The sequence below is a fragment of the Oncorhynchus gorbuscha genome, linkage group LG22 (genome assembly GCF_021184085.1).
Source record: "Oncorhynchus gorbuscha isolate QuinsamMale2020 ecotype Even-year linkage group LG22, OgorEven_v1.0, whole genome shotgun sequence".
In the NCBI taxonomy this organism is placed as follows: Eukaryota; Metazoa; Chordata; class Actinopteri; order Salmoniformes; family Salmonidae; genus Oncorhynchus; species Oncorhynchus gorbuscha.
In genome coordinates, this window is record NC_060194.1 from 30,078,907 (window position 1) to 30,223,085 (window position 144,179).

General features: G+C 41.1%; 2 protein-coding genes and 1 long non-coding RNA gene across 5 annotated transcripts; 1 reads left to right on the forward strand and 2 right to left on the reverse strand.

Annotated features, from left to right (window-relative positions):
• Positions 1-2,481: 2,481 nt before the first annotated feature.
• On the forward strand, positions 2,482-6,590 carry LOC124009930 (myosin light chain 1, cardiac muscle-like). The gene is made up of 6 exons (XM_046322183.1): positions 2,482-2,672; positions 4,426-4,453; positions 5,249-5,398; positions 5,675-5,848; positions 6,107-6,184; positions 6,295-6,590. Exons 1-6 carry the CDS (start codon positions 2,571-2,573, stop codon positions 6,321-6,323), a joined length of 561 nt encoding a protein of 186 aa, XP_046178139.1. The 5' UTR covers positions 2,482-2,570; the 3' UTR covers positions 6,324-6,590.
• Positions 6,591-17,277: 10,687 nt separating this feature from the next.
• Positions 17,278-93,326, reverse strand: LOC124009703 (corticotropin-releasing factor receptor 2). Of its 3 annotated transcripts, XM_046321781.1 has the most exons (13): positions 92,849-93,326; positions 89,501-89,594; positions 84,592-84,711; positions 36,707-36,792; positions 34,547-34,653; positions 34,101-34,218; positions 33,845-33,998; positions 26,932-26,992; positions 25,051-25,123; positions 24,654-24,739; positions 19,875-20,010; positions 18,991-19,032; positions 17,278-18,358 (listed from the first exon to the last, which is right to left on the reverse strand). In XM_046321781.1, the coding sequence occupies exons 1-13, from the start codon at positions 92,888-92,890 to the stop codon at positions 18,218-18,220; spliced, it is 1,260 nt and encodes a 419-aa protein (XP_046177737.1). In that variant the 5' UTR covers positions 92,891-93,326; the 3' UTR covers positions 17,278-18,217. The 3 variants fall into 3 exon arrangements, with proteins under 3 accessions (XP_046177737.1, XP_046177738.1, XP_046177739.1); XM_046321782.1 differs by lacking the exons at positions 89,501-89,594; positions 92,849-93,326 and adding an exon at positions 84,820-85,017; XM_046321783.1 differs by lacking the exons at positions 84,592-84,711; positions 89,501-89,594; positions 92,849-93,326 and adding an exon at positions 42,701-42,792.
• Positions 93,327-104,319: 10,993 nt separating this feature from the next.
• Positions 104,320-105,185, reverse strand: LOC124009315. Its single transcript, XR_006834275.1, has 3 exons — positions 105,100-105,185; positions 104,961-105,018; positions 104,320-104,838 (listed from the first exon to the last, which is right to left on the reverse strand). It is a non-coding gene; the product is annotated as an uncharacterized LOC124009315 (long non-coding RNA).
• Positions 105,186-144,179: the final 38,994 nt, after the last annotated feature.

The window sequence follows — 144,179 nt, forward strand, 5'->3', positions numbered from 1 at the left end:
ATGCAAATGACATTGAGCAGGATGATTTCTGAAAACAGGAGCTGATCAATTCAGTAACACTAACAGAGTTCATCAGTAGCCAGTGTATGATGTTTGACGCAATAATTACATTATATTCACAGTATTGTGGGTTATCACAGCCTGTGATAATCAAATCTGCACTGCTGGCCTTAAGCCTACCTTGCCTCTTTCACACAGGGCTCTGTAGAGTTATTACCTGATAAGCTTGTATTTTGCCATTGATTGGTAGGCTCTCCAGGTAGAGTGAGATGTAGCCTTGAATAACCCCTGTATGGATTAACTTAACTCAGACCAGATTGACACATTGAGAGTTTGGGACTATAAAGTTTTATCTGCAAAAAGATGATTCTGAGATGCTTGGCTTTAAAGGTCTGAATCCTCATTGGTTTGAATGGTGTCAGCAATTTTGAAATGGTATTCTTTTGAACTTAACAACATGAATTGGGGTATTTAGAGCACTTTATCGGTAGAGAACATTCAACAGAACAAGGCTATATCAATAACTCAATTTTGACTAAAATGCCGACAGAACATTATCATCCAAAGCTCTCAATGATCATATAACCCTGTTGTCAGAGTAAAGATGTTAGCCACCCGTGTGACCATTTAGTTGAGGAAAAGGAAATCTCTTCTCTCATTTAGTATTTATATTCCCTTTAGCAGTATACTCACTCATCATTACAAACAGGAAATCTCTAGGCTCATTCAGTATTTACTTGCCAAATGTTGAAACAATTCAAAGACAATCTGGAAATAGGAAGCAATCGGAAGTTAAAAGTGGCACACTGGGACGCTCAGGAGATGGCGTTGAACCAATCCAAACTTGGTCACATGCCTGTGTGATATTCTAGGAAACAAAAGTACATAAGGAAGAACATTTCATTTAGATTATATCGGTCACACCATAAACTTTATTTAACGAATCAAACAAATTGTCAAATTTTCACATGACAATGTCGCAGGGTCTTGAAATACAACCACAAAGCAGCTGCCAGAGTCCTTGAACAGTAGCATACAGACAAGAGGACACAAGCATTGTCAGAAACAAACAATGCAATGTGGACTATTATAGACATTGGATGGGAGACCACTTTCTTCGGATTAAATAAAGATACCATTACTTGGCAGGTTCTTGATAGTTCATTGATTATATTAGATGCAGTCATTATTTGGAGGAGTGTGTGCTGTGTTTATGCTTCGTTCCTCTGACACTGATCTTATTTCCATATCCTTCTCTCCATTTTTCTATCCATAGTCAGCAGTATGCATCACTAAACACAGCATTTCAATATCCTCTTATAATGAAAGTTTCCTTCCTTGTCTTTTTGTGCAAGGAAAGCTGAGCAGTCAGTGTGAAACGAACCAATAATTCCATCTGTTAACTGAAGGGGAAAATACACGGTGCGGTGGATTTCTCTGGGGCAAGCTGTTCAGAAAGAGACAATGGCGTCTTGTCATGGATCAAGCAAGCCATTTTTTATTAGCAGGTCCATAAGCTAACATCTGAAAAGTCCAGTCCAAGAGCAATTAATATGCCTTTGGGTCTACTGCCAGCAGAGAGACTATTCAAATCTCTCTCCACACTGTCACTAATGCTCTGCAAATCCCTGCAAATAGGAACATCTGTCCCATAAATAAATAATAATCTCACAGACCCACCATGCTTGCCCACACACATGTCCTCCGGTCCTATCTGTGGCAGATAATACTAATTTATTAGCCATTATGCAATATTCAATCTGAGTGGAGAGTAATTGCAGGGTATTATCAATATTATTATGGCAGGATGATGTGAGTCGCATTCACCGTCTGCTTCTCAGATGATCACATACCCCCCCCTCAATACCTTAGCTCAGTAGGCGGCAGGGTAGCCTAGTGGTTAGAGAGTTCAAATCCCCGAACTGACAAGGTACAAATCTGTCGTTCTGCCCCTGAACAGGCAGATTAACCCACTGTTCCTAGGCCGTCATTGAAAATAAGAATTTGTTCTTAACTGACTTGCCTAGTTAAATAAAGGTAAAATAACTAAAAAATAACTGGTAGAACAAAGAGTTTCGGTTACAACACTATCATTTTCCCTTAAAGGGAAAGTTCAGGGTTTTGGCAATTACATCCCTTTATCTACTTCCCCAGAGTCAGATGAACCTGTGGATACCATTCTTATTTATTTATGTTAGGTATGAAGGAAGTTAAAGGTAGTTTTGCGAACCATCTACAGGAACAGTTAGCATGCACACCTGAACACATATATGGACTAGATAGAAATAGCTGGATTCAAGGATGAGGACCCAGGCGGGGGATTTCGATCCAAATTAGTAGGCATCTTGATTATGTGCATCCGCAGCCTGTAGTCTGTCTTAAATAGAAGCACAGAGCATGGCCTTTTATAGTACACTCACTATTGTTGGCAGCTCTGCGGGCCAGGGGGGGGTGAGGATGACACCTGGACTGACAGAATAAAGGGCCCCAGCCCCAACCCAAAGTGTTACCCTCTGCTGTGTTGTTCCTCCTGTGGCTCCTGTGCTTTGTTGTGCATCTCTGTTCTCACAATGGCACCCAAGAAGAAGGAAGAGCCCAAAGAAGCACCCAAACCCAAGGCCCCAGAGCCTGAGCCCGTCAAGATCCCGGAGTTTAACCCTGCAGAAGTTGTGGTACAGAAAAACTCCTATTTTCACTTTGGTTTGCATGACGATAGGAATAAGGAATATGTGATGAGCTTGTGAGTGTTGGATGGTGGTCTAGAGGGGTAGGGGAAACATTAACATAAACATGTTTTTCAATTATTCGTTATCTTCAAATGTGTTTAAAATGATTAGGGATTTATTCAAGATTGAAAAAGGCTGTTTATTGTATGTTTATTAGATGCAACAATTGATACTGGGCTATCAGACAGGACATCATTTTACTACCATATGTGTGAGGTGCCATTCTTTTCACATTCATAAAATTGATAAGAAAAAATATAATACCCTTAATCTCAACATCAAGCCATCTATACACTTGAGGGCAAAACTGACCTTTCAAGGAGATGGCAGTAAGAGTTCGGTCTTCCATCGATAGTCATCTGTGTTTTTCAAGAACATCAGAGACACCATGTGACGTGAACAGTGCAGTGCATTCAAATAGGAATCCTACTGTTCAGCCGTTTCCACATTGATAAGACAAAACACCAGTAGCATGACAGATTGAAGAGCAACAATGATCATTTTACATGATATGCAAACACAGGCCTTGAGCTTCCTTTGTACTATTATTTACCATTGTAAGTCACATTGTTTTGTACATAAGCCAAAGTAGCTTGAACTTGATGGAGGTTTGAGCTGGTATATATTAGCTTACACAAGACAACGTTTGTTTCTTGCTATTTCTGCCTCTTCTATGTGGGTAAACATGTTCCATGGTTGAGGGAGCAGCTGTATGACAATGTAGTGAGGTTAAAGCCACACAATGTGATTTTAATTTATGTCCATGCATAGCAGACCACCCAAATCGAAAGGCTGACTGGCTTTGTGCAAAAAAGAAAGGGGAAAAAAGTGCAAAGATAAATACATATATATCTTACCAAGGCCATTTATTTAAACATGCAAAACTATGTAGCTCCACCGTTGGCTGGGATCTCTAAATATCCACAGATCTGACAGTAATTTATGACTATCTGAAACAAATCCAACACACACAATAGGAAAATCGCCAAGAAGGGTGCGATCCTCTTTACATGAAGGATTTCAAATGAATATAAATTGGATTTTAATACAGCTTTAGGTTAGACCTTTGAAGTTATTCAGACAACCAGAAATGTGGGATAAGCACCATTTCGTTCTAGTGTCCTTCTCCTCCTTTTCTCCTCCATTTCACATTCACTTTACAGTCAGGATCATCCAGAGGGACTCAAGTGACTCAACCCTGACCTCCTTCATCAGCTGTGAAATGCTTACCCTTTTAATAGGGCACTTTCTCTCTATGCTGGTGAAGTGTCACTTAATCATTTGCATGACACTTGTAACCTCCATCTTACACATCATCTTGCGTTAAGACAACAGACCTGGTGTAAAACGTAGACAGGAAAAGCAGTCGGTCAAAGGCATGTGCACAATCAAAACAGTCAGCAGGAGGCATGTGTGTGGAGGCTGTGTGTGTCTGAAGGTCAGCCATAAATTGACACTGACCAAGCCCTGGCTTTAAATAACTGGAATGAGTGGAGTGTAACTGGAGCCTGGGGAATCTCTATATTGTTTGGACACCTACAGTGGGGGCGTCATAAAGGCGAGTGGGGTGATACAACTACTATCAAGGCTTTATGTGTTTGACCGAAGTTTTTCAAAGTCATTTTCAATTGTTGCTCACTTCCCTTCACATTCACATCCTGCACCAAATAGTGTTTAATGATTTTGATTTTCCTTTCAGCTTGAATTCACCCCCGAGCAAATTGAAGGTAAGATTGAGATTATTGTTGTTAGAGTTTGTTTGACTCTATTTTCACAATATATCTAGTCTGGTACATGAGCGTGCAGTGTGACAGAAGTACATGAAAGTGTAATGTGACAGAAGTACATGAACGTGGCCAGTGGTGTAAAGTACTTAAAGTACAAATACTTTAAGTACTACTTAAGTACATTTTTGGGGGTATCTGTACTTTACTATTTATATTTTTGACTACTTTTACTATTGTACTTTTTACTCCATACAATATCCTTGACACCCAAAATTACTTGTTACATTTTGAATGCTTAGCAGGACAGGAAAAGAGTCCAATTCACTCAGTTATCAACCGAACATCCCTGGTCATCCCTACTGCCTCTGATCTGGCGGACTAACTAAACACATGGTGCCATCTGTTTTGCTTAATATAAGGAATTTGAAATGATTTATACTTTTACTTTTTATACTTAAGTATATTTTAAACCAATACTTTTAAACTTTTACTCAAGTAGAATTTTACTGGGTGACATTTACTTTTACGTGAGTCATTTTCTATTAAGGTATCTTTACTTTTATTGAAGTATGACAGTTGGATACTTTTCCCACCACTGAATGTGACAGAGGTACATGAAAGTGATAGAGATGTGTTGAGAGAAAGCAACAGTAAATCATTGTCTTTTGAAAATGTCCATCCTATACTCAAATTGAGATTTGCATGCTGTGAGACCAGCCTGCCTTTAGGGCCCTGACAGACAAGCGTAAAATAATCTAGAAACACAACGCCACTTTTGTGTTGCTCTCTCCACAGATTTCAAGGATGCTTTCCAGCTGTTTGACAGGACACCACTCAATGAGATGAAGATCACGTATGGACAGTGTGGTGATGTGATCAGGGCACTGGGGCAGAACCCCACCAACGCAGAAATCATGTACGTCCTTGGAAAGCCCAAGCCTGAAGGTAAGTCCATGCAACATTCCATGATCAGTTTATTTTGGGGAGTTTCTAAAACCAATAAAAAAAGATATGTTGATCAGTTGGCTTTCTTTGATGTTTTATCAATAAGCTTTTAAAATGTACCTATTATTAACTTTTTATATTTGAAATCTAATTTGGTTAATCATATATGGAATATGTATTATTTTAATACAAGTTAATGTTCTACATTTCTAGCTCCTGTATTGGTGGTAGTGTGGATGGTTTCAATGACATTTGATTTTGTTGTTTCATACACAGAAATGGCGACAAAGATGCTGGACTTCGACAGCTTCCTGCCAATCCACCAACACATTTGCAAAGCCAAGGACCGCGGCACATATGAGGACTTTGTTGAGGGACTGAGGGTGTTCGACAAACTGGGCGATGGCACAGTCATGGGCGCTGAGCTCAGGCACGTCCTGGCATCACTGGGTGAGTCCATGGCCTTAGACATATTTAACATAGCATACAATAATACAGTCTAAAATAGTTTGACTTTGCCTGGTCCCATCCTATATGGGAAGTAGCCAAATCTTTATTGTCAGACCATTGACATCAGTAGAAGAGTTGGCTACATGACATACAGGATGGGACACAGCTAATGTAGACTGTAAAGATTTTAGGGCAGACTTAATTTAAATGCTATTTAACTAAAAAAGGGAATTGAACAGTATGTTTGATTGGTTATAGGTGAGAAGATGAAGGAGGATGAGGTTGAGCAGCTCATGACAAACCAGGAGGACGCCAACGGCTGTGTAAACTACGAAGGTAAAAAATGATACCCTCTTCTTGCTCTCTTTGACCAAACATTCCAAAACATACCTTTTAAATCAATCAATATTTCCGTACCTAATTCCCTTGTCTATTTTCCTTCACAGCTTTTGTAAAACACGTCATGGCATCTTAGAAAGGCTGCCACCGCCGAGACACCTGATAGTTGAAGACAGATGATTGTTCATATGTTTATGTAAAGTCCACACCATGCCTCTCATCTCATGTGTTCATCCCTATGTGCCCAGTTGGATTGCTATTCCATCACGTGACAGGACCGTTCAACTAACTGTTCATTGTTTTTATCGTTCCCCTTCATGTTGACTCAAATAACAAATGTTGTTGTATATCCCCGCTGTTCATTTGTGGATCAAAACTTGTAATTAAACAGAATGATTCATTATTATGGTATTATGCAACTTTACTTCCTAATTTTTCATTTGACCTATTGTAACTGATTTTCCTCTGCCATGTGACATGTCCTGTATTGGGGTCTATGGTCAATGCTCCCTCATGTAGCCTACAAACAAAAGAGTGTGCTATTGGTCTAACTAACATACTTTACCAAACAAGCACCTCACAGTGATAAATTCAAAGAAGCTGCCAAAAAAAATATTTAAATGGAACAGGCAAACTCCATACTGAGGTCCTTCATCTTTATATATCAAACATGGCAATTCTTCTTACTGCATCAAGGTAAGTTTATCAACAATCTTTAGCATGAGCTGAAGACATATACAAATGATGTTTTTACAGAGAAAGGAGATGGATTCTTTTTATGACATGTGTGTTCTGTAAGGTACTATATGTACTATATGTCCTTCCCACATGGTCAGTAGCCATTGTAGTATTTCTATCACATACATTCTCAGTCCAGGCACACACTATGTGTAATGAAGGATGTGGTCATGAAGTATCTTTTCTTCCACTGTCTCGTCTGTCTTTACTTTACTTAATAAGACAATTTCACTTGAAAGGAGTAACTCTGCTTAAAGTTATCGCAAATGTCTGAGGTGATTATTGTCTGTGTCCACATACCGTAGAACAAGGTCCCCTTTTTATGTCTCAAATTTTTCTCTTCTGTGGTTTATCAAACCACACGACCTATTGTGGCACCTGAATGATGCCACTTGATTTGCCTGGTTGCAGACAAAAGAGGGCAGACCTGCAACTGTCCCGAAAAACATGTTGCAGACCTAATCAAACATTGAATACAAAAGCGGAATTTATTATTATTTTTAAACAAAAAAATCATGCCATTTTATAAGAATAATTTTGTTGCGTTTTTAAAGATCCCACACATTACTGTAGTGGGTTATGTATAGGCCTACAGTATGCAGTAGGTTCATTGGCCTCTCACCTCCAACCAATAGATGGAGCTGGTGGTCTGAAAACCAGAGACCATTTAGTGGCTCTTTGGTTTGTTGGATTCATTGTTTTCAGCAGGATAATAGCCAATAATCACATGGTATTACAAATCTGATTTAAGATGATCTGATTCAGATCAGTAGGTATACATCAGTCACCACTGTTGTCCTTTTTTCTTTTTAAATATTTCCATTTCAGTATATCGGCTTCATCGTGACTACAACTTATTGACCTTTCATGTGGAACAAATTGTTTGCCAAGTTGAATAACTGACTTCTATGAAAAATCGAGTGAACAGTGGTCTCATTGTCCTAATGTGCTGTAACAGTAAGCAAATCATGTTGTTTTAGCCCCAGACCCTGTGGCTCAACCCCAGGGAGACCCCTGCATGCTGCTTGCTGTACTAACTAACACTGAGGGTCAATAAGCCTGAATGACCTGATAAACAAACCTGCTCCCATCAGTCGTTCTCTGGAGGCACACTGAGACAAATACTGCAATATAGCATGTCTCTCATGTGCATTGTTATTTTACTGTTGTTTTACTATCTTAATGTGTCTCTTAATTTGATTTAAGCACTTTGGAATGCATCCTCTGTAAGAAATGTGCTATGACAAACACCGCTATAGCAGGTATAGTGTACTACTGTACTTTTACTGTCAAGCCTTGGTCATTGTATTTTGTGTTTTTGTTATATGTTTGGGTAGGCCAGGGTGTGACATTGGTTTATATGTTGTTTTTCGTATTGGGGTTTGTAGTATTTGGGATCGCGGCTAATTAGGGGTGTTGTATAGGCTTGGCTGCCTGAGGCGATTCTCAATTGGAGTCAGGTGCTTCGCGTTGTCTCTGATTGGGAACCATATTTAGGCAGCCTGACTTTCACTTTGTATTTTGTGGGTGTTTGTTCCTGTCTCTGTGTTGTAGTCACCAGATAGGATGAAATAAGTTTCACGTTCCGTTCTGTTGTTTTTGAATTTCAGTTATTTAATGTACCGCGATTCTGTTCATTAAAGTCATGAGTAACCTACACGCTGCATTTCGGTCTGACTCTCTTCATTCAACAGATGAACACCGTTACAGAAACACCCACCACTCACAGACCGAGCAGTGTGTAAACTGGCAGGAGCTAAAGGAGGACGTTATGGACGGTAGAGGCATGGAGTATACGACGTGGGAAGAAATCGACAGGTGGGCGGCCGACCCAGAGCGAGTGCAGGAGCCCGCCTGGGATTCCCTGCAGCAATGCGAAGAGGGCTATAGACGAATGGAGTCGAAAAGGAAAACACGGCGACGCAGAGCGAATACCGAAAGTAACCCCCAAATATTTATTAGGGGAGAGCGCAGAGAGAGAGTGGCTGAGTCAGGAGTCAGACCTGAGCCTACTCTCCCTGTTAATCGTGAAGAGCAGTTGCAGTGGGAGAGGCTGCACCACTTGGAGAATTGGACATGGGAGGAGGAATTAGACAGTAAAGGACCCTGGGCTCAGCCTGGAGAATATCGCCGTCCCAAGGAAGAAATAGAAGCGGCTAAAGCGGAGAGGCGCAGATATGAGGAGGCAGCACGGCGACGCGGTTGGAAGCCGGAAAAGCAGGCCAAAAAAATTATTGGGGGGTGGCTAGAAGGGCGAATAGTTATGCCAGGTAGGAGACCTGCGCAAACTCCCTGTGCTCACCGTTGGGCTAGAGAGACCGGGCAGGCACCGTGTTATGCTATGGAGCGCACTGTGTTTCCAGTGCGGGTGCAGAGCCAGGTGCGGCACATACCAGCCCTTCCTATTGGCCGGGCTAGAGTGGTCATCGAGCCAGGTAAGCTTGGGCAGGCTCGGGTGCTCAAGAGCTCCAGTGCGCCTGCACGGTCCGGTCTATCCAGAGCCACCTCTACACACCAGTCCTCCGGTAGCAGCTCCCCGCACCAGGCTTCCTGTGCGTGTCCTCGATCCAGTACCACCAGTTCCAGCACCACGCACCAGGCCTCCAGTGCGCCTCGCCTGTTTAGCGCAGCCAGAGCCTTTCTCCTCTCCTGCGCTGCCGGAGTCTCCCGTCTGCCCAGCGCCGCCAGTCAGCCCAGCTCCGCCAGTGCTCCCAGTCTGCCCAGTGCCGCCAGTGCTCCCAGTCTGCCCAGCGCCGCCAGTGCTCCCAGTCTGCCCAGCGCCGCCAGTCTGCCCAGCGCCGCCAGTCTGCCCAGCGCCGCCAGTCTACCCAGCGCCGCCAGACAACCAGTCTCTTCCAGATCTGCCAGACAACCTGACTCTTCCAGTTCCGCCAGCCAGCCAGGATTTACCGGAGCCTACTACCTGCCTGAGCTTCCTCTCAGTACTGGGCTTCCTCTCAGTACTGGGCTTCCTCTCAGTACTGGGCTTCCTCTCAGTACTGGGCTTCCCCTCAGTACCGGGCTTCCCCTCAGTCCCGGGCTGCTTCGGTCCCGAGCTGCCCCTCTGTCCCGAGCTGCCCCTCTGTCCTGAGCTTCCCCTCTGTCCCGGGCTGCCCCTCTGTCCCGGGCTGCCCCTCTGTCCCGAGCTGCCCCTCTGTCCTGAGATGCCCCTCTGTCCTGAGATGCCCCTCTGTCCTGAGATGCCCCTCTGTCCCGAGCTGCCCCTCTGTCCCGAGCTGCCCCTCTGCCACGAGCTGCTCCTCAGTTATGTGGGGATCTGGGTGAGGACTATTAGGCCATGGTCGGCGGAGAAGGTGGATTATCCCAGGACGCGAAGGGGAGGAAATAGGACATTTATGGAGTGGGGTCCACGTCCCGAGCCAGAACTGCCACCATGGACAGACGCCCACCCGGACCCTCCCTATGCTCTTGAGGTGCGTCCGGGAGTCCGCACCTTAGGGGGGGGGGGTTCTGTCACGCCTTGGTCATTGTATTTTGTGTTTTTGTTATATGTTTGGGTAGGCCAGGGTGTGACATGGGTTTATATGTTGTTTTTCGTATTGGGGTTTGTAGTATTTGGGATCGCGGCTAATTAGGGGTGTTGTATAGGCTTGGCTGCCTGAGGCGATTCTCAATTGGAGTCAGGTGCTTCGCGTTGTCTCTGATTGGGAACCGTATTTAGGCAGCCTGACCTTCGCTTTGTATTTTGTGGGTGTTTGTTCCTGTCTCTGTGTTGTAGTCACCAGATAGGCTGTAATAAGTTTCACGTTCCGTTCTGTTGTTTTTGTATTTCAGTTATTTCATGTACCGCGATTCTGTTCATTAAAGTCATGAGTAACCTACACGCTGCATTTTGGTCTGACTCTCTTCATTCAACAGATGAATGCCACATTTACAGATGTAAGTGCAATAGTAATGCTAAAATACTACCATCATCACAACCTCTTCTACTTTTACAATTGCCACTATCAAATCTCCTTCCACTACCACAGAACAATGATCATAAACTACTATAGTTTGAAGGCATGTGTGTTAATGCATGCATGTGGCTGTGCGTGTCTACAGTGTTTGGATGAATGGGGTCTGAGTGGTCACATTTATGTGGATGTTATTTGGAGCAGAAAATCCATGTGCAATCATGACATGCCAATCCCTTTAAATTGATCTATGAAATCACAGGGAGGTTAACTTGATTTTCATTGGTAATTAGTTGTTTGATATGTACAGTACCAGTCAAAAGTTTGGACACACCTACTCTTTCATGGGTTTTTCTTTATGTTTTACAATTTTCTATATGGAATGCATTTCAATTACCAGGTGTGCGTGCGTTGTTAAAAGTTCATTTGTGAAATTTCTTCCTTCTTAATGCGTTTGAGCCAATCAGTTGTGTTGTGACAAGGCAGGGGTTGTATACAGAAGATAGCCCTATTTGGTAAAAGACCAAGGCCATATTCAAGAACAGCTCAAATAAGTAAAGACAAATATGGAAAGATATAAGATATAAAGGTCAGTAAATCCAGAAATGATAGTTTCTTCAAGTGCAGTCACAAAAATAATCAAGTGCTATGATGAAACTGGCTTCCATGAGGACCACCACAGGAAAGGAAGACCCAGAGTTTCCTCCGCTGCAGAGGACAAGTTCATTAGAGTTAACTGTACATCAGAAATTGCAGCCCAAGTAAATGCTTCACAGAGTTCAAGTAACAGACACATCTCAACATCAACTGTTCAGAGACTGTGTGAATCAGGCCTTCATGGTCGAATTGCTGCAAAGAAACCATTACTAAAGGACACCAATAAGAAGAAGAGACTTGCTTGGGCCAAGAAACACGAGCAATGGACATTAAACTGGTGGAAATCTGTTCTTTGGTCTGATGAGTATGCCATCAAATCAAATTGTATTAGTCACATGCGCCGAATACAACAGGTGTAGACCTTACAGTAAAATGCTTACTTATGAGCCCCTAACCAACAATGCAGTTTTTAAAAATAAATTCTGTATAAGAAAAATAAATAAAAATAACAAGTAATTAAATAGCAGCAGTAAAATAACAATAGCGAGACTATATACAGGGGGGTACTGGTACAGAGTCAATGTGCGGGACCACCAGTTCATATAGGTCATATTAAAGTGACTATGCATATATGATAACAACAGAGAGTAGCAGCGGTGTATAATATGGGGGAGGGGCAAAATAAATAGTCTGAGTAGCCATTTGATTAGATGTTCAGTAGTCTTATGATTTGGGGGTAGAAGCTGTTTAGAAGCCTCTTGGACCTAGACTTGGCGCTCCGGTACCGCTTGCCATGCGGTAGCTATCCCATCTGGTTTGCGCTCAGTGGGACTATAATTTGTTTTTCAACAGGACAATGACCCAAAACACACCTCCAGGCTGTGTAAGGGCTATTTGTCCAAGGATAGTGATGGAGTGCTGTATCAGATGATCTGGCCTCCACTAACACCCAACCTCAACCCAATTGAGATGGTTTGGGATGAGTTGGAACACAGAGGGAAGGAAAAGCAGCCAACAAGTGCTCAGCATATGTGGGAAGTCCTAATGGACTGATGGAAAAGCATTCCTCATGAATCTGGTTGAGGAATGCCAAGAGTGTACAAAGCTGTCATCAAGACAAAGGGTGGCTACTTTGAAGAATCTAAAATCAATTATATTTTTATTTGTTTAACACTTTCTTGGGTACTACATGATTCCATATGCGTTATTTCATCGTTTTGATGTTTTCACTATCATTCTACAATGTAGAAAATAGTCAAAATAAAGAAAAACCCTTGAATGAGTAGGTGTGTCCAAACTTTTGACTGGTACTGTATATATATTTATACATTTATACATTGTAGCAGGAATTATCATGTTCGTTTTTGATGGAGACACATAGTTGAGGCCCCTTTGCTCCACTGATTCAAGGAGGTCAAGGACACAGGTCATATTCGTGCAGTGCAGTTTGTGAGTTATGTCAGATTATGATGACTAAGTAAAGTATATATTTCATTAAAAAGATACCGAGCTACTCTACATGCAGTTATGACATTTATCATTAGCTACATTTACGACTGGTGAAATGCGACTGAAAATAGTCACAGTGCACTTGAGGGAAATATTACAAGTTGATGTAGGAGGACCTAGTAGCATCTGGCCCTATAGCCTTGGGGGCATATCAGATCCACAATCCACCTTTGATGCACCTGTCAAGCAACAGGAGCAGTTATTTTCAAAACAAGTCTTTATTGGCTTGAATAAGAGATACAGCTAATTGTTGAGTATTGAGGGGTCTGGGCATAGGCAGCCTATTCTGCTCCACTTCACTCAGTCCAACCACAGTCAGAATAATATCAAATCCAATCCACAATCATATTATATAACCTACCACTTACTTAGGCCATTGTAAGATAATCCCAATGGGTCTAATATCTGCATGTAAGGCTAGCATGCCACACTGGCGGTAAAACCAGCATCCTTCATCATTCAAATATTTCTTCTATTCAGTCATTTTAATGGCAATCTGCGGTTAGAGATGGCAAGCCTTTATCAAACCTTTATTGGATCCAAACTATCCTAATCCAAATCAGGTATTGGTATAATGAAATAGAATGAATACCATGCACAACATGCAATCCCTTCTCCTCATTGTCTCCTCAGTGAATACTCTTTATTGAATAAGTATGAATATGTCTGGAAATGCTGGACAAGATTGCGGGTAGCAGACATTACAAACCAGAGAGAGTTGAATAGAATATTTATTTCAAATCTGAAGGTTGATTTTACCACATGTACTTTTATAAATGCATATCGATCATACACCGTACAACATTTATTGTAGAAACACAGTTTTTCTTCGTTCCACAAAAACACACTTTTCTGTTTTTCTAAAAGGCAACGTTGGTGTTTCAACATACAGCCAAAATGCATTCCTGTACATTAATAAGTTATTAAATTGAGAATACATCAGAGAATGGTGAAGCTGTACAAAATATGAAAAATAAATGATTTGGTCAGAGAAAGTGCACTGACAACAAGTAAACATATTCAGGTAAACGTGTCTGTTATCTTTGGTGAATTTGTCATTTTGAATGAACTATTCATTATATATTCATAAAATAATATAAAAATTGCAACAAAATAATCTCAATTTTCATGTTTCAATCAAAGAAAAATGTTGGGGGTGATTTCGCTTGGTGAGTTTTAACTTTCATAGGAGTATTGTAATATGTACTGTATGTGCAGAATTGTAATGAATTCAATAGACTAAAGACATAATGGAAAGTACAATTTAAGCTGCACAAGAAGAGATTGTGAGATGATGAAGTAAAATGTTATTCAAATATTCATACCTTTCTATGATTGCTTTGGATGGTCCTAGGTATTCATGTAACCTGAATGCTCTGAATGTTCTTAATGAATTACTTTCACTCCAACAGTATAATAGAAAAAAACATATTTACGTCATAACATTTTTACAATTACTAATTACAATATACAACAAATTTTAAAAGAGTTTATGTACATTACAAAGAAACATTTTGGTTATACATGTTTTATCGCACTCTTTGAAGATATATTCTTCTTTTTAGACCTTCTCAAACTAGAACCCCTAAATCTGAGTAAAACTTCTCCAAAATAAACATTCAACTTGGAGGCACCTCCCAAACATAAATAACAAAATGATGTTCAACCAACAGTGTTAGTGGTTTAGGACCAGAAAATAGCAAAATATTGACCGTTATTTACGTATTTATATAGATCTCGGGACTGTTTGCTTGAATACTTTGATTCAAGAGATTTCTTGTGCATATGGACTCAGTCACAATTACGAAAATATACATTTTGTATGAAAATATCACAGAGAACTGCTACATAGACAACTGTTCCAGAAAATTAGGCCTAGAGCAATCAAGGGATGTAAACTCTAATGGTATTCATGTAACCGGTCAATCATGTTCACAGCAATTATCAAACGGTACCTTCCCCAACAAGCAATTTTAGACCATTTGTCAAGTAGTTTTAATTAACTTTTGTACAACATAAATGTGGTTAGAGTACAATTTAAATTGCAAGAGAATGTGTAAAGCAATAGTTACTTCTGATGTAGTCACAGCCATATCTAAGCCCTTTTCACAACAGCAAACCTCAACAGATGTGATATTGTTTTATTGGAGCGGTCTTCCTTACTACTCCAAAAGTAACAAAAATAATGAGAAAGGTTGTTGCCATAATCATTATCTTCATGGCAACTAGTCAGGTAACAAGCATGTATCATTGATACCAAAGAAGTTTGCTTTTGAACCCAAATCAGAGAAATACCCCCACACCAGATTAGTGAGTTTGTCCCCAAATGCCATCTATTTACACAATTTCTACAATTCCAAATCCCAAGTTAATTCCATGGGTGCATGAGTTCTACTGTTCTATTTTCCAGAACTGCTTACTGAATCTTGAATAACCAGGCTTGCCTAAGTGCCTGGAACCTGTATGACACTGCAATGGGCCTGGAGGGAGAGGTGGATAACACCCATGCAGGTCAGATGGTCGGTTGGTCACTACCGGGGCAGGTCTTGGCATGTTGACCTGAGCAGGGCAAAGTATTAAGGAAGCAAAATGGAACTCTAACTCATCAGGCTCTATCTCTCTCTGGCTCCTGGACACAGCAGCTTAGCATTGACAATGACTAAGTGCAGCACATTGGGATTTGAAAGAGAGAAAATAATTCAATAATTTTAATACATTAAAAGCATTTAATGTACTGTACCTTAAAATGTATCTTGACTTGGGACTGCTGTGGCATTATGCGGACTGAAATAAGGGACTGCGACACTAAAATAGTGTTTGTGTTTAGTTTTTGAAATAAGTGTCATATAAATGTACAATGGGGCAAAAAAGTATTTAGTCAGCCACCAAATGTACAAGTTCTCCCACTTAAAAAGATGAGAGAGGCCTGTCATTTTCATCATAGGTACACTTCTCCTATGACAGACAAAATGAGAAGAAAAAAATCCAGAATATCACATTGTAGGATTTTTAATGAATTTATTTGCAAATTATGGTGGAAAATAAGTATTTGGTCAATAACAAAAGTTGATCTCAATACTTTGTTATATACCCTTAGTTGGCAATGACAAAGGTCAAACGTTTTCTGTAAGTCTTCACAAGGTTTTCACACACTGTTGCTGGTATTTTGGCCCATTCCTCCATGCAGATCTCCTCTAGAGCAGTGATGCTTTGGGGCTGTTGCTGGGCAACACGGACTTTCAACTCCCTCCAAAGATTTTCTATGGGGTTGAGATCTGGAGACTGGCTAGGCCACTCCAGGACCTTGAAATGCTTCTTACGAAGCCACTCCTTCGTTGCCCGGACGGTGTGTTTGGGATCATTGTCATGCTGAAAGACCCAGCCACGTTTCATCTTCAATGCCCTCACTCAAAATCTCACAATACATGGCCCCATTCATTCTTTCCTTTACACGGATCAGTCGTCCTGGTCCCTTTGCAGAAAAACAGCCCCAAAGCATGATGTTTCCATCCCCATGCTTCATTTAATTTTGGTTTCATCTGACCATATGACATTCTCCCAATCTTTTTCTGGATCATCCAAATGCTCTCTAGCAAACTTCAGATGAGCCTGGACATGTACTGGCTTAAGCAAGGGGACACGTCTGGCACTGCAGGATTTGAGTCCCTGGCGGCGTAGTGTGTTACTGATGGTAGGCTTTGTTACTTTGGTCCCAGCTCTCTGCAGGTCATTCACTAGGTCCCTACGTGTGGTTCTGGGATTTTTGCTCACCGTTATTGTGATCATTTTGACTCCACGGGGTGAGATCTTGCGTGGAGCCTCAGATTGAGGGAGATTATCAGTGGTCTTGTATGTCTTCCATTTCCTAATAATTGCTCCCACAGTTGATTTCTTCAAACCAAGCTGCTTACCTATTGCAGATTCAGTCTTTCCAGCCTGGTGCAGGTCTACAATTTTGTTTCTGGTGTCCTTTGACAGCTCTTTGGTCTTGGCCATAGTGGAGTTTGGAGTGTGACTGTTTGAGGTTGTGGACAAGTGTATTTTATACTGATAACAAGTTCAAACAGGTGCCATTAATACAGGTAACGAGTGGAGGACAGAGGAGCCTCTTAAAGAAGAAGTTGCAGGTCTGTGAGAGCCAGAAATCTTGCTTGTTTGTAGGTGACCAAATACTTATTTTCCACCATAATTTGCAAATAAATTCAGAACAAATCCTACAATGTGATTTTCTGGATTTTCTTTCCTCATTTTGTCTGTCGTAGTTGAAATGTACCTATGATGAAAATGACAGGCCTCTCTCATCTTTTTAAGTGGGAGAACTTGCACAATTGGTGGCTGATTAAATACATTTTGTCCCACTGTATCTGAATCACAGTCCCATCTCCATTATTTGCATTAGATAATGGATATAATCTGAACTCAAACCCAGTGAAAGATAGCTTTGATTTATTTAGAGTAGCCTCGGGGTTTTTTATACAGAAGTGAGAAAACACAGCATTGACGTTATTCAAAAGAGTTAGAGAGTGATTGGCAAGGAACAATCTGAAAATAAATTAGCCTTAAAACATTTATACAAATGAAAAGCTCCTTTTTGACAACTCATAAAAGTAGTGCTGATGACAAACCAAAGAGTATCACTTCCTTATTTAACAGTATAATTACATCTCTCTAATCTCATCTGAAACTTGGTGTGCAACAGACACAGAATGCAATTGCATCCCATGCCCGCACTGTTAAAGCACAATCCTGCTTAAATTATCTCTACCCTCTCATAGATATCAAATAATGAAGGGTTATGGATATAAATACCACTAGTACAGTACAGTGCTGGGAGTGATTAGGGTTTCTTTTGACACTAACACTGATTTTGTTATGCCTCATCAGCATCCAGCACGGGGCCTTGAAAGGTCAACCTTCCTGACCTATTAAAATATAACCTGATGTACTATAGTATGATAACAGCTCTTGATGCAATGGCAGTACAACTTAGACTCTGCAATGACTTCACAATGTTTATTTGGAGAGGCAACCTTGCCCATCTGTTTTGAATGGTCCTGACTTCTGTGTGACGTCCTAGGACGTCATGTTACGGTATTATCATCTGGAAATCCTAATGGTCTCTTTCTCAAAGTGCTTTGTCTCTGTCTTTATGCAGAAGGGAAAATAAATAAAGCAAATGGACAACATTTATGGAGAGATGCCTTAAGACAAGTGTCTTCCCTAGAAAAGGGACGTTTCCAAAGGCGACCTTTGAACTCGGCGATCTTGGTCAAACAGCTGTGGTCTGTTTTATACTGTGGAAGCTGATCCTGGTGGGTGACGTGGGGATGGACATGGCACGTGCCACACGCACACTCAGGGCATGGTTGTCCTGCCAACGATGCCATCTTTTCCTGGCGGCTGAGCGCACCTGGAAGATTACAATGAAATACTGTATTAGTGGTGGTCAGCCAGTGTTTCTTTGTCCTTCCTACAGTATACTACATCTATCCCCACACAAAGCATCTAGGACACACAATATGTAGGACACAGGAAATCCCTTTAACTTAAATTGACATTTGAATAACCGCCAAGAAAAAAATCTTTACAAAACAGTACAGAACAATAAATGTCAGATACATGAGGATTCACATCAAATAGTTTCCAAGGTAGCCACTGTAGACTTCAAACAATTTGTATTTGTTTTGTGTGTATACCAATAACAGCTTCTTAAAGGAAGTGGAGAACAACAGTAGCAGCAGCAGGAGGGAGTCACGTTTTTCCCGATTACAGAATGACTCATGACCCTTTCTATGGCACTTAATGACTTTCAACAATGATGCATCACTAAAGTAAGGGGGAAAGATGGGGGAAATAGGTCTAGAAAAATAAAGAGCATCTACAGTGATGTATGTTCAAACATAGCCTGCAGGGTAAGGATGGCGTTCCATGATAGAGGTGAAATAAGGGTCTCAGGACTAGAAGTCTACTGCCTCTCAGACCTTTACATAGCGATCTGACACGCGGCAATGCCCACATATGAAAAGATCATTGTTGACTCACTTCGCCATTTAGAAAGCAGTAGAATACTGAAACAAAGAACCCCTGGAAAGCAAGACAGGACACTGTTAGAATGTATAGTACAGAATGTATATACAATCTGTTTTCATTGAGCTATCTTTATAAATGAACTAAAATAGGGATGCACAGTATTGGACAATATCAGCTTTTGGTCAGATATTTTATAGTGTTTAATCTGAGTCCAGATAATCCGACTTCCACTCAAGGTATGCTAGCAATAGGCATTTGTTTCAGAATTAAAATGTGATTAATGTAAACAAAATGCTGCTTTCTGAGAAGTGGAAGATGACATTTTCTTCCCAATTGAGTTAATTTTACAAAGTGCATAGAAATAACAACAAAGTAATTGAATGATTCACAAACTTGTTTACCTTTCCCATTTCAATTATACAGTATACAGATCAATAATAGGGATATTAAATCAGGATTGAACAGCCTCTCATAGCATTTGTATAAGAATAGTCTACAACTGTTATAAAATGGACCCTTATCCTATCCTATACACATCCCTTCACTCAGCACCATTAACAAAGTACCTTCTCCACACCCCCTCAGCCTTGCATTGTGGAGGGAAGATGTACACTGAAAATACCCACTGTGCACAGCTCACGCCCACATACATGTCTCTACAAACATTCTCCTGACAGCTCAGAACACTTAAAGCAGCCAGAGCCAGGTTCACAAAGCCTTACAATAGTAACCTACAAATAGTCCTTCTTTCACAGGCTATAAAAACTATAACACCTTCAATTAACAGTATATTAAAGCTACAAAGATAATGACACAGATTTATAAAGGTTCAGGGTTTTTGTGTTCTTGGGAAAAGAGGGGCACAACTTGGAAAAGAACAGACTCCATGATCTTACCTGAAATGATTGTAGAAATGAATTGAAATAAATAAAAACTATTTGCGAGATGTCGTCCTCTCCGGGATTAACAAAAAATAGCATGTAGGTGATCCCCAGCAGAGGCAATAACACTAACGTCGCTTTGACCGCTTTTCTGTGAAGGAAATAACAGAAAAACATCAGTACACCCATTTACTGTACAGTAGTTACAAAAGTAACTGGGGAAAGTGGTTGCTTGTTTCAATGTACGTCAATACAAAAAAGCATTGAAAGACCCAAAAAGTTTCCTTTCTATCTATTTCTGTAGATTGCAATGCTTTTAATCATTACCACAATCTGTTTACAAAAGACCCCAAATAATGAATGTCAGAGATACACATTCTGAGTAAGTATGATTAGAACCCCATCCCACAAGACTACTGGCATTGTTGACAATGTTGCCCTAGGCTTGCCTCCAGCAGGGAATGGAGCTTATTTCTTAGGGTTTTGCGGTAGATATTACATAAAAAAAGCACTTATCAAAATAAAGCTGAATTAAATTATGCAAGGATTGTTCTACCAATCTAGATGAAAGAACCGCATTGGGAAGAAATACATTTAAAAGTGAAAAGCCGTGGTGTCAACAACTTGAGCCCATTTGAGTATCTGGTTGCAAATGGCGTTCTTCATTTTATCGAAATATGATGGGATTTCAGCTCATCTACCTAAGCAGTGAAGCAGTTGATGGCCCAGGTTACACCTCAAATAGCACATTACGTATTGTATCTAAGGATATAAATCCACTGGGAACCCAATGACAGCAATGTCAGCATAGGAGTAAAATAAGCCAAACCCTTTTCTTTAGGACAAAGGTCTGCAGATGTTGCTGGGATTTGAGATTTCCCCCTTTGAGCTCTCAAATAATCCACCATGAAAAAGAGCTTAAATGTGACTTTGAGGACGATGCAAGTTGTTCTATGAATATGACATGCAAGGTTATTAGACACTGTGCAACATCCGCACTTCATTTCTATTGGAAATGTGTGTGTGTGTGTGTGTGTGTGTGTGTGTGTGTGTGTGTGTGTGTGTGTGTGTGTGTGTGTGTGTGTGTGTGTGTGTGTGTGTGTGTGTGTGTGTGTGTGTGTGTGTGTGTGTGTGTGTGTGTGTGTGTGTGTGTGTGTGTGTGTGTGTGTGCGTAAATGTGTGTGTGTGGCCATATATTCATAGGAATGTTATGTAATGGTGCGTGCAAGTTAAGTACATATTGAAGGGATTCATCCATAATAAAGCAGATGACTGTTTCATCACTTTGTTGAGTAGAAGGGAGTTTAAATGCTCCGTCAATTTCTCCATAAAATGTGAATGTTGAGCAGTCTCACATCACAATATATACAATGTATTACGAGTAAGGATGAAGAGCACATTAGGATAAAGCTTATTTTACAGACCACCTATAGAGCAAACAAACAGTGAGTGGACATTCCAATGTTAACTATGAATTAGAGTAGCCATTGGTACACTATATATAGAAAATTATGTGGACACCACTTCAAATTTGTGGATTTGGCTATTTCAGCCAAATCTGTTACTGACAGCTGTGTAAAATTGAGCACATAGCCATGCAATATCCATAGACAAACATTTGCAGTAGAATTGACTTACTGAAGAGCTCAGTAACTTTCAATGTGGCACCGTCATAGGATGCCACCTTTCCAACAAGTCAGTTTGTTACACTTCTGCCCTGCTAGACCTGTCCCAGTCAACTGTAAGTGGTGTTATTGTGAAGTGGAAACATCTAGGAGCCACAAAGTGGTAGGCCACACAAGCTAACAGAACAAGACCGCTGAGTGTAGTGTGTAAAAGTCGTCTGTCCTCGGTTGCAACACTCACTAAATCAAAACAAATCAGTTTATTTGTTACGTGCGCCGAATACAACAGTGAAAACGGAGTTCCAAACTGTCTCTAGAAGCAATGTCAGCACAAGAACTGTTCATCGGAAGCTTCATTGAAACGTGTTTTTCATGACCGAGCAGCTGCACACAAGCCTAAGATCACCAATGCACAATGCCAAGCATCGGCTGGAGTGGTGTAAAGCTTGTCACCATTGGACTCTGGAGCAGTGGAAATGCATTCTCTGGAGTGATGAATTACGCTTCACCAACTGGCAGCTGGCAGACGGATCTGTGTTTGGCGGATGCCACAGAGAATGCTACCTGCCCGAATGCATAGTGCCAAGTTTGGTGGAGGAAGAATAATGGTCTAGGGCTGTTTTTCATGGTTCGGGCTAGGACCCTTATTTCCAGTGAAGGGAAATCTTAAAGCTACATCATACAATGATATTCTAGACGATTCTGTGGTTCCAACTTTGTGGCAACAGTTTAGGGAAGGCCCTTTCCTGTTTCAGAATGACAATACCCCTGTGAACAAAGCGAGGTCCATACAGAAATGGTTTGTCGAAATCGGCGTAAAAGAACTTGACTGGCCTGCACCGAGCCCTGACCTCAGCCCCATCGAACACCTTTGGGATGAATTGGAATGTCGACTGCAAGCCAGGCCTAATAGCCCAACATCAGTGCCTGATCTCACAATTCTCTTGTGGCTGAATGGAAGCAAGTCCCCGCAGCAACGTTCCAACATATAGTGGAAAACTTTCCCAGAAGAGTGGAGGCTGTTGTAGCAGCAAAGGGGAGACCAACTCCATATTAATGCCCATGATTTTGGTATGAGATGTTTGACGAGCAGACTTTTGGTCATGTAATGTACTTCCTGTAAGTGATTGGATTAGGTTGTGTTTTTATCCTCCCCTGACGGTCTTCAATGCACCAGCATCAGAGGGAAAAACAAAATGGAACCTAGACAAGTAGGTTATGTGGTGATAATATTATTGGAAAAACCAGTCCACTCTCTACCATTCAGTCACATATCATGTCTGTCGAAATTATAGGAAATTACTGTTCCTTTTAGCAAAATTTCACTTCTGGATGGCTTGAAATTTGCAGTGGTGCAAAAATGTTTTTGGTATCTGTACATTACTTTACTATTCATATATCCAGCTTTTACTTTCACTACATTCCTAAAGAGAATAATGTACTTTTTACTCCATACATTTTCCCTCACACCCAAAAGTACTCGTTACATTTTGAATGCTTAGCAGGACAGGAAAATGGTCCAATTCACGCACTTACCAAGAGAACATCCCTGATCATCAAATCCAAGCAAATGAAATTTGATTTGTCAAATGCACCGAATACAACAGGTTACCTTACAGTGAAATGCTTACTTACAAGCCCTTAATCAACAATGCAGTTTTTAGAAAATAAGTAAAAGATAAGAATAACAAATAATTAAAGAGCAGCGTCCGACAAACGTCGGAGCCAGTGTAGTATGATTCGATCTTAGTCCTGTATTGACGCTTTGCCTTTTTGATGGTTCGTCGGAGAGCATAGCGGGATTTCTTATAAGCTTCCGGGTCAGAGTTTCGCTCCTTGAAAGCGGCAGCTCTACCCATTAGCTCAGTGCTAATGTTGCCTGTAATCCATGGCTTCTGGTTGGGGTATGTATGTACAGTCACTGTGGGGACGACGTCCTCAATGCACTTATTGATAAATCCAGTGACGTATGTGGTGTATTCCTCAATGTCATCGGAAGAATCCCGGAACATATTCCAGTCTGTGCTAGCAAAACAGTCCTGTAGTTTAGCATCTGCTTCATCTGACCACTTTTTTTATAGACCAAGTCACTGGCGCTTCCTGCTTTCATTTTCGCTTGTAAGCAGGAATCAGGAGAATAGAATTATGTTCAGATTTGCCAAATGGAGGGCGAGGGAGAGCTTTGTATGAATCTATGTGTGTGGAGTAAAGGTGGTGTAGATTTTTTCCCTCTGGTTGCACATTTAACATGCTGATAGAAATGAGGTAAATGGATTTAAGTTTCCCTGCATTAAAGTCCCCGGCCACTAGGAGTGCCGCCTCTGGATGAACGTTTTCCTGTTTGCTTATGCCGGTATACAGCTCATTGAGTACGGTTTTAGTGCCAGCATTGGTCTGTGGTAGTCTGTAGACAGCTACGAAAATTACAGATGAAAACTCTAGGTAGATAGCGTGGTCTACAGCTTATCATGAGATACTCATGATTAGCTCATCGAGCAAAACCTTGAGAGTTAGATTTCGTGAACCAGCTGTTGTTTACATATATGCATAGGCATATAGGCAATGTCTTACCAGAGACTGCAGCTCTATCCTGCCGATAGAGTGTATAACCCGCCAGCTGTATGTTCTTAATATCGCTGTCCAGCCACGACTCGGTGAAACATAAGATATTACCGTTTTTAATGTCCCGTTAGTAGGATATACGTGCTTTCAGTTCGTCCCATTGACATCCCTACTGCCTCTGAACTGGCGGACTCACTAAACATAAACACTTGTAAACTATGTTTGTGTGTTGTTGTGTAGCCCTGGCTATCCGTAAAAATGAAAAAATAAAGACAATTGTGCAGTCTGGTTTGCTCAATATAAGCAATTTGAAATAAATTATACTTTTGCTTTTGATACTTAAGTATGTTTTTGCAATTACATTTACTTTTGATACTTAAGTATATTTAAAACCAAATAGTTTTAGACTTTTACTCAAGTAGTATTTTACTGGTTGACTTTCACTTTTACTGGAGTCATTTCCCATTAAGGTATCTTTACTTTTACCTTAGTATGCAGAATCGCATATAAATATTTTATCAAAGATATGAAATGGGGGTCAAGTAAAGGTGGCATAATATGGCATGCGATATTCCAAATAACAACCCCCACGGGAGAAGTGACTCACCTGTACTGTACGGTTTCTGATGTGGTAGAAGCTCTCAGCTTGGTCATGAGAATTCTTACTATGTTGAAGAGGAAAACGAAGTTTATCTAGCAGAGAATACAGATGGAAAACATTAATTATGAGTTCATTATGTAGAACATGATGTTTTAGTAATGAAAAAACAACAACTGAGGAACTGAAATGTGTTGTTGCATTAAAGCAGCTTATTTAAAAAAAATCTTTAATTTAACCTTTATTTAACTAGGCAAGTCAGTTAAGAACAAATTCCTATTTACAAGGATGGCCTATCCCGGCCAAACCTGGGGCAATTGTGCGCTGCTCTATGGGACTCCCAATCACAGCCAGATGTGAGGCAGCCTGGATTTTGAACCAAGGACTGCAGTGACTTGTTACTTACCAAAAGAACAAGGATGACCGGCCCTTGATAAATGTAGTCAATATACTTTCCAGGTTCTTTCCCAAACCAGCATCTGTTGACAAACATTAAATGAATGGCTTTGCTTTCAAAATGTAGCATATTAACCATTTGTATCAATCTACCCTGAGTGTACAGAACATTAGGAACACCTTCCTAATATTGAGTTGCACCCCCCTTTGTCCTCAGAACAGCCCCAATTCGTTGAGGCATTGACTTGACAAGGTGTCAAAAGCATTCCACAAGGCTGCTGGCCCATGTTGACTCCAATGCCTCCCACAGTTGTGTCAAATTGGCTGGATGCCTTTTGGGTGGTGGACCATTCTTGATACACATGGGAAACTGTTGACCATGAAAAACCCAGCAGCGTTGAAGTTCTTGAGACACTCAAATTGAATTGGAGAGTGAATGTTGACTCTTCATTTTCCGTGAAGTACCTTCATAATAGCAGCATAGACCTCAAAGTCAAAACTTTAAAACACGACCTCTAACTAATGAACTTGACGTCTGACTTTCTTGTATTAAAAAGGACAGAAATAACCATTTCAAATACACTTATCTATCAAATAACTTTAGATAACATGAATTATCCTCTTGTAAATGCTACAGCAAATGCCTCTGTGACACCAACAATACAGTAAATTGCTGAATCACCTGGAATCAGTATTAGTAGTTTCGATGGCCGTTTCGACCGTAGTTTCGACCGATTTAAATAAATCTCGTTACGGTTAGGGGGCAGTATTCGGAAGATTGGATGACTGAGGTGCCCAAAGTAAACTACCTGCTACTCAGGCCCAGAAGCTAGAATATGCATATGCATGGTAGTTTTGGATAGAAAACACTCTAATGTTTCTACAACTGTTACAATTATGTCTGTGAGTATAACAGAACTGATTTGGCAGGTGGAAACCCGGGGACACATTTTTTTCTGTTGACCTGTCAGCCAATTCAAAGGTTAAGCTATTGAAAACAAAGACTTCCGCCTCCCAAATTGCAGTTCCTATGGCTTCCACTAGATGTCAACAGTCTTTATACATGGTTTCAGGCTTGTATTCTGAAAAACCAACTAGGAATAGTTGTTTATCCTCAGGAAGTCCAAAGGCAAAACTAGTCTCATTGCGCGCGTGATCGAGGGAGCAAGCTGCGTTCTTTTTCTTTCCGCTTGAAAATAGTTCACTCTGTATGAAATATTATAGTTTATTTAGATATTAGACTACCTAATAATGAATTAGAAATGTCGTTCGATTTGTTTGGAGAAACTAAACGGACTATTTGGGATATAAAGAAGGAATTTATCGAACAAATCAACCATCTATTGTGTTCCTGGGACGTTTAGATTGCCAAGATTTTAAGCTAAAGAATCACGTATGACACTTGTGTTATCATGAATATTTAATATTGCATTTATTTTTTAATTTGGCGCTCTGCAATTTGACCGGATGTTGTCGAGGTGGGTCGCTAGCGGAACGCCTGCGCTAGAAAGGTGTAATTACTACACTGTACCACAAAGGATATAAGACATCGTTCAAAAAGAGGAACCTTTTGGTTCAATTCTTTAAAAAAATACTTTGTTAATAATTGTTTTAGGTTCCATCTGCAGTGAACTGTTTTTGCTAACAATAGTTTTGGCCATGGTGTGATTTTGAATAGTGTTACCAATACTGTTACTAAAACCAGAAAGGTGTAATTACTACAATGTACCACAAAGGATATAAGACATCATCATTCTGAAACGTGATACGTCTAGGTTTCTATCCACTCCATCAAAGGTCATCAAATACAACAAAATGTCTACAACACAAACTACTTACTATAAAATGCTTGAGATTCCACTGTTGTTGTTAATTAGAAATGTGCACTTACTGTTCATTTTCATTGTAAAGCTTCCCAATGGCCCAAGCAACAATTATAGGACATGGAATGCCTGAAAGAAAGATATATTTTTTAAACTTATTGGCAATAAACATCACATCTAAAAGTATTGAAGACTACAACGTCTGAGTGATAGTGTTAATATCATCAGGGAGTAGGGACATGCTCTAAATTAGAATCAGGCTGCAGTGTTTAGCAGCTATTACAAAGATTAAATTAAGGGAATCCATTGAGGCCAGTTGGATCTGTCCAGTTCTACTTTGATCTGGCTTAAGAACGTCTTATCGTCTTGGTCTCTATTGTTGGACAGATAAAGTTAAAGCTATTCCACTTTTTACATTCAGCGGTTAAAGAAAAATAAAAAAGATCCTAGGAATGAATCTTAAGTTGATCTCAGATCGATTGTCTGGGGCCAAGTTAACCTCCTCTTTCATGTAAGAAAGTCATGGCCATCATGCTTTTAGGGATTGAGGATTATTTTGTTTATGTATTAAACTGTGAGTTCCAGACCCGTTCCAGACTCGTTGCTTAGGGGGTCCGGGGTCTTCCCTGGGATAATTTATATGTAGGACTGAGAAGCTCAGTTCTGGTGACTTTTTAAAAAGGACATTCTACTCAAAATTCATGATTTTAAAAAGTATGCTGACACCATCTACAATATAATTTCCAACTCCAGAAATGGGCCCAATAACATATTGGTAAAATGTATGTAAAAATTATTTGTAGCCAATGCATGGTCTATATCATCAGATGTGTTATTAGCAATAAGCATTATGTCCTATAGCCCAACTGCTGCAGCATAGGGGCTATAAAATATACATAGGCTGAAGTATGGGGTTTGTGTATCTGCATTTACCCCATTGGACACAACATCCTGATTGTTATTATTATTAATGCTAATTATTTTAATATAAATATGTATATATAAATCATTCTTAATTATTATTCACACAAAAATTTGCATTTTTTCGTTTCTATTACAAAGTACGTCATTGCCCCATTAAGATGTCATTGCCCCTTTAAGAGCTCTATTGTGCAGCTGGACCTGAACCATGCTTGAAACTCAGTTGTAAAACTGCATTTGTAAAATGATGTCAGATGCGCAATTAAAGGAGTAGAGAAATAAATGTGGAAGCGATGGAAAACTGGGATCCCCCTCTTTTTTTAGCAAAATATGTTTTCCTCATATGTCTTTCCCAACTTGAATGCACCCCTGAGAGGACCAGGATGTCTTGCTCCCAGGCAGAGTAAATACATTTTTTGCCCGCTTTGAGGACAATACAGTGCCATTGACACGGCCCGCAACCAAAATATGCGGACTCTCCTTCACTACAGCCGTGAGTAAAACGTTTAAACGTGTTAACCCTCGCAAGGCTGCAGGCCCAGACGGCATTTCCAGCCGCGTCCTCAGAGCATGCGCAGACCAGCTGGCTGGTGTGTTTACGGACATATTCAATTATCCCAGTCTGCTGTTCCCACATGCTTCAAGATGGCCACCATTGTTCCTGTTCCCAAGAAAGCTAAGGTAACTGAGCTAAACGACTACCGCCCCGTAGCACTCACTTCCGTCATCATGAAGTGCTTTGAGAGACTAGTCAAGGACCATATCACCTCCACCCTACCTGACACCCTAGACCCACTCCAATTTGCTTACCGCCCAAATAGGTCCACAGACGATGCAATCTCAACCACACTGCACACTGCCCTAACCCATCTGGACAAGAGGAATACCTATGTGATAATGCTGTTCATCGACTACAGCTCAGCATTTAACACCATAGTACCCTCCAAACTCGTCATCAAGCTCGAGACCCTGGGTCTCGAACCCCGCCCTGTGCAACTGGGTACTGGACTTCCCAGGTGGTGAGGGTAGGTAACAACATCTCCACCCCGCTGATCTTCAACACTGGGGCCCCACAAGGGTGCATTCTGAGCCCTCTCCTGTACTCCCTGTTCACCCACGACTGCGTGGCCATGCACGCCTCCAACTCAATCATCAAGTTTGCGGACGACACTACAGTGGTAGGCTTGATTACCAACAACGACGAGACGACCTACAGGGAGAAGGTGAGGGCCCTCGGAGTGTGGTGTCAGGAAAATAACCTCACACTCAACGTCAACAAAACTAAGGAGATGATTGTGGACTTCAGGAAACAGCAGAGGGAGCACCCCCCTATCCACATCGATGGGACAGTAGTGGAGAGGGTAGTAAGTTTTAAGTTCCTCGGCGTACACATCACAGACAAACTGAATTGGTCCACCCACACAGACAGCATCGTGAAGAAGGCGCAGCAGCGCCTCTTCAACCTCAGGAGGCTGAAGAATTTCGGCTTGTCACCAAAAGCACTCACAAACTTCTACAGATGCACAATCGAGAGCATCCTGTCGGGCTGTATCACCGCCTGGTACGGCTTTCCAGAGGGTAGTGAGGTCTGCACAACGCATCACCGGGGCAAACTACCTGCCCTCCAGGACACCTACACCACCCGATGTCACAGGAAGGCCATAAAGATTATCAAGGACAACAACCACCCGAGCCACTGCCCGTTCACGCTGCTATCATCCAGAAGGCGAGGTAAGTACAGTTGCATCAAATGCAGAGACCGAGAGACTGAAAAACAGCTTCTATCTCAAGGCCAACAGACTGTTAAACACCAACCACTAACATTGAGTGGCTGCTGCCAACACACTGACTCAACTCCAGCCACTTTAATAATGGGAATTGATGGAAATCGATGTAAAATATATCACTAGCCACTTTAAACAATTCTACTTAATATAATGTTTACATAACCTACATTACTCATCTCATACAGTATGTAGATGTAAATACTGTACTCGATACCATCTACTGCATCTTGCCTATGCCGTTCTGTACCATCACTCATTCATATATCTTTATGTACATATTCTTTATCCCTTTACACTTGTGTGTATAAGGTAGTCATTTTGGAATTGTTAGGTTAGATTACTCGTTGGTTATTACTGCATCGTCGTAACTAGAAGCACAAGCATTTCACTACACTTGCATTAACATCTGCTAACCATGTGTATGTGACAAATACATTTGATTTGATTTTGATTTGATTTACTCTTGCATAGAACACACAACAAAAAGATGACTAGGTAAATAGGTCAACTAGTCTACTATGGGGTTGTCTGATTCAGTTTTAATAACAACATTACATGACAAAAATAGTAGCACTGGAAAGTTACCTGAGTGATAAAGTATAGGCTTTGAATTAGGTTGCCAGCAGCTATAGTTGGCTACACAGCTGTTTGAGTTTAGCACTGAGATGGTACCCATTTTAGATTATTTAATTCCCTTCATCTGAACATCAGTGTCAGCAACAATAATGCATGTCAGTTCAGGCACACAAGTATTTGAGAATATATTTAATAGAACAGACATGCTTCTGTCTGTGTTAGGCTACGTCATCTTACATTTACCAGACACACTTATGCAGAGCAATTTACAGGAGCAATTAGGGTTAAGTGCCTTGCTCAAGGGCACATTGACAGATGTTTCACCTAGACTTCGCAGGGATTCAAACCAGCGCTACTGGCCCAACGCTCTTAGTCGCTAGGCTACCTGCTGCCCTTAAAATATTGTCCCAAGGGTGTTGGTAGTCATAATTTAAGTAACCTAATTTATATTCCTCTAACTCCACTGAATGCGTCTGTTAATCCAAGCAATGTCATTTTGAATTCCCTAAAGTGAGTGTGGAAGAGGTGAACAAATTATTTTATAACAACAATGACAAGCCACCTGGGTCTGACAACTTGGATGGAAAATTACTGAGGATGATAGCGGACTATATTGCCACTGTTATTTGCCATCTCTTCAATCTAAGCCTACAGTAAAGTGTGTGCCCTCAGGCTTGGAGGGAAGCAAAAGTAATTCCGCTACCCAAGAATAGCAAAGCAACCTTTACTGGCTCCGACAGCCAACCAATCAGCCTGCTACCAACCCTTAGTAAACTTTTGGAAAACATTGTGTTTGACCAGATACAATACTATTTCACAGTAAATTAATTAACAACCGACTTTCAGCATTCTTATAAGGAGGTGCACTAAACATGTACATCACTTCCACAAATGACTGATGATTGGTTGAAAGAAATGACAATACGAAGCTTGTGGGAGCTGTTTTGTCAGACTGCAATGCAGCGTTTGACATGATCAATAATAATCTGCTGCTGGAAAACGTACGTGTTATGACTTTACATCCCCTGTTATATTGTGGATTGAGAGTTACCTGTCTAACAGAACACGGCAGGTGTTCTTTAAGGAAGCCTCCAACAGAATACAGGTAGAGTCAGGTATTCCCCAGGGCAGTTGTCTAGGCCCCTTGCTTTTTCAATCTTTACTAATGACCTGTCACTGGCACTGAATAAAGCCAGTGTGTCTATGTATACACATCAGCTATCACAGTAAGTGCTGCAGTTAGTTTTAGAATGTGTGGCAAGTAATAAGCTAGTGCCATTTTTTTACTAAAAGCATTGCATTTGGAATAAACCATTCACTAAGCTCTATACCTCAACATAATATTGTACTGAATAATGTGGAAATTGAGCAAGTTGAGGAGATTTATAACCCATGATTGTAAACTGTCATAGTCAAAACATATTGACGCAATGGTAGCTAAGATGGGGAGAAGTCTGTCCGTAATAAATTCTCCCATTTCACCCGTTCCTCCACATACTGCACTGGCTTCCAGTCAAATCTCGCTTCCACTACAAGACCATGGTACATGCCTATGAAGCAGCAAGAGGAACTGCCCCTTTCTACCTTCAGACTATGCTACACCCCAACCAGAGTACTACGTTCTGCCCATCTGGCCCTCCCACCCCCTAATTAATCGCTGTTTATTTTGTCATGTGCCTTAATGTGTCTGGACCCCAGGAAGAGTAGCTAATGGGGATCCACAGTAAATACAAATACCTGTCATGCCCTGATCTGTTTCACATGTCTTTGTGATTGTCTCAACCCATCTCCAGGTGTCACCCATTTTCCCCATTAGTCCATGGGTATTTATTGCATTTATTCCTGTTTGTCTGTTGCCAGTTTGTCCTGTCTTGTTCTTATCACTCTTTTGTTAGTCCTCCTGGGTTTTGACCCTTCCCTGCCTTGACTCTGAAACCGCCTGCCTGACCATACTGCCTGCGCTGACCTCAAGCCTGCCTGCCACTCTGTACCTCCTGGACTCTGACCTTGTTTATGATCTTTTGCCTGTCCACTGCCATTCTCTTGCCTGCCCCTTGGATTATAATAAATATCAGAGACTTGAACCATCTGCCTCCCGTGTCTGTATCTGGGTCTCGCCCTGTGCCCTTATAATACCTAGACAACGCAGAATTGTTCTAATCTAGAAAAAGAGAAAAAAAGTCTATGTTAAACTAACCGACATGACAGACATACTGATTAGAAATTATGATTCACAAGAGTAAGAACCAAGTCTTGTCACGGTAATGCCTGAAATGAGAGATCATAATTCAATGTTGCAAATACTGTAAGATTCCACTTCAAATCTGAGACCTGCGCATGAAAACCACTTGATCATCAGTGGAACTGTGGCAGACTGAGTAAATTACTGAAGGACATCCCAATAAAACAAACATAAAACCTGATTACAATCTTAACTTTTAACATATATAGACAAATGATCCACTACTGTGCAAGGTTTTCACTTCTTACAGAATAAATGTACATAGCAAAGACATAACTGTTCAGATAGACTGCTAGATCAACTGAAACATTTTGTTAAATGTAAATGTATAAAATGAATTCTGACCGTCATCCCACTCCTGATACCAACACATCCCACTGCTGAAACCAACACATCCCACTCCTGACACCAACACATCCCACTGCTGAAACCAATGGAATGAAACAACTCCACAACACCTCCACTACACGTAGCTGAATTGAGTGAACAAACTTTAGTTAATTACATTTTGGGGCCAATATGAGATTTCTAATAACTATACTGGATCTATTTACTATACCCTGGCCTTTACCCTAGCCTACAATAAGTACAAAGAGCTATATGGGATGATTCACTTAAATGTGAGCTATATACATATCCATTCAGATCAATGTTTTTATTCCAGTGCATATAAAGTCCTACACTACTGTACATGTTACATAAAGAAAATGGCAAGATGGCTCAGCAGTGAGCTCAGCTCAGCCGAATGACTCAAGGCTACTCGTGTCATTTCAGGTGCCTCTCCATGGTGTGAGTCAGTTTCTAACATAAGTGCTAGTCTCTCCTGACTGCAATGTGCTTTCACTAACACTTCAGCTCTAGGTGAGCCTGGGTCTTTTATGTGGTGATGACTGGATGCATCTGCTGCCCGTCCCATCAAGTACTTGCTCAATCACAGGCCTGAAATGATGCACAACCACCTCTGATTTACCCACAATCCAATAGCGTATGGTCATTTCTTGAAAATACATGCTTTTGGTTTCATCTCACAAGGTGCTTTGAGAGAAATGGAATGGGGTTTTGCTAATCAGCGATATTTAACTACATTGTCTACATACGTATACTCAAGCATTCTGTAGCATTCACCCTTTGTGATGGAGGTGAATTAATAAAATCACTGGTCTGTTCTATGTAATATGTGGGGATTTACCTCTTACAGCTACAGTAAATGATATTCCTATTTCTAGAAACAATTTGTTTTAACCAGACTGTCACATTGGCTCATGGAGGTGACAATATGATTTTTGAAAAGAGGGTAAACATAATAACTGCCATTTCATGTTTCATATTTAGGCGGTGTTAATTCTGCCTTATGCAGTTTTATGATAGAAGCCAGTCACTTGTCATAGTCTGACATTGTAAATTGGTACTCAAACACTTGCTGATGCTGAACATTATTCATTAGAATGCACTTACACCAGCCAATGAACAAGAAGACCCATTTCTTTAGCTTGTCTGTTGAATAAGTCATCACAATGGCTGTGTGAAGGTAGCATCCTTCAACAAACATCCAGAAAAAATTGGTCACCACAAAATAGTTATATATAGTCGTTATAAGACGACACCAAGGCTGTAGAAAGATAGGAAAACAATCATAGTTAGTTATTAGTGCAATAAAAAGCTTAAACAGTCATGTGAACTGTACATTTTTATCATTTTTAACGACAGTTACCTCATTGCTCTCATGTATATTGTGATCAATCAACTGAAGTAGGAACCACATAACATTCCTCAAAATGAAGGTTGTTATCAAATTCCAGTGGATTATGTTTCGAAGGCATCGTATGCTCCTAGAGAAGGAAATAAAGAAAACAATGTTTTAGTCTACATACCTAAAGTTACAAAATTCCAGTCAAAAACATATTCCTATAGTAGGCGACAAGTATACATTTAAACACATTTTATTCTTGGGTGCAATTTACTTGATCATTTTTTAAAAGTGCTATATTAATTAAGCATCAATACACAGTGCATACTTTACATAGACACTTAAAAGACATTAAGCGAGTTAGCCTAATAGGAGGGCAGTCCTGCAGTCCACATCAATTTCAGTCATTATTTTGTAAGAGGTCACATGTACTGCAGATACATTTAGAAGGGTACTATTTCTGTACTTGCCTTAAGCATAAGAAGAGAATGAAGGCTATGACAAGAGCTCCCACAGAAATACAGTGGCCGAGGTAGTTGATGATCAGAGCAATCTTATAGTGCATTGGGTATTTCCTCTGTGGGGAGAATATCACAAGATCTACTTCAAAATCTCGATAGACACAAAATGTTAAACTAAAAATAAAGGGGTTATATACACATTGACAGAGACATACATTTGCAATGCACAATTCACCTTCAACAGATATCGATAATACATACAAATGGAAAGGTGAAACATTCTGATGATAAATTACATACTTTAGCTGACTGGATTAGTAAGAATAAATCAACTGTTATTATATAGTGAATGTGCCATAAATATGCCCTAATCAGACAAGTAAGGTAATTATGACACAACTAATTCTGCACTATATGTGAAAATCTTTCCGTATTTGTGACATCAGTAAAGCAGCAAACATAAATATCATCATTTTGAAAGTCCTAAAGTATGCATGAAAATAATCCGCTAATCATGTTACACAACCATTCCAGATGTCACGCCCTGGCCTTAGTTATCTTAGTTTTCTTTATTATTTTGATTAGGTCAGGGTGTGACATGGCGGATTTATGTGTTTTGTCTGGTCAGGGTTTTTTGTATGTTTATGGGGCTGTTTCCTTTCTAGGTAGTTTGTATGTCTATGGTTGCCTAGATTGGTTCTCAATTAGAGGCAGCTGTCTATTGTTGTCTCTGATTGGGAACCGTATTTAGGCAGCCATATTCTGTGGGTACTTTGTGGGTGGTTGTCTTCTGTATTTCTGTCATTGCACCAGATAGGACTGTTTCGGTTTTCACATTTATTGTTTTGTATTTTGTAGTATTCTTGTGTATGGCCTTTATTAAACATGTTGAACTCTAACCACGCTGCATTTTGGTCCTCCTCTCCTTCAACGGAAGAAAACCGTTATACCAAAGATATCATTTTAAATGTTGTTATCTTGGACATATTGTACATCATCGTGTCTAACAGGTTGATCTGATTACACTATATACACAAAAGTATGTGGACAGCCCTTCAAATGAGTGGATTTGGTTATTTCAGCCACACCCGTTGTCGACAGGAATATAAAATTGAGTATACAGCCATGCATTGTCCATATACAAACATAGGCAGTAGAATGGCTTTACTGGAGAGCTCAGTGACTTTCAATGTGGCACCGTCATAGGATGACACCTTTCCAACAAGTCAGTTCATCAAATTTCTGCCCTGCTAGAGCTGCTTCTGTAAGAAATGTCAGCACAAGAACTGTTAGTCAGGAGCTTCATGAAATGGGTTTCCATGGCTAAACAGCCGCACACAAGCCTGAGATCACCATGCTCAATGCCAAGCATCAGCAGGAGTGGCGTACAGCTCGCCAACATTGGACTCCGGAGCAGTGAAAACGCATTCTCTGGAGTGATGAATCACACATCACCATCTGGCAGTCCGACGGACGAATCTGGGTTTGGCGGATGCCAGGAGAACGCTACCTGCCCTAATGCATAGTACCAACTGTAAAGTTTGGTGGAGGAAGAATAATGGTCTGGGGCTGTTTTTCATGGTTCGGGCTAGACCCCTTAGTTCCAGTGAAGAGAAATCTTAACACTACAGCATTCAATGACATTCTAGACAATTCTGTGCTTCCAACTTTGTGGCAAAAGTTTGGGAAGGTCCTTTCCTGTATCAGCATGACAATTTCCCCATGCACAAAGCGAGGTCTATACAGAAATGATTTGTTGAGATCAGTGTGGAAGAACTTGACTGGCCAGCACAGGTCCCTGACCTCAACTCCATGGAACACCTTTGGAATTAATTGGATAGCCGACGGCGAGCCAGGCCTAAGTGCCCTACATCAGTGCTCAACCTCACAATGCTCTTCCGGCTGAATGGAAGCAAGTTCCCGCAGCAATGTTCCAATATCTAGTGGAAAGCCTTCTCAGAAGAGTGGAGGCTGTCAAGGCTGCAAAGGGGGGACCAACTCTATATTAACGCCCATGGTTTTGGAATGAGATGTGTGTGGTTGTGTGTGGTTGTGTATGTGATGTGTGTGGTTCTTGTTGTTAACGTTGTCTCTAACAGGTTACTTGCAATGAGCATAATAAAGGAGAAGGCATAGGGTTTGATCTGTATAACCAACAGTTAAACCAACCTTCTCCTCCAAAATGGGTTCACAACTGGAGTAGTTGCTCTTCAGAGCCCACGTTCCATTATCCATGCATTCTCTGTAAGCACTCCCTGCGAAAAGAGGAGTGAGAGGATTGTAAATGTATGGTCACATTACTTATGTGCTATAATTCAAGTACAGGTACATTCAATAGAGTAAACAGAAATATACAGATGTAGGATCTTAATTTGAACTATACTGTCACGGAAAAATAATCCTTCAGCAACAGGATTTGAACGTTTAGTCCATAATATTGCTTGATCCGTGGTTAGGCTGGCTAACCAGCTGGCTAAAAGTAGTCTACATGAAAAGTGCAATACTGTTAATATAACTGTGTGTTAGTGTGGATTTTCAGTGAATTTATGTAAATCACAAAGCTCATCTGCATTTCCTGTGATGCAGGAAAATTCTCAGTAACAAAAGAGTGTTCAAATTAAGATGTGTTCTCATAGCTGGTTGCTCCTTTTGGCCAAAAATCAAATGTATGAATTTAGTCTTGTCATCAATGTTGAGTTCAATATTACACAATACATATGAATATGCTATATTTAAGATAAGTAGATAATAGTAAAACAACAATCATTCATTTGTAGTAACAGTTATGAAGTAAGTCTATAATATACTGAACAAATATATAAAACGCAACATGTAACAATTTCAAAGATTTTACTGAGTTACAGTTCATATAAAGAAATCAGTCAATTTAAATAAATGAAGAGGACCAATATGGAAATAAGACCCAGACTTTACTGTGTGTTATCCTCAATTATTATATTCATGTTGCATGTATGGATTTTTCAAGTTTTATGTGTTATGTTCTTCTATCTGGTCAAATTAATAAACTAAAAAAATGAGTATGCCCTATTCTATGAATTTCACATGACTGGGGATACAGATATGCATCTGTTGGTCACAGATACCTTTAAAAAAAAAAACTGTAAAAAAATATTTGTCGCGCTGCATGCCTCACACATCTCGTTCTCATAGAGTTGATCAGGCTGTTGATTGTGGCCTGTGGAATGATGTCCCACTCCTATTCAATGGCTGTGCGAAGTTTCTGGATATTGCTGTCATACATGGCGATCCAGAGCATCCCAAACATCCTCAATGGGTGACATGTCTGGTGAGTTTGCAGGCCATGTAAGAACTGAGCCATTTTCAGCTTTCAGGAATTGTGTACAGAATCTTGCGACATGGGGCTGTGCATTATCATGCTGAAACATGAGGTGATGGAGGCGGTTGAATGACACGACAATGTGCCTCAGGATCCCGTCATGGTATCTCTGTGCATTTTCCCGCTCAGCCCAGTCTAAACTGTTCGCTGCTCTGGCCCCCCAATGGTGGAACAAACTCCCTCCCGACGCCAGGACAGCGGAGTCAATCACCACCTTCCGGAGACACCTGAAACCCCACCTCTTTAAGGAATACCTAGGATAGGATAAGTATTCCCTCTCACCCCCCCCCTTTAAGATTTAGATGCACTATTGTAAAGTGACTGTTCCACTGGATGTCATAAGGTGAATGCACCAATTTGTAAGTCGCTCTGGATAAGAGCGTCTGCTAAATGACTTAAATGTAATGTAAATGTAAATTGCCATCGATAAAATTCAATTGTGTTCGTCATCCAACAGAAGCATATCTGTATTCCAAGACAAGTGAAATCCATAGAGGCTCATGAATTTAATTCAACTGACTGATTTCCTTGGATGAACTGTAACTCACTCAGTTAAATCTTTTAAATTCTTGAATGTTGCGTTTATAGATTTGTTCAGTGTAGTTAACTCAATAATAGTTACAAGATCATTCATGTGTAGACTTAAGTCAATGATAGTTAAACAACATTGTAAAACAGGTTGTTTGGATCCTGGATGCTAATTGGTTGATATGCAGGAGTTGTGGGACAACAACTCCTACAAAATACCATGACGTATTAATGTCATAATTCCACTGCCCTACAGCCCAGGCAGGAAATTCATAAACTTCATCAGCTTCGGGGAATAAGCATCTACACAAATATTTTTCCATGTGTCAGGTCAAATCAAATCAAATCAAATGTATTTATATAGCCCTTCGTACATCAGCTGATATCTCAAAGTGCTGTACAAAAACCCAGCCTAAAACCCGAAACAGCAAACAATGCAGATGTAGGTCGCCATGCTCCCACGCCTCAGCCAGATCGACAGGTTCCTGTGCCTCAGCAGAGGTGACCGGTCCGCTCTTGATCCCCGGGATCGTCATTTTGGTCTGCGTCCTGCGGCTGGAGCCGCGCATCAGGGAGGGGGTCCTGTCACGTGTGCTCCCTCTCCGGCCTCTAGGTCACCAGGCTGCTCGTTATGGCGCACACCTGTCACCCTCGTTACGTGCATCAGCGCATAATAACATTCACCTGGACTCCAATACCTCCTAGATTACCTGCCCTATTTATGTCACTCCCTTTGGTTCCTTCCCCAGGCGATATTGTTTTTCTGTTTCATGTCTGTGTGTTGTTCGTGTTTCTTGTGTTGTATTGTATTATGTTTCATTCAGTCAGTCATTAAATGTATTCACTCCCTGAACTTGCTTCCCAGCTCCCAGCTCACACGTTACACCATGCTACTATTTGGTTTGCAATAGTTGGGGGTTGTATAAACATACCTGTCTGCCTCTACGACCTGTGTAACAACGTATCATTTTACAAATGCAAACTCTCTGTATGTAGGCCTATTGGATATTTATTAAATCATTATTCATTGAAGTTATTTTCTATCCACATCATTGAATCTCTGCTAGCTAGCTACATGCCAATGATTTGTTTAGCATAGCAACGTTGTCACAATCGTCATATGGAGTAGACCAAAGCGCAGCGTGCTGTGAATACATTATTTTATTGAATGACGAAAAAACACGAAGAACACTTAAACTTAAACAACAAAACGAACGTGACGCTATGACAACGAGTGCAGACACAGACAATAACCAACGTAATACCCAAAGAAGATGGCTGCCTAAATATGGTTCCCAATCAGAGACAACGATAAACAGCTGCCTCTCTAGTAACACTTTCAATCATTCACTTGTAGTAGTCCTAGTAGATAATAAATTGATAATAGTTACAGAATCATTCATGTGTAGGATTAAGCCAATAATAGTTACACAACAATCAGTAACACTTTCAATCTTTAACTTACAGTAGCAGTTATTAAGTCCATAGTAGTGACACAACAGTCTTTCACTTAGCACTCTCCTGTGAGTCGAGACAAGAGTGTTACTTTGCCCCTCGGTTCAAAGTTTACCGGTTTAATCTTTTTTCTGCCACCCTAGACACTTTAGGAATAAAAATGTTAATTTATGAAAGGGGATTTGCAAAGCCTCTTTGTCCTCCAGTTAATATATTTGCATATCTTTTAAAACCTCTTATTGTAATCAACTTTGAACAGATTTAACATTTTAATATCCCCATTTTCTACATTTCGGAGATTTTAAAAAAGTATAATTTCTTGAAGACAACTTCAAACTTATTTTTAATCCTCTTAATTTTGTGCATTATGTTATGTCCATTTCATGAAAGAGAATCAGATCATTTCAAATGAATCAGTCCTTTCCAACGCCTCACACTATTTTCTTTTCAACATTTTGATACTGTATGATTGTCTCTCGTTTGTATAATGAGATATACAAAATCATGATGTATACAATTAACATTGAGGCATGTTCACTGACCTTTTTTAGCTAAATATTGGCTTGATGATTGATTGTAGGAGCAGGGTGTGCTGAGTTAGTGGATGGGGTGGCAGTGGGGTTGAATAAAGACGGTCAGATCTGGCCATGCAATCTGGTTTATTACCTTTCAACACATCAGGATTTACTGAGACACAAGTCAAAGGACAACACCTGATTATGAATAAAGCTAACATGTGTGCATAACGAGGTATCACGCTATCAGTTAAATCTTGAGTCAAATCTTATTGTTCTGAGTTCAATGGTATTTCCTAATCAACAGTAAGACCTCGGCTCATAATCAATGTTTTTAATTTGCACTGGATGGATATTTAACCATGAAGAATCTATACAGTTGAATTGGATGCAGCGTACACCTTCAGTTAAATCATTTGGAACAAACAGGCAGCGTGAGTCCCATGAGACAAGGCAAAACAATCAATGACATTACCCAACCAAATACATTGAGTCTGTTCATTTGACCCTGTTTAACAAAACTAACTGGACATGTGCATTGATCCAATGCCAGAGGCAGTGCTGAACAACAAACGCCTTGTTTCACAGATGAGAGATGTACTAAATACATTTTGAGTGTTTTTTTAGGATATTAAAGAGAACTGGATTGTACCTCTGACTCCCTAAAGGTTCATCCTCCTCTGTACTCAGACACTCCAGAGTTGACAAAGTAAATCCAAAGTCATTGGGTGGCATTCCGGGAATACTCAGATACTTTCAACAGTGCCTGTCTGCAGGCAAAGTCTTGTACAGTAGCTCAAACACCCCCAGTTCTACACTTCTAAGACGAGGGGGATTTTCCCAGATACTTAATTTTTCTCTGTGTTCATATCATCCTTTCTTCGTGAAGAACACTCTTTCAGTCAAGAATTTAGGTCTGGGGAGCAGGTTGAGAGGAGTACAGGTTTCTGACTAACCATCTGTACAAAATGCATGATGAAGCCACTTTATTCATATATTTGTTTCTCTTTCCATAACTATGGCACTCTAGAGTCAGTTTCAACTCTTACTTTGGACTTGGATAAGGAGAAACTGAGGGTTCTGTGTACAGTATACACTGAGTGTACAAAACATCTTTCCATGACATAGACTGACCAGGTGAATCCAGGTGAGAGCTAAGATTCCTTATTGATGTCACCTGTTAAATCCACTTAAATGAGTGTAGATGAAGGGGAGGAGACAGGTAAAACAAATGAAAAATTAAGCCTTGAGGCAATTGAGACATGGATTGTGTATGTGTGCCATTCAGAGGGTGAATGGGCAAGACAAAATATTTAAATGCCTTTGAATGGGGTGGGTATGGTGCCAGGTACAATGGTTTGAGTGTGTAAAGAACTGCAATGCTGCTGGGTTTTTCACCCGCAAAAGTTTCCCGTGTGTATCAAGAATGGTCCACCACCTAAAGGACATCCAGCCAAATTGACACAACTGTGGAAAGCATTGGAGTTAACATGGACCTGCATCCCCTGGAACACGTTTGACATCTTTTAGTCCATGCCAGGGCGAATTGAGGCTATTCTGAGGGCAAAAGGGGTGAAACTCAATATTAGGAAGGTGTTCCTAATGTTTTGTACACACAGTGTACAGTATGTTGTTTATAGTATTGAAGGAGGTTTCCCAACGGTTGAAGAGAATCCAGCTGGCTGCAGGTTGAGCAGGTTGTAGAATTCCATACCTACTTTATCACAATGCTGGTGATAAAAAAACGAATCAAAAACACAATCAAATCTAATCAAAAGGTATAATTCCTAGGTTTTTGATATATTAATATACTGTATGGTCTCCTAGATTTAGATGAGTTTCCAGGCTTCTGCATATGAAACAACTCCTATAAAGGGATGTAATACTGACTCTATATTCCATGCATGTCACCCACCTGAGCCAGTTGTCAGTCACGCTTTCCAGACATTTCAAATTAAATTGTATGACCTGAGGCATGTCAAAGTACAGTAGATATACCTCCCTGCTTAAGAGAGTTAGGCATGTCTTTTTAAGACAGAACACAGACATCAGATACGGGGTAAGGCTAGGGCGTAGTTCGCCTTAATTTAAAAAGTCAAGAGGGTCAAACAGTATTCTCAGATTAAGGAAAAACAGCAGTGCTTCTAAACACAATGACACAAATTAAATATGTCAATGGCTTCTTTGATGTTCCTTTTCGAGCCTTAGAGTGACAGCCTATCCATTTTCACTTTGCAAGGATGTTATTCTTAAATGTAAAACAAAAAAAAACACAACATCAAGGGAAAGGCTTTTAAATTCACTTACCAGGGGAAAATGAAAAAAAGGTTTTGATTTTCATGTCTACAAAAAATATTTACTCATATTTATTTTGCTGCTCTAAATCCCTCAAAATCAACTCTGGACCTCAAAGTCAGTTCCACTGTGTTTTTTCATTGTACCCCTCTAATTAGGGTCTGGTTTAGACCTGGGACACCAGGTGGGTGCAATTTATTATCAGGTAGATAAGAAAACCAGCAGACGCTGGACCTCGTCAGAGTAAGAGCTGAATACCCCTGCTCTAATGGGTAAATTGATTATTTTTGAGAGGGAATGTTTACTAATATCATACATTTTGTCCATTGTTAAAGTGTTTCCAGATAGATACTGTACACTTGAATATATTGAAAAGAGGAAGAGGAAATGACGTCGAAGGGTGTTTAGACAGCTCGGCTGAATGCAATTTATATGATTTTAAAAGGCTATGTAAAACAACAGCTAGTGTGTTGATAGTATGTTGCCTTCAATCCCTGTCTGGCAGGCCACCTTAAATCTTATCCCTGAGAAATCTGACCCTGTATGGCAAATCTCTGTTTCAGATCAACTGATTCAAATAATCAACTCATCATCATGCTTTGATTATTTGAATCAGCTGTGTAGTGCTACGACCAAAACATACACCCAGGGGAGGCCCCAGGACCGAGTTTGTGAAACCCTGCTCTAATGCAGTAGTATCTCTGACATTGACTCATGACTTCTAAAAAAGGAACAGCCTAAGGACAAAATTAGACCTAGGGCTGGATATGAATGCTTTTTTCCCATGTCATATTTTTTCTCAACATTATATGTTCTTGTAGATTCATTACAGTAGACATCTACTGAAATACAGTACACACTGATTTCAGCATACTGTATGTAAAGAAAATCACCCCCAAAAAACTAAACAATTCTGGCGAACCATTCCACTACAACACCCCAGGCTCATAAACAGACTAGGAGAGTATCTTTCAGGCCACAATATAATATGATTGGCCTTTTTTAACTAAGGTCACTGAGCAACACATAAACAGCATTTGTCTCTTTGGAAAAGTCCCCAGAATGAGAGCATTTGGTGACCAAATTGAATTGACTACTTCAACCTCTGACCCAGACTCAATGTGATGACATGATGAATGAGATTCTTAAAGGGGTAGCTGTCAAATTCTGGAGAAATATAGCACTTTTATTTGGATAGATAGTTGCACATAATTTGCAAATGGATCAGTGCATTCTAAACAGAGTAGTGGAGTAGAATGAGTTATTTGTTTCAAAGGCTAGTCATGTTGCCATTAAATTACAGCACCATATCAACCACAAAAGTTCCCTCAAACAGCTGCCTGAGAAGATGCACACACTGCCGTTCTATACTGTTGTATAAGTCCCTTTCCACCACCATATCTGGCAGGCTGCTCCTCCTCAGACCATCGATTGGTCAGAGATCAGATATGGACGGAGCTGAACAAGTGAAAGCACTCCATCAGAGGCTGGCACTGATCAAGTGGAAGCACTCCCTGATCCACAACCGTAGCCCACTACAGCAACAGCCACAAGTCACCTTGCCACTGACCCAATCAGTTAGACGTTAGGGTTGAAACCCAAACCCCTTGCCTGCAGCCTTTCTAACCTTCATACTACCATGAGCCTAATGCTGTCATGCCTTTACTACTGCTTTAAAGTGGTATGGATATCAACCTCAAATAGGCTACTGGCTAGCCCTACCCCCTTAACAGCAACCTTTCTAACCGCTATACTACCATGAGCTCAATGTGCTCATGCTTTTACTATTGCTATACATAGAGTACAATGAGCAGTTTCTGACCCTGAGAAAGTGGTATGGAAATAAAGCTCATATACTGGCCAGTCAAAATGCTAAATCCTAATATTAAGGCACCTGAAAATGTGTGTAAATGAGACAGAACATTTAATAACACTGCCTCATCCCTAACCGTGCTAATATCTGAATCAGGCATTAGCAAGGCAGGAATGACATATGCATCAATGGAAAACAGTACAGACAGTCACATTCACTGTGCCTGCCTAGCAGCGGTTCTTGACTAGCAGTGATCGAGCAATGCTCTCATTTAGTAGAGTAAAACCTATCATAGCAGAATATCATAGGATACGATACAATAAACAGATATTATGGAGTGGAATTATTTAGAATGTTTACACATTTATATGAGAATAAAGAAGTAAGGGAAGCCTGTATACATACATGCATACAGGAAAGATAAAAGCACTGTGGGCATTAAGAAACATCTACTATTCCAGACTGTGCCAGGAAGTAAAACATATATTTTTAAGAGATATCTTAAGAGGTATTAAAGGCATGTGAACCCTACTGTACAATGACGCCAGACATGCTAATATATACAGCATAATCAGTTAAATGTAACTATATGTAATCAAAAATATAATCTACGTAATCCCCAAAAGTTATTATTTATCAATAACTAGTAATGCTGCATACTCAAAGAAAGGCTAAAATGTTACCTTTCTGGTAAAAATAGTTAAAAATTGTTGAGATGTAGTCACTTAGAAATTGTTGAGATGTAGTCACTTAGAAATTGTTGAGATGTAGTCACTTAGAAATAGTTGAGATGTAGACACTTAGAAATTGTTGAGATGTAGTCACTTAGAAATTGTTGAGAAATAGAAAGTTGAGATGTAGACACTTAGAAAAGTTGAGATTGAGAAATTGTGAGATGTAGTCACTTAGAAATTTTTGAGATGTAGTCACTTAGAAATAGTTGAGATGTAGACACTTAGAAATTGTTGAGATGTAGTCACTTAGAAATTGTTGAGATGTAGTCACTTAGAAATTGTTGAGATGTAGTCACTTAGAAATAGTTGAGATGTAGTCACTTAGAAATTGTTGAGATGTAGTCACATTGTTGAGATGTAGTCAGAAATTGTTGAGATGTAGACACAAGCACAAGTACAAATATGAAAATATGAAATATTTTATGATGTAGGCTATATGTGTTCTAAATATAGCATAATTAAATTATAAAATGACGAACTATAAGATTTCACCTTTCTTATAACTAAAATATGTTGAGCGTTAAGAGAAAATGTGCATATTTTCTTAAGGTTTCACTTGATCAAAACGTCTGCCCACATCGTTGTGGACAAATCACAGAGCTCCAGCTTGGCTTTCTGAACTCGTTACGAACTCGCCTTTCATCTCATATTACAGTTTTCCCCAACTGTTTACAAACTAAAACTGGCCCATGAGGCACAATGACCCAGACCTGTAACTCATTTAGCAGAACCATACACTGAATCTGCAATACTACTGGCACGTTTTGCTTTACACATTTGGCAAAACACAATACACAATTCTCTACCTCTGGCACAACTTTCACAACTAAAATATTTTGTGTGCAAATGAAAAGCAACCCTGTTCAACAAGCTAAACTCAATTACCAACTGATCACTTTCACTCTTCACATGGGAAAACACTAATTGCGCAAATGTTCACTTTGCAATAAAAAAAGGCCACAGGTGAGTACTCCTGTGTTTGGAGAACAATGGAAGCAAACTTGGCAGAGAGAGAGGTAGAGGTGGGGGTCGGGGTAGAGGTGGAGGTGGTGGAAGAACTAAGTCATTTCTGATGAAATTTGGGCGACGGTGGTGGACCTTGCAGTCAACCATGGTTTGACCTTAAGAGAGGCTGGGCAGAGTGCAGCCCAATCTGAACCTCTTCACCGTAGCATCCATCATCTGGACATTCCTAAATGAGAATAGGTCCTATGTCTGCAGTACATGCTGTACCTATCTACTACTTTTACTACTTGACAGTAGTACAACATAAAGCACAGTAAAGACTGTAGATTCCAATACATACTGTAAGGGGAAACAAAGTAAATGTTTAATGTATTACTGTTATGTATGAAATTGGGAGGTATACTACTTTGTAACATGTCTATCTTGTATACTGTACTACTGTAGTGTTAAATGAACTGTAAGCTATTTTGTATTTGTAGAACTGAAAGACAACCATCACATGGTGGATGAACGCAGCTATTTATAGACAAATAGGAGGCTGCCATTGTGCAAATGGATGTTGAAAATAATGGCGTAAGATTGCGGGAAATCCAACAACAGATTTTTAAAAACCCTGCCATCTTCCATAACATCAGAGTGAGCTTATCAACCACAGACAGCATCCTTAAGAAACACCATCTCCGGATGAAGCAAATCTAGAATCCTATTTCAAAGGAATTCCCAAAGAGTGAAGGATAAATATGAATATGTGCAAGTAAGTAATGTACTAGTATTACACTCTTGAAACATTAGAGACTCATTGATGTTGCCAGTGAACTTTACTATACAGCAATTACAGTATTTACTTTCATTTCAGAGAATCATGGAGTTGGATGCAAGTCCCATCCCCCCAGCAACTCATAGTTATAGATTAGGTTGGATTCAATTAAGCAAAAAGGAGAAGAGGAAGGAAGATAGGTAAACGCGCCATCATTGAGGTACCTGGCCAGCGCGGGTGAAATATCACCACATGAGCAGCTATGAGCCACAATGGGGTCCTTCCTTGGACCATACAACACTGCCCATCTCCTTCATTTCCTGAACACCTTACATAACAATTGTTTTTCAGCCAGAGCAGAGAGGGCCAGGTGATCCTGTGCAGCAAATGTATGTTCTAATTTGGGACAATGTGCGTTTCCATCGGGCCACTCAGGTCCACAACGGGTTCCATGACAATCCCAGGTTTACAATTCTCTATCTCCCACCATAATCCCAATTTCTCAACCCCACTGAGGAGTTGTTTCCAGCATGGCGGTGGAAGGTGTATGATCACAACCCCACTGAGGAGTTGTTTTCAGCATGGAGGTGGAAGGTGTATGATCTCAACCCCATTGAGGAGTTGTTTTCAGCATGGAGGTGGAAGGTGTATGATCACAACCGCACTGAGGAGTTGTTTTCAGCATGACGGTGGAAGGTGTATGATCACAACCCCATTGAGGAGTTGTTTTCAGCATGGAGGTGGAAGGTGTATGATCACAACCCCATTGAGGAGTTGTTTTCAGCATGGAGGTGGAAGGTGTATGATCACAACCCCATTGAGGAGTTGTTTTCAGCATGGAGGTGGAAGGTGTATGATCACAACCCCATTGAGGAGTTGTTTTCAGCATGGCGGTGGAAGGTGTATGATCACAACCCCATTGAGGAGTTGTTTTCAGCATGGCGGTGGAAGGTGTATGATCACAACCCCATTGAGAAGTTCATTTCAACATGGCGGTAGAAGGTGTATGATCACAACCCCATTGAGGAGTTGTTTTCAGCATGGCGGTGGAAGGTGTATGATCACAACCCCATTGAGGAGTTGTTTTCAGCATGGCGGTGGAAGGTGTATGATCACAACCCCATTGAGGAGTTGTTTTCAGCATGGCGGTGGAAGGTGTATGATCACAACCCCATGAACGTATGGCCCTTCTCCAGGCAATAGAGGAGGCCTGTGGTGACATTCTAGCAGAGTCCTGTCAGGGGTGGATGCGTCATGCCAGAAGATATTTCCCCCGCTGTCTGGCCAAGGAGAATATCGCCTGTGGTGTTGATGAAAATCTGTGGCCGGACCAATACAACAGACATGACTTATTATTATTATTATTCTGTTTTCACAATGGAGTATTTGTTTCTTGACTTCTGATTTAGATTTGACTGTTTTTTGAGAGTTTCCTTATCTGTTCCATACTATTTATTTAATATACAGTACAGTAGTACAAATAGGCACATTTTTCTTCCTTTGCATATGAAAAATATGTACTGTATGTGTGCTTACAGTATGCTGTTTGACATGTATTGAGTCATGTTGAAATTTGTGTCATGTTGAATTTGTGTTCCTTTCTTGTTTGAGTACACACAAACAATAAATCAAATCAAATGAAATTGTATTAGTCACATGCGCAGAATACAACAGCTGTATATTTGTAGTCAGAAGGAAACATATACTTAGTTTGGAGTCATTAAAACTCATTTTTCAACCACTCCACAAATTTATTGTTAACAAACTATAGTTTTGGCATGTCAGTTAGAACATCTACTTTGTGCATGACACAAGTAATTCTCCCAACAATTGTTTACTGACAGATTATTTCACTTATAATTCACTGTATCACAATTCCAGTGGGTCAGAAGTTTACATACACTAAGTTGACTGTGCCTTTAAACAGCTTGGAATATTCCAGAAAAGGATATCATGGCTTTAGAAGCTTCTGATGGGCAAATTTACATCATTTGAGTGATTTGGAGGTGTACCTGTGGATGTATTTCAAGGCCTACCTTCAAACTCAGTGCCTCTTTGCTTGACATCATGGGTTAATGAAACAGAAATCAGCCAAGACCACAGAAAGAAAATTGTAGACCTGGTTCATCTTTGGGAGCAGTTTCCAAACGCCTGAAAGTACCAAGTTCATCTGTACAAACAGCAGTACGCAAGTATAAACACCATGGGACCACGCAGCCATCATACCACTCAGGAAGGAGACGTGTTCTGTCTCCTAGAGATGAATGTACTTTGGTGCGAAAAGTGCAAATCAATCCCAGAACAACAGCAAAGGACCTTGTGAAGATGCTGGAAAAAGTATCTATATCTATCACGTTCTGACCTTTATTTCCTTTGTTTTGTCATTATTTAGTATGGTCAGGGCGTGAGTTGGGGTGGGCAGTCCATGTTTGTTTTTCTATGATTTGGATATTTCTATGTTTCGGCCTAGTATGGTTCTCAATCAGAGGCAGGTGTCATTAGTTGTCTCCTATTGAGAATCATACTTAGGTAGCCTGGGTTTCACTGTGTGTTTGTGGGTGATTGTTCCTGTCTCTGTGTTTGCACCAGATAAGACTGTTTTGGGTTTTCACGTTTCTTGTTTTTGTTAGTTTGTTCATGTGAAGTGATTTATTAAACATGAATCAAAATAACCACGCTGCGCTTTGGTGTGCCTCTCCAAGTCAAGAAAACCGTTACAATATCCACAGTAAAATTAGTCATATATCGTCATAACCTGAAAGGCCGCTCAGCAAGGAAGAAGCCACTGCTCCAAAACCGCCATAAAAAAGCCAGACTATGGTTTGCAACTGCACACAGGAACAAATATCGTACTTTTTGGAGAAATGTCCTCTGGTCTGATGAAACAAAAATATAACTTTTTGGCCATAATGACCAAATTATGTTTGGAGGAAAAGGAACACCATCCCAACCGTGAAGTATGGGGTTGGCAGCATCATGTTGTGGGGGTTATTCGCTGCAGGAGGGACTGGTGCACTTCACAAAATAGATGGCTTCATGAGGGAGGAAAATTATGTGGTCCTATAGCTCAGTTGGTAGAGCATGGCGCTTGTAACGCCAGGGTAGTGGGTTCAATTCCCGGGACCACCCATACGTAGAATGTATGCACACATGACTGTAAGTCGCTTTGGATAAAAGCGTCTGCTAAATGGCATATATTTTTTTATTATATATATATATATATGTGGATATATTGAAGCAACTTCTCAAGACATCAGTCAGGAAGTTAAAGCTTGGTCGCAAATGGGTCTTCCAAATGGACGATGACCTCAAGCATACTTCCAAAGTTGTGGCAAAATGGCTTAAGGCCATCACAAAGCCATGACCTCAATCCTATAGAAAATTTGTGCACGCAAGGGGGCCTACAAACCTGACTCAGTTACACCAGCTCTGTTAGGAGGAATGCCAAAATTCACCCAACTTATTGTGGGGAGCTTGTGGAAGGCTACCCGAAATGTTTAACCCAAGTTAAAAAATGTAAAGGCAACGCTACCAAATACTAATTGAGTGTATGTAAACTTCTGACCCACTGGGAATGTGATGAAAGAAATAACAGCTGAAATAAATCATTCTCTCATTCTTAAAATAAAGTGGTGATCCTAACTGACCTAAAAGCCTTTGAATTTTTACTAGGATTAAACGTCAGGAATTGTGAAAAACTGAGTTTACATGTATTTGGCTAAGGTGTACGTAAACTTCAGACTTCAACTGTATATCTTACAGTGAAATGCTTACTTATAAGCCCCAAACCAACAATGCAGTTAAATATATATTATATATATATATATATATGAATGAGAATACAAAAATAAAAGTAACAAGTAATTAAAGAGCAGCAGTAAAATAACAATAGCAAGACTATATACAGAGGGGTACTGTTACAGAGTCAATGTGCGAGGGCACCGGTTAGTCGGGTAATTGAGGTAATATGTACATGTAGGTAGAGTTATTAAAGTGGCTAATGTTGTGGAAATAATCAGAATTTGTTGGTAATTTGTTGGTTTTATATTCATCATATGTTTGTAAGTTACTTCTCATCAAGAATGTTATTTTTGTATAATACTGTGGCAGGGTTGCAGTATCTGTTTTATGTCAAGACTAAGTTGCATGGGCCGCAGAGAGGGGAGAGGTCAAGGGATCATCAAGCGTGTATCTCTTGGCTCCACAATGTCTGTGTGCCAGTCAGTGTGTCTCTGTGATCCTGTCAAGATAGGATGGATTTGATATATGCCTGTTGATATGGAGGATTGGTTTATGGTTCTGGGGTTTGAGTAAGGAGACAAAGCTGAACGATTTATTATGTCTATGCTGTCTGACTATGTGTGTTCTTTGCTATTAAAGGATCGCAGTTGCAATGCAGGGGGGGCTCTCAGAGAATTCACTGAGAGACACTGAATTACCTGAGAGTCACAGGATTGTGACAGAGCTCATATAATTAAAGATGGACTTTGATAACTAACTCTGACTTGTGTGTGTGGTTTGCTCCCATGATTTGGTAAATAGAGGAAATTTCCATGACACTATGCATATATAATAACAACAGAGAGTAGCAGCGGTGTAAAAACGGGGGGGGTGCAATGCAAATAGTCTGGGCACCCACTTGATTAGATATTCAGGAGTCTTACGGCTCCTGTACCGCTTGCTGTGCGATAGCAGAGAGAACAGTCTATGACTAGGGTGGCTGGAGTCTTTGACAATTTTTAGGGCCTTCCTCTGACTCCACCTGGTATAGAGGTCCTGGATGACAGGAAGCTTGGCCCTAGTGATGGACTGGGCAGTACGCACTACCCTCTGTAGTGCCTTGTGGTCGGAGGCTGAGCAGTTGCCATACCAGGCAGTGACGCGACCAGTCAGAATGCTCTCGATGGTGCAGCTGTAGAACCTTTTGAGGATCTGAGGACCCATGCCAAATCTTTTCAGTCTCCTGAGGGGGGAATAGGTTTTGTCGTGCCCTCTTCACAACTGTCTTGGTGTGCTTGGACCATGTTAGTTTGTTGGTGATGTAGACACCAAGGAACTTGAGGCTCTCAACCTGCTCCACTACAGCCCTGTCGATACCACGTGGGGGCGGCCCTTCAGGAAGTCCAGGATCCAGTTGCAGAGGGAGGTGTTTAGTCCCAGGGTCCTTAGCTTAGTGATGAGCTTTGAGGGCACTATGGTGTTGAACGCTGAGCTGTAGTCAATGAATAGCATTCTCACATAGGTGTTCCTTTTGTCCAGGTGGGAAAGGGCAGTGTGTAGTGGAATAGAGATTGCATCATCTGTGGATCTGTTAGGGCAGTATGCAAATTGGAGTGGGTCTAGGGATTCTGGGATAATCAAATCAAATCAAATGTACTTATACAGCCCGTCATACATCAGCTTATATATCAAAGTACTGTACAGAAACCCATCCTAAAACCCCAAACAGCAAGTAATGCAGGTGTAGAAGCAATGTAGGTGTTGGTGTTGGTGTGAGCCATCTCTGGGTGAGCGTTTTCCTGTTTGCTTATGGCGGAATATAGCTCATTGAGTGCGGTCTTAGTGACAGCATCAGTCTGTGGTGGTATGTAGACAGCTATGAAAAATACAGATGAAAACTCTCTAGGTGGATAGTGTGGTCTACAGCTGTAGCTCAGTTGGTAGAGCATGGCGTTGTAACGCCAGGGTAGTGGGTTCGATTCCCGGGACCACCCATACGTAGAATGTATGCACACATGACTGTAAGTCGCTTTGGATAAAAGCGTCTGCTAAATGGCATATATTATTATTATATATATAGATACTCTAGGCGAGCAAAACCTTGAGATTTCCTTAGATATCGTGCGCAAGCTGTTATTTACAAAATACATAGTCTTTACCAGACGCTGCTGTTCTATCCTGCCGATACAGCTATAACCAGCCAGCTGTATGTTGATAATGTCGCCGTTCAGCCACGACTCCGTGAAGCATAAGATATTACAGTTTTGAATGTTTCGTTTGTAGTTTCACAGTTGTATTTTCCAAAGATTGCATGTTTGCTAGCAGAATGGAAGGCAGTTGGGGTTTATTCCATCACCTACGAATTCTCAGAAGGCAGCCCACCCTCCGGCCCCTTTTTCTCTGCCTTCTCTTCACGCAAATGACGAGGATCTGGGCCTGTTCCCGGGAAAGCAGTATGTCATTCACAACGGGCTCGTCAGACTCGTTAAAGGAAAAAAGGATTCTGCCAGTTCGTGGTGAGTAATCGCAGTTCTGATGTCCAGAAGTTATTTTCGGTCTTAAGAGACGGTAGCAGCAACATTATGTACAAAATATGTATTTTTTTTAAAGTTACAAACAACGCAAAGAAACAAACAAAAGAACACAATTGGTTAGTAACACGTAAAACGTCAGCCTTCTTCTCTGGCGCCATCTTGCTATACAGTATAACAACAAAATCTTAGTCTGAAATAGGTTCTTATAGTAGTGGTTTGAATAGGTCAGTTGTCACTAAGTTAGATTAATTTGATGGGTGTCTGTATGCAGTTTCATTTTGAGCAGGGAGTACATGATTTTGATTGCTGTGTTTCATTTTGAAAGATGTCTGTAGGGTTTGGGGAAATCGGCTTACTGTTTTGTGCTTAGAGTTTTGCACACCAGAATACCACTTTCAGCAAAGGTGTGTTAACAATTAGGAAAATGTCATGCAGGTGATAGAGGACCCAAAAGCGACTTAACAGAAACAGAGTTTATTCAAGTCCAAACAGGGAATAACAGAAATCCTCTAGTCTGTAGGGGAATGACAAGAGAAGCGTTCTGTCTCCACAGACTGCAGGTCGCTTTGGTAGGCGCAGGCCGTAGTAGACAGAGACACCTGCTCACACGCAGCATCTGATGAAGGCAAAAAACACGACAGGACAGGGGCGAAACACAATCACAGCATGGTGAATACAAAACAAGGAACCGACGGGACAGGAACGGATCACAAAGGAATAAATAGGGACTCTAATCAGGGGAAAGGATCGGGAACAGGTGTGGGAAGACTAAATGATGATTAGGGGAATAGGAACAGCTGGGAGCAGGAACGGAACGATAGAGAAGGAGAGAGAGGGAGGGGAGAGAGAGGGATAGTTCCTGTCTCTGTGTTTGAACCTAATAAGACCAGCAGGGGAAACGAACAGAAGGAAAAGCAAAATGACAAGATGATATAAGACAAAACATGACAGTACCCCCACTCACCGAGCGCCTCCTGGCGCTCTCGAGGAGGAACACTGGCGGCAACGGAGGAAATCATAGATCAAACGTTCCAGCATATCCCGAGAAAGAACCCAACTCCTCTCCTCAGGACCGTGAAAAACGATAAAAGGGAAACTAGGGTACTACTCTAAAAAAAAAAAATGAGAACTAGGGACAGACTGAGACACAGCAAGGGCAGGGACAAGAACAGGAGAGATGCGATGGCAGGGAACAGACTGAGACCCAGCAAGACCAGGAGCAGAAGCAGAAAAAAATTACCAGAATTCTTCTGCGCGCAGTCTGAACACGCAGCCACGAAATGGGGTTGGCAGCGTGTCACGCTCCTGAGTCGGCCACCACAAAAAGCGATGGCGAATAGACGCAAAGTGCCTCGAACACCGGGATGACCAGCTAAGTTGGTAGAGTGAGCCCACTGAAGAACAGCCAGGGTAGTGGAAACAGGAACGAAAAGGAGGTTACTAGGACAATGCTGCGGCGACGCAGTGTGCGTGAGTGCTTGCTTAACCTGTCTTTCAATTCCCCAGACTGTCAACCCGACAACACGTGGATAAGGAAGAATCCCCTCGAGATCAGTAGAAGCCACAGAAGAACTAAACAGACGGGATAAGGCATCAGGCTTGGTGTTCTTGCTAAATGGTAAGAAATCACAAACTCGAAACGAGCTAAAAACAACGCCCAAAGCTTGAAAGGCATTAAGTCGTTTGGCAGAACGGATGTACTCAAGGTTCTTATGGTCTGTCCAAACGACAAAAGGAACGGTCGCCCAAACCTGACCACTTACGCCATTCGCCTAGGGAGCGGATGGCGAGCAGTTCACGGTTAACTTAGTTGCGCTCAGATGGGACAGGCGATGAGAAAAATAAGCGCAAGGATGAACCCAAGTTAAAAACTGCTGGGATAGAATGGCTCCCACGCCTACCTCAAATACTCAACCTCGACAATGAATTGTCTAGTGACCCAGGAAGTAACGAAAGGATAGGAGCGGAAATAAAACGTTCATTTTAGAAGATCAAAAGCTCCCTGATCGGAACCGGACCACTAAAACCTCTTGACAGAAGTAAGAGCTGTAAAGGGGCAGCAACTTGAAAAACTGAAGTTTACGAATGATTTGCCGATAGAAATTAGCGAAACCTAAAAAGCGCTGCAACTCGACACGTGACCTTGGAAAGGGCCAGTTAAATATATATATGAATGAGAATATAAAATAACAAAATATAAACTAACACTGACAGCTTGGACCTTAGCGGAATCCATCTGAATGCCTTCAGCGGAAATAACGGAACCGAGAAAAGTAACGGAGGAGACATGAAAAGAGCACTTCTCAGCCTTTACGTTAGAGACAATTCTCTAAAGGCGCTGTAGAACACGTACACGTGCTGAACATGAATCTAATGACGGAGAAAAATCAGGATATTGTCAAGATAGACAAAAACAAAAATGTTCAGCATGTCTCTCAGAACATCATTAACTAATGCCTGAAAAACAGCTGGCAGGCATTGCAGACCGAATGTCAGAACCCGTTGTACTCAAAATGCCCTAAGGGGAGTGTCAAGGGATCATCGCGTGTTTTCACTTGTCCCCCTCTCTGATGCCACAGATGGTAAGCGTGATCCTGTCCAAGATAGTAATGCATTTGGCTCCCTGCAGAATCTCGAAGGCTGATGACATGGGGGGTAAGCGGACAAAGATTCTTAACCGTTATGTCATTCAGCCCTCTGATAATCCACGCAGGGGCGCTGAGTACCGTCCTTCTTCTTAACAAAAAGAACCCCGCCCGGCCGGAGAAGAAGAAGGCACTATGGTACCGGCGTCAAGAGACAGAGACAAATAATTAAAGATGGACTTTGATAACTAAGCCTGACTTGAGAGTGTAGTCTACCTCGATTTGGAGGAGTGGTCCATGGAAGGAGATCAATACTACAATCATACGACCGGTGAGGAGGAAGGGAGTTGGCTGGGACCGACTGAAGACCGTGCGCAGATCATGATATTCCTCCGGCACTCCTGTCAAATCGCCAGGTTCCTCCTGGGAAGTAGGGACAGAAGAAAGGGAGGGATGGCAGACATTAAACACTTCACATGACAAGAAACGTTCCAGGATAGGATAGAATTACTAGACCAATTAATAGAAGGATTATGACATACTAGCCAGGGATGACCCAAAACAACAGGTGTAAACGGTGAACGGAAAATCAAAAGAAATAGTCTCACTGTGGTTACCAGATACTGTGAGGGTTAAAGGTAGTGTCTCAAATCTGATACTGGGAAGATGACTACCATCTAAGGCAAACATGGGCGTAGGTTTGTCTAACGGTCTGAAAGGAATGTTATGTTTTGAACCCATGTTAGTTTGTCCATGAAACAACCCTCAGCCCCAGAGTCAATCAAGGCACTGCATGTAGCACCCGAACCGGTCCAGCGTAGATGGACCGACATAGTAGTACAAGATCTAGATGAAGAGACCAGAGTAGTAGCGCTCACCAGTAGCCCTCCGCTTACTGATGGGCTCTGGCCTCTTACTGGACATGAATTAACAAAATGTCCAGCAACTCCGTCAATAGAGGCACAGGCAGGTTGGTGATCCTCCGTTCCCTCTCCTTGTGAGATCCCTCCCAGCTGCATGGGCTCAGTCTCAAAGCCAGAGGAGGAGATGGGTGCGATGCGGAGCAGGGAAACAAATCAAATCAAAGCTCTCTTCCACGAGCCCGGTGACGAAGATCTACCCGTCGTTCTATGCGGATGGCGAGAAGCAATCAAAAGTCCACATCTGAAGGAACCTCCAGGGAGAGAATCTCATCCTTAACCACTGCGTGGAGTCCCTCCAGAAAACGAGCGAGCGTTTTCCTGTTCCACTCACTAGAGGCAGCAATATGCGAAACTCAATAGAATAATCCGTTATGGACCGTTCACCTTGGCATAAGGAAGCCAGGGCCCTAGAAGCCTCCCTACCAAAAACTGAACGGTCAAAAACCCGAATCATCTCCTCTTTAAAGTTCTGGAACTTGTTAGAGCATCAGCCCTTGCCTCCCAGATAGCTGTGCCCCATTCTCGGGAGCCCGGCCAGTAAGGAGTGAAATGACGTAAGCAACCCGAGCGTCTCTCTCTAGAGTATGTGTTGGGTTGGAGAGAGAACACAATCTCACACTGCGTGAGAAAGGAGCGGCACTCAGTGGGCTGCCCAAAGTAGCAAGGTGGGTTATTAACCCTAGGTTCTGGAGGCTCGGCAGGCCAGGAAGTAACAGGTGGCATGTTGATAAGACGTTCAGACTCTGGAACTGTCCAGAGAGGTCGGAAACCTGAGCGGCCAGGTTCTCCACGGCATGGCGAGCAGCAAAGATTCCTGCTTTGTCTGCAGAAGCATGGCAGTTGGATCTCACGGCAGTGTAACGGCGTCTGAAGTCGCTGGGTCCATTACTTGGTCGGTTCCTTCTGTCATGCAGGTGATAGAGGATCTGGGCCTGACTTAACAGAAACAGAGTTTATTCAAGTCCAAACAGGGAATAACAGAAATCCTCTAGTCTGTAGAGGGGAATGACAAGTTCTGATGCCACAGACTGCAGGTTTTCGGTCTTAAGCAGGCCGTAGTAGACAGAGACACCTGCTCAACGCAGCATCTGATGAAGGCAAAAACACACAGGACAAACGAAACACAATCACAGCATGGTGAATACAAAACAAGGAACCTTCGGGACAGGAACGGATCTTGCAAAGGAATAAATAGGGACTCTAATCAGTGGGAAAGGATCAGTTGAACAGGTGTGGGAAGACTAAATGATGATTGGGGAATGGAACAGCTGGGAGCAGGAAGGAATGATTTAGAGCTGTGGAGAAAGATGGGAGGGGAGAGAAAGGGATAGAAAAAGGGAACGAACCTAATAAGACCAGCAGGGAAACGAACAGAAGGAAAAGCAAAATGACAAGATGATATAAGACAAAACATGACAGAAAAACTGTAACGTTGTCCATCTAAAACAGTGTTTTTGTTTAAAATCTATGAATTATTTTAGATGAATGGCTGTAAATCGATGTGCTACCGTGATGAAACCACTCTCTCCTGTTGCATAAAGATGTAATGATTACAGGTACGTACTTGTCTGTGGCTGTGACATAGGGTTCAGCCAGGAGTTCAGACAGTCAGAAGAGAAAATGAAATGGTAGGGGGGACATCCCAGCTGCAAGTGGTTTCAGATTTCACATCCTACATCACACGGGCTCAGAAAAAAAGACTACTGTGGCCGTAGGAACCAGGGCTATTGCTCAATGCAAGCCATTTCAGTGTCCACAGGTCAATTTATATACAACGTCAGTCGGAACCGGTACCAGAACCATACAGGTCCTGTAAAAACAGGGGACTTTACATCTAATATACACATTAACACAATTAAATGGACAGTATAATTAATTGGAGGAGAGCTGAGCGGCTATGCTTAACATCTGTCTCCAAGTGTAAGATGGCAGATGGATTCTACTTCCACACATGCCTCTGAGGCTCAGGTCAAACACTTGGAGTCGCTGCATGTTGATGCACATGCAACACCGACATAAAGATCTATGGAAATGACTTGGACTACCGATTACGGTATATAAATCAGGTTATTTTCATTCTCATCTTGCAGTAGTGGATTTATAATTAATGAACATATCGTGATAAATTAGAGGTTGATTTGAGGTGCTAAGTACAGCCTCCTGTAGAGAGGCGGCTGGGGGACAATCCAACAATCACTCAGGCTAGGCTGGCTGGGTGGCTGACCCCCTGTAGATTTATGTGAGGGGAATAACATGGAATAAAAAAATGAAACAAATATAAATGCATATTGCACATCCCTTCAATATATCAGTCATCTCTGATGGTTTGTAACTTTGTGGATGGGACGAGGGTCATGTTTTGAAAGCAGAAAAACCTCTCCCAGATGGAAATGTGAATTGCAATTGAACTTGGGGCTAAGGTAAGATCTCTGAGTCAACACTGTCATTTTGACAGATTATATTGCAGAGGACAAGGAACTCATCTGTAAGCATTAGGGCGGTGCATCTTTCCCTCTCAAGACGATTCGATCCATATCTAGATTCATTGGCGCCGATATGATACAGGAACAATACGTGTTAGTTTGAAGCGATTCGGTTTGATTAGAGAAACAAACCGATGCGATTTGGTTCAATGCACTAACATTTACGGCATAAAAAATATTCATTTTCCATTCTAAACCTGCTGCTGATGGAGCTCACGAGCTGGGCCTCTGAGCTGGATCTGTCTGCGTTGACCTGTGTGTGTATGTAAATGATGTAAATGATGTATGGTGTATGTAGGCACCTGAGCTGATCCATAAGATAAACATCTCCCACCCCATTATCAGTTAGGTGGGGCATTGTTTGCTTTTTGACCCCACTCCCCACCCCACACACACACACACACATACTTTTGATCTGAAATCACCATTAAACACTAATTAATTTATCATTTTTGAAGATTAAAGGTGTTAGAGCTACTAATGTATCAATATTTATCTTTAAAAATGAACTAGGACATAGCCAATGTTATATAGTACAACTTTGGATTTTACCCCCATCTCATCACTTAATGATTTAGAACTTTTGGAAGTTAACAGACTCAAAGTGAGCTTCTCTTATTCTCCTGCTTCAACCATGTAGTGTGGATAGCAAAAGTGATTGTCCTCATTATGAAATTGCCAACTTTACCCTGTATATCTAAAATATATATATACTGACTGTTTCAAGCAAAACTACCAAAACTATTGCTGATGGTGAACCTGAACAATCAAAATCTAATCTAATGTCCCGATCAGCATCTCGTTGGTCAGCACACGAAGCTGTGCCCAGAGCTCAGTTTAGCTAGGCTACTGATATTGCCTATTGTTGTTCGGCATGCAAAATTACTTGTAGATCATTGACTGTCAACACAATGACATGTTTAGTTCCACACTGAAGCAGAGGTTGCAGTTTTTCGGAAGGTAGAAATACATTTATTTGAGCTAAATAAATGTGTGACCCGGCGATTCGTAGCATTTAAATAGCTTTTCCTGAACGTTACATGCTTCATTTGGATTGGTTTGGGATCACGTGGACCGATGAACTCATATTTTAAACATTTGAACCAGAGACTGATGCATGTTGGTGAATCATTACATATCTAGTAAGAAAATATTTATTACTATGGGTTGAAGATTATCACAAATAAATAGCCTAAATCCCTAGTCATTTAGATTCCAGGAACAGTTGGTTGGGTGAATATGGCGTTTGGAGACATTGTTTCTCTCTGTTGTCAGGTTCAATTTACATGAACAGTGGCATTTAAGCCAGCGGGGTACCGTTTCTGAAAAGTAAGAAGTGCATACGAGTACACCTCTTTTTTTTAACCTACTTTTCTTTTGTGAACAGTGTAAGGCTCCTATGGGTGTCATAAACATGCTCATCCCTCCATGTGGAAGTCGACAAGAAGGAATTTGGGAGTTTACAAACTGGTGTGGAGTGAGATTATTGTTCTGCTGACAAAATACCAAATCTCTCTTTGGTTAAACAAAAGAGGACAGGGACTGAAGATTTCACTATGGGGATGAAAATGAACTTTCTACAGCAAATTCACTCACACTCTACAGGTGGGCACAATAAAATACATTATTACAATTTTTGTACTTCTCAGACCATCAATAACTGACAGATCAGTCAGGATAGCGAAACAGCATGCTATCACTCAGTTAACACAGCAAACAGTCATGTTATGTGTAGTGTAGCACACAAGAGTACTCCTTCCATTACTGAGGTTAACATGCCTAAATCATGAACAGTCATGTGAAAAAGCAAGCATACCACCTGGAATAAAAAATAAAATAAAAACATTTTTACATATTTGTACAGATGGATATGAAATCTTCCCTTCAACAAATGACACTGAAAGAGTATACTTTGAAATCAACAGAAATGCAATTTCATAATGCAGAAAAAAGTACACCCCTACTGTAGCTTCAATAGCTGATGTTGCCCCCTTTTGTTGAAATAACTTAATGCAGCAGTTTTTTGTAACTGTCTATCCATCTCTTACATCGACTGGGAGGAATTTTTCCCCACTCTTCTTTACAGTACTGCTTCAACTGTGCCATGTTTGAGGGCTTTCTTGCATGCACGGCCCGCTTCAAGTCCCCCCACAGCACAGAACTGACATCTGGGCCTTGACTCGGCCATTCCATAACCCTGCGTTTCTTCCTTTTGAGCCTGTCTGTTGTAGCTTTGCTTGTGTGTTTTGGATCATTGTGTGTTTTGGATCATTGTTCTGTTGTAGGATACATGTTCATTTCGCTTTTTACATTTTTCACTTTTACCCCTTTTTCTCCACAATTTTGTGGTATCCAATTGGTAGTTAGTCTTGTCTCATCGCTGCAACTCCCGTACGGACTCGGGAGAGGCGAAGGTCGAGAGCCATGCGTCCTCCGAAACCAAGCCGCACTGCTTCTTGACACAATGCCCTCTTAACCCGGAAGCCAGCCACACCAATGTGTCGGAGGAAACACTGTACACCTGGCGACTGTGTCAGCGTGCATGCGCCTGGCCTGTCACAGGAGTCGCTAGAGCGCAATGAGACAAGGACATCCCTGCCAGCCAACCCCTAACCCGGACGACGCTGGGCCAATTGTGCGCTGCCCCATGGGTCTCCAGGTCGAGGCCAGCTGCAACAGAGCCTGGACTCAAACCAGGATCTCTAGTCGCACAGCTAGCAACTGCAATGCAGTGCCTTAGACCACCGCGCAACCCTGGAGGCCTCAACTTCAGTTTTTAGACAGATGGTCTGATATTCTTCTCAAGAATTCTCTGGTACAATATGGAATTCACGGTTGACTCGAGGATGGCAAGTTGGCCCGGAACCGAGGTAGCAAAGCAGCCCCAAACCACAATGCCACTGCCTCTATGCTTTACAGTTGGTGTGAGGTTCTTCTGTTCAAAGGCAGTGTTTTATTTTTGCCAAACATGGAGTCTAGCATTGCAGCCAAACAACTCCACCTTTGATTCATCTGCCCAGAGCACGTTGTTCTTGACCCAGGAGTTGTCCAGCAAACATCAGTCATGTCTTCATTTTTCTTTTTTGAGAGCCATATGGTTTAAGACCACACCAGACCAATTTTGAATCTTTATGGAAGGCTAACCCCCCCCAAGTTACTCTCTAATACTTTTCTAATAATTTGAACTTGTTTTGTTCACCTGATTCTAATTTTAGCCATTTTAGGTGATGGTAAAGGTAAGGGTGTACTAACTGTTTCTTCATAAGGAAATTGCATTTTTGTTCATTTTAATTGCATAACATTTTCAAAGTAAAAAAATGTTGGGGTGTTTTTTTAAATTGGGCTATCATTATCAATGAATGTGGTTGGAATTTAGCTCAAATATCCATGTGTCTAAATATATATAAGAAAATATAAGAAAATTTAAAAATACCACTTTCCAGGGGGTGTACTTACTTTTTCACATGACAGTGTATGCACAGACAACATGCTACTCTTCATACAGTTGTAACAACAATGGGCTCACAGCATGGACAACACAGCCTATCACAGTAGGAAGATACTGTATTTAACACCTTGGCTTACATGTTGAATAGTGCTGTAAAATAAATGTACACATGGCTACTTTAAAGAATCTCAAATATAAAATATATTTTGATTTCGTTAACACTTTTTTGGTTAGCCAGGTGCTAAAATAGTGGGGCTTTCAAGACAACTGGGAACTCGGGGAAAAAACGAGGTCAAATTATGAGGTTCGTGAAATTCAGGTCAGAAAGTTTCCAACTTGGAGCAGAGAACACATTATTTTGTTAGACTCAAAATAGGTCAAAATTCTACAAAGATCCAGCAAAAGAAAGGACCATATGCATGACAGGTAAAATAACAGCGCAATGTTTACCTCCCAGAACAAATTAGCTAGCAACAGCAAGTTAGCTAAATGTCCATGAATGTTTTGTGTGTGTTTCGACCTGTCCCCAAATTAATATAGTTTGTTCATATTTGGTTTTGATATTTGAACCTGCCTGTCATGAAAAATATTTTGTGAACCCACACCCTCAAATGTCCAATATGTTTATCTTTGAATTTATTTGAAAGAAGAAGACAAATCTGATATAGTAATGGTGCTTTCAAGACAACTGGGAACTCTGAAAAATCATGGCGTCAGTGATCTTCAGGTAGAAAAGTCGGAGCTCTAGAAAGATGCCCTAGTTTCTGAATTGGAATTCTGAGTTGGATGACCGTTCACACCAATTTTTTTCCAGTTTTCTTGAATGCACTGAAATCAGAAGTCAGAGATTTCCCAGTTCCCAGTTATTTTGAAATCGGCATAAGGGACAAACTGTATACCCTCACAAAATACGTATTGGCCTGATTTGGTGATGAAATAAGATGCAATCACATATCCCTAAAACTGAGAGATAAAGAAAAATAATCTGTCTTGTGTCCATTGACCCTACAAATTGGTCTCTGGAGAATGTCTTGTCATCAAAACACACAGACGTGTGCATTCAGTATGAACGCTCCACTTCCAATTCCCCAAGGCACTACTCTCAGTGTAACATGAAAGCAGAATGTCCAAGTGATGCCCCCAAAAAACAGAGATCATGTGCATTCAACTACATTTTCAGTACCCAGACTCACAACAAAAAGCCTTTCCTTGGTGTGAAGATTTTCAAACAATGAAATACTTTTTGCTCCAAGCCTATACCCAAGGCAGAAATATGTATTTATGTTTGAGGAAGAGCAGGCGTTGATTCATTATATTAATGGTGTTTCAATTACCAAACTCTCCTCAACTCGTTTAGAGATAGTTCCTAAAGGACAGACAATAAAGTCAAAGGCACTGTAAAATGTCCAGTGAAATCAACACATTTATACCTTTAAAAAAAATATTAGGCCGCGTTTATATGGTCCCCTATCAAACAGCCAAATGTTTACCACATTCTTCATCTTTGACCCTGGTTGTTGTGATGATTGTCATGTTAACCTGAGTGACAGCAAGCTTGTGACAACAAATTGAGTTGCAAAATGCTGTGCTTAAATTGTTCAACATGGTACTAACTTCTGGCTGCTTTCCTTATGTATGGAACCAGGGACTAATTTTCCCTACCCACAAAAGTGGAGACAAATCAGACCCCAATAATTACAGGGGAATTTCGAGGTGTGAGACAAGGCTGCAGTTTGAGTCCAAACCTTTTCAATAGGAAAGGTTTGGACTCACACTATTCTGCACAGAGGTAAAATACCTGCTATACGCTGATGGTTTGGGTATTCTATCACCAACCAAATAAGGTCTTTAATTAACAGAACCTTAACATTGTAGAGCAATATTGCCATAATTGGGCCCTGGCAGTACTATATAAAAAAAAACTAAAATAATGATTTTCCACAAAACCGCCAGATGTCAGAAACACAAATCTAAACAAACCTGAACAAAAAAACACAATTGAACACACTAAAAATGACTCATACCTTGGTCTGCATCGGGAAACTTTAATATGGTAGTGAATGCACTCAAAGAAGCTTGCAGAGCATTGTGGGCAATAACAAAGAAATTATTCAAAATCAATATCCCAATTAGAATTTGGACCAAGATATTTGACAGAGTAATACTAGCTCTTTACGAAGTTAGGTTTGGGGGCTACTCAATAAACTGAGCCGAGAAACGAGCCCTCTCAGTCAGCTGGTGTTGGACCTAACCAACTAAGTTGCACCAGCACTGATTCAAAATAAATAATTAAAATAAACAAAATCATGCAAGCAAAACTAATTAAGGATGAAGTGTGAATAAATGTATTGTATAGTTTGTGTGTGGCAGGCTTACAATGATGGAGAAAAAAAAACATTTGAGAGTGCGCTGACCCTGGTGCTAGAGGGTGTACCGGACTATGAAAAGTTTGGGGACCACTGGTCTAGAGAAATAGAAATGTCTGATTCTGTGATGTTTGTGCTGTGATATCCATGAGAAAGAGGTACAAATTTGGCTAAATTACTCATTTCTGGGAAGGTGTTAGAAAGCCCATGTCATGTAATTGTCCATTTGAAACTCAACCTCCAGCAGACAACACCACAATAGACATACTCTATATATAAAAGTATGTGGACACCCCTTCAAATTAGTGGATTCTGCGATTTCAGCAATATCCGTTGCTAACAGGTATATCAAATTGAGCACACACACTGCCATGCAAACATTGGCAGTAGAACGGCCTTACTGAAGTGACTTTCAACCGTCATAGGATGCCACCTTTCTAACAAGTCAGTTCATCATGCTAGAGCTGCCCTAGTAAGTGGTCGCAATTGTAAATGAGAACTTGTTCTCAACTTGCCTACCTGGTTAAATAAAGGTGAAATAAAAATTAAAGTGCTGCTATTGTAAAGTGGGAAGGTCTAGGAGCAACCGAGAAGTGGTAGGCCACACAAGCTCACAGCATACAAAGACATTCTAGACGATTCTGTGCATCTAACTTTGTGGCAACAGATTGGGGAAGGCCCTTTGCTGTTTCAGCATGGCAATGCTACTAAGCACAAAGCGAGGTACATACAGAAATGGTTTGTCGAGATTGGTGTGGAAGAACTTGACTGGCCAGCACAGAGCCCTGACATCAACCTCATCAAACACCTTTGGGATGAATTGGAACATCAACTGTGAGCCAGGCCTAATCACCCAACATCTGTGCCTGACCTCACTAATGCTCTTCTGGCTAAATGGAAGCAGGTCTCTACAGCAATGTTCCAACATCTAGTGGAAAGCCTTCCCAGAAAAGTGTAGGGGACCAACTCCATATTAATGCCCTTGATTTTGGAATGAGATGTTCGATGAGCAGGTGTCCACATACCTTTGGTCATGTAGTGTACTTTCAACCATACTGTGGATTTTGGAACTCCAATTTAATTATTCCAAAAACAACAACTTCTTTTCACAAATGGCCCTTTAAAAAGGCCTGTTTTGTGCGACGGCCACTGAAAGGGACAAACCGTGAGAACCTGGAGAAGGGTGTTGGGGAAAACACTTTTCTTAATTCGAGCTGTGTCTTTGAAGCTTCCCCTTCATGCTCCCAAAGCATATTAAAAAAGATTAGTACACTTGGACAAGGATTCAAACGTCATCATCTGCTTTGTCTAAAGCTTCCACCTCGGGGAAGCAAACAAGGGTTGGCTACAGCTGAGATTATGTCCGTATCTGGGTCAGACTTTTTAGAAGGTTCACCAGGCCTCAAGCTACCATTCAAAACTTGAGATGTTCCAAGATAACAACAGTTACAACAGAAATAAACAGTTTCTACCATAACTTTCGAAATGCAATTATCTTCAAATAATATTCTCACTTTTGCACCTATAGCTGCTAAGATTCTGTGCCATCTATTCACCAGAGCATTCACTTGAGAAATACCTGCTTGCCCCCCCCCCCCCCCCGATTCTCTTTGTAAATAATTTACTTATTATTTGTGTAGTCTCTTTGTCAAATTCTTTCATTTATACTCCGAGAGCAATTTGAATCAGTGGTGGATTACTTTATTATGAACAAGATGTTAATGAACTGAATAAATCATGTCCTCAAAGTATCACCAGGATCCATTGAAGCCTCAGAGTCAGAGAGCAGCAGTCTCAGAGAAGCCTCCACACTTTCACATACATCTAAGACAGTAGTCAAAGACATGGAAAGCTGGAAGGCACAGAAGGTCAAAATTCAATAATGTGAAACACAATTGTTTGAAAACATTTACCTGACAGGTAATATTTAATTGAATTCATAAGATTGAAATGCCCTTTGAGAACAATGCAGCAAAGGAGGCCAAATCCTCATACTAAACTTAGTTTAATTGTCCTGTACTGTACGGTTGAACTTATCAAGATAAACCCTGTCAGACTTCTTAAACTAGCAGATCGATTTGGAGAATGGAGATGGCACATGTCCCTTTAAACAATAATTATGTTGGCATTACTTTACTCACCAGTAGATTTAGAAACTAAAAATAAGTGACACCAGCTGTTATGAGGACAGTAGGGTAGTCTCTTTCTGCCATGTGTACTGAAAACACTAAGGGCCCTGTGCAAAAACTGCCCTTATAGCCTATCAGAGGGCAAGGTGGAGCTATTAGCTTATTGCTCAAACCTATCAAATCCTCTCAGATATCCGAAACTGTCGAGGGTCTCTAGGGGTTAGGGATTCTTTTTCTAAACAGGGCCTACATATGTTACTGAATTCTACCCAAACTAAACAATAGTTGATTTTGTTGCAACCTCTAATTCAAGGAAACAGGCAGACAACAGATTTTTTTAAACACCAATAGCTGGCATGATCAACATTATCCCCACATCATCCTAAAACAATGTATAAAATAGTAAAAATTAAGGAAAACCCTTGAATGAGTAGGTGTGTCCAAACTTTTGACTGGTACTGTGTAATATGACAGTTCATTCCTCCAGGAGTAATAATGTTATTTGGGAGATCTTCATGTTTGCTGAGTACTGGAGGAGGATATACAGTGCCTTGCGAAAGTATTCGGCCCCCTTGAACTTTGCGACCTTTTGCCACATTTCAGGCTTCAAACATAAAGATATAAAACTGTATTTTTTTGTGAAGAATCAACAACAAGTGGGACACAATCATGAAGTAGAACGACATTTATTGGATATTTCAAACTTTTTTAACAAATCAAAAACTGAAAAATTGGGCGTGCAAAATTATTCATCCCCCTTAAGTTAATACTTTGTAGCACCACCTTTTGCTGCAATTACAGCTGTAAGTCGCTTGGGGTATGTCTCTATCAGTTTTGCACATCGAGAGACTGACATTTTTTCCCATTCCTCCTTGCAAAACAACTCGAGCTCAGTGAGGTTGGATGGAGAGTATTTGTGAACAGCAGTTTTCAGTTTTTTCCACAGATTTTCGGTTGGATTCAGGTCTGGACTTTGACTTGGCCATTCTAACACCTGGATATGTTTATTTTTTAACCATTCCATTGTAGATTTTGCTTTATGTTTTGGATCATTGTCTTGTTGGAAGACAAATCTCCGTCCCAGTCTCAGGTCTTTTGCAGACTCCATCAGGTTTTCTTCCAGAATGGTCCTGTATTTGGCTCCATCCATCTTCCCATCAATTTTAACCATCTTCCCTGTCCCACCATCTTCAGGCCCAAACCATGATGCTGCCACCACCATGTTTGACAGTGGGGATGGTGTGTTCAGGGTGATGAGCTGTGTTGCTTTTACGCCAAACATAATGTTTTGCATTGTTGCCAAAAAGTTCAATTTTGGTTTCATCTGACCAGAGCACCTTCTTCCACATGTTTGGTGTGTCTCCCAGGTTGCTTGTGGCAAACTTTAAACGACACTTTTTATGGATATCTTTAAGAAATGGCTTTCTTCTTGCCACTCTTCCATAAAGGCCAGATTTGTGAAATATACGACTGATTGTTGTCCTATGGACAGAGTCCCCACCTCAGCTGTAGATCTCTGCAGTTCATCCAGCGTGATCATGGGCCTCTTGGCTGCATCTCTGATCAGTCTTCTCCTTGTATGAGCTGAAAGTTTAGAGGGACGGTCAGGTCTTGGTAGATTTGCAGTGGTCTGATACTCCTTCCATTTCAATATTATCGCTTGCACAGTGCTCCTTGGGATGTTTAAAGCTTGGGAAATCTTTTTGTATCCAAATCCGGCTTTAAACTTCTTCACAACAGTATCTCAGACCTGCCTGGTGTGTTCCTTGTTCTTCATGATGCTCTCTGCGCTTTTAACGGACCTCTGAGACTATCACAGTGCAGGTGCATTTATACGGAGACTTGATTACACACAGGTGGATTGTATTTATCATCATTAGTCATTTAGGTCAACATTGGATCATTCAGAGATCCTCACTGAACTTCTGGAGAGAGTTTGCTGCACTGAAAGTAAAGGGGCTGAATAATTTTGCACGCCCAATTTTTCAGTTTTTGATTTGTTAAAAAAGTTTGAAATATCCAATAAATGTCGTTCCACTTCATGATTGTGTCCCACTTGTTGTTGATTCTTCACAAAAAAAATACAGTTTTATATCTTTATGTTTGAAGCCTGAAATGTGGCAAAAGGTCGCAAAGTTCAAGGGGGCCGAATACTTTCGCAAGGCACTGTAAATCTCATGAGCCTCTGGAGTCCTGATTCTATATGGAGAATAGTCAGCACTCACCATGTCAGTGTCCAGTTTTGAAGTGGAGGGTGACTGGCAGTGTACAGGGAGAATGTGGCATTGTTTAAAAATCAGTGTTTACTTTTAAAGTGCAGTGAAACTGTGGCAGTGTTCAGTATTCAGTGTTCAGCATGGGGAGACTGGTGCTGATTAGACAGCCAATCCCTTAGGGTCGATTGTGTGTCCAATGAAGGCAGTGAAGTGTTCACAAAACATCCTGACCAGGATTTATTCACTGACAAGTGGAGGTAGAGAGCGAGAGAGAGAGAGAGAGAGAGAGAGAGAGAGAGAGAGAGAGAGAGAGAGAGAGAGAGAGAGAGAGAGAGAGAGAGAGAGAGAGAGAGAGAGAGAGAGAGAGAGAGAGAGAGAGAGAGAGAGAGAGAGAGAGAGAGAGTGAGTGTGAGTGTGAGTGTGAGTGAGTGTGAGTGTGAGTGTGAGTGTGAGAGAAAGGAGTAATGTTCAAGTGCTGTCCAATTAAGTGTCAAATTAAAGTAACTAATTTGCTCAAGTGGCAAAAGATTACTCAGCCACCCAAGTGAGAAATGCCTTTTTGGTACCTAAGAGGTATAATGGTTCAATGTCACAGCATTGGGTTTACATGGATTCACATTCATTCAAATGTAATGCATGGTAGACTATATACAGTGCATTCGGAAAGTATTCAGACCCCTTGACTTTTTCCACATCTTGATACGTTACAGCCTTATGCTCATCAATCTACACACAACACCCCATAATGACAAAGTGAAAACAGGTTTGCAGAAATTTTGTACATTTATTAAAAATAAAAATCGGTTTCATTATTTAAATATTCAGACCCTTTATTATGAGATTCGAAATTGAGCTCAGGTGCAAACTGTTTTTAATGTAATTTAACTAAGCAAGTCAGTTAATTAAGAAGAACCAATTCTTATTTACAATGACGACCTACCAAAAGGCAAAAGTCATCCTGTGGGGATGGGAGCTGGGATAAAATATATAAAAAATATATATATATATATATATATATATATATATATATATATATATGACAAAACACACATCACGACAAGAGAGACACCACAATGCTACATTAAGAGAGACCTTAGACAACAACATAGCAAGGCAGCAACACATGACAACACAGCATGGTAGCAACACAACATAACAACAACATGGTAGCAACACAACATGGCGGTGGCATAACATGGTAGCAGCACAAATCATGGTACAAACATTATTGGGCACAGACATCAGCACAAAGGGCAAGAAGGTAGATACAACAATACATCACGAGAAGCAGCCACAACTGTCAGTAAGAGTGTCCATCTTTGAATGAAGAGATGGAGAAAAACCTGTCCAGTTAGTGTGTTTTTTGCAGCTCAGTCCAGTCGCTAGCTGCAGTGAACTGAAAAGAGGAGCAACCCAGGGATATGTGTGCTTTGGGGACCTTTAACAGAATGTGACTGGCAGAACAGGTGTTGTATGTGGAGGATGAGGGCTGCAGTAGGTATCTCAGATAGATGGGAGTGGGGACTAAGAGGGTTTTATAAATAAGCATCAACCAGTTGATCTTGAGATGGGTATACAGAGATGACCAGTTTACAGAGGAGTATAGAGTGCGGTGATGTGCCTTATAAGGAGCATTGTTGAGCAAAGTACAGTGAATGGAGAAAAGTACGGAGCAAAGTACAGAGAGATCCTTGGTGAAAATCTGCTTCAGAACGCTTCGACCTCAGATAAGGGCGAAGGTTCACCTTCTAACAGGACAACAACACGAAGCACACAGCCAAGACAATGCAAGAGTGGCTTTGGGATACGTCTCTGAATGTCCTTGAGTGGCCCAGCCAGAGCCCGGACTTGAACCCGATCGAACATCTCTGGAGAGACATGTAAATAGCTGTGCAGCGATGCTCCTAATCCAACCTGACAGAGCTTGAGAAGATCTGCAGAGAAGAATGGGAGAAACTCCCCAAATACAGGTGTGCCAAGCTTGTAGCATCATACCCAAGAAGATTCTAGGCTGTATCACTGCCAAAGGTCTTTCAACAAAGTACTGAGTGAAGGGTCTGAATACTTATGTAAATGTGATATTTACGTTTTTTTTACATTTGCAAAAATTTGCAAAGATTTCTAAAAAACGTTTTTTTGCTTTGTCATTGTGGGGTATTGATGGGGGGGGATCATTTTGATACATTTTAGAATAAGACTGTAACATAACAAAATGTGAAAAAAGTCAAGGGGTCTGAATACTTTCCGAATGCACTTTCCGAATTCCAATCAGTTTCATGAGGACACAAGTGTCCATCACATTGGTGATCTACCAATTGATACAAATTATTATCGTAATTGACTTGAATATTTGGCATACCAGGATATTATTAAAAATTAAAAATACATCATTACAGCAGAGTATCGGAATATTATTTTAGCTGATTTTTATATCTATATGTTGACAGCAGGTATCGACTCTAAAGGTTTCCACACTGTCTACGCAAACAGAGCCGACAGAGGTCCGTTTGTGTCGCTCTCTATGTAGTTCTACGTACATTTATTTGTGAGGGCGATTTTTTTTTTACCTGATGCAAATGGACCTCCGTCGGCTCCGTAAGCATAGACTATGTAGAAACCTTCAGACCCAAAAACGTTTTTTTTTTTTATATGTAGCGAAAATTATCTGTTCCTGCGCCAAAACTCTGTCCTCCTTTTTCTTTTCAAATGGCAAGGAAACATGTTTTCATAACTTTTATTTTCATGACTGAGCAAAATTGTTTGGACCATCAAAACGGAATGAAATTGCAGTATCAAATCCCAATCATCACCTACGGTTTGTGATAATATCGTATTGTGTGGTCCTACTGCAGTCAACTCTTTCCAACACATTACGTGAAGCTTGACATTCTATTATTGTAATATCACCAACTATTTAGTATGTTAAAGACCAGCTTGCTTTCCGCTGCTCCAGCTTGCTTTCCGTTGGATCGTCAAGCCACGGCTAATCCCTGTGGTGGGACTCTGTTTTCTATCTCTCTGATTTAGTGAAAGTGACAAGTGCTATCCCCACAATACTGCAAAAAAAATGTGTTGTTCTCTCTAGACCTGTGGGGCAGGCAGGTGTCAGTGCTTTGTTCCAGCTGACTCTTAATTGCCAGCGGTTGAAGCAATCAGTAGAACTTGATTGGTGTGATATTGGATTTGCTCTTTAAGAAGCTATAAAACTATAAACACTATAAGCCAGACTCGTTGCTTTACTGGACACAGGGTCATGCAGAATGATGGGTTGACAGTGGAAAGGAAAACTGATTCAGTCTGACTAATCAGAGTTACACACTCCAATTTTGATTTAACTGAATTGGACGAGCACTTGAGGCAACAGAGAAGTGGCTTGAAATTAGATGAGGCTCCTGAGGGACGTCACACAATTGTGACACCGAAGTGTTAATATACAGTGTTTGTCTCTCTAGAGGTCTTGGGAAGATCCAGTGACCTAGAGGCTGGCCAGTTATTGAATGACACGGTTATGACATCGAATGGACAGACAATGATGGACCTCCTTCCAAACAGCCTGGTAAAGCATGTTTTAAATAAACCATTGAATTAGATGAACACTCATACAAAAAAGGCACACAGAGGAGATTTAAAAATGTATAAACCTCTTAAAGAGCCACTCCGTTGACATTAACATTTAGACGTTTTGAAAGGAAAGGAAATAATCAATATACTGTGCGGCACCCTATCTGAGAGGGTCCGTTGCCGTTTAAAACCTCTGATTTCTGTTCAATTGTTTCCAAAACCAACTAATGTAACCATGGCATGTGGCCCACTAAACTGTTCATTTTAGTGCACTGTCGGCCAACTAGGTGAAACTTGAGAGACTTGACAGTCACAGTGGTATCTTTAGAACCGCAAAGTCAAAATACTGAGACTATTATGAGACCAGGCATACAGTATCTTCAACCCTCCCAGTAACAATTCAGTGACCTGAATTTGAACCCTTATTCTAAAATGCAGGCCTACAACTGTCTCTGAGCTTGACTGTCTGTATTGCTAGGACTCTCAAGATACACTAAATGACCAAAAGTATGTGGACACCTGCTCTCTGAACATCTCATTCCAAAATGCATAGTCACTTTAACCCTACCTTCCCCTAATTACCTTGACTAACCTGTACCTCCACACATTGACTCGGTACCCTTTATATAGCCTCGCTATTGGTATTCTATTGTGTTACATTTTATTTTTTACTTTAGTTTATTTAGTAAATATTTTCTTAACTCTGTTTCTTGAACTGCATTGTTGGTTAAGGGCTTGCAAATAAGCATTTCACGGTAATGCCTGTTGTATTCAGAATATGTGACAAATGCAATTTGATTTGAATTTGATTTTAAATCATGGGCATTAATATGGAGTGGTTCCCCCTTTGCTGCCATAACAGCCTCCACTCTTCTGGGAAGGCTTTCCACTAGATGATGGAACATTACTGTGGGGACTTGCTTCCATTCGGCCACAAGAGCATTGAGGAGGTCGGGAACGGATGTTGGGCGATTAGGCTTGGCTCGAAGTCGGTGTTCCAATTCATCTCAAAGGTGTTCGATGGGGTTGAGGTCAGGGCTCTGTGCAGGCCAGTCAAGTTCTTCCTTTCTGTATGGACCTCGCTTTGTACATGGGGGCATTGTCATACTGAAACAGGAAAGGGCCTTCCCCAAACTGTTGCCACAAAGTTGGAAGCACAGAATCGTCTAGAATGTCATTGTATGCTGTAGCATTAAGATTTCTCGTCACTGAAACTAAAGGGGCCTAGCCCGAACCATGAAAAACAGCCCCAGACCATTATTCCTCCTCCACTAAACGTTATAGTTGGTACTATGCATATGGGCAGGTAGCGTTCTCCTAGCATCTGCCAAACACAGATTCATCCTTCGGACTACCAGAGGATGAAGCGTGATTCATCACTCCAGAGAACGTGATCCACTGCCCCAGACTCCATTGGTGGTGAGATTAACACCACTCCAGCCAATGCTTGGCATTGCGCATAGTGATCTCACACTTCAATCACACCGACAGCGTCATTGCATTTTGGTACACCAGGAATTCATTCATTTCCAATGGAACACTGCATTTGCCTTGGAGCATTGCGTTGCAGAGGCAGAGGCAGTTGCAGTGCGCTTTGTGTGATGCATACTTTGGATTTATCGAATGTATGCCCCAAACTAGATGTGTAAATGGCTTGATAGAAATGATAGCAGTTGAATGTTGAAATTTTGTTGCACACATATCCAGATTATGGTCCGTAACATTTTGCGCAATGACGCTGTCGGTGTGATCAATGCGTTAGGCTTGTGTGAGGCTGCTCGGGCCATGGAAACCCATTTAATGAAGCTCCCCTATTAACAGTTATTGTGCTGAAGTTGCTTCCAGAGGCAGTTTGGAACTCAGTAGTGAGTGTTGCAACCAAGGACAGACGATTTTTACGTGCTACAGCACTCAACACTGAGCTCTACAGTAAGGCCATTCTACTGCCAATGTTTGTCTATGGAGATTGCATCGCTGTGTGCTCTATTATACACCTGTCAGCAACCAGAATCCACTAATTTGAAGAGGTGTCCACATACTTTTGTATATATAGTGTATATAAAAGAGTGGGACTGTAATATTACACACCTGCTGCAAATATTGAGCATATTGAATTTATTGTCTTTGAGTTTCTTGTCTTTAAAGGTGCACTATGCCGAATTCGCTCTGCCATTTCCTGGTTGCTAAAATTCTTATAGTTCACCTAATATCAGTTTAGTGTAGAGAATCATTGTACCATCTTAAAACGCTGTGAAATATTTTTTCCATAGCCAAAAATATTGTATTGTTTGAAGCTGGTATACAAAACTGCAAGTAAAAGACGCAAAAATGAAATTTAACCCATTTAATCCCTATTTTTTCCCAGACAAGAAAATTACTAACCCTTTGAAATAATCAATAATTATTTGGGGGAATTTTCCATGGAAATGTAGGTGAAAAGGCGTGTTTTATGGTCGGTCACAATTGGTGGGATAATGTGATGTATACTGAATTAACATATTTTTGTCCTACAGTCATCAAAATTCTTATCCCAGCCCAGTTATTAACACATTTAAAACTCTGTCACTGGCAGTCTCCAGCATTGTCACTAGAATGCCCCATCACATTCTAGTGTGACTATTTTACATATCAAAAACCCTTATACAACACCGATATGAATACTGAGAGCAAAGACAAAAAACAACAACCATCAACAAATTTCAACATTGTTACCTTATTGTAACATGCATTGTTGCTTTAGTGCAACATGTATTGAAACATTAATATTGCAACTTTATTGGAACATTGTCATTATGACATTTCAGTGCAACATTCACTAACAACTGTATAGCAGTCGTGTGATTACTTCACATTGAACATAAAGGTAACATTTAGGATAGAGGTAGCCTGTAGAGTATGCATTCAAGTAGAGGCCTACACGGAACAAAATAAAATAATATATATATATATATACACACATCATACATACATACAGTACATGCATACATACACATATATATATATATATTTATATATATATATATATATATACGTATATATATATATACTGTATATATATATTCGTTTGTTCATCACTTTGTTCATTACTCTTTTGAACTGTGATCAGTCACACCTACTGTCATACAGGGTCTTGAATCAATTGACCTTCTTTTCCAAAAACATTTCAGTAATTTTGATTGTCTTTTTCACTTTTTCGTTGACTTTTCTTCCGAGAGTCCGTTGTACTGCTTCTCCTCACCCTTTATTGACTATTCTAATTTTCTTGTATTGGCTTTTTCAGTCCTTTTTCATTCACTCTTATCTCCTTTTCTGCTGTCCGTGGTATATCTTGAATCACTCAATGTGCAGTGGCGCTTTGCATTTCTCACATGCATAGGTAGTGCGTTTGTCACAATGACGACATCTCTGGAACCGGTGCATTGTGTTGATTGGCCAGTGAGAAGTTTTGTCATATCTTGCCTGATCTTCAACAGTAGCAGCCATTAGAGATCTCCTTCTGTGGCTCAGTGGTTTCGTGACAAACCTTTGCATATTTGGGCTGTATACTATGTGTTTTGGAATCACGTAGGTGCCAGGCCTCTTCGATTGTTTGAACACTTGATCTTTATTTTTGACCACCTGCAGCTTTACCCTTGGCTCTTCTGGCTGGCCCCTATGGCGGGTAGAGGCCCTTGGCTCTTCTGACTGGACCCTCTGGCGGGTGAGGCCCTTGGCTCTTCATTATCAACAATGGAGGGGGTGGTAAGGGGTAGGTCATCATCACTGATAACGTTGTTCCTGTCATGATCTGTTTGCATAGGTTTGGTTCAGCATATGGATTCAACAGTCTGGCTGGCTAATGGCCTGTCTCCCCCTCATAGACCATATCTGACCTGTTGCTATCACAATCACTGAGGACAGCATCTCTCATTTTGAGGGATAACTGCAATGTTGCATGCCTTGTCTGGGCGGTCACCTAGATCAAACATATCCAGAACTTGACTCAAAGTGAAACTAAAAGAAAGAACAGAGTAGAAAGTTAGGTAGAACAATAACTATGTATGTGTATACCTAGATGCAATGTGTTATTCCGCAGTTCACTATTGTTGCCGTCAACAAGTTTACTCATTCTGTGACCACACTGAACAAAGCTGAGTAATTGCAAATGCATATATCAATACTAGACAACTTATATATGATATGTACCAAAAATATTTGTCCTATCTTTATGTTAACATACTTTACTAACCTTTTGTTTAGGAGCTTTGATGCGGCCATCCTCTTCTCATGGTGCAACCAGGAAGTAAACAGCTCTGGTAATGTGACAATTTACACTAAACATGTGACACATGACACATGTGACACTGCACCTTTATTATTTCAATATTTGCTGGAAACGCATTGATACATCATTCAGTAAAAAAAATTGAGCCTTATAACTGAAAGTTTTGTACGGTCACTATTGTGACTGATGGGATTAAATAGGTTAAGACTGGGAAGCTAGGAAATAGTGCACACATTGAACAGATCTACCACTTCTTACACTTGCTTTCAATGAGATTGACAGATCTATAACTTCAATTTCTATATGAATTTGGTTGGGTAGCCCAAAGAGTTACAAATAGCAGCTTTAAAGGCTGTGATGCTGGTGTAAAGAATGTCACGTTGCTTGCGTAGCCAGTACCACTTCCTCCTGATTCAATTGACACAGAGGCACAACCCCAGGACCTCTGTCTTGCAAGCACACGTGACCACCCTCTTATCAGTCGACACGTACATTTCATACACCCCTATGTCCTTCACTGGCTGTTTTTATTTTATTTATTTTTTTATCCTAACACACCACATCTCTCCCTGCCCAGAAGCTTTTAACAGTCTAATAAATGTTAAGACATGAACTCTTTCAATATTACCAGAGATTTCATGTCAAATTTGACTAGTATTTTACATTTTGCAGAGTTTGCTGCTTTTTCGAACATAACATTTTTAAATATGCCCTGAAGAACTGTGGAAGAAACACACATATATTCCTCATTACTAAACATAACTCATAATATCTCAGTGACGAGCAAAATATATATTGATTATCCTTACTGACATGTTCAGGTCATTACATGGTGTAAATGAGTGAATTACATTATACTGCCTGTTTTTCAAAGCATTGAAAATAGGAACTTTTTAAAATATTTATGGCAAAGTTGGTAGCACAATTATTCCAAACCATTTACAGCAGATTAATGTGTTGTCCTACCTAACTGCTACTTTTTAAACCATTCATGTGAAACCAAGCTTTCAGCAAACGCAATGTCCCTATTATGCTTATCTAAAGTACCTTATATGTGAACGCTATGGGAGTAAACAATGTGCTGCCTTGGATGTTGGCGTATTGAAACTCAGTTGGCACTGAGCAGATATAATGCAAATGATGCAAGCAACACTGCACAAACTTACAACAATAACAAACAGTTTATTCCACGGACTTGAGATGTTTCTGACCATCGATTTGTCATTTTAGCTGGTCTCTTGTTTCCTTGTTGTTCATTTAGCTGCTTTAGCAATTGTTTCATTGCTAACCAGTGTCTTGTCCCTTTAACTTGGGCTAACATTATAGTGCTGGATTTGACATCCAGCCTTTTAGAGTACAATATACAGTACATGAGAGTGCATGGGAAGTCTGTGTTCATAGTTTACCCAGAGAAGGATTGGGATGATTAGATTGTTTGGAAAAACCTATGATTGAACACAGTGTTCTAAAACGAGTGTTAATATACAGTTAATAAGCACTTTATAATTGAACACAAACAGGGTTTGAACGTTCACACAACCTTGTTTGAACCCATAACACGGTTACGAAGTGGTAGTGTGATCATAACAACATACAGGAACTCAAGTCCTTCTGTTCACCTGACTTAGAATTCCTCACAATCAAATGTCAACCGAATTATCTACCAAGAGAATTCTCTTTGATTATAATCACAGTCGTGCATATCCCCCCCAAGCAGACACATCGACGGCCCTGAAAGAACTTAATTTGACTCTATGTAAACTGGAAACCACATATCCTGAGGCTGCATTCATTGTAGCTGGGGATTTTGACAAGGCTAATCTGAAAACAAGACTCCCTATATTCTATCAGCATATCGATTGTGCTACCAGGGCTGGTAAAACCCTGGATCATTGTTATTCTAACTTCTGCAACGCATCTAAGGCCCTCCCTCGCCCTCCTTTCAGAAAAGCTGACCACGACTCCATTTTGTTGCTTCCAGCCTATAGACAGAAACTAAAACAGGAAGCTCCCGCGCTCAGGTCTGTTCAACGCTGGTCCGACCAATCTGATTCCAAGCTTCAAGATTGCTTCGATCACGTGGATTGGGATATGTTCCACATTGCGTCAAAAAACTACATTGACGAATACGCTGATTTGGTGAGCGAGTTCATTAGCAAGTGCATTGGCGATGTCGTACCCACAGCAACTATTAAAACATTCCCCAACCAGAAACTGTGGATTGATGGCAGCATCCACGTGAAACTGAAAGCGCGAACCACTGCTTTTAACCAGGGCAAGGTAACCGGAAACATGACCGAATACAAACAGTGTAGCTATTCCCTCCGCAAGGCAATAAAACAAGCTAAGCATCAGTATAGAGACAAAGTAGAGTCGCAATTCAACGGCTCAGACACAAGAGGTATGTGGCAGGGTCTACAGTCAATCACGGATTACAAAAAGAAAACCAGCCCCATCGCGGACCAGGATGTCTTGCTCCCAGACAGACTAAACAACTTCTTTGCTCGCTTTGAGGACAATACAGTACTACTGACACAGCCCGCTACCAAAACCTGCGAACTCTCCTTCACTGCAGCCAACGTGAGTAAAAAATTTAAACGTGTTAACCCTCGCAAGGCTGCGGGCACAGGCGGCATCCCTAGCCACATCCTCAGAGCATGCGCAGACCAGCTGGCTGGTGTGTTTACGGACATATTCAATCAATCCTTATCCCAGTCTGCTGTTCCCACATGCATCAAGAGGGCCACCACTGTTCTTGTTCCCAAGAAAGCTAGGGTAACTGAGCTAAACGACTACCGCCCCGTAGCACTCACTTCCGTCATCATGAAGTGCTTTGAGAGACTAGTCAATGACCATATCACCTTCACCCTACCTGACACCCTAGACCCACTCCAATTTGCTTACCACCCCAATAGGTCCACAGACGAAGCAATCGCAACCACACTGCACACTGCCCTAACCCATCTGGACAAGAGGAATACCATGTGAGAATGCTGTTCATTGACTACAGCTCAGCATTTAACACCATAGTACCCTCCAAACTCGACCCTGAGTCTCGACCCCGCCCTGTGCACCTGGGTACTGGACTTCCTGACGGGCCGCCCCCAGGTGGTGAGGGTAGGTAACAACATCTCCACTCTGCTGATCCTCAACACTGGGGCCCCACAAGGGTGCGTTCTGAGCCCTCTCCTGTACTACCTGTTCACCCACGACTGCGTGGCCATGCACACCTCAAACTCAATCATCAAGTTTGCAGATGACACTACAGTGGTAGGCTTGAATACCAACAACGATGAGACGGCCTACGGGGAGAAGATGAGGGCCCTCGGCGTGTGGTGTCAGGAAAATAACCTCACACTCAACGTCAACAAAACAAAGGAGATGATGGTGGACTTGAGGGTGCACCCCCCTATCCACATCGGTGGGACAGTAGTGGTGAGGGTAGTAAGTTTTAAGTTCCTCGGCATACACATCATGGACAAACTGAATTGGTCCACCAAAACAGACAGCGTGGTGAAGAAGGGGGAGCAGCACCTCTTCAACCTCAGGTGGTTGAAGAAATTCGGCTTGTCACCAAAACCACTCACAAACTTTTACAGATGCACAATCGAGAGCATCCTGTCGGGCTGTATCACCGCCTGGTATGGCAACTGCTCCTTCCACAACCGTAAGGCTCTCCAGAGGGTAGTGAGGTCTACGCTGCATTTTGGTCCTCCTCTCCTTCGACGGAAGAAAGCTGTTACAGAACCACCCACCACACCAGGACCAAGCAGCGTGGAAACGGGCAGGAGCAGGAGAGGCAGCGATGTCAGGATTATTGGACATGGGAGCAGAATCTGGACTATACAACTTGGGAAGAGATAGACAGGTGGGCGGTCGACCCAGGGAGATTGCCGGAGCACGCCTGGGATTCGCTGGAGAAGTGCGAGGAGGGTTACAGGAGAATGGAGTATGCGAAACAAGCACGGCGGCGCGGTAGGAAGCCCGAGAGGCAGCCCCAAAAATGTATTGGTGGGGGCACACAGGGAGTATGGCGAAACCAGGTGGGAGACCTGCACCAACTTCCTGTGCTTACCGGAGAGCGAGAGAGACCGGGCAGGCACCGGGTTATGCTGTGGAGCGCACGGTGTCTCCAGTGCGGGTGCATAGCCCGGTGCGGTACATTCCAGCTCCTCGTATCGGCCGGGCTAGAGTGGGCATCGAGCCAGGTAAGGTTGAGCAGGCTCGGTGCTCAAGAGCTCCATTGCACCTGCACGGTCCGGTCTATCCAGTGCCACCTACACGCACCAGCCCTCTGGTGGCAGCCCCCCACACCAGGCTTCCTGTGCGTGTCCAAAGCCCAGTACTCCCTATTTCTCCTCCCCGCACTTGCCCTGAGGTGTGTGTCCTCGGCCCAGTACCACCAGTGCCGGTACCACGTACCAGGCCTAGAGTGCGCCTCGCCTGTCCAGAGCTGCTAGAGTCTCCCGCCTGTCCAGAGCTGCTAGAGTCTCCCGCCTGTCCAGAGCTGCTAGAGTCTCCCGCCTGTCCAGAGCTGTTAGAGTCTCCCGTCTGTCCAGAGCTGCTAGAGTCTCCCACCCGTCCAGAGCTGCTAGAGTCTCCCGCCTGTCAAGAGCTGCTAGAGTCTCCCGCCTGTCCAGAGCTGCTAGAGTCTCCCGTCTGTCCAGAGCTGCTAGAGTCTCCCGCCTGTCCAGAGCTGCTAGAGTCTCCCGTCTGTCATGAGCCGCCAGAGCCGCCAATCTGCAAGGAGCCGCCAGAGCCGCCAGTCTGCAAGGATCCGCCAGAGCCGCCAGTCTGCAAGAAGCCACCAGAGCCGCCAGTCTGCAAGGATCTTCCAGAGCCGCCAGTCAGCCAGGATCTTCCAGCGCCGCCATTCAGCCAGGATCTGCCAGCGCCGCCATTCAGCCAGGATCTGCCAGAGCCGTCAGTCAGCCAGAAGCTGCCAGAGCCGTCAACCAGCCTGAGCTACCTCTCAGTCCTAAGCTACCCCTCAGGCCTAAGCTACCCCTCAGTCCTGAGCTATCCCTCGGTGATGAGCTACCCCTCGGTCATGAGCTACCTCTCAGTCATGAGCTTCCTCAGTCAGGAGGCACCCCTCAGTCCAGAGGCGCTCCTCAGTCCAGTGGAGCCCTTTGTTAGGGTTCCTAGGCCAAGGTCGGTGGCGAGGGTCGCCACTCAAGGGACGCTAAGGAGGTGGACAAAGACAATGGTAGAGTGGGGTCCACGTCCAGCGCCAGAGCCGAGCACCGCGGACAGATGCCCACCCAGACCCTCCCCTATAGGTTTAGGTTGTGTGGGGGGGGGGGGGGTACTGTCACATTCTGACCATAGTTCTTTTGTGTTTTCCTTGTTTTAGTGTTGGTCAGGACGTGAACTGGGTGAGCATTCTATGTTGTGTGTCTAGTTTGTCCGTTTCTATGTATGGCCTGATATGGTTCTCAATCAGAGGCAGGTGTTAGTCATTGTCTCTGATTGGGAACCATATTTAGGTAGCTTGTTTTGTGTTGGGGTTTGTGGGTGGTTGTTTCCTGTATTTGTGTTCTCTGCATCAGATAGGACTGTTTTGGGTTTTGCCACGTTTTTTATTTTGTATTTGTGTAGTGTTCACGTTATCGTCTTTTATTAAACATGTTGAACACGAACTACGCTGCATTTTGGTCCTCCTCTCCTTCGACGGAAGAAAGCCGTTACACACTGCCTGTTCACCCCACTATCATCCAGAAGGCCAGGTCAGTACAGGTGCATCAAAGCAGGGACCGAGAGACTGAAAAACAGCTTCTATCTCAAGGCCATCAGACTGTTAAACAGCCACCACTAACATTGAGTGGCTGCTGCCATACATGTACAAAATGTATCACTGGCCACTTTAAACAATGCCACTTAATATAATGTTTACATACCCTACATTACTCATCTCATATGTATATACTGTACTCTATACCATCTACTGCATCTTGCCATCTTTATGTAATACATGTATCACTAGCCACTTTAAACAATGCCACTTAATATAATGTTTACATACCCTACATTACTAATCTCATATGTATATACTGTACTCAATACCATCTACTGCATCTTGCCTATGCCGTTCGGTACGTCACTCATTCATATATTTATGTACATATTCTTCATCCCCTTACACTTGTGTGTATAAGGTAGCTGTTGTGAAATTGTTAGGTTAGATTACTCGTTGGTTATTACTGCATTGTCGGAACTAGAAGCACAAGCATTTCACTACACTCGCATTAACATCTGCTAACCATGTGTATGTGACAAATAACATTTGATTTGATTTAGTGTGGACATAGGGCTTCTGTTAAATCACAGTTGAATGTGAGAGGCAAACTCATTGTCTGTGTATATCCTGAAATTATCAAATCAGTCAACCTATCCCGCTATCATAGCCAACATATTGAATTTCTATATCAGTGCCAATTACTAACAAAAAGCTAAACATTTCACTTTGGATCAGTTTAATACCCTGTATTTTGCTTTATGCTAAATGGCCGACTGGATTCAAACCTCTGTCTCCTGTGTGAACCTGCTGGGCTAAAGCTTAGGCATTAGATTGCTGAGCTAGCACAATATCTACTGGACAATTAATTGTATGTTAAAATTTCTCAAAAGAGTTGGCTGGTCAACCATCATCTGTGATCTATTGTTTTCATATTGACACCTGTTAGTATTAATTAATCAGAGGTTGTTATTGTATAATCTCATCAACTACTTTCCTGGATGCTGACAATGATGCATTGGGTGACACGGGTTTTTCTCTATATTATCAATCAGCAGGGTGTTGCTGCTCACCAATGTGGTCTAATTCATCTGGAGAGGTATGGTGATGAAGAGTGAGTGAGTCCACCAACATCACAGGGAAGGACACAAGGCCAAAACAGACAGGAGAGATAGCGTGTCTTATTTTGACATTGATGATCATGTGTCATAACAGAATGGTTCTTACATAACTGGACAAATTGCTTACAAACAGCTTTCCATATTCGAAAAAATGTTCTTCGCTCAAATAAAAATGTATTGTATCATCACACATCTTGGTAGAAGAAACACATTTCAGCTAATATTTGAGAGCAAGTGGCTGCAAACGCTGCATTAATTAATAATTTATTCGACTTTAAAAATGGCACTTGAGTCTTTGGCTCCATTCCAGCAACCCACCCGCAAACTGAATATGATATTATTGCTGTATCCAATATTAGAAGATTGGCTTCGATTGCACAGTTCACAGTTTCCCCTTCATTTATGATCAAAACATTACGGCTAAATAAGTATTGCCACCCAATTACGCATGGACAGAGACAATCCCCACTATGTAGCCAATGTTAACAGTGTAAAGATGCACGGTGAATAAATCAAACAAAATATTGAAATGGTTTAATATCTTACTTGTGGTGTTGTACTTCACCCCGTTGATGTACTCTGGACAGGGTCTCTCCATCATCCGTCCGGTGTTGCTCCTTGGCCAACATGTTCCAATCTCATCAGTTGTGGCATTGCAATACAAACCTTTAAATAAATAAAAAAAGGCGTTTAAATAATGATAATTAATTGCCCAAGACTACAAGGGAAAGCATTAACCATTGATGACAGTGTCAAAATCCCCCCAACTCGTACCGTCATAATCCATCAAAGAGAACGATGCGTTTTCGTAGAAAGTGTCTTGAAAGGCATCCATCAAACTACAGTTTGGGTCCCCAAACTCCCCAAAGATGATTTGGTAAATTGTAGCATCCATGGTTCAATTGATACGTTAAATCAAAGAGCTAGGCTTGAAGTCCGAAAGGCTCCTAACACGTTGCCTACTACGTGCATGTGTTTCATCCAAAATAGAATGCCAAGAAATAGTGCGCCCGTTTCAAACCCGTGGAAAGCTGCTCGTCCAATTGACTCACTCGGAATTCTGACTCCACGTAGGCTACTCGAGAGTTTCCTTCTCTCTCCTACTCTCCCTGTACAATCAGATCGATGCAGTGAGCTTCAGCCAACTAGCACAAATTCATAATCGTTCTGTGGAATTATGCACAAATGATCAAAGTTAGTTAAATTCATACAGAAAGACGATGTATTTTACACACTACCCATCTGTTATGTCTCATGACAGCCGGTGTCAGTGAGCTATTGAGACAAATGCGTCCAATCTGGTAGCAGTGGCTGATCCAATGTTCTAATGGAAGCACTGTTGGAAACGATATTTTATCATTTTTTTCATCAACCTTTTAGTAAAAAGAGTAAAGGTATTTTCTTTAGGTACATATGAGGGGGGGGGTGAAGGAAGGAGCAGGAGGGGGGAAAGGGGGGCATTGAAACAGGTTATGGATACATCCCAGACATGATGTGGGTGACATAAATGTTACCTTAAATAGTTTTCAGTGGCATGTCGCCTAGAGAATATATAAATATCTATATTCTATTTATATGTTTAAATCCAAAACACACATCAATTCAAGAAAATGGTTTTAAACTAACTACAGTCTGTTTTCCTCTCAGAATCCCATCAAAGGGACCCTTTCTGACTAATCTCTTATTTTATTTAAAAATAAGATCATTTTTGTAACAGTTAGTCAGATTACTATCAGATTAGGTTTTCCATACCTCTGAGTTATGCCAAGCACTGTTGTGAGATTCAGAATTCCCTAATATAATTTGCGTTATCCATCCAAAGTTCTGACTGCAGGGAAAAGTGTTTATTCCAATGTATTTTTAAGTCGACCTATCTATTTTGTGTGGGTGAAAAAAAAATCTGTTAGGTTGATAAAGGAATTAACATTAAACGGTTGTGAAATTGCATGAAAAATGTGTCAAACAAACTTTTGAAGATGTCACTTTTGAAATAAATGTTCACAAAGCTTTTGATGAAGCTTATGATAAATGTCCTGTAGGAACACTTTCTCCAATGCTTTCTGTATTACATATGTATCACAGACCGATGATCTATCTGTTTATTTGTTCAATTAGACTCATGACCTTTATCTAAATGAGAGAGTTCTCAGCTTTGCACTGGACTCGCACATACAATTACTGTTCCATCTCATTTACTGTAATATGCAGTCTAGACACGTATTAGGAGATCTGAAACATACACGTCCATCCGTCCCCCAACCCAGCTTTGTGAGTGTCAACTTCAGCACAGAGTAGCCTAGTGGAGGAAGTTTTAATTGCCCATGTCTATTAATAGCACCACCTAAATGTTAATGTATTCCCCCAGAGCAGGCTACCAGCTATGGAATTAGACTAGATATCATTATCACCATCATGATGATGATGACCATTATTAATTTACTTGTTATGCTCCATATTCCATTAGGCTAATGGGGGAAGCAGATAAGTAAACAAGTCTGTAAATAACATTGATTGTCGTCCCTGCACATCCAATTTATAGGCCTTAGGCACAGTATTCACATATTGGCTGTCATACTATATCGCCTGTGGTTCTGCTGTGAAATGTTCAGACTGGTTGAAAGTAAGTCTTTAATCTAACTGCACTGTCCAATGTACAGTAGCATGCAGTAGCAATTTACAATAGCAAGAATACCATGCTATTGTTTGAGGGGAGTGCACAGTTATGAACTTGAAAATGTATTCATAACTGATTTAAACAAAACTGCCAAGTGATCATTAATTAGAGTTTTTCAGGGTTATTCCCTGAATGCAGAACCGTAAATTAAGAAGGCGTTATGAATATTGACTGATATGGCTTTATGAAAATAAAGTGGCTGTGGTATAATACAATTATATTTCAGTTTGAATAAAACTAATAGAAATGCATTTGATTGCTTTTCGAAGAGCATGTTGAAGGAACAATTATTTGTTTTTAATATCTTTTGCCTAAAAAGGATTTTAAACAAATAGCCTGTGGTGGTCTGTATACTTTGGGACAATAGGCTAGACCTGCAGTCATCAACTCTGTGCATCTTAGTGTAGTCTGTGCATGTCCAATAAAATATGCATTCTCTCATCTGCTGAGGAAAGGTAAAGGTAAACCCTTCTGGGTTTTCTGCTTCAAAAGTCTTGAAGTGAAGATGAGAGACATTACATCAGGGTTGCAAAGTTGGATAAAAATACTTGCAAATATAGGAGACCGATGGATCCCAGAGCCGCCTTGAGACCGTAAGGTTGTGAATCAGTCCTGCACAGCTTTCACCTCTCATCGTATATTTCAGATGAAGAATGCATTGGCTCATAATGTCTGATAAATTAAGGAACCTCTACGGGATCGGATATGGGCAGTAAGCTTAAATTCTTGTTAGTAAACCAATTAGGCTCATTTGGGCAGACTTGATACGAAACTTTGAACAGAAATGCAATGATTCATTGGATCAGTCAGTGAACAAAATCTAAATTGTGCCTAAACTGGAATAATACATTGTAGCCTTTCTCTTGCATTTCAAACATGATGGAAAAACAAAACAAAAAAACACCAGATCTAGTGTGTTATATTCTCCTACATTAATTTCACATTTCCACAAACTACAAAGTGTTTACTTTCAAATGGTATCAAGAATATGCATATCCTTGCTACAGGAATTTAGATTTGGGTATGTCAATTTGGGCAAAAAATTGTAAAAAAAAGGGTCCGATCCTTAACAGATGAGAGAAGACCTAGATTTAATCTACTGGCGCCATGGACCATCTAAACCAGGTGAATTGAATGTGTTGAGTTTTTGGTAACTTTATATAGTTTATCATCATAACAGGTCTTCCTGGTAACTCTTTATATTTCATCATAACAGTGAGAAGTGAGGACCATTTGAGGATAACAAAAGAAACCAGCAATTTAATAATATATTCTTCCTTCTAGAGTCAACTTGTCTGACCTAATTTTAAACACTGACTGTCATACTTTATCTGCAAGCCCAGATCCTGACGTTCTTTGTGCTGGTTCAAAGAGACAGATTTGATTCAGTTGTCTGATTGACAAAGACTGAGTCTTCTAGGCCCGGCGGACAGAGAGAGAATCTGCAGATTTTCACTCAGTAAGGTGTTGCCCAGAGCAAGGGCACAATGGGCTGGAAAAACAGATTGCGGAATCATGCAGGTAGGAGACACAGCACGAATGAGGAAGAAGCAGCTGAAAGAGTTATTGCCATTGTTCTGTATCAATTGGCTTCATGTCAGATACTACATAATGTTTCCCCTAGGATTTTTTTTGCAGCGGTGGCAGAATTAGTGGGTTGGGGGGATACAGACCAATACAAAAGTCTCTATTGTAATAGATACATGATTGTAGAATCTCTCTGACAAAGTGCTGTTTTTTCACGATGCATCTAACTTATGTTTTAGACTTGATCTAAAATAAGCAGGGAGAGGGAGCTTTTAGTTTGACATGCTAGTGAGAATACAGGAGCAGAAGATGCCTTTTTCAAATAATCCTGTCAACAGGAATGATGATTAATGCTCTCTGTGTGTAACAGTGTTACTTCCGTTCCTCTCCTCGCCCCAACCTGGGCTTGAACCAGGGATGCTCTTAACACATCAACAACTGCCTCCCACAAAGCATTGTTACCTATCGCTCCACAAAAGCATCAGCTCTTGCAAACAATTAGGTCTCAGAGCGAGTGACATCACAGATAGCGCACAACACAAGCTAGCCATTTCACACCGGTTACATGTGGAGGAGAGAAATAAGAATTTTCTCTCATAACACACGTGTAATTCATTATTTGTCATCTCCAAATCTTGCTGAAATGTTTATCCACATCCAACAGGCTAAATACATTGGAAAATAATTTGACATGTTGTGCTAGGAGGCCAGACTATTCCCATATTCCTTCATTTACGATATTCCGGGGGGAAAAACATTTATGACACAATAAAGCTGTTGGTATTTACATGTCTCCATGTCCCAAAAATAGTTGGCTACAGCAACACTGACTCATTCCTCACATATTATGAAGCTAGGTTAATTTCACGCTCGCAAACGAACAACCAAGTCTGTGTAAAACCCCAGACATCCAACACTCTTGGAATAAGTGCTGCTCAAGCATATTAATTGGTATGACTATGACTTAGAACACTGAAGGTGGATGTGATTATTAATACTAGTTAATTATGCCAATGAACATCCTCTAGTGAAATTATCTGCCTTGGCTTAAGCAGTGCTTGTCATTCAATCAGCCCGTTGTGCACACCAATGAGTGTTACCTCAGTCTTGTTGCGTGACAAAGCTACTTTGGGGTATGTGCTCTGACTGAGCGTCACTCTAATTCTTCAGTCAAGAAATAAAGTAAAGTCATTAACAGGCTGTAAAGAACAAACACTCATTGTGTTCCCCACTTTCATTCATATTTGACATTACCTGTGACATTGTAGAGTGCGGAGAGAGCCTCACAGTATTTCTGTAGCAGGGCAAGCAGGGAGAGCTGGGAGAGCTGCTCACACAATGTACTGGGCTGGAAAGGAAGGAGAAGAAGAAAAATAAAGTGCATGTGAGCAATTTGATGAATGAATGTAAATATGAATTTACTCTGTAAGTGTTCTATGATTAGGGATGCAAATAGGCTTTTTTATTCATCTCAATCATTTTGACAAACGGTTCAAATCTGGCAACAAATGCATTGCATTAAGGATTTTTAAAAATGTCATATTAGTCATGGTGGTATTACCTAGCTATGGTGAATAACCAAACAGACAGTAGGTAGATCTGAAGGTTAATTTAGCTGTGGTTCTAATCAGAGGCAGTCGACAGTGTGTCCCTCCTGTCCTCAGGTAATGCAATGACTCCTGCTAATGTAATGTACCCACCTGACTAAGTTCATTTGGCAGGCAGGAGGACTCTACAGAAGCATGTGTGCAGCTTATCAGAGAGACCCTCCCCTCCCAGACAGACTGGCTGGCCTGACCCCATGACTTGCTCCTCTGGGTGATGTGAAGGCATGGCAGAGCACAGTAACAGGGTAGCAACGTGAGCTCCCACATGGCTGAGTTTGGGTGTGGGCCAAAATATAAGCCTCATCTTTATCCATACCTCTTCTCTACCATTCCCTATTCTCCTCCCCTATCCTGTCCTCTCCTCTCTCCTCCTCTCCCCTCTACTCTCCTCCCCTGCTCTCTAACAACCTCTACCTCCACTGGTGGTCAGATATGACAGTGTGGCAAATGTGGCAACAAGAGGTTACAGATGTTTGTGTGTGGGCCAAAGCAGCATCCGCTTCTCCTCTATCCCTCCCTTTTTGACGGGCACTGACTGGTGGTCAGATTAGATAGTGGGCAAGGTAAGCCCTCATTTTATAGCTGGGGGGCCAGCTGTGTTCTGTAAAATGAATGTCATTTTTTGGAGGGAGCGGGGGACAAGAACAGGCTGGAGCACAAAGGAAGCTGAGGGTAGAAGGGCAGCTGCAGCATTAAGGTCTCCTCTGGGGTTGGACTGAGATCTCTGGGGGGTTCTGGGGGTTGTGGTGGACGAAGTTGTTCTAAGGACGCTGTCTGAAGAGTCTATTACAGGGCAGGTCAGGGCTGTTTCACATGTTGCGTAGTCATACTAACTTACAATCTTTCACCCTGCAAGAGAGTTTGTCACATTAATGATGTACCGCTGCAGCAACAAAGATATTTAAAAAATGCAACATATTAATGCTCCCTAATATGGGGTTGCAGAATTCTGGGAACATTTAATAAATTCCCTGGTTTACCCGAAATCCCGGTTGGAGGATTCGGGGAATCAGCAGGGAATAAGCAGGAAATCCATAAACCTCCAAACAGGATTTCTGGAAAACCAGGGAATTTATTGAAAGTCACGGAATTTTGCAACCTCACTCACAACTGTAGCTCTGGACTTGAGGAATTACATAACAGCACAGCAAGCCTAATTAGAATGCTCAGCTGACTGCTGCTGCTGTCACAGTGCTCCCTCCCCTCTAGTATATACATACAGCAACTTCAGAAAGTATTCATCACGCCCCTGACTTTTTCTGCAGTTTGCTGTGTTTCAGTCTGAATTTAAAATGTTTTAAATTGAGATTTTGTTTCACTGGTTTACACACAAAACCCTATAATGTCAAAGTGGAATTATGCTTTAGGAAATGTGTAAAAATGTATTAAAAATGAAAAGCTGAAATGTTGAGTCAATAAGTATTCAACCCTTTAATTATGGCCGAAATAAGTTCAGGAGTAGAAATATACTTAGTAAGTCACATAATAAGTTGCATGGACTCACTCTGTGTGCAATAATATTGTTTAACATGATTTTGGAATGACTACCTGATTTCTGTACCCCACACATACAATTATCAGTATGGTCCCTCATTCGAGCAGGGAATTTCAAACACAGATTCAACCACAAAGACCAGGGAGGTTTGCTAACACATCACCGAGTAACACCCTTCATATTTTCAGGCATGGTGGTGCCTCATCATGTTAGAGGTATGCTTGTCATTGGCAGGGACTAAATAAACAGAATGGCGCTAACCACAGGCAAAATCCAAGAGGAAAACCTTGTTCAGTCTGCTTTCCAACAGACACTGGGAGACCAATTCACCTTTCTGAAGGACATTAACCGAAAACACAAGGCCAAATATACATTTCAGTTGCTTACCAAGATGACATTGAATGCTTCTGAGTGGCCTAGATACAGTTGACTTAAATCCACTTGAAAATCCATGGTAAGACTTGAAAATGGCTGTCTAGCAAATATTGTACAATCCAGGTGTGCAAAGCTCCTAGAAGACTTACCCAGAAAGACTCACAGCTGTAATCGCTGCCAAAGGGGATTCTAACGTGTATTGACTCAGGGGTGTGAATACTTATGTAACAAATTGGAATCTGCACTAACAGTTTTACAATGGCTTCATAATGGTAGCCTAATTTTGAAATGGTTACTGGGATCTGGAACAAACGGTTAAAGACTAGTTAGCCATGTACAGTTTTCACTTCACTGCTATAGTCCTCAAAATAATTTGATGAACAAGGTATCTGTTGACCTGTACTGTATAACTGCATCGAGAAAACGTTCCCTTTAAAAAAAAAAGATACTCGTCTACCTGTAAAGCTATGTAGGAAATGTCCGCGGTTCTTTTAATACATTTTAGAAAACATTCCCACAGAGTTCCTAAGGGATCACATTTGCTTTTCCATTACGTGTGTTTGTGTGTGTGTATCTGCACATGTCCGCGTCTAGGTCACTCATGGTGAGGTCTCAATATGTTACTAGTCAAGAATTCTTTAAATCCATTCATAATTGGTAAGCATTAAACCCCCACACATGTAGGCCTATAACATACTGTATATTCAATTCCGATCTGACCCAAATATCAAGTACAGATTTGATTAGCATTATCTGGACTGCATGCTGTCTCACAAATGTATACTCAAACAGAATTGCCTTGAGTGTAGAATAGATCAACTAAGGACATCGAAAATAAAGTCACATTCTGAAGTAGATCTCACTGAAGTGGCAGTGAATTGACTCAAAGCAATCCATGTAGCCCCTCAACATGTGCCTGGTTAGTTTTCAAGTACTGTATGTGTATAGCAATTCAATTTATAATCTCAAGGTAAGAGGAATAGAATACATTAAAGAAGATTGACATAGTTTCAAGGCATTTCTGCCTTCAGTCAAGGTAAAAACGGCATTGTAGTTGAAGTGTACATATAAAAAAAAACATAATATTTCTGAACTATCAGGAATGGAAAAGTATTAAATACTCACATACAACAGTAACAGAAGTAACAAAATATTTGCAGCGTTCATGTTGATGCTGAAATCATGTTAGGAGAGACAGATCCAAAAAAACGACAGCTCTTTCACGGTCTGTGTCACATCCCATATCTCAAACTGTCATCAAGACGGAATCACATACTTATTAATGAAAGAAAACATTCTGCTCAATTTTACATAGACAGAGACGGACCAATAAAGCATTAGAAAAGAGATAACAATCATCCATGCACTAACACGGGTGAGGTCAACTCTTAAAAGACTGCAATATAAAACTTCTCCTCATTAACTGTGAATGACTGAATGTCTTCATGCCGCCATGTATTCTCTGCCAGGAATCAGAATCTGATCTAACTGGTTTCTAAAAAAAAATAAAAATAAACATTGCCATGTTAGATGTGGAGCAGAGCAGAGCTAGCAGAAAGCAATAGCAGAGAGAGTAAATCATTGTGGGGAAAAGCAACTCTACTGTAATGAGACCATCAGATCAACTGGTGAGACCAAATATTTCTCTCCCATTTCTCCAAGCTTTCACCTCCCACTCAGTGATCAGCTGGTCTTGGGACCTTCTGCCATAGATTACATTCTAAAGTTCAGGCCTCTATTTTTTGTAACTTCCAGTGTGTGTGTGTGTGTGTGTGTGTGTGTGTGTGTGTGTGTGTGTGTGTGTGTGTGTGTGTGTGTGTGTGTGTGTGTGTGTGTGTGTGTGTGTGTGTGTGTGTGTGTGTGTGTGTGTGTGTGTGTGTGTGTGTGTGTGTGTGTGTGTGTGTGTGTGTGTGTGTGTGTCAAATCGAATTGTATTGGTCACATGCTTCGTAAACAACAGGTGTAGACTAACAGTGAAAGGTTTGCCCTTCCCAACAGTGCAGAGAAAAATAAAATAGAGAAATAATAGAAAAGTAATAACACATGATGATAATTCTGTCAACGAGCTACAAAAAAATATCCAATGTCAAACTGGAAGAAAAATAACATTTGTAAAAATAAAATAAAAAGTAAAAAAGTAAGGTAAAACACTAATATATTTTGATTAGATAAGTACTCATCCCCCTGAGTCAATACATGTTAGAATCACCTTTGGCAATGATTACAGCTATGAGTCTTTCTGGGTAAGTCTCTAAGAGTTTTGCACAACTGGATTCACATTTTTGTAATTATTCAAGCTCTGTCAAGTTGATTGTTGATCATTGCTAGACAGACATTTTCAAGTCTTGCCATAGATTTTCAAGCCAATTTAAGTCTAAACTGTAACTAGACAATCAGGAACATTTAATGTCGTCTATGCAACGCCAGTGTGTATTTGTCCTTGTGTTTTAGGTTGTTGTCCTGCTGAAAGGTGAATTTGTGTCTGTTGGAAAGCAGACTGAAGCAGGTTTTTCCTTTATGATTTTGCCTGTGCTTAGCTCTGTATTGTTTCCTTTTATCCAACAAAAACAAAACTCCCTAGTCCTTGCCAATGAAAAGCATACCCATAACATGATGTAGCCACCACCATGCTTGAACATATGAAGAGTGGTACTCAGTGATGTGTTGTGTTGGATTTGCCCCAAAAATGACGCTTTGTAATCAGGATATCATTTTTTATTTTATATGTAACCTTTATTTAACTAGGCAAGTCAGTCAAGAACAAATTCTTATTTACAATGATGGCCTACCCTGGCCAAACCTAGACAGTGCTGGGCCAGTTGTGCACTGCCCTATGGGACTCCCAATCACAGCCAGATGTGATGCAGCCTGGATTCAAACCAGGGACTGTAGTGATGCCTCTTGCGCTGAGATGCAGTGCCTTAGACCGCTGCGCCACTCGGGAGCCCAACATAAAGTACATTTCTTTGCCACATTTGTTGCAGTTTTGCTTAAGTGTCTTATTTCCAACAGGAAGCATATTTTTGAAATGTTTATTCTATACAAGCTTCCTTCTATTCAGTCTATCATTTTGGTTAATATTGTGGAGTTACTGCAATGTTTTTGATCCATCTGTCACGTTCGTCATAAGGAGTAGACCAAGATGCAGCGTGGTATGTTTCCATCCTTTATTTTGGAAATGAAAACTTAAAGAACAAAACTAACCATGACGCGAATAATAATGCTCACTGGCAACTATATCTAGACAAGATCCCACAAAGCACAATGGGAAAATGGCTACGTAAATATTATCCCCAATCAGAGACAACGATAAACAGCTGCCTCTGATTGGGAACCATATCAGGCCACCATAGAAATACAATTCCCCTAGATAACCCACCCTAAATCACACCCTGACCCAACCAACATAGAGAATAAACAGCTCTCTATGGTCAGGGCGTGACATCATCTTCAGTTTTCTCCTATTACAGCCATTAAACTCCGTAACTGTTTTAAAGTCACCATTGGCCTCATGGTGAAATCCCTGATTGATTTCCTATATCTTTGTAGTGACTGGGTGCATTGATACCAGTGGAGGCTCCTCAGAGGAGAAAGGGGAGGACCATCACTCCCCAGTGAATTTCATCAAATGTTTAATTGTAAAACATTGAAAAAGTTATACTTTTTAGATAAAACTACACTAAATATAATCACGTCACCAAATAACTGATTAAAACACACTATTTTGCAAAGAAGTTCTACAGTAGCCTCAACACTACTCTGTAGGGTAGCACCATGGTGTAGCCGAAGGACAGCTAGCTGTCCTCCTCTGGGTACATTGACTTCAATACAAAACCTAGGAGGCTCATTGTTCTCACCCCTTCCATAGACTTACACATTAAGTATGACAACTTCTGGAGGACGTCCTCCAGCCTTTCAGAGCTCTTGCAGCATGAACTGACATGTTGTCCACCCAATCAAAGGATCAGAGAATTAATCTAGTACTGAAAGCAAAAGCTACAGCTAGCTAGCACTGCAGTGTATACAATGTGGTGAGTAGTTGACTCAAAGAGAGAGAAAGACAATAGTTGACCAGTTTGAAGGAGAAGCAAGAGATAAATAGAGAGACAGAGAGTGCCATTTTTTTCAGTTTGACTTACTTAGCTAGCAAATGCAGCTAGCTAGATTAGCCTACTGAAACACCCCGCTCAAACAGAGGGATGCTATGTTAGCTAGCTTTTCAACACAACACCGGAAGTCTTCCAAGTCAAGGCACAGTTTTGGTATTACTTATTTATTGAGGGGCTTGCTGGTGTAACTGCTTACTGATTGTAAACTAATATTACTGCATGATTTTAGCGGGTTCACTAACATGTTAATTCTATTAGCTATGCTGACTATGACATTACTTTAGCTAATATGGTGACAACGATGTAGGCTGTGTGTAGCGGTTTGGCTGTATGTGACCAGGTGAAAAAACCTTTCCAAGACTAACCTCTACACACAGTTGTCTATTGCTATTGTTAGGCCTAATCAAATGCTATTATTCAAGTTTATTATGTTGCTATTACGTTTCTCAAGTCATTTTTGCCATTTCAATTTTTTTTGTAAATACTCTGCATGGATCCAGTCTTCTTCCACCATATTTGTACCTGATCGAAGAATCAACTGTCTCAACTGTTGCGTTTCCTAACCTAAAAAACTAGGCAAACAATTGTTAGCTCCTTTGGGCAAATACGGCACAGTGCATGATGATCATGCATGAAGAGCTGTGATGGGGTGTAATTATCAGCACCTGAGGGGATAGCGAGTTAATGGCTGTGACATATTAACTGCAACAATTATGAGATATTTGAGATAACTGATCAATGACCGTGCTCATACTTGGTACTGAAATCATAAGACTTTTTTGTGCTCACTTCGTTTTCACTGAGCTCTTTTGTCTGAAGGTCTGGAAGAGAAGAGACTAATGTCTGAGCCGTCTGTTGACACAAAGAAACCACAGTTAAGGAAATATGGGGGAAAACGTCATGCTTCTCCATTTTAGTGGTTTCTTCTTCCCCTCCGGATAAACCGAGGCAAATTTTTGGTCATACCTTGAGAGCGCTCATGACAGTTCAACACTTCTTTATCACCCAGGTCAAATTACTGTAAAATGAGCTACTGTATACTCATACTACTGTGTATATTAAGTTAGTTGAAAGGTTCTTATCCGAAGTCACAATAATAGCAGAATAGCTCTTCTATCTTATCTTCACAATATATTATAATTACACAATGATCAGGGAGCTGCTGGGTCATACTATTGCATCAATTCCTAAATTGTTTCTATTTATTACGGACAAAGGATCTGTGGATGTGATTCTGCTGCATCTGTGGTTGTGAGTTGTGAAGTAATATGTCTAATTAGTTTCTGTTCTATTCATCCTGAGTAATGTTTTCATGTTTTGTCACTTAGCCAGAGTTATCAAACTCTTTGAAGTAAACAAAGATCTCTCTCTCTCTCTCACTGAGGCTGATGTTGATGATCGTGCAGCAGTAGTGTGAACTATGGAGTTGTTGGGGACCTAAAGGTAATACTAACGCTCCCTGGCATCTCTCCTCTGTTTACATCTGGCTCTGAGAGACCAAGCTACTGCTGCAGCTTACATTGAGCTGGCTACGCACTGACCTGACCGCATCACGCTCTCTCAAGCAAAAAAAAGAATAAGGCTGATGATCTCATCTCCCTTTTCATCCCCCCTTTTTCATCACATTATGGTTTGTTAGAGTGATCTGTCCCGTGTCACATTCAGATGTCACTAGACTGAAGGCCTGTGCTTTGCTTCAGAGGATGGATGGCATATATAACATGCCTCAGTTTAACATTCTGTGAAATGCAATCATATACAGTAGTGATTCTTATGCATTCTCATAAAATGATGCTGTCATGACTTCGGCCCCTCTCCTTGTTCGGGCGGCGTTCGGCGGTCGACGTCACTGGCCTTCTAGCCATTGCCGATCCACTTTTCGTTTTCCATTTGTTTTGTCTTTGTCTTACACACCTGGTTTCCATTCCCCAATTACTTGTTCATTATTTAACCCTGTTCCCCCATATCTGTTTGTGAGTAATTGTTTGTATGTAGTACGGGCCGTTAATGTGGGCTCTCTTTTTGTATTATGATTGTATATGTTGAGTAAAGTACGTTTATTTACTCATATCTGCTGTCCTGCTCCTGACTCCTCTACACCAGCTACACACAGATCAGACTACAGATGCACTAAGTGCATGTCAAATAAAATAGTATGTTGTTGGTCATGTCGAGTACACATATTTTGCAGTTGTTCTCGCATGTGCAGCAAAATGCTTATGTTTCTAGCTCAGACAGTGCAGTAATACCTAACAATACAAAACAATACACACAAATCCCCAAAATAGTTAGTTAGTTATATTATGTTGTGTATGGGCAGTATAGACAGTATATGAATAGAAAAGATGTGTACAGCAGTAGTTATATAGGATGAGCCATGACTAGAATACAGTATATACCTTGCCTTCAGAAAGTATTCATACCCTTTAACTTATTCCACATTTTGTTGTGTTACTTGCAAGGGTGTGCAACTCCAGTCCTCGAGGGCCTGATTGGTGTCACGCGTTTTCTCCATCCCTAGCAAATACAGCTGATTAGTCAAATTGCATTCTAAACTGAAGATCATGATTAGGTCATTATTGGAGTCAGGTTTGTAAGCTGGGGCTGGGGCCAAACTGTGACACCAATCAGTCCCTCGAGGACTGGTTTTGTCCACCCCTATTTACGGCATGAATTCAAAATGGATTAAGTATTTTTTAAATCTTAACCATCCACACAAGAATATTCCATAATGAGAAAGCAAAAACAGGGTTTCAGAAATGTTTTCAAATGATTGAAAATAAATATCTAATTTACATACACTACCGTTCAAACGTTTGGGGTCACTTAGAAATGTCCTTGTTTTTGAAAGAAAAGCTATTTTTTTTGTCCATTAATATAACATAACATGTATCAGAAATACAGTGTAGACATTGTTAATTATGTAAATTACTTTTGTAGCTGGAAATGGCAGATTTTTTATGGAAAATCTACATAGGAGTACAGAGGTCCATTATCGGCAACCCTCACTCCTCTGTACCAATGGCACGTTGTGTTAGCTAATCCAAGTTTATCATTTTAAAAGGCTAATTGATCATGAGATAACCTTTTTGCAATTATTTAGCACAGCTGAAAACTGTTGTGGTGATTAAAGAAGCAATAAAAGAAGCAGGACACCTGTATCTTTCTAGTGACTGAGTTTATTGATACATCGTCCAAAGTGTAATTAATAACTTCACAATGATCAGGGGGATATTCAATGTGTGCTTTTTCATTTTTACCCATCTACCAATAGGTGCCCTTCTTTGCGAGGCATTGTACCCTGGCGGGTAGGAGTGTTGGGCCTCGAATCCCTGAGATGACAAGCTAATAGTCTGTCGCTCTGCCCCTGAGCAAGGCAGTTAACCCACTGTTCCCCGGGCGTTGACGGTGTGGATGTTGATTAAGGCAGCCCTCCGCACCTTTGATTCACAGGGCTTTGGTTAAATATGGAAGGAAGACACATTTCAGTTGAATGCATTCAATTGTGCAACTGACTAGGTATCCCCCTTTCTCTTTCCCTAAAACCTCCCTGGTGTTTGTGGTTGAATCTGTGTTTGAAATTCACTGCTCGACTGAGGGACCTTACTGATAATTGTATGTGTGGGGTACAGAGATGAGGTCAAATCATGTTAACCACTATTATTGCTCATTATTATGTGACATTCAAGACATTTCAACTTTGAATTTTTATTCATTTATAAAAAGGTCAAAAAACACAATTTTCATTATTAAAGTGACCAGTGTTCAATAGCTATGTGCATTGGGTAGCAGTCTCGGGTGCAGGGTAGAGTACTGACTGGTAGCCAGCTAGTAACAGTGACTTCGTTCAAGACCGGGTGCTGCAGGCTACCTCTTAGAATGTGGGTAGCTAATTTATTTAGAAGTGATCCATTAGGCTGTTTGTTGTTGTCAACATGCTTCATGACAGCTCCGGGAACAAGACTTTATGTGAAGTCAGCTTTACAACAACCACAAAACCAATGTAAGATTCCAAATGTGTCGCTCAGTTGAAGCATGTCACACGTAAGTCACATAATTTCCTTCGGATGTAAACAGAAATACTGTTAAGGACCAGTGTGCTAGCTGGACCATGAAACAGAAGATTATGTTGGAACATGAAGTTGGCAGGTTATTCATCAAGTCTTTCGAGTAGGACAGGCATCAGCTGCTGCTCTCAGTCTTCCTATCTGGGTAAGTCCATTCCACAACGTCTAACATATTCATCCAGACCACAACAGCCCTCTAACTCAGCTGCTCCCAAGACATCTGACACCTGGAGTTCATGGTCAAAGGAGCTTGTTAGCGTGAGGCAACTTCAGGGCTAGCCAAGGAGGTATTTTACTTCTAGTTTTCCTTATCAAGTCACAAAAAGAGTTCCACCTCTGGGACTGAGGTTAACCTCTGAGTACGGTGGCTCTGTCCAGGTTGAACAACCTTGTCCTAACTCTCCTCGGGAAGACAGTTACTGTATATCATGTTAGGGTTTAACTCTGACCAGAACTATAGCGGTACTTGCGTTTTGAAATCCTGCCAACCACAGCCCATTTGAGCCTATTTTGGAGGCAGTGGGGTCATGTACCAAGATATTTTTTTAAATGGGGCAGTGATGGCCAAATTCCGTATCTTTGCAATAATCATGTGTATCTTCTATAACGTTTCAGTGAGCATGCAACCTCTGTTTGGCAACAAACACATGCCCACTGTTGTGGTATTGATACTGTTTAGTCATGCACAAGATACTGAGGGCTGAAGAAGGATAGGCATTGTGCCATTATATTTATGTTGGAACATAGTGTACACAAGACCTGCCCTTCATGTTGACTCACTGGCATGGTCACATGACTTCATTACACCATTTACTACAGAAGAAGGAAACGAAAGGTGTTGTAATTAAAAATGATATGTATAAGAAACACCTATCTGCATATGCATGACAACAGTTTAATCAGAAGGTAGACAAACAAAATGACCTTCAAGCATTCAAGAAACTTTCTTGAATAATTGGAAAACTGAACACCAAATGACAACATTAGCAAGACACTCCGATTGACGTGTATGATTGGTTCTTGGAGCTACTTAGGAGATTCTGGTGAATTCACAAGTGAGATGGCTCACTCATAATATCACAGGACCTGGGTTACGCAAGTAACCTTAAGTTATTCTGCTTCTTAATGATCATACAGTACCACACAATTTGATATACAGCAGATGATTGATTGCCAGAGTAGCTGTACGCCCACGTTCCACTTTAAACGGCATGTCTTCCTCCTGCTTAGCCAATAATTAAATAGCTACTTAGATCCCTGATTATGTCATGCTAATGTTTGCAATAGCCTCATTTCATTTTCCAATTTTTTTATGATATTATTTATATTATTATCATTATTGTTATTTATTTTTATTATGAACCCATCCACCCCCCTCTTCGAAGGACAAATAATGTTTTGTTTTAGATTTTTGGGGTGTTTGTATAATTTTATTTTAACAACATGCCTACCAATTTGAAAACAACAATTATTTTTTATTGTGAAACAAACAAGAAATAAGACAAAAAAACTGAAAACTTGAATGTGCATAACTATTCAACCCCCAAAGTCAATACTTTGTAGAGCCACCTTTTGCAGCAATTAAAGCTGCAAGTCTCTTGGGGTATGTCTCTGTAAGCTTGGCACATCTAGCCAATGGGATTTTTGCCCATTCTTCAAGGCAAAACTGTTCAAGTTGGATGGGTTCCGCTGGTGTACAGAAATCTTTAAGTCATACCATAGATTCTCAATTGTATTGAGGTCTGGGCTTTGACTAGGCCATTCCAAGACATTTACATGTTTCCCATAAAAAACACTTGTTGCTTTAGCGGTATGCTTAGGGTCATTGTCCTGCTTGAAGGTGAACCTCCATCCCAGTCTCAAATCTCTGGAAGACTGAAACAGGTTTCCCTCAAGAATTTCCCTGTATTTGGTGCCAGTCCCTGCCGATGAAAAACATCCCCACAGCATGATGCAACTATGCTTCACGGTGGGTATGGTGTTCTCGGGGTGACGATAGATGTTGAGTTTGCACCAGACATAGCATTTTCCTTGATGGCCAAAACGCTCAATTTTAGTCTCATCTGACCAGACTACCTTCTTCCATATGTTTGGGGAGTCTCCCACATGCCTTTTGGCAATCACCAAACATGTTTGCTTATTTTCTTATTTAAGCAATGGCTTTTTTCCCTGGCCACTTTTCCGTAAAGCCCAGCTCTGTAGAGTGTACGGCTTAAAGTGGTCCTATGGACAGATACTCAAATCTCCGCTGTGGAGCTTTGCAGCTCCTTCAGGGTTATCTTTGGTCTCTGTGTTGCCTCTCTGATTAATGCCGTCCTTGCCTGGTCCATGAGTTTTGGTGGGCGGCCCTCTCTTGGCAGGTTTGTTGTGGTGTCATATTCTTTCCATTTTTTATTAATAATGGATTTAATGGTGCTGTGTGGGAAGTTTCAGATATTTTTTTATAACCCACACTGATCTGTACTTTTCCACAACTTTGTCCCTGACCTGTTTGAAGAGCTCCTTGGTCTTCATGGTGCCGCTTGCTTGGTGGTGCTTGGTGGTGCCCCTTGTTTAGTGGTGTTGCAGACTCTGGGGCCTTCAGAACAGGTGTATATATACTGAGATCATGTGACAGATCATGTGACACTTAAATTGCACACAGGGGCATTTTATTTAACTAATTATGTGACTTCTGAAGGTAATTGGTTGCACCAGATCTTTTTAGGGTCTTCATAACAAAGGGGGTGAATACGTATACTCGCACCACTTTTCCGTTGAAAAAAATAATAATTTATTGAATAAGTTATTTTTGTCATTTCACTTCATCAATTTGGACTATTTTGTGTATGTCCATTACATGAAATCCAAATAAAAATCCATTTAAACTACAGGTTGTAATGCAACAAAATAGGAAAAATGCCAAGGGGGGGTGAATACTTTTGCAGGTGATGAATCAAGTATTGTTTTTTTGTACCAGTTCATAAACCATGTGCCATGGAATCGGTACGTCTAAAATCTCTTCCCATTTTTTTGCAACCTGTATGGTGCAGCTCTCAACATTTTTGTCCTCAAATGAAGCTGGTATATTTTTCCATTTATGCCAATTCCTTTCAGCCATTTTGTATCTTTAATATATGGCAGGCAAACAAGTTCCCTACCTTCTCCCTTTTCAACTTGCCTCCTCCATTTAGGTGGAAATGCCTCAATCAGTTGGTTGTACATTTGGATTGAGCAGATATTCCCATATATTTTCAATAGCTGCATACTGTATTAGTATTTGCTAGGTAAAGCTCCACCTTATCTCAGCTCATTGGTCACCATAGCAACACCCACCTATAGCACACACTCCAGCAGGTGTATTTCACTGGTGATCCCCAAAGCCAACATCCCCTTTGGCCGCCTTTCCTTCCAGTTCTCTGCTGCCAATGACTGGAACGAATTGCAAAATTCGCTGAAGTTGGAGACTTATATCTCCCTCACTAACTTTAAGTATCAGCTGTTAGAGCAGCTTACCGATCGCTGCAGCTGTACACAGTCCATCTGTAAATAGCCCATCCTACCAACTACCTACCTCATCCCTTATTTGTTTTTCTGCTCTTTTGCACACCAGTATTTCTACTTGCACATCCTCATCTGCACATCTATCACTCCAGTGTTAATTGCTAAATTGTAATTACTTACACTCTGAAGTTTCTAAAACTGTTTGAATGATGTCTGTGAGTATAACAGAACTCATAACTTCAGAGTGTTTTCTATCCAATACTAATAATAATATGCATATATTAGCATCCGCCCTATCCTTTTTCCACCCAACCTCATCTATATTTGTGGAATGAGTTTCCTATAAACAGGTAAAAATGGATCTTCTTTTTTATGTTCGGCTAAGCCATTACAATTATAACTGGCTATACTTATTTCCCCACATACCATAATAATACCCACGTTTCAATTATACTTACCACAACCAATGTTTGTCAACTTACCATTAAAAAGCACCATAATGATTAAGTGTCCATATAGCTGTACCATAATATTTGCACTGTTAAGCATACTGTAGCTGCAAATTTGTAAACCTCCATTTGTTCTAATATTCCACCCCCCATTTGTTCTAATATTGTAAACCTCCCCCCACTAAGACCATCAGTCCATCTCCCTGACTCATGACGCACCTTTGGCACGGTGCCTAAAAAAAAAACCTTGGCCGCCAATTGATGTAGGTCAGAGGGAAATATGAGCAGTCCCATGATAACATAAATGTCTATAAGGGTGTTTTTTAAGAGGACTAACCAAATGACATGGAAAACAGTCAGATTTGTTTTTAATAGTAACAATAATAGATAATATTAATAGAAATAATAACAGCACAATCTTATAAATTAATATTTAGAAAGTCCTAGCAAGGCTATAAGCATCTCAACCCAACCTGCTCAATTCATTGGATTCAATTGTTCAAACATTTTTGAAAAAATGAAAAGATAACAACCTATATATATCGCAAGACCAGTTGTTTATGCCCATTGCTGTCAGAAGGTGAGTGTAGCTTGTGAATTAAGTGAGGCGCAGGAGAGCAAAATGAGTGCAATGTACTTTACTCAAAAAATAAAGGCACACGGTAAAGAAATACACTTGCCAATAACCAAGGATAAATATTATGCACGGGTGAACACAGCACCCGTTGAAAAACCAGCCATCATAACCAAACTGAACATAGAAATAATCACGCACAACAAACATGGGGGAAACAGAGGGTTGAATATATGAACATGTAATTGGATATTGAAAACCAGATGTGTAGAAAATAAAGAAAAACCCATGGAAAATGAAAGCTGGATCAGAGATGGCTAGAAGACTGGTGACATCGACCCCCGAACTCCACCCGAACAAGGAGAGGGACCGACCTCGGCAGAAGTAGTGACAATTGCATGCAAGACGCATTTAATGTAGTCCTCATTATAGCCTGTTTTATTCCGACAAAGAAGGGAAAAAGGAAAAAGTAACACATTCTTACGGCCGCTAATGACTGCAAGTAAAAATGTGTCTTACCCATAAAGGAATACCCAAGTTTAACATACAACTTACTCTGTGACACAGCCATGGCACGATAGCCAAGAATACATGCAGTACTGTCAACCGCCTCCTGTTATAAACACAGACAAAGAAGTTTGTTGTACAACATATCGATCATGTCTGTTGTACATGTGGAAGTTTGTGGACTTACACCAAGCAAAGACGTCCGATCACCGCCGCAGAAAGGAAGGAGGGGGAAGCAGCAGCAGAGTGAGCAGCAGCTATGTACAACATCTACAGAGAATGTTGCACATGTGCAGGTCCTCTCAGGCCTTTAATTGGCAGGAAGAAAGGGAAAGTCAGATCCGTTGCCAGAAAAAGAAAACAGAGAAAAAAACAACAACATTGCATATGCATGACAACAGTTTCATCAGAAGGTAGACAAGCAAAGTAACCTACAAGTGGGAAAGAAACTTTCTTGGATAATTGGAAAACTGAAAGACACATGAAAATATTAGGGAGACACTACGCTACAATTATGTGAACCGTCCAATTGAACCAGAAATGTGTGCTTGTGCACTAGGCTATACATTGTATGATGTGTGTCACTGTCTCTTTCAGCAGTGATTCTATATGTGGTGGTAGCTGTGTACATTAATGCATTATGATTGACTTGTACAGTATATAGTGATTGACTGCAGTGACTGTCACACTCTATAATGGGGTGTCTCTGGCGGAAAAACATCTACTTGACATGTCTGAGTGAACTAATGCAGCTGAATGCGCTTATGACGGCCATCTATGAGAAAGACCTGATGATGCACTCATTTAATTGCTTTTTTTGTGCAGTGATGGATGATGTACAGAAATGTCTGACTTGCTGCTAGGAATCCTGAAATGGACATTCCTTCCTCTTGGGGAAGGGATGATCATCTTTTTTTGTTGATTATCGCTAAATTACATTTCAGTCCACGTACCTGTAAGCTCAGCAGCCAGTTAATATTAATATATAAATTAATATTGCCTTTATCAGTAATACAGTACACCACATCAAATGTTTAATGAATTCTGTATGCAACAAGTGGTCTATCTTTATCACTCAAAATAATATCTGTGAACTCAGCGAACTCTCCTTTGTCATGTGTAATGAAGGTGATGCCTTGGCCATTGGGCTGAGTGACGCAATTAAATGTCACCTTTCTTCCCCTACATGCCCACACATCATTATTCATGAGGTGTCTTGTCTCCCTCTGCTACAAAGAAAAACCCTGACACTTTCTTCATCAGAAGGAAAACATCTGATTTGCTCTGAGAACACTTCTGTAAGTCACAGTGGAAGGCGGCTGAACCCATTTGGCCATTTTTCTTAAGCAAATATGGATGAACGAAATTGGACACTTTGTAGGAACATGATTGTTTTATCACCTTTGTCTGGTCATGGTCACTCCGGTGTTGTATTGGTGAAAAACACAGTGGAACAGAGGATCTTTTGATTGAAAATAACAACAACAACAACAACATAGCTTTCAGTTCAGCAAAATACTTTCCCACGATCTCCAAGACCCTGATTAATTGTATTTGTAATTTCCTTCAATTGAATGTTTTTGTCCTTGCATCACGATTGGATTCTCACTGTAATCATATTTCCTTTGTAGGTATTTTTTTAAATATACAGATGCAACATTCTGAGCTAGTATTGAGGGGTTTCTTTGGACTTATTTGAGTGGGGCAAACACTTAAATTGAATGGAAGTACTGGTACTTGTTTATCGCATGCATATACTCAACTGTACTGTACATTTGCTGTGTGAGTGAGTTCACCATGCTGTGTGGCGTAGTGTGACTCTAGTGAATCATATCCCAACTCAGATTTAAAATACTATTTCAGGAATCCTAAAAAAGTTATTTTTCAGATACAAATGATTTACAATTGAACAAATGACAATTGAACAGATGCCTTGTGTCACACCCTGACCATAGTTTGCTTTGTATGTTTCTATGTTTTGGTTGGTCAGGGTGTGAGCTGAGTGGGCATTCTATGTTACATGTCTAGTTTGTCTAGTTATATGTTTGGCCTGATATGGTTCTCAATCAGAGGCAGGTGTTCGTCATTGTCTCTGATTGGGAACCATATTTAGGTAGCCTGTTTGGTGTTGGGTTTTGTGGGTGATTGTCCTTGTTACTGGCTCTGTGTTACTTTGCACCAGTATTAGGTTGTTTCAGTTTTCGTGGTATGTTTATTGTTTTTGTGTTTGATTCGTGTTTACTTTGTTTCATTAAACATGGATTGCAATAGCCACGCCACATTTTGGTCTGACTCTACTTCACCGAAAGAGAACCGTTACACCTTGTCTTAAAAGCTTCATGGTTTTGCAGTTTTCCTGTCAGTTTGTAATTATGAACTTAAAAGTTGTTTTCACTTGAAAACACCTTGGGTGGTATTTTGTGCACCTGCAAGTCAATCAATCAATCAATTGTATTCATAAAGCCCTTTTTTAAATCAGCCAATGTCACAAAGTGCTGTACAGAAACCTAGCCTAAAAGCACAAACAGCAAGCAATGCAGACGTAGAAGCACAATGGCTAGGAAAAACTCCCTAGAAAGGCCAGAACCTAGGAAGAAACCTAGGGAGGAACCAGGCTCTAATGGGTGGCCAGTCCTCTTCTGGCTGTGCCGGGTGGAAATTATAACAGAACATGGCCAAAATGTTCAAATGTTTATAGATGACCAGCAGGGTCAGATAATAATAATCACAGTGGTTGTAGAGGGTGCAACAGGTCAGCACCTCAGGAGTTAATGTCAGTTGGCTTTCATGGCCGATCATTCAGAGTTAGAGACATCAGGTGTGGTAGAGAGAAAGTCCAAAACAGCAGGTCCGGGACAAGGTAGCACGTCCAGTGAACAGGTCAGGGTTCCATAGCCACAGGCAGAACAGTTGAAGCTGGAGCAGCAGCATGACCAGGTGGACTGGGGACAGCAACGAGTCATCAGGCCAGGTAGTCCTGAGGCATGGTCCTAGGGCTCAGGTCCTCCAAGAGAAGAGAGAGAGGAGAGAGGAGAGAGAGAAAAAGAGAGAGAGAGAGAATTAGAGGGAGCATACTTAAATTCACACAGGAGAAATACTCCAGATATAATAGACTGACCCGAGCCCCCCTGACACAAACTATTGCTGCATAAATACTGGAGGCTGAGACAGGGATACACTGTGGCCCTGTCTGACGATACACCCGGACAGGGCAAAACAGGCAGGATATAACCTCACCCACTTTGCCAAAACACAGCCCCCACACCACTAGAGGGATATCTTCAACCATCAAGCTGCTACCCTGAGACAAGGCCAAGTATATAGCCCACGAAGATCTCCCCCACGGCACGACCAGGAGGGGGGCGCCAACCTGGACAGGAAGATCACGTCAGTGACTCAACCCACTCAAGTGATGCACCCCTCCTACGGACGGCATGTAAGAGCATCAGTAAGCCAGTGAATCAGCCCCTGTAATAAGGTCAGTTAACCACCTAACTGAGGAACTCAATTTAACCTTGCGCAATACCCTAGATGCAGTTGCAACCCTAAAAACTAAAAACATTTCTCATAAGAAACTAGCTCCCTGGTACACAGAAAATACCCGAGCTCTGAAGCAAGCTTCCAGAAAATTGGAACGGAAATGGCGCCACACCAAACTGGAAGTCTTCCGACTAGCTCGGAAAGACAGTACCGTGCAGTACCGAAGAGCCCTTACTGCTGCTCGATCATCCTATTTTTCTAACTTAATTGAGGAAAATAAGAACAATCCGAAATTCCTTTTTGATACTGTCGCAAAGCTAACTAAAAAGCAGCATTCCCCAAGGGAGGATGGCTTTCACTTTAGCAGTGATAAATTCATGAACCTCTTTGAGGAAAAGATCATGAATATTAGAAAGCAAATTACGGACTCCTCTTTAAATCTGCGTATTCCTTCAAAGCTCAGTTGTCCTGAGTCTGCACAACTCTGCCAGGACCTAGGATCAAGAGAGACGCTCAAGTGTGTTAGTACTATATCTCTTGACACAATGATGAAAATAATCATGGCCTCTAAACCTTCAAGCTGCATACTGGACCCTATTACAACTAAACTACTGAAAGAGCTGCTTCCTGTGCTTGGCCCTCCTATGTTGAACCTAATAAACGGCTCTCTATCCACCGGATGTGTACCAAACTCACTAAAAGTGGCAGTAATAAAGCCTCTCTTGAAAAAGCCAAACCTTGACCCAGAAAATATCAAAAACTATCGGCCTCTATCGAGTCTTCCATTCCTCTCAATTTTTTTGGAAAAGGCTGTTGCACAGCAACTCACTGCCTTCCTGAAGACAAACAATTTCTACGAAATGCTTCAGTCTGGTTTTAGACCCCATCATAGCACTGAGACTGCACTTGTGATGGTGGTAAATGACCTTTTAATGGCATCGGACCGAGGCTCTGCACCTGTCCTTATGCTCCTAAACCTTAGTGCTGCTTTTTATACCATTGATCACCACATTCTTTTGGAGAGATTGGAAACCCAAATTGGTCTACACGGACAAGTTCTGGCCTGGTTTAGATCTTATCTGTCGGAAAGATATCAGTTTGTCTCTGTGAATGGTTTTTCCACTGACAAATCAACTGTAAATTTCGGTGTTCCTCAAGGTTCCGTTTTAGGACCACTATTGTTTTCACTATATATTTTATCTCTTGGGGATGTCATTCAAAAACACAATGTTAACTTTCACTGCTATGCGGATAACAGACAGCTGTACATTTCAATGAAACATGGTGAAGCCCCAAAATTGCCCTCGCTAGAAGCATGTGTTTCAGACATAAGAAAGTGGATGGCTGCAAACTTTCTACTTTTAAACTCGGACAAAACAGAGATGCTTGTTCTAGGTCCAAAGAAACAAAGAGATCTTCTGTTGAATCTGACAATTAATCTTAATCTCAAATAAAACTGTGAAGGACCTCGGCGTTACTCTGGACCCTGATCTCTCTTTTGAAAAACATATCAAGACCATTTCAAGGACAGCTTTTTTCCATCTACGTAAACATTGCAAAAATCAGAAACTTTCTGTCCAAAAATGATGCAGAAAAATTAATCCATGCTTTTGTCACTTCTAGGTTAGACTACTGCAATGCTCTACTTTCCGGTTACCCGGATAAAGCACTAAATAAACTTCAGTTAGTGCTAAATACGGCTGCTAAAATCCTGACTAGAACCAAAAAATTTGATCATATTACTCCAGTGCTAGCCTCCCTACACTGGCTTCCTGTCAAAGCAAGGGCTGATTTCAACCTACAAAGCATTACATGGGCTTGCTCCTACCTATCTCTCTGATTTGGTCCTGCCATACATACGTACACGTACGCTACGGCCACAAGACGCAGGCCTCGTAATTGTCCCTAGAATTTCTAAGCAAACAGCTGGAGGCAGGGCTTTCTCCTATAGAGCTCCATTTTTATGGAACGGTCTGCCTACCCATGTCAGAGACGCAAACTCGGTCTCAAACTTTAAGTCTTTACTGAAGACTCATCTCTTCAGTGGGTCATATGATTGAGTGTAGTCTGGCCCAGGAGTGGGAAGGTGAACGGAAAGGCTCTGGAGCAATGAACCGCCCTTGCTGTCTCTGCCTGGCCGGTTCCCCTCTTTCCACTGGGATTCTCTGCCTCTAACCCTATTACAGGGGCTGAGTCACTGGCTTACTGGGGCTCTCTCATACCGTCCCTGGGAGGGGTGCGTCACCTGAGTGGGTTGAGTCACTGATGTGATCATCCTGTCTGGGTTGGCACCCCCCCACACTTGGGTTGTGCCGTGGCGGAGATCTTTGTGGGCTATACTCAGCCTTGTCTCAGGATGGTAAGTTGGTGGTTGAAGATGTCCCTCTTGTGGTGTGGGGGCTGTGCTTAGGCAAAGTGGGTGGGGTTATATCCTTCCTGTTTGGCCCTGTCCAGGGGTGTCCTCGGATGGGGCCACAGTGTCTCCTGAGCCCTCCTGTCTCAGCCTCCAGTATTTATGCTGCAGTAGTTTATGTGTCGGGGGGCTAGGGTCAGTTTGTTATATCTGGAGTACTTCTCCTGTCCTATTTGGTGTCCTGTGTGAATCTAAGTGTGCTCTCTCTAATTCTCTCTTTCTCTCTTTCTTTCTCTCTCTCGGAGGACCTGAGCCCTAGGACCATGCCTCAGGACTACCTGACATGATGACTCCTTGCTGTCCCCAGTCCACCTGGCCGTGCTGCTGCTACAGTTTCAACTGTTCTGCCTTATTATTATTGGACCATGCTGGTCATTTATGAATATTTGAACATCTTGGCCATGATCTGTTATAATCTCCACCCGGCACAGCCAGAAGAGGACTGGCCACCCCAAATAGCCTGGTTCCTCTCTAGGTTTCGTTCTAGGTTTTGGCCTTTCTAGGGAGTTTTTCCTAGCCACCGTGCTTCTACACCTGCATTGCTTGCTGTTTGGGGTTTTAGGCTGGGTTTCTGTACAGCACTTTGAGATATCAGCTGATGTACGAAGGGCTATATAAATAAATTTGATTTGATTTTGATTTGATTTGGTTAGAGGCAGAGAGAGCGGAACTGGTTAGGCAGAGACAGTAAGGGCGGTTCGTCGCTCCAGTGCCTTTCCGTTCACCTTCACACCCCTGGGCCAGACTACACTCAATCATAGGACCTACTGAATAGATGAGTCTTCAGCAAAGACTTAAAAGTCGAGACAGAGTCTCCGTATCACACATGGATAGGCAGACCATTCCATAAAAATGGAGCTCAATAGGAGAAAGCCCTGCCTCCAGCTGTTTGCTTAGAAATTCTAGGGACAGTAAGGAGGCATGCGTCTTGTGACCGTAGCGTACGTGTAGGTATGTATGGCAGGACCATAATCGGAAAGATAGGTAGGAGCAAGCCCATGTAATGCTTTGTTGGTTATCAATAAAACCTTGATATCAGCCCTAGCCTTAACAGGAAGCCAGTGTTGGGAGGCTAGCACTGGAGTCATTTGATACCATTTTTTGGTTCTAGTTCTAGACTAGCAGCCATGTTTAGCACTAACTGAAGTTTGTTTATTGCTTTATCCGGGTAGCCAGAAAGTAGAGCATTGCTGTAATCTATTATGGAAGTGACAAAAGCATGGATACTTTTTCTGCATCATTTTTGGAGTTGGTCCCCCTTTGCAGCTACAACAACCTCCACTCTTCTGGGAAGGCTTTCCACTCGAACATTGCTGGGGGGACTTGCTTCCATTCAGCCACAAGAGCATTAGTGAGGTCGAGCACTGATGTTGAGTGATTAGGCCTGGCTTGCAGTCGGCGTTCCAATTCATCCCAAAGGTGTTCGATGGGGTTGAGGTCAGGGCTCTGTGCAGGCCAGTCAAGTTCTTCCACACAGATCTCTACTAACCATTTCTGTATGGACCTCGCTTTGTATACAGGGGCATTGTCATGCTAAAACAGGAAAGGACCTTCCCCAACTGTTGCCACAAATTTGGAAGCACAGAATTTTCTAGAATATAATTGTATCCAAGACTCGCCTGCTACTGTATTTGTGTGTGCTGTCTGTATGGGTGGCATCAGAACTGAAATAGATAAAATCTCAGAAAATTGCCTCCAATCCAAAACCTCTATATAAAATTGAAGGGTTGACTTACTTGGGGAATGGAGGATAGGTGACTTCTGCAAATAAGCAGCATTGGCCCGAGTACTCTGTAAATAAATATACCATCCGCCAAAGAAGATGACTCATCAAACAACAGTTCTTAAATCAAACCACATTCCACCTTTACCATCAAGGGAGAAAGAAAATGACAGTGGTTCTTTTCTTTTCTACATTTCCACTCTGACCAATCCCGTATTTAAACTCTATGAGGATGAGATATAGGTCAAAGGCCAAACACTGATGCCTGAGAGAGCCTGAGGCCTCTGTAAAGAGTACAAAGCTAACCTTTAAGTGTTCTTCTCTTTCATTCTGTTGTTGTGGTATGTACATGAAGAGTTTTGTAATACTGCAAACATGGTCTCATTACAATATGTCAATATTAGTTATACAGTATGTCCCTATTGATATTATATATGGTATGTCACTCCTGGTTTATCATTGCTCTGCGTAAGCAAAAAGTTCCTAACTCCAGGTTGCAGTTTTGAATCCTCGGTAGGCTGGTTTTGTTTGGTTGTTAATACATTTTATTACATCTATGGATGCACAGCACTTTTATTCTGCTTATGTGCTTTGCTGTTGTGTTGCAAGCATATTCATTCTGCTATTGAGGTGTTGTAAACAAATTCATTGTTGCTCAGTAATCCTCAAAGTCGATTAGTTGAACTGGCACTCCCCTCTGAGAGTGAGTTTCCTACTTCAACTGCCTGATTCTTGACAGTCAGTTCCCCAGGCACTGGAAAAAGCCAATGACAGGACTCAGAAGTCATTATCCTCTGCATTACTTATACTGTCCTTGGCCAAACCCAAAGTGCAGCTGAGGGAGGAACACCAAATGGCTTTCGCAAAATAACGAAACTGAGACAATTTAGAAAGAAACGGTACAATCTGGCAAAGAGGACAAGAGAGAATTAGAATTACAAATTGTCAGTCTAAACAGGGTTTGGGAGAGGAGTGGGTTGATGATGGAGTAAGGGGGGTAGAATGTCATGGCGAGACAGAGGAATATCCAGATTAATGTCACCACCTTGGAGGCATCTGTTGCCTAGGCTACAGGGAGGGGAATAATACTGGATATTAGGAGAAGTGGTGGCCGGACTGGAGAGAGGGAGAAAGTGAGAGGGAGAAAGAGAGAGGGGGGAGCGAGAGGGAAAAAAAGAGAGAGCGAGAGCTCTGACTGGTGAACCAACCACAGTGGGAGGGGGGGGGTTAAACTGTTGTCTAAACTGTTGCTCTTTAGATCTTAGTATACTTCATGTAATAATAATAATAATAATAATAATAATAAGTCTGGTGCTTATATTTGTCCTGTTTCACACATGTGCAAATATGTATTATATGCATGTGTGAAATGGAAATGTGCTTTTTGCATATCCAAACTCCCCTTGAGACACCGTTGGAGAGTGTCACAGCCATTATCAACAGCATTCCTGGAGCAATTAAGGTTAAGTGCCTTACACAAGGCACTTTGGCAGATTTGTCACCTTGTGGGCGCAGGGATTCTAGCTAGTGACCTTTGTTACTGAACAAATGCTCAAAATGTTAGGTTTCCTGCTGTGGTTGTCCTCAATGATGCATGAATGTATCTGTACTTGAGGGGCTATTTACTGTACATACCCAGGCTGTCTTGCTTTGTGTTTGTCTCTGTGTATTTTATTGTGGTTGTAAACATATCAGAAACTTATTGGCCAGTATAAGTGTTCTCCAAGGTAATTTCCATGTTAAAGGATCCATGAGCACCAACATGTGAAATGTATAGGACCATATCAACATTTGTGTTAAATGAAAGCTAAGAGTCTATATTTTGTGGAAATAAAGGCAAAGATACAGTGCATTCGGAATGTATTCAGACCCCTTGACATTTCCTACATTTTATGTTATAGCCTTATTATAAAACGGATTAAAATATTTTTTCTCATCATCAATCAAGACACAATACCCCATAATGACAAAAAAACAACAGTTTAGACATTTTTGCAAATGTATTAAAATTAAGAAATAATATAAATACCTTATATACATAAGTATTCAGACCCTTTCCTATAAGACTTTAAGTTGAGTTCAGGTGCATCCTGTTTCCATTGATCATCCTTGAGATGTTTCTGGATGCCTGGAGTCCACCTGTGGTAAATTCAATTGATAGGTGTAACGGAATTCCTCTTCTTCAGAGGAGTAGCAAGGATCAGATCAATGTGTAGCGTGGTAAGTGTCCATAATGATATGCACTGCTCAAAATAATAAAGGGAACACTAAAATAACACATCCTAGATCTGAATGAATGAAATATTATTATTATTATTATTACATAGTTGAATGTGCTGACAATAAAATCACACAAATATTATCAATGGAAATCAAATGTATCAACCCATGGAGGTCTGGATTTGGAGTCACACTCAAAATTAAAGTGGAAAACCACACTACAGGCTGATCCAACTTTGATGTAATGTCCTTAAAACAAGTCAAAATGAGGCTCAGTAGTGTGTGTGGCCTCCACGTGCCTGTATGACCTCCCTACAACGCCTGGGCATGCTCCTGATGAGGTGGCGGATGGTCTCCTGAGGGATCTCCTCCCAGACCTGGACTAAAGCATCCGCCAACTCCTGGACAGTCTGTGGTGGATGGATCGAGACATGATGTCCCAGATGTGCTCAATTGGATTCAGGTCTGGGGAACGGGCGGGCCAGTCCATAGCATCAATGCCTTCCTCTTGCAGGAACTGCTGACACACTCCAGCCACATGAGGTCTAGCATTGTCTTGCATTAGGAGGAACCCCCACCTGTGGACGTCGGGCCCTCATACCACCCTCGTGGAGTCTGTTTCTGACCGTTTAAGCAGACACATGCACACTTGTGGCCTGCTGGAGATCATTTTGCAGGGCTCTGGCAGTGCTCCTCCTGCTCCTCCTTGCACAAAGGGGTAGAGGTCCTGCTGCTGAGTTGTTGCCCTCCTACGGCCTCCTCCACGCCTCCTGATGTACTGGCTTGTCTCCTGGTAGCGCCTCCATGCTCTGGACACTACGCTGACAGACACAGCAAACCTTCTTGCCACAGCTCGCATTGATGTGTCATCCTGGATGAGCTGCACTACCTGAGCCACTTGTGTGGGTTGTAGACTCCGTCTCATGCTACCACTAGAGTGAAAGCACCGCCAGCATTCAAAAGTGACCAAAACATCAGCCAGGAAGCATAGGAACTGAGAAGTGGTCTGTGGTCCCCACCTGCAGAACCACTCCTTTATTGGGGGTGTCTTGCTAATTGCCTATAATTTCCACCTGTTGTCTATTCCATTTGCACAACAGTGAAATGTGAAATGTATTGTCAATCAGTGTTGCTTCCTAAGTGGACAGTTTGATTTCACAGAAGTGTGATTAACTTGGAGTTACATTGTGTTGTTTAAGTGTTCCCTTTATTTTTTTGAGCAGTGTATTTAATAAAATCAACAGAACACTGAATAAATTAATAAAAGTACCAACAAACAACCGAAACAGTCCCGTATGGTGAAAACCCTAACACAGGATACAACCACCCACAAAACACAATAGATAACAGGCTACCTAAATATGGCTCCCAATCAGAGACAACGACTGACACCTGCCTCTGATTGAAAACCATACTATGCCAAACACATAGAAATATAACAACAGAACAAAACCTAGAAAAACAACATAGAATGTCCACCCCAACTCATGCCCTGACCAACTAAAATAAAGAAATAAAAAAGGAACTAAGGTCAGAACGTGACAATAGGACATGATTTTGAAAGGCACACACCTGTTTATATAAGGTCCCACAGTTGATAGTGCATGTCAGAGCAAAAACCAAGACATGAGGTCGAAGGAATTTTCCATGGAGACAGGATTGTGTCGTGGCACAGATCTGGGAAATGGTACCAAAAAATAATGCAGCAGTGAAGGTCCCCAAGAACACAGTGGCCTTCATCATTCTTAAATGGAAGAAGCTTGGAACCATCAACACTCTTCATAGAGCTGGCCCCCGGACAAAGAGCAAAAATCTGTAACAGAATGACTGCAATTGAATTGGCAACAATTGGAACAACGTATGTAGGGTAAGGACAGAAAAAAGCTTGGTCATACAGTATGTTAGAGTAGCAGAGACAGGATCAGGATGCATCAGATGGACGCATACTGCAGACTTCTGTTTTAGTACATTCAGCTTTAAAGAAGAGATGACGAATTTAATATCCCAAGGGGTGTTGTTTTTATGCAAAAATAAAGAATTGTCATCTAATTTTAAAAGACTGTTGGGCAAACTGGAACTGCAGGTGGAAATGGAGGTGATTTCTGTTTGCTGCTCCCCCAGGCCTTTTCTCTCTCTCCAACTTGAGGACAACTGTGGAAACACTACTATAATAATTATTGCTTATACCGTGCCATTAGAAAGTATTCACACATCTTGACTTGTTCCACATTTTGTTGTGTTACAGCCTTAATGTAATTGATTACATTGAGATTGTGTGTCACTGGCCTACACACTACCCCATAAAGTCAAAGTGGAATTATGTTTTTAAGACTGTTTACAAATTAATACAAAATAAAAATCAGTCAAATGAGTCAATAAGTATTCAGCCCCTTTCTTATGGAAAGTCTCAATAAGTTAAGGAGTGAAAATTTGCTTAACTGGTCACTGATTAAGTTGCATGGATGTTTAACGTGATTTTTGAATGGCTACCTCATCTCTGTACCCCACACATAAAATTATCTGTAAAGTCCCTTTGTTGAGTATTGAATTTCAAACACATATTCAACCACAAAGACCAGGAAGGTTTTCCAATTACAAAGAAGAGCACCTGTTTATAGAGGGGTAAAAAAAAAATAGAGCAGACATTGAATCTCCCTTTGAGCATGATGAAGTTATTAACTACACTTTGGATGGTGTATCAATACACCCAGTCACTACAAAGATACAGGCATCCTTCCTATCTCAGTTTCCAATGGTGACTTTCAAACAGTTACAGAGTTGAATGGCTATGATAGGAGAAAACTGAGGATGAAAAAATTAAGCGTTATGTTTGGGTCAGATCCAACACAACACATGATTGAGTACCACTCTTCATATTTCAAGCATTGTGGTGACTGCATCATGTTATGGGTATGCTTGCCATCGGCAAGGAACAGGGAGTTTTTTTAGGATAAAAAGAAACGGAATAGAGCTAAGCACAGGCAAAATCATAGAGGAAAACCTGGTTCAGTCTCCTTTCCAACAGACACGGGGAGACAAAGTCACTTTTCAGCAGGACAATAACCTAAAACACAAGGACAAATATGCACTGGAGTTGCTTACCAAGATGACATTAAATGTTCTTGAGTGGTCTAATTACAGTTTTAACTTAAATCTGCTTGAAATCCATGGCAAGACTTGAAAATAGCTGTCTAGTAATGATCAATAACCAACTTGATAGACCTTGAAGAATGTTTTAACGAATAATGTGCAAATATTGTACAATCCAGGTGTGCAAAGCTCTTAGCAACTTACCCAGAAAGACTCACAGCTGTAATTGCTGCCAAAGGTGATTCTAACATGTACTGACTCAGGGGTGTAAATACTTATGTAAATTAGATATTTCTGTATTTAATTTTCAGTAAATTAGAAAACATTTGTAAAAACATGTTTTCACTTTTTCATTCACATTGTCATTCACATTGTGTGTAGATGGCTTAGAGAAAAACAAATATTTTGAATTTGGGCTGCAACACAACAAAATGTGGAATAAGTGAAGGGGTATGAATACTTTTCTGAAGACACTGTATCTCAGAGCTATACAGGTGTGTGGGACATCGCCAACTCTTAAGTGTCACTTTCACAAATCCAAATCAACCGTTTTACACTACCTTCTCGGCACTGACGATCTGAAAGGATAGGACCAGCACAAACAAAATGGGAAAGCGTTCCATCCAGCTTATCATATTGCCTGTAGGGGGCAGGTCCTCACTTGGGGTTGGGCATTAGTCACCATGATTCCGAGGTTCTACCCATCCAGTGCCTGCCTACCTAAAGGCACTAGAGGGGAAGCACTGAGTAACTGTTCAGGCCTGTGACCCAGGCCGGGACTGTTGAAAGTCATAGAGTTCATGTAGGAGAGGAGCCAGAGCAAAGTACAAGGTCACTGGAGATGAAGAGGACACGGGGTGGGTGAAGATGAGAGTGACAGGTCATTGATGCTGCATGGCAGGAATAGAGAAAAGCCATAAATGACAGAGCAAATACGGACAAGAGAGGGAGCGATGGCCATGCAGGCTTTAACACAAGGATGAAGGGAACTAATATTGACAGAGGAATGGTTTTATATGGGAATAAACTGTGTTAACATGGTGCAGTGGTTAAACTTTTTCTGACCTTGCCACCTGTAATCTCAATATTTCACCATAACCCTGGATCAGATTTGAAAGCATCTACAAATTGGACCTTTGTTATTTTTCTAGAAATAATGTAATCTGTCTCTGGTTTTAACATGACCTAATGACAATGTGTCTGGACATGAAAAAATAACATCATGCATATTATATTTGAAAGGGAAATATTAGAAAATGCTTTCAAATCTGATTTGGTTTTCATACTCATAATACAATGTATATAGCCACTTGGAATAGGGTAGTTTCACAGCTAATTCATCTTACTCCATGCTCCAGGAAACTGCTGGTTTGATTTCAAATGCATCCATCATGAAACAGCAAAAAACAAGCCATCCCAAAAACACTACAGTATATAGAAGCTGAAATATATTACAAAACCATGTATCATTTGCATATCAAAACCTTTTAAAAATGATTTTACAATCAAATGTATTTTTGAAAGCCCTTATTATAAAACTGTTTTGTCATCGTGACAGCAACAGTATATAGACACAGTGGTGACATTGTTTCACAATTTTTGGGGACAGTAGTTCACTAGTGTCCCCATAAATGACAATTTGTTGACATTCCTTTACTATGACAAAAGCTATTCTGATTCTGTAAAAGTGTATCAATTACAATGTCAGATATGTTTTATTCTATAATGGGAAGTGTCTGAGTAACTGGGTCCACCAGAGGAGAAGCAGGAGGAATGTTCACCTGTGGGGTTGATTTGGGAAAAAGGTCTGTGCTGTATCCCGAGAATAAGGAAGCAGAGCGACAGGTATCTAAAGGGTAAATCTCACTGTGACACCACATATACAAGTAGAAATACAGTCTGCATCCAAACTCAGACAGCATTGTCAACATTCATTCACTTTACTGTATCTCAGGGAGATTGCTGATATACTGTATCTTGAATAACCATATTTTACACCCCCTCCCAAAAAAAATGACAAGATCATCAGAAAAATGTGATGATTTGGTCATCATTACCAATTCATGCACACTTAGATGGGATGTCATTCACCCAGCACTTAATTTCCTAGTAGTTTTTTTTTTGTAAAACGTTGGATATCCACGTGTGCTTTTGTTGCATTAGCAACTGTGTGTGGAGAATTTTAAGTGCTCAAACCTGGATGAACTCATTGGACGCACTTAATACTATTCCCCCTGCGGTGCCATGTGTCCGCAGCAGATCATAGAAGCAACAGTGCATAGTAAAGAGGGATGGAGAGAGTGGTCTGATGGAGGTAGGAGGAGAGGATGCCTCCAATCCTGATGAAGCCAGTGTAGTCTTACATCTGGAGTGGAGGAAATGTAAATACTATATAACAGCAAATTACAGTGTCAATACTCATGTATAAAATAATATTGAATTATGTCAGCAGTTAATGTTCAGAGTTCCATCCTTTGAACATTTCGATTAAGAAGATCTAGATGTCTGTAAATAATGCAGTGCATTACTAAATCAATAGTATCGCAGATCCTTTGTCATCAACTGATTATTTTTTCATCGATGCCCTTGAAATCTCAAGACAACATCTGGTATGCATAACGATGGCTCCAGATAGGCAATTAAATTAAAAGCTTATCCTCAAATATGCTAAATCCATAATTGAGGCATCCAGCAATGGCTAGAGACTCACTAAACAGCTTTCCTGCCCCCAGGGGATCATGTGTCAATTGGGTTATTTTTGTAAGTTGAATAGGAAACGAAAGGTTAGACATTTGGACGAAACTTTCATCAAACTGTCTTAGATGATCGAGAGAAAAAAACCATTTGAAAAACATAAGTAGGTCTTTTGCACACAAAAGGGTTGGATTTCCCTTCTAACAACATGTAGGCATAATGTGCTTCTAATCCTCAGTAGTTTGCTCATTACAAAATGTCATTTTTGCACATAGCATGTTTCTCAGATGTAAATGAAGCATTTGAATTCTGGGCCATGTTGCTGTACACATGTTTTTTCCAGGTTCTCTCTTGTGCTTCTTACTTTCTTTTATGCTTTATTTCCTAGTGATCTTCCTTCTCTTCTCTAGCTCTGGAGACTAGATAATGACATGCTCATTATTTATTTTTCGATAATCTTAACGAAACTCTCACCCTTACCAAATTGTTTGGTAACACCAGACCCGCCTAGCCTAGGTGGCTGTGAAGGAACTGCATTAAGTCACATCCAAGGTAGAGGATTCATTTGTCATACTTATCTCTTTTATACGAGCTGAGTTTAACCATATCAACGTGATTTTAAAATGTTTAATTAACATGCTATTCAAAATCTTAGCAACTACAACTATAGTTTACTCTCAGTGATTGTTCATATCAATGTTCAATCCTGTATACATACCTAAGTGAGATGCCAATACCTGCAAACCAGGTGCGCTAATGGATATTGGAAATCCGGATCTGTGTGGGCACTGGGCACTGGACAGATTAGAAATATATTAATGTATGTATTCATATTTTGCTGTGTAGTGGTGTGATATTAATAAAATAGTGTCTACAATGAAAATCTGTAATTACTTTTATAATTCGTAAATATCGTCTGAATTTGTCATTCCTGTGTCTATGGAAAGGAGCACTAGCTGTTGATTTATCAAGGGTCACAGATTGGTTGGTCGAGGGCCATTTGCGCCTCTTTGTATTTGTCCAGTGTTATTAGCATCTCTGGTAGGAAGATGTTTGGCCTTAAGTGTCTGTTTTACGATCCAATTATCTCTCCTGCCAAACGGGCCACCGTAGGCCATCAACCAACCGTGACCTGCTATCATCACTCTCTAAGCTCCTTTCCTCTCAACCATGTTAGGTCCAATATATCATTTAAACTACATGTATCCCTAGACCTATCCATCATTGAAACTATCCCAAACATAGATGCAGTAAAGGGGTAAATGGAGTACAGTGTTATGCAGGTGAATGAGGACCCAAAAGCGACTTGGCGAAAACAGAGTCTTTATTCCAGTAAAGGAAATATGCAATACTCCTAGACAAATCGGAGCGGTAAACAAAGCATAAAAAACAATTCCACTCGTAATGACGAGGACAGACTGGAGACTCGACCATAAACTGTAGGTTGCCTCGGGAAGGCACTGACCGTAGCAGACTCAGACACCTGCTCACCACGCAGCATCTGAGGGAAACACGACACGACAGGGCGAGACAAAGACACAGCACGGTGAACAATATACAAGGATCCGACAGGACAGAAACGGAAAACAAGGGGAGAAATAGGGACTCTAATCAGAGGAAAAGATAGGGAACAGGTGTGGAAAGACTAAATGATTGATTAGGGGAATAGGAACAGCTGGGAGCAGGAACGGAACGATAGAGAGAAGAGAGAGAGGGAGGGAGAGAGAAAAAAAGGGAACGAACCTAAAAAGACCAGCAGGGGGAAAACGAACAGAAGGGAAAGCAAAATGACAAGACAATATAAGACAAAACATGACATACAGACTGTTCCATTGACCCAACTGGTGCACATTCAACCAATCTGACCTAACAAAGTAGATATTAGTCAAATGTGGCATTATTTACGTATTGTAACAGGACCCCAATGTGGTTACTTAGGTCCAATTTTGATATATTTGGCTGTTTTCACTGCATAACAATTAAAAGTTGTCCCTTTTCATGTTAAGAAGAAGTGACTACCAAATGTTAACTCCTGTTTTAATAAGATGGTTAGCATAGCTAGCATACAGAAATCGGTGGTGGTAGTCAAAGTTGATTTAACCATAATGCAATTGCTTGGTTAAGATGACATGTGTAGGGGTTGACATCCATACAGTACAAGCATTATACTCTGATTTTTACCTGAACATAGTGTGAAAAACACATATAAACAATAGCCTAAATGTAGGCTCATTTTGCTGGGGGGCAATGAGGAGATTCAGGATATTTTCCTACGGCCTTTTCCCCCACACGTTTCCATGGCAATTTCATTGTTTTGGTCCAGTTCAATTGACCTCTACCGCATCTACAGTGCCTTTGGAAAGAATTCAGACCCCTTGAATTTTTTCCTCATCAATTTGGCTCACAATACCCCATAATGACAGAACAAAATTGTCTTTTGTCCGTCATGTAGGCCTAATAGATTGTGGTTTCCTTTACAGTGACTCTAACTCCCTTCAAAGGCAGATGCACTGCCTGCAGTTCACCATGCAGTCCTCTGAAGCAACCCACCCTCCACCCTCCCCCTGTCCAATGTGGTCTCAGGGCAATTCGTATTATTCTGTATGTAAATTTGTGCCACTCCATTTAGTATGTTAAGTTACATTACGTTTGGTGACTTTATGAATGGAATAGCATGCGAATTGGAATTTCAAACTTATCATACTACTTGGAGGACGTATAGTATTGCACGTCTTTATCTGATACCAGGTTGCTTGTTGCACAGTCAGAACAAAGACAATTACAGGGAGAATTTTCACTGGTGGTTAGGGGAATTCACGACAAAGGTTAGGAAAACTAAAACAACAAAAGATTAGGTGAATTTACGTTGCAGGTTAGTCGAACTGGGTTAAGTTTAGAAAAAGGATTAGGGGAAGGGTTAGCTAAAATGCTACAATTGTCCCTACAATTGTCCCTTATGCAACTCAAACATGCAACCTTTGCATTGCTAGACTGTAGCGGATTATGCCCGACTAACCTCCCTACTCCCTACCATTAGTAGGTAAAGCATATTTCGTATGGTTCTGAGGCCAGGCTGTCATGTCAGTCAGATAATGAATTTTTTACCTTCCACTCTGAAACATCTCTTCCTTTGATGAGAACGATCACTGGCATAGCTAGAGGGAGACACAGAGACAGCTTCAGTCGACTCCAACACTGAGATAATTAGCTTAGTAGTGTAGTTTTGCAGTCCCACTTCCAAAGGGGAACAAGACAGAGTAAGTGGGTTGAATTATTCACAAGCAGAGTGTGCTCTGTTGTCATAGCAGTCATCTTTCTGCAAATTGTATGAATAAGGTATTTTTATAATCGTCACGAAAGAGCTCCTGGGGTGTGAAGTCACAGAAGTTAAATTCATAGCCAATAGGCCTAGATTTTTATCACAGTGGGACATTTCCAGCCTACTACACATTTCTTAAGAAGATGTTTTATATATCCAGATTCATCATGTATTCATTACAGGAGTTTGAATACTGTTGTTGCTATTTTGTGAGGAAGGGTAGAAATCAGCACTAGTCTGCTTCAAAAAGCCAATGGTTGTTATTTGTGTGCATCCAGATTAATGTCATGTTGTGCTCATTGGTGTTCCCTGTATGGATTGGTAGATGCTGGTGATGCGTAGGAGCTGCTTTTTCATTATAGAATGGTGGAGTTTGTCCTGCCCAAACAACGTTTCCCGATCAATGACATGAAAAATATACTAACAATTACCAATAATAATAAATACAACTAACCAGGCCAAGGACTGGATGACAATACCTGACATTTAACAGTGGAACTCTTCTAACCACTAGTGTATGTTTTTAATGGTGCTCTATTTCCATTCTATAAAAACTGTGTGATTATACCATAGACAATGACTTGTTTGATGATCTATAAAGCTGCACGAAAATCAATTTAACTTGCATCGTGGTCATTTTTAGTTTTAGAACCCACAGAGGAAAGCTAAAATTCTCAAACTGTTTATCCTCATAAAAGTCACGAGGGAGGGAGAATCTTAATGGCCTTAAGATAATTACTAGGCCTGTTTCAGTGATTGTCTGAGATGTCAAGATATTTTCTTCATCCCAACTCATTTCAAGTGTTGCTATCAGAGTCATTTAATGAATAATATTACCCTGAGTTGTTGTCATTTTTCATTCTGATATTTGTTTCCGTGTATAGTCTGTTGTGATTTGCTTTAAGGCCAGTCAGCATATAGAAAGAGTAACCATTCTACAAATGTGTCATTTACATCCAGTGGCATCATTGTGGGGCAGCAGGTTGCCTAGTGGTTAGAGTGTTGGGCTAGTAACTGAAAGGTTGCTGGATCGAATCCCCGTGCTGACAAGGTAAAAATTTGTTGTTCTGGACCTCAACAAGGCAGTTAACCCACTGTTCCCTGGTGGGCCATTGTAAAAGAGAATTTGTTCTTTACAGACTTGCCTAGATAAATAAAGGTTAAAAAAATATGCACAAGAGATATCACAGACATGTTCAGTGGGTACACTGTAGCAAAAAAAATGCCATACCAGGCAGTGATGCAACCAGTCAGGTTTTTTGAGGATCTGAGGACCCATGGCAAATCTTTTCAGTGTCCTGAGGGGGAATAGGCTTTGTCGTGCCCTCTTCACGGCTGTCTTAATGTGTTTGGACCATGGTAGTTTGTTGGTGATGTGGACACCAAGGAACTTGAAGCTCTCAACCTGCTCCACTACAGCCTGCTCCCGTCAATGAGAATGAGTGCATGCTCAGTCCTCCTTTTCCTGTAGTGCACAATCATCTTCATTGTCTTGATCACGTTGAGGGAGATGTTGTTTTCCTAGCACCACACGGCCAGGTGTTGAGGATCAGCATGGCAGGTGTGTTGTTACCTACCCTTAACACCTGGGGATGGCCCGTCAGGAAATCCAGGATCCAGTTGCAAAGGAGGTGTTTAGTCCCAGGGTCCTTAGCTTAGTGATGAGCTTTGAGGGCACTATGGTGTTGAGTGCTGAGCTGTAGTCAATGAATAGCATTCTCACATAGGTGTTCCTTTTGTCCAGGTGGGAAAGAGCACTGTGGAGTGCAACGGAGATTGCATCATCTGTGGATCTGTTGGGGCAGTATGAAAATTGGAGTGGGTCTAGGGTTTCTTGTATAATGGTGTTGTGAGCCATGACCAACCCTTCAAAGATTGAGGCGTCAGCTTCATGTCCACCAGATGCGTCAAACTCTTTGCATTACTGCTGTCCGCAACGCTATGTTTTGGATGCCGCACTAGCTGCATTGCACTAGCATGCGGTGGTACAAAGAAAAGTTCATAAAAGTTTCCATGGCGGGGGATGGCACCATACAGAGCCCAACCTATGATGACTATTGTGTCGTTAGAGATGAGAAGATACCAGCTGAACAACAGGAAATTTGTCTCAGGTAAGAATGACACTGGGACAGTGCATCATTACTACACTTGGGTAGTGGGCCCTAATGGCATCGGACCAAGGCTCTGCATCTGTCCTCGTGCTCCTAGACCTTAGTGCTGCTTTTGATACCATCGATCACCACATTTTTTTGGAGAGATTGGAAACCCAAATTGGTCTACATGGACAAGTTCTGGCCTGGTTTAGATCTTATTTGTCGGAAAGATATCAGTTTGTCTCAGTTTGTCTCTGTGAATGGTTTGTCCTCTGACAAATCAACTGTAAATTTTGGTGTTCCTCAAGGTTCCGTTTTAGGACCACTATTGTTTTCACTATATATTTTACCTCTTGGGGATGTTATTCAAAACATAATGTTAACTTTCACTGCTATGCGGATGACACACAGCTGTACATTTCAATGAAACATGGTGAAGCCCCAAAATTGCCCTTGCTAGAAGCATGTGTTTCAGACATAAGGAAGTGGATGGCTGCAAACTTTCTACTTTTAAACTCGGACAAAACAGAGATGCTTGTTCTAGGTCCCAAGAAACAATGAGATCTTCTGTTGAATCTGACAATTAATTGTAATGGTTGTACAGTCGTCTCAAATAAAACTGTGAAGGACCTCGGCGTTACTCTGGACCCTGATCTCTCTTTTGAAGAACATATCAAGGCCATTTAAAGGACAGCTTTTTTCCATCTACGTAACATTGCAAAAATCAGAAACTTTCTTTCCAAAAATGATGCAGAAAAATTAATCCATGCTTTTGTCACTTCTAGGTTAGACTACTGCAATTCTCTACTTTCCGGCTACCCGGATAAAGCACTAAATAAACTTCAGTTAGTGCTAAATACGGCTGCTAGAATCCTGACTAGAACCAGAAAATTTGATCATATTACTCCAGTGCTAGCCTCTCTACACTGGCTTCCTGTCAAAGCATGGGTCATATGATTTGAGTGTAGTCTGGCCCAGGAGTGGGAAGGTGAACGGAAAGGCTGTGGAGCAACGAACCGCCCTTGCTGTCTCTGTCTGGCCGGTTCCTCTCTTTCCACTGGGATTCTCTGCCTCTAACCCTATTACAGGGGCTGAGTCACTGGCTTACTGGGGCTCTCTCATGCCGTCCCTGGAAGGGGTGCGTCACCTGAGTGGGTTGATTCTCTGATGTGGTCATCCTGTCTGGGTTGGCACCCCCCTTGGGTTGTGCCATGGCGGAGATCTTTGTGGGCTATACTCAGCCTTGTCTCAGGATGGTAAGTTGGTGGTTGAAGATATCCCTCTAGTGGTGTGGGGGCTGTGCTTTGGCAAAGTGGGTGGGGTTATATCCTTCCTGTTTGGCCCTGTCCGGGGGTGTCCTCGGATGGGGCCATAGTGTCTCCTGAGCCCTCCTGACTCAGCCTCCAGTATTTATGCTGCAGTAGTTTATGTGTCGGGGGGCTAGGGTCAGTTTGTTATATCTGGAGTACTTCTCCTGTCCTATTCGGTGTCCTGTGTGAATCTAAGTGTGCGTTCTCTAATTCTCTCCTTCTCTCTTTCTTTCTCTCTCTCGGAGGACCTGAGCCCTACGACCATGCCCCAGGACTACCTGACATGATGGCTCCTTGCTGTCCCCAGTCCACCTGGCCATGCTGCTACTCCAGTTTCAACTGTTCTGCCTTGTTATTATTCGACCATGCTGGTCATTTATCAACATTTGAACATCTTGGCCATGTTCTGTTATAATCTCCACCCGGCACAGCCAGAAGAGGACTGGCCACCCCACATAGCCTGGTTCCTCTCTAGGTTTCTTCCTAGGTTTTGGCCTTTCTAGGGAGTTTTTCCTAGCCACCGTGCTTCTACACCTGCATTGCTTGCTGTTTGGGGTTTTAGGCTGGGTTTCTGTACAGCACTTTGAGATATCAGCTGATGTACGAAGGGCTATATAAATACATTTGATTTGATTTGATTTTGATTTGTTGGCTAGTATGCCGTGCAAAATTCATACGCACAGAACTGCCAACATACAGGCAAGCTAGTGATTTGAAATCAGCACCCTATTGAGTACTGATTTCAAATCTTCAAATCATTAGCTTGCCCTGCATGATGGCATGCTAAATGATGTATGGGAACAGCCAGTTGGAAACAGCCAGTTCAATTTATTGATGTAGCTAGAGATGGGTGACAGAAGAATGGTAACAAACTGGATGAATTATTGTAATGCACCCTGGTGCACACCAGTCTGTTGGTTGCTCTGCCAGCTTATGAAACCAGTATATGGATAGGAGAATAACTTACATCTGTTCGAAATATTAGCTTTGGTGAAACAGGGTTAAAATGATCTTCTCCAGGCTGCAAACCGTTCTCCAGCCTTGCTAAGAACAGGTGCATCAAGTACGAAAATGAAATGCGGGCTAGACACCCGGCAAAAACAACATATGGCAAAGCGCATGTACATCTGCTAGACATATGGCGTTAGAGTTCGTATAGATTCAATGGAAAGCCCATGTATCCCATTGAGCCTATTTCAGCCAGGTTGTGTTTGACAGGTTATTACAAACATTTCTGCAGTGGTAACGTTAATGGATAAAATGGCAGACACAACCAGCAAGAATATGAAAGAGTCAGAGGAGTAAAATCAGTCCAGCGAGATTTAAGTGACAAGTGAATTTTGCACCCCTCGAACACAGGAAATAGATGGCTGAAAAATACATATTCTCAGGTGGGTGAGGGATGTGGGTTGCTGCAGACATGTTCAGTGTGCACAGCGTTTTGCAACAAAAAAGTCCAGATACTGTAGTACCTTCTCATTTCAAAACATATTCCACCTACTTACAATAGCACGACCCATCATCACCATACTGCAGCATCCACTTGTGCCATCAACATCAGATGGATATTTTTCTACCCATACACTCTGGGAAGCTCAAGAACCATTCAATCGGCCTATCATCACCTCTACATCATTACAGGTCCCCTGCAACCTCCTCTGGACAGTGGAGTGGCTCTTTAATCATCAAAGCTCATCATGAAAACATGCTTAATAAATCCCATTTGGGTCAAACTCTGATACATGGTTGAATCAAACCTCCTTCTGTTATTTTTATCAAATAAATATGAGTCTGAGCAGTTACTCTGTACATCATAGTATGATTCATGTAATAATAAGGTGGGTGCTTAAATCTGTCCTGTTTCATACACGTGTGAAATGAAAATAGGCTTTTTGCATATCCCAATTCCCCCTGAGACACCCCTGGAGAGTGCTGTCCCAGCCAGGGTCAGCCATTATTAACGGCAAACCTTGAGAAACTAGGGTTAAGTGCTTTCCTCAAGGGCACATCGACAGATTTTTCACCTTGTCAGCTCAGGGCTTTGAACTAGTGACCTTTCAGTTACTGGCCAAGCACTCTAAATACTAGGCTACCCGCTTTGGTTGTCCTCAATGATGCCCTTAGGTTGTTGCATGAATGTATCTGTATTTGAGGGGCTATTTACTGTACACACCCAGGCTGTCTTGCTTTGTGATTGTCTCTGTGTATTTTATTGTGGTTGTAAACATATCAGAAACGTATTGGCCGGTGTAAGTGACCCATGAGAACCAACATGTGAAGTGTATAGGAGCATATCAAACTTATTGGCCGGTGTAAGTGACCCATGAGCACCAACATGTGAAGTGTATAGGAGCATATCAAACTTATTGGCATATCAAACGGTGTAAGTGACCCATGAGCACCAACATGTGAAGTGTATAGGAGCATATCAAACTTATTGGCCGGTGTAAGTGACCCATGAGCACCAACATGTGAAGTGTATAGGAGCATATCAAACTTATTGGCCGGTGTAAGTGACCCATGAGCACCAACATGTGAAGTGTATAGGAGCATATCAAACTTATTGGCCGGTGTAAGTGACCCATGAGCACCAACATGTGAAGTGTATAGGAGCATATCAAACTTATTGGCCGGTGTAAGTGACCCATGAGCACCAACATGTGAAGTGTATAGGAGCATATCAAACTTATTGGCCGGTGTAAGTGACCCATGAGCACCAACATGTGAAGTGTATAGGAGCATATCAAACTTATTGGCCGGTGTAAGTGACCCATGAGCACCAACATGTGAAGTGTATAGGAGCATATCAAACTTATTGGAGACCCATGAGCACCAACATGTGAAGTATATAGGAGCATATCAAACTTATTGGCTGGTGTAAGTGACCCATGAGCACCAACATGTGAAATGTATAGGAGCATATCAAACTTATTGGCCGGTGTAAGTGACCCATGAGCACCAACATGTGAAATGTATAGGAGCATATCAAACTTATTGGCCGGTGTAAGTGACCCATGAGCACCAACATGTGAAATGTATAGGAGCATATCAAACTTATTGGCCGGTGTAAGTGACCCATGAGCACCAACATGTGAAGTGTATAGGAGCATATCAAACTTATTGGCCGGTGTAAGTGACCCATGAGCACCAACATGTGAAATGTATAGGAGCATATCAAACTTATTGGCCGGTGTAAGTGACCCATGAGCACCAACATGTGAAGTGTATAGGAGCATATCAAACTTATTGGCCGGTGTAAGTGACCCATGAGCACCAACATGTGAAATGTATAGGAGCATATCAAACTTATTGGCCGGTGTAAGTGACCCATGAGCACCAACATGTGAAGTGTATAGGAGCATATCAAACTTATTGGCCGGTGTAAGTGACCCATGAGCACCAACATGTGAAGTGTATAGGAGCATATCAAACTTATTGGCCGGTGTAAGTGACCCATGAGCACCAACATGTGAAGTGTATAGGAGCATATCAAACTTATTGGCCGGTGTAAGTGACCCATGAGCACCAACATGTGAAGTGTATAGGAGCATATCAAAATTGATGTCAAATGAAAGCCAACAGTCTTTATTTTTAGGAAATTAAGGAACATATATGTTTTTTAACCATTTCATCCTAGAAATGTGGAATTTCTGGTCACACAGAAGTTAAAAAACACCTACTAGAGAAATTCTTAAAGGTATAAAAAAAATATCGAAGCACAATATTGTAGAAGTAATGGCCCCTGCCAACTAATTTTAACATTTATATTTAGTTTTTCATAAATTATTTGCCTTCTGTACGTTTAAGAAATATTGCATTGTGTCTTGTTGTTACCAAAACCTGCATATCTTTAGATATTGTATCATTTCTTTCCCTCATGAGGAGGGAGGATTATGGAAGTTCACAGAAGAAACAAGTAAAGGTAGACCTTCCAATTAGTTATAGTGTTTTTACTGGTAACAATTTTGAGTATGAATAATTAGGTAATTAAAATGTGTCACTCTGTTACCAAAAAATCAGTAACAGAATGACAATGGGAAATGGGAAATCACAGTAGTCACAAACCACAGTTGAGAGCACAGTATAGTAGAACACAGTACAGCACAGTACAGTACATTAAACCACAGTAGAGTACAGTACATTAAAGTACAGCAGAGCACAGTACAATACAGTAAAGAAAAGAAAAATAAAAGTAGAGTAGAGTATAGTATAGTTCAGTACAGTGGAGTATAATTCAGTACAGTACAGTGGAGCACACATGATTCGAGTACAGTATAATGTAATATATACTGCTTGTACTCTGCTCTTCTTTACTTTACTGTACTGTACGCTATTGTTCTATGCTGAACTCTCCTCTACTTTACTGTACTGTACGCTATTGTTCTATGCTGAACTCTCCTCTACTTTACTGTACTGTACGCTATTGTTCTATGCTGAACTCTCCTCTACTTTACTGTACTGTACGCTATTGTTCTATGCTGAACTCTCCTCTACTTTACTGTGCTGTACGCTATTGTTCTATGCTGAACTCTCCTCTACTTTACTGTACTGTACGCTATTGTTCTATGCTGAACTCTCCTCTACTTTACTGTACTGTACGCTATTGTTCTATGCTGAACTCTCCTCTACTTTACTGTACTGTACGCTATTGTTCTATGCTGAACTCTCCTCTACTTTACTGTACTGTACTGTGATGTCCAAACATGTGAAACATAGACATCTATGATTGATACAGATTTGGTCCGGTCCGGACCAACCAAATTTGGTCTCGTTTGGGGGCGGAGCTCATTAGAATAAAAAGTGTGTAGAATAATAATATGCAAAGGAGGATATTACATTTTCATACAATTGTGAACCTATTCAGGATACATCACCATGAAGAGAATGACATAGGGTTAGGATTAGGGGAAGAGTTAGCAGATCAGATCAAGGACCCATGATGTCATTCTGTTACCTTCATGTTACCCAGACTGGTCTCATAGACTAGATGTAACATAGTAAACAGAAGTCCAGGACACTCAAATTAGTATGATTTGTTACATTTGGTATGTTTACATAAGACAGAAGGCTACTTAGGGAGGTTGGTTGGTTGGTTGGTTGGTGTGGGTGGGTTGTCATATAATGTGAACATCTAACAATCCAAAGGTTGAATATTTGAATTCCATCACGGACAACTTCGTATTTTATCACATTAGCAACTTTGCAACTACTACTACTTTTTATCTACTTTGCTAACCCTAACCTTAACCATTTTAGCTAACCCTTCCCCTAACCCTAACCTTAACCTTTTACCTAATTCCTAATCCTAACCGTAACATTAACATTAACCCTAACCTTAACCCCTAACCCCGAGAGCTAGCTAACTTTAGTGTTAGCCACCTAACATATTGAAATTTGTAACATATCATACATATAGCAAATTCCCTAATATATTGCATGAGTCTTAACATATCATACGAATTGTAATTCATACGAAATGAATGATGGACATCCACAAGTTAATATATACCATACGAAATGTAACATATCATACAAAATGGAGTGTCTCGGATTTACGTACAGAATAATATGAAATGCTCTGAGACCACGTTAACCGGCTGTTACCGGGTATTGATCCACTTTACTTACTGTAGTTCAATAACCAAAATGTGACCACAGTCACATAAAAAACTGAGGGAGATTTCACTGTCATTCTGTTACCAAACTTTGCATCTGCACTGTTCCTCAAGTAAATGTGTTTTTTTTCTGTGGCAATTGTTAAAAGTAGACTGCTGCATATAGGTGTATGGATTGTCAAACTTTGCAATCAATGGTTTTTGGTTGGCATACATTTCAAAGTGAAAAAGTGAGTCTCAGCATCACTCTGTTAGCGTGGAATTGTCCCCCACTAGAACCCCGGAGCTCTGCAAATAAAAAGATTGAAGCTGCAAATACTGCATTGTCAATGCTACCTCTGTGAAACTAAGCACATGACTCGGATGACCAACGGTCCATTTGTGGCTTTGTCCGGCCTGTTCCAGGTCAGGAGTTCCCAATCTAGTGAATCACATGAAATGTAATGAGTTGGAAAGAACGTGGGTAACCAATACAATACAGTGAGCAGTGAGCATGTCAACTGTAAGCGTGTTAAAGGAACTGTGTGGAACACAGCTGTGGGCTACTAGTGCTGGAGGGACTGAATCCTATTTTTAACTGATTAGCCTAGATTAGCCCACTGGTTTTCCAGATTGATAAACAACTATTTCTCTGAGATTGAGCAGTAGCCTCAAGGCTAACCTTTTTCAGTCTCTGACTGTCCTGGAGTCACACATGCAGGTCTAAGTATTAGCCTATGTTTCGACCGAAACATATCCAACCACTGCAATTAAAAGGCTTTGGTGATCAGGACCCCTCCTTGCCAAAATAATCACCCCACTATAAAGCCTGTCAGAACATCCATGCCCCTTCAGAGCAAGTTCAAGTATTATTAACCTAACGGCCCCTATTATTCACAACCTTAATTACTGTTCCAAGGCATTCACTCAGTATCAGGAATAACCTATTCAAAGTTAAATCACTATCATCCATATTGGCAGGCGATGTACTGTAAATGCGGGGTACAAGATGAGATGCTGTATGGTGACAGCTAGGATTGTCACCTTGGAGTAACAGAGGCATGTCAAGGAGCTATATCGGTTTCGCCCGGCAGGATTCTAGAGAGTAAACAAAGAAGTCAGGTGGCTCCTGAACGGAGAGAAAACAGCCTTCTCTTATGGAATGTTCTGTGTCTCTGGGTCTAATCGAGAGGAAGTATTCGATTAGAGGACTTTCTCTCTCATTAGGGTAGCCTAGTGGTTAGAGCGTCGGACTAGCAACCGAAAGGCTGCAAGTTCAAATCCCCAAGCTGACAAGGTACAAATCTGTCGTTCTGCCCCTAAACAGGTAGTTAACCCACTGTTCCTAGGCTGTCATTGAAAATAAGAATTTGTTCTTAACTAACTTGCCTAGTTAAATAAAGATAAAATTATTATTTTCCCCACATGTTACAGTAGAGCTTTTATGTGCTGCAAGGCTAAAATAAGAAAAAAAGATTCCTTCCCAAGGATATTTAATATTCTAATCATGGTTTTAATTGCAATTAAGAGTCTTGGGGTTCCTTCTAAGTGAGCTGAATCAATGTTAATAATATTCTAGCATTTTGTATTTTACACCCTTATGGTGATGGTTACCCTATTAGAGAACCATGCCTCACCAATGCCCCATATTAACACCAACATTGTAATGTCGGATCCACATTAAATATAACAGAAAAAACATCACAACCCGTGAAATTGTTTTTGTCATCTGCATTTCAAGAGGTTGAAGAAAAGCTGCATTTAAACAATGTTCTCTCTCTATTATTTCTCTCACTTTCTCTCTCCCTCCCATCCCCGGACCAGTTGGGGGAAGCTGCTGCTTCTGCATTCTGAAAGTAGGGAAATGTAGGCAGTCTGTCGGCTGCTTCCTTTCTTATGATCTGCTAACGCTTTGATGAGCTGCCGACACCTGAGCAGCTAGTCAGACTGGAATCATTTTCATCTCCATCCTGCAGTACTTCCTGTGGGTTGACTGGTGTCTGATGTCTACATACAAGCAGGCAGGCAGCTTGGAGGGTTGTGAAGAAGGTGGAGGTAGAAGAGGTATTAGCAACAACACAGCATTATGAACTCACACAGAGGTCAACGTTTTGAATATAGTTCACCAACGCATCAACACCACTTGAGATGGTTTAAGGACATCCTTGAGACTTCCTCTACACAGACAAATCCCCATATTTATGTGCAAATGGATTATTGTTGCGATGCTACCGTGACTTGTGGTTGTATTTAAATTTCCTTTAGACTTCCCGGGAAATGATATGTAGGCAAGTAATTTACTGTTTTTAAATCCAGAGAATAAGATGAATGTCATTAACACAAATGACTCAGTAACATGTTCTAAATGGCAGTGTACTAATATTGTGAACCTATCAATAAACAAATTGGCATGGATGGCTCAGGCCTTTCATTAGCCAGGCCACGTTCAGTCCATCATCACCCTCTGCTGGCTGATGGACTCTGTGTATATATAATATCCAGGGTTTCCCAAACTCAGTCTGAGGACCAAGTTTGGGAAACACTGAACACTGTATATATTTCCTTTTTTATTTGTTTATTTTGCCTCTTGCACTTCAGCCTCTGTACCCTTCATTAATCCAGCCCTGTTCACAACATGACCTATTGGTGGGGCAGAATCGGTATGTTGGGAACATTTTAACGGGGCTGACTCCCCAAATAAAGGCATAGGATTGATGTAAGCCTGGACTAGAAACTTTCCTTGTCATCGACGTGTGTATAGGTGGCAGGAAAGTCAGGTGCAGGAGAATCGAACTTGGTATAATGGAGTAGTTTAATAACTTAAAACCCAGGTCCAAAACCATAATCAAAGCGGGTATGAGGACCTGATGTGCACCAATACAAAACTACACGATCATGAACAAACAAACTATCTCTGACAAGGACATGAGAGCAAACAGAGGGTTAAATACACAACAGGATAATGAATGGGATTGGAACCAGGTGTGTAGGAAGACAAGACAAAACTAATGGAAAAAGAAAAATGGATCAGTGATGGCTAGAAGACCAGTGACATCGACCGCAGAGCACTGCCCGAACAAGGAGAGGCATCGACTTCGGTAGAAGTCGTGACATTCCTCTAGAAGTTAACAAGTGCATGCTTCAGGAGAAACGGCAGACAATTGGAATGCAGTCAACTATGGCAAGTGGAAGCATAATACTAATCTGTTACATAAAATTGGATTGAAGACTGGGCTTCAAAGTCAGAGACAGGTGAAACGACCAGTCACAGTTACAAAGTAGTTTGTGTGATTTCCTATGGTAAAGTAAAATCAATACAATACAGAGAGTCATACATGAACAAACACCTTTACTGTATACAAACCTACATATAATGCATCTGGGGATGTGTTGGGGATCCAGTCTTTATTGTCGCTGCAATGCTCTAAATTCTTTTGATTTGGGATGCTGTTGTGTTCGAAGAACACGGCCCCTCTGTCAACTCATCTGCAAAGTGAAGTAACAAACTGAAAAGAGTGTGTGATGGCATTTTATTAAAAGCTTTTCAGACAGAGAATGCAGGAGGGTGGGGCATAATCCCATGGTCTGAATGTTCAAGGAAATCAAGTTGTCCTTAGTCTGTATCAAACCGTATTGTTCCTCAAATTTGGTCATCTTTGTAGTTGTCTTATTTTTCTCTGTTTTTCCCATGTTTTTCTCGGTTGGCAGTCAGAAAGGGATTTCCACTCAACAATACATGTTAACTATTATAATCCTCATTGATGTCAAGTCTCAATAATTATTCCAAGTGGGTTCAGAAAGGAAGGGAAATGGTAATGAATTAAATTCAGCACTGGTGCACTACAAAAGATAGTTTGAATGATTTGATTCATCTTTTAGTTTGGGAAGAGAAGTGCTCAAATTGCAGTGCATGCATGGAGAAAAAAATAATACACGGCGAGATTATACAAGGTCTCTCCTGTGCTGGTAAATCATCTCTCTTTAAGCACCTTTCAAAGCTCGGCTGGATCTGACGCTGTAGAGAATAATAGGAAAATAGTCATAGTAAGAAAAATGCAGAACACTTCACTTCCAATTCAAATTAGATCTGTTCCTCAGCCTGTCAGGCCATCTCTAACACTTCTTGCTGGATTGAGAATAAAAGGAAGCTATATAGCAGTCCCATCTCAGCAGAAAATAAGAATAAAACATCTTCTTCTGTCCAGTGGACAAGAGGCGAGAAGAGGTTCACAATGATGGTGCTGATTTCCGATCGACTGCTCCTTCATAAAGCATAAAACAGCTTACTTCAGGCTACAACAGTACAAATGAGAGCATATTTTTGAGTATAACTTTTTCCACATTGCATTCACTAGGGGGCATGAGCGACGTGTAAAGTTTGGGAAGCTGAGCGACTCATAGATCAAGTGCAGAAATGTATCCTGCTGCCTCGGTGCTGCCTGATGAATTAAAATTTGTATAATCCCCCCCCCCCCACCAAATTAGTGCGCTATTTTATTTTTAACATTTTTATTTAACCTTTATTAAACTAGGAAGGTCAGTTAAGAACAAATTCTTATTTACAATGACAGTCTACACTGGCCAAACCCGGACAACGCTGGGCCGTGCGCCGCCCTATGGGACTCCCAATCACAGCCGGTTCTGATACAGCCTGTGATACACTAGGCCTTTATTACTATTACTAAAAAAGTCCCTCCCCCACTCACCATGACAACACAGTTGTCTCGGTTTGTATCACATTCCAATGATAAAACTGTGTGGGGGGGTGGTGCAATCTCAGAATGTGGGGGGGGACATGTCCAGCCCGGCCTTCTCGTAAGTTTTGAAGAACATAATGAGTAATTTCCTGTAGAAATCAAATTGTGATGATTGGTCATTTCTGGTGATTGTTTGTAGAATTTATGAAGTAAGTAATATGTAATTAAATACCTGAAAATTGTTTCTTTCAGAATTCTACAATCACCAAAAATGATCATTGTTTCTACATCAATCTCTTATCCAAGAAACCATCAAACAGACAAAATCAGTATTCACTGATGCAACGACAACATACTAGTGTACAAAGAGCAAAAGTAACATGACTGACCAGATCTGAGTGAAAGAACATCCGAATAAAGAGATTTAATGGCATGTTAACAACAAGTGTGATAAGGTCAAAATGACCTGTGTTGTGTGGAGAAGACATGGGATTCCATCCCTTTTGGTACTACACATTGTTATTTAACCCAACGTCTCGCACCTCGGTCAAACATTAGACGACCCACCCATGTTGCTATAAATGTCCCTCAGGACCCAAATGGATGAACCATCTATTGTAACCTAGTTGGAAAGGAAGTCCCCTCTGCTTATTCCCAAATGTGCCATTTCAGAAGGTCAAGGCTCTTTCCTATGCGTTTCCTTGAGGAGGGAAGCAGAGAAAGAAAAAAGGTGGAAGCATTCCGTGCATTGCTCCTGTTTGTTATGCATGTTCCCTGTTTGTGGTGAGGGAGTCTGTTCCCATCCCGTCAGTCAGATAACTATCGGACACTCCTAGTCTCTCTGGCTCTTTAATTGACCAGTGATCCCCACTCTTTCTGACGTGTTCTTGGCAAAGACATCTAGCCGGAACGTTGGACACTGGATGCTGTTTCTGTTAGGATGTTTTTTGATTAAAACAACAAATATACTTGAATTTGTCATTGAATTTGTCCCATCCTTATCATCTTTCTGATGACTCTAGCAGAGGATGGTTATGAGGTTCATCCTGTAAAAGCTGTGTTCTTGTTAAAATAATAATATGCGTCAAGTTGACCAATTCGTGCCAGGGGTTTTCACAAACTACAGGAAAGGAATGGGGTCTGTTACCATTAACCAACCTTGTTTTGTACTGGGAAAGGTTCTTATGTCAATACTGGCTTGCCAAAGTGACCGGTGTTTGACCATGTCCTTAAAACTGCTGAGGTAAAGAAAAACCTGCACTGAGAATATGGTTAATTTGTTGGTCGAATGAAACTCCCCCAGAACGCACTGAGTTCGATCAGGCCAAGCCACAGTAACCAAAAATTAGGAATTAAGGAGCACACAAACCATGATGAACAATTTTCAAAATATGTGCATTTAACATTGACCAGACATTATACGTTTACAGTAATTGATCTCTACTTCCTATTTACTGTACAAAGAATCCACCCTAGGACATTTTCTGTGATTCTTCTTTGGCCCTAGATATGATTAAACTGCTACTTCTTGGTCAGGGCTTTCTAGAAAAATACATGATTATCTCAGTCAGCATTAGGGTTGCAAAATTTCAGGAACTGGAAATGCTTGTTGGAGGAATCCAGATTTCCCGCTTAGTCCCTCCTGATTTGGTTAATGATTCAACCGGGATTTCTCGAAAACAAGTAGACTTTGAGTAAGTCACCAGATTGTGCAACCCTACTCACCTGGATAAATAAAGGAGTTGAAAAATAGAATACAATTGGACCTTTTCACCCTTTTCACATTCTCCAGGTTCAGGGTTTATCGTTAAAGTAGACAGTGATTATTCACATACACTGAACCACAAGTGCATTGTTAGTTTTAGTGCAGTTTGTGTTCATTTCAGGTATCATGGGAATAAACCAGTTCATCACCACAGACACGCCGACAGGTGAAGTCCGTAACCTTTAGTTTATTTTGCAGTGTAGGCCCAAATGTGACAAAAGGGCGTTTACTGGGTTTTCTCAGTAAAATTGATAAAATAATAGATATATATATTTTATGCTCTACAACAAAGCTTTCTTAGTGTTCAACAAGCTTTCTCTGCCCTTAACCTTGTTCTGAACACCTCCAAAACAAAGGTAATGTGATTTGGTATGAAGAATGCCCCTCTCCCCACCGGTGTGATTACTACCTTTGAGGGTTTAGCACTTGAGGTAGTCACCTTATACAATTACTTGGGATTATGGCTGGACGCAAGACCCACTGGTTGATGCTTATTTATAAAACCCTCTTAGGCCTCACTCCCCCCTATCTGAGATACCTACTACAGCCCTCAACCTCAAAAGGAGATCAGAGGTTTAATGCCATTGGACCGGAAAATGGCGGACGGAAGACAGGGTGGTGCGGCAGGTGCTGCTTCTCATTCGAATGCTGTAATTTTATCTAAACCATCAGGTGTACGCCGACCCCAGCTAAGTAACTCACGCAAAGAGTTAAAGCGCAATTATGTGTTTTATCTCCAGTACTCTGCCATGATTGTCAGTTATGTAGCTGCTCTACTGATAATCTCAGTGTGTCCTTGCTGGGATGACACAATCAGTCTACTACCAATATATATCAACACCAAACACATTGGTTCACCATTCCACGGGAGCGGACAGTACACAGCAAACCATAATGTTCTGAATAATGGCCAAGTCTACCTCGCTCCTTATTCTACTGAACCGCTTAGGCGTAACAAACACAAGTCCAACATTTATCGGAAACTGTTAAACTACCTGTTCACTACCCTCCTGCTCTCCTGGGATGTACAACTCAATTCTGGGCCCAATATCACCGAGCCAGTGATACGCACCGGAGTGGAGAACGGTGGAAGGCCTTGTCCTCTCGAACCCAGCCAGAAAACACAGAAAATGTAACTTTTTTCAATGTGTCAATCACTCTCGAGTCATCTGGGACCCACGAGCTAAGCCCAAGGGACTACTAGGGGGGCACTTGAACATTCGTAGTGTCATTCCAAAAAGTGATCAAATTCAACATCTACTCACAGACTCCAACCTTGACTTTCTCTGCCTCTCAGAGACATGGCTCCATAAACACTCTCCATATGCTGCTGTGATTGTGCCTGGCTACAATGTTTTCAGGAGAGACGGGATTGAAGGAAGAGGAGGGGGTGTGATGATTTACATTAAAGAACATATCCGATGTAAACAAATTGAGTGGTCATGTGATAATGAACTAGAATGTATCGGTCTGAACGTTACACTTTCTCCCCAAATGTCTTTTACCCTCATTGGAATGTATATGCCACCTTCCACCAAAAGTGTGTTTTTTGATCAGTTTAATACCATGCTTAGGGAATGTGATTTTGGGAAAGAGGTCATCTTAATGAGAGATTTGAACATTAATTATGAAGACAAGTGTTGTAGGAAAACGCTCAAACGGATCACTAATACCTTTGACCTTACACAGCTAGTTAAAGGGCCAACCAGGGTGACTTGTTGCTCTAAAACACAGATTGATTTGGTGTTCAGTAATAAACCAGAGAGAGTGACTAAATCATTCAATATGGTTACTGGGCTGTCTGATCATAATCTGACACTTATAGCCAGAAAGCTGTCTAAAAGCAGGTTTAACCGCTCTACTGTTAGAAAGCCGGATCAACTCAGAATACCTAAGAGTGAATTAAACTATTTTGAAAAAGCAATTAAGGGAATAAACTGGAATGATCTCTTGTCCTATACAGACGTGGAAGCTGATAGTCAGGTTTTTCTATCCACAATCCAGACTACAATAAATGGCTTCCTAAAGAAAATCAAATCCAAACCTGGCCAAAAGAGCACTCTTCCTTGGCTAAATGGAGAAATCTGGAAATTGATGAAAGAATGAGATTATGCTCTAAAAATAGCCCTAAAATCTAAAGTAGAGCATGACAGACATAGGTTTACCATGTTGAGAAATAAGGTGATAAAAGAAATCAGACAGGCCAAGGCAAACTTTTTTATTAACATAATTGGTGAAGCAAAGGGAAATTCTAAATTGATATGGGAGAATCTAAAAAAGTTAACAGGGAAAGACCATAGTAACACTGCAAAAAGACTAGAAATCATGGTGAATAACAATCTAACACAGGATGCAGTTGAAATAGCAACAGCCTTCAATTCCTACTTTATTGACTCTGTCAGGTTACTGACACAGAACCCCTCCACTGATTTCTTGGGCTCAGTGCTAGTGAATGACACTCAACCTGTCTTCATCATAAGGGAGGTTTCTGAGTCAAAGGTGAACGAGGTGATTAGCTCACTAAAGAACTCTAAAGCCAAAGATGTGTTTGGGATGGACTCTACCTTTCTTAAAAACTACAAAGAGTCACTCATTGGCCCCATTACTAAGGTCACCAACACATCTATTGGTCTCGGTGTGTTTCCAAGGGTATGGAAGTCGGCCATAATAACGGCCATCTTTAAATCAGGCGACCCTGCTGACGTGAGTAACTACAGGCCCATTAGTATACTACCTGTGGTGTCAAAGGTTGTTGAAAAGTGTGTAGCAGAACAACTGATTTCCCACCTCAACAGAAGCCCCTTTCACATTACACTCCATGCAGTTTGGCTTCAGAGCGAAACACTCCACAGAAACGGCTAACTACTTTCTTCTGGAAAATGTGAAGTCCAAGATGGACAAAGGGGGTGCTGTTGGGGCTGTGTTTCTGGACCTAAGGAAGGCTTTTGATACTGTTAACCATGAGATTCTCATCACAAAATTGTCCAAGTTCAACTTTTCCCCTGATGCCTTGAGATGGATGAAATCATACCTTGAAGGCAGAACTCAGTGTGTCAGAGTGAGCAATGAGCTGTCGCCCACTCATAGCTATGATGTGGGCGTGCCCCAAGGGTCAATACTGGGGCCCCTCCTGTTCAGCCTGTACATTAATGATCTGCCTTCTGTCTGTACTGGGTCTGAAGTTCAAATGTATGCAGATGATACAGTGATATATGTGCATGCAAAGAGCAAACAACAAGCTGCACAAGAACTCACTACTGTAATGGTCCAGGTTACAAAGTGGCTCAGTGACTCGTGTTTGCATCTCAATGTGAAAAAAACTGTTTGCATGTTCTTCACAAAGAGGGCAACAGATGCTACTGAGCCAGATGTCTATGTGTCAGGGGAGAAGCTCCAGGTGGTATCCGATTTTAAGTACCTTGGCATCATACTTGATTCCAACCTCTCTTTTAAAAAGCATGTGAAAAAGGTAATTCAAATAACCAAATTCAACCTAGCTAATTTCTGATTTATACGAAATTGTTTGACTACAGAGGTAGCAAAACTGTACTTCAATTCTATGATACTCCCCCACTTAACATGCTGCTTGACTAGTTGGGCCCAAGCTTGCTGTACAACATTAAAACCTATTCAGTCTGTCTACAAACAGGCTCTCAAAGTGCTTGATAGGAAGCCCAATAGCCATCATCATTGTCACATCCTTAGAAAGCATGAGCTCTTGAGTTGGGAAAATCTTGTGCAATACACCGACGCATGTCTTGTATTCAAGATCCTTAATGGCCTGGCTCCCCCTCCACTCAATATTTTTGTTAAACAGAAAACCCAGACATATGGCAGCAGATCCACAAGGTCTGCCATGAGAGGTGACTGTATAGTTCCCCTAAGGAAAAGCACCTTTAGTAAATCTGCATTCTCTGTGAGAGCTTCCCATGTCTGGAATACACTGCCATCAGACACACATAACTGCACCACATATCACACTTTCACAAAATGCTTGAAGACCTGGCTAAAGGGCAATCAGATTTGTGAACATGGTCCCTAGCTGTGTGTTGCCGCTTTCCATGTTGTCTGTTGTCTGTAGCTTGTGAGGTGTGGAAACACTTTGTTGCTTTTATGAATTTTGTTTTGCTGCTTTTTGTTCTATGTTGCTCTGTCTGTATGCTATGTCTTGCTTGTCCTATGTTGCTATGTCTTGCTTGTTCTATGGTGCTATTGTCTATATTGTTTTTAATAACCTGCCCAGGGACTGCGGTTGAAAATTAGCCGGCTGGCTAAAACCGGCACTTTTACTGAAACGTTGATTAATGTGCACTGTCCCTGTAAAACAATTTAAAAAATAAATTAAAAAATAAAAATAAAAAATACAACAACCGTTCTTCCAATCACATTCTGTTAAAGGTCCTCAAAGCACACATATCCCTGGGTCGCTCCTCTTTTCAGTTTGCTGCAGCTAGCGACTGGACCAAACTTTAAAAAACACTCAAACTGGACAGTCCATCTGTTCATTCAAAGACTGAATCATGAACACTCTTACTGACAGTTGTGGCTGCTTTGCGTGCTGTATTGTTGTCTCCATCATGTTGTATTGTTGCTTGTACTGTACCATGTTTTGTGCTGCTACCATGTTGTGCTGCCATGTTGTGCTGCTACCATGTTGTTGTCATGTTGTGTTGAAACCATGCTGTGTTACCATGTGCTGCTGACATGCTATGTTGTCTTAGTGTCACGTTCTGTCCATCGTTCATATGTGTTTTCCTTGTTTTAGTGTTGGTCAGGACGTGAGCTGGGTGGGCATTCTATGTTGTGTGTCTGGTTTGTCTATTTCTACGTTTGGCCTGATATGGTTCTCAATCAGAGGCAGGTGTTAGT

Excerpts from the sequence above, each read along its gene's own strand:
- LOC124009930 (XM_046322183.1), top strand. The coding sequence starts at position 2,571 with ATGGCACCCAAGAAGAAGGAAGAGCCCAAAGAAGCACCCAAACCCAAG. Across the intron at positions 2,673-4,425 it reads TTAACCCTGCAGAAGTTGTG|CTTGAATTCACCCCCGAGCA; the intron begins GTACAGAAAAAC and ends TTTTCCTTTCAG. Across the intron at positions 6,185-6,294 it reads CGGCTGTGTAAACTACGAAG|CTTTTGTAAAACACGTCATG; the intron begins GTAAAAAATGAT and ends TTTCCTTCACAG.
- LOC124009703 (XM_046321781.1), bottom strand. The coding sequence starts at position 92,890 with ATGAACGCTGCAAATATTTTGTTACTTCTGTTACTGTTGTAT. Across the intron at positions 26,993-33,844 it reads CTTCTTGTTCATTGGCTGGT|GCATTCCATGTCCTATAATT; the intron begins GTAAGTGCATTC and ends TCTTTCTTTCAG. Across the intron at positions 19,033-19,874 it reads CATTTCTACAATCATTTCAG|GGGTTCTTTGTTTCAGTATT; the intron begins GTAAGATCATGG and ends CTTGCTTTCCAG.